Genomic DNA, 144,179 nt, shown 5'->3' with positions numbered 1-144,179 from the left:
CAGGATGAGACATGACCTGGGTTAGCATATTTCAGAATCCCACAGTTCTTTCTCCAGCACAACGAATGGTAGCAGGGAAAGAGAGAGAGAGATATCTTTTACTGGGGTGGTGATATAAAGAATGTAAAAAAGTCCCTAGGATTGTTAGCAGGTATCCACTGAAACAAAACCTTCACTTGTGCTTTGGGAGCTTCACAGAGAAGAAACTAAGCCAACATATTTAGGGTGAAATTTCAAAGTGTTTGACGTTGACTTAGCTGTGCTCTTGTTAAAAACTGCAGTGAAATAAAACTCTGACTGACTGGACATCACTCCCTATAAAGTTGAGGATTTCTGAGAATTGTTTCTTGGGGCTAAAACTTACTGAAGTTAAAAAGTCTAGCTAGTCTACCTAATTTTCTAGGGGATGAGTCTTGAGGAGACCTGTTTGCTTTGTTTTGTTTAGCTTTTCTCTCTGGTGGTTCCATAAGCTGATCATGGCAGAAGAATGAAATAAAATGAAAGAAAAAAGGGATTACATGTCTCAGTGGCAAATAGCGCTGTCAGCAAAGTTGCTAGTTAGTGTAGGAAGCTATTAGTTTGAGATAAGAGGCACTAAAGGCATAAGTTATCTTCCAGAGACCATTACCAGTTTTATGGAAATATGTGTGGTCCTGACTATTTTAGGTTTTGAAATGTTGAGACTTGCCAGAGCAGAATCTTTCTGATACTGATTGGCATGTAGAATCACTTGATAGGAAGTGTGCATCAGCTAAAATGAGGGGAACTTAGGAATCAAAGGAAAGGAAATTACTCCTCATATCCTGTACTTTTTTTGGTGTTCAAAATGAACTGATTAGAAAATAAAGAGAAATATTGTAATATCCCACGTTCATGCTGCATGTATCTCATTCACTACTTCTACAGGATAGAGGAAGAAGTCAGGCTTAGCTCTATGCACTGCCAGCTGCTGAGGCACAGGATCCTTGTGAAGAGCTGAGGGCTGTGTCTTCTGGGTTGCTGCTGTGACTGAAGATGATCAGGATTAAATGCTTCTATTAATGGGAAGAATATGAAAATGATCTGAAAATATTTCACAGTTTAATATTAACATTTAATATCCAGCCTTTGGCCAGTGTAGAGTACTCATGGTAAGATATTTTGTTATACATTAGCAGGCATAGTTCAGACAAACAAACATTAATATATTGAGCAACTTCAGGAGCTGGACTGTGTAAGGGATATAAGTCTAAAGGTCAGCTTTATGAACTTCAAAATCAAGCAAAATTTTTAAAATAGATGTCTCAATAATTTTACCAGTGATTCTATATATTCTGTCCGAACAGCAAGGCTGCTATTTTGGCACATTAGCACTGTTAAGTGACCTCCTGCTGGGTTTTGGGTCTGCACAACACCAGCTTTTCAATATATCTGGCTTCCTTCCTAACACTGACTCAGTATACTTTCCAAAGGAGAAAGCACACTTCCTAACAGCTAGAAGCTATCTAAAAGGTGTTATGTCTTAGCATTTTTCTTTTTTTCCATATTTTTTTCCATTTTTCTTTTTCTCTTGTTCTTCTGCTGGTGTTAGAATGCACAGACTCCCAAGACAATTCCCGCTGGCTACAGTTCATTTACAGCTGATTTTAGAAATAACAAGAGAAAAAACACTTTGAGTCAGAGTGTCTGCTACCTACCTGTCTGAAAGAAGGAAGTGCATAAATCCAGATATTAAAACAAATAGAGGATGAACCAGCTGTTTTATGGAAACTCTAGAACCTTAAAACCTTTGTTTGTTCTGTATTTTACTTGATGATCTGAACCTGTTCTCACTTTCCTAGCAAACAGCTGCAAAGATAAATGCAAACAGACAGAAGGGAACAGCAAAGAGGATTTATGAAATGCTTGCTATTATAAAGGAGCGTGAAGAGTTTAGACAGAGAAAATCCTTCCCTTTGCCTTCTCTATTTAAAATTAATTGGTGCAGATACCGTACTATGTAACTAATGGCTTACCCATTGCTAACTACAGGGTATTTTGCAAGAGTTACAAAGTTGGTTAGGTTGCTTGTTTTATTTTCCTGCAATAACTCATGGGGCATCTGCATCTTGTATTGTGTTTGATTTCCATGAGAGACCAATGGCAGTGGAAGAACAGAAAAGTATGACTTGATAAACCTGGAAAGAGCCTTTTTCTGTAGTTCCTCCTCAGAGAACATGTGGTCTTTGTAGCACTTGGAATTCTGCCTGATTAGAAGAAAAAGCCAAATAATTTGACACAACAAAGCAGCACAGAACTTCAGCTTGCTAGCAGTGCTAGTAGCTTGCCTGTCTTTCCAGAATGTGACAAGTGCCTGGGGAAAGGCAAACAGCTCATACTGTGAGAGAGGAGGAAGGAGTAGTAAGTGCTGTTGATTTCAGAGGTGGGAAAAAAAAAAAAAGCACCTTTGTGTGGCAAATGAAAATAGAAATGCAAATCAGCTCCAAATACTTAACATATCTGATAAACAATTGTATAAAAATAGAAAGTGGAGATGGTAAAGACCTTCAGATATTGTGTATTCATATCACTGTCACCGTAGCCTTATTTAGCTGGGGAGTGTGCCTGTGTACACCACTGGACATGAGCAAGTATTCTCACTGGTCGCTTAGACCTTTCTGTGGCACGTACAGCCATCAGTTCCCAAACATCCAATTTGGAGTCACAGTAATGATTAAAATTATATCATGGGAATTGAAATTACATGTGCAGGATGAAGTACTGCTCTGTATCGCCTGGAGCATAAGAAAAAAGGTATAATGGAGAATTAAGGTGCTGGGAGGAAGAAGATAGTCTAAACATTTTGCACTGTTCAGTGGCATCAGTCTGCACAGATCATCTGTTTGAGCTGATCATGCCTGATCTACTTAATGGTTTTCTGAAAGCTATGTTTCAGCTATTCCTCAGTATAGAAAAACATCTTACAGTCACCTCCACAGATACCTACTCCAGAGAAGGTTATATAATGTGACTTATACAGAAGCATGACAGAAGCAAAGAATACTGAATCCACTGGGCCTGAGGCAGATCACACCCCCCCAACACCTTTTAAACAATTTTTTAAAGACCCTTTAAGAAGGGATGCACTGCTCCACTGTGAAGGATCCCTATTCCATTGTCTGTCAGTCCATAGGTCAATTGTTTGCATTTTGACCTGTTTTTCGTTTGTTTGTTTGTTTGTTTTCTATTGTGGTGTTATTCTGTAACAAATATAGATTTCTGAAAATACAGGCACTTTCTTTTATGCATTATGTCAATGTTCCTTCTAGTACTGGTATCACTTCAGAATACTCGGTAGAACCAGAAGTAATCATTTGTAGTGAGACTTGAATTTTCTTTTCTAGGTGAGGGGTTTCCAAGTGTTATAATTTCTGCTTAACCTGTTGTGCAAACAGACATCATAACAACACACCCATACCTCTCCAACCAAGATCTATCTAACAGAAAAAAATTCTAAAGAGAAATCTTAAACTTTAGCAGGACGTCAGATCCTTTTAGACATTTTTAGTTTGCAAGGATATGTTACTTTGTTCACAGAGTTCTCCATCCTTCTTAAAGTCCAGTTGTTCAACATTACCTGATGACAATGAGTTCCCCAGGTGTGTTGCAGCTGTAAAACAAAAATTAATTATTAATATTTCAGACAAGCCTTTTAATCCATTATAATTAGGTAAAATAGAGTGGTTTCTCTTGTGAAAATATAATACAAACTTTCCTTAACTCAGTAGGGTATCTATGGGATTATTCCGCATGTGGGAAAAATACCTACTAAATGCTAAACCTACTGTTTTGGTTTTTTTTTCCCTTTAATAAAGTGTCTTTCCTAACTCTTTATACCTTTTAGGGCTTATTCATTTCATCAATCAGCAAATCAGGCAATGGCATTAAACATTAAGACATATAGATAGAAATAGATGATTGTTTTTCTTTCAAACAGTAGCATTCTAGTACAGTGCCTTGGCTACTTGGCTCCACTTGACTGTTGCTGACTTTAGAGATGAAGTAGATAGTTACACTGCTCTTTCTCAGTCAGTTTCCTAATTTGTTCCCCTAGCCAACCCGAACTAGGTGTTCAAGGCTGTCTTCAAGGAATTACACTATGCTGTATCGAGTGGCTGCTTAATGTTTGCTAAAGCTCTCAGTACCTCACCTCTTAGTTTACACAGTGGAGCTACCATGTTTCTGCAGCAATGGCAGCTCCCTGGATCTGAGGGAAAATGAACAAAACAAAATAATGAAGAATTGGTGTTATGGTTTGGTAGTAAACTCAGAGACAATACATCAGTGTTACAGTTTTTCTCTTCAACTTTAAGCCTTGAAATTCTGATGAAAAATGAAAGTCTAATTCCTTCTCTCTGAACACAAGTGCAGTCATCCTGAGGTGCTTCTATCATGCCCAGAAGCTGCTGTGAAATGCCCCATTCCTGCTTATTGCTCCCTCTAGCCTCTTTGTACAAACCTACCGCCTTGAATTCTCTTTTTTTTGTAAGACACTTCATAATGGTGTATTCTGATATCCTCATTTTTTACTGTGTAAAACAATAGCTTTATGAAAATCCTCATTTTCAAGGAATGTGACATAGTTTGAAAGGTTTTATCCTCTCAGAAACTTCAATTTTCCCCTTTTTCTTCTGACAGCCTATTTATCTTACCTTAGCTAAATCATCTCTATAGATAATAATTCATATTCCAGTTGCCAGTTGGGGTTTTTTTTATGTTTCACTAGTGTAGGTGAAAAATAAGTAAATCCATATTCTTCCCAGCTGAAATGATCATTTATTACAGCCTATTGTGTTGTATTTCATTCTCCATATAGTCAAGAATATAAAGCCAGTGCTTTTTCTCCAACATGTTCATATTATTTTTACACAGTGTTTCTTCCCGTATTTTGTCTTTTTTTTTTTTCCCCCTCTTTTCCTCAATTTGACTCCAATATGCTTTGCATATGAACTGCCAGAATTGTAACAAATCTAAAGCTAATAGCCAGCTGCCCAGCTCACTTGGTGCTTTTAATTAAGGTGGTCAAGTCAACTCCAGGATCAATCAGAGGAAAAGTGCTACAGACTTTTTCTGGAAATCTGCATAGCAAAGTAAAGGAGACATATGACAGGTAAATACTTGTTTTGGATGTCTGTGGAGAAAATACATTTCAGATACCTACACTGCATTTGCATACGTCTTAAATTGAAAGGGCAGAAGTCAAGACAAATATCTCATTGCAGAATGAAAATACTAGCTTTTCCTACCAGTCTATTTCTATCAATTTCTTTAGGTTATTGAATGTTAAAATGCACCTTGCAAATGAAATTTACGTACTTTCTCTTTTTTAAAATACTTTAAAAAACCCCACAAAACAAAAACCAGAAAACAAAACAGGTCTCGTATTACCTTCTGACTGTACTCGGTATCTGTTAAGAATCAATTTGTAGATGAAAATCATAGCTTTCCAAAAAATAGCCCTTGAAGTCGAGTTAACTGTGTCCAAGTTGACTAAAGAAGCCTATATATTGTTAGTTAAGTTACTACTATGACCTAAGTGTTTGTCTAATCACAATATTACTTTGGAGATACACACAAAAAAAGTTCACTAAAAACTTGCCATTTTGTAGTGTAGTCAGAGTTGTTTTTTACCATGCCAATCTGTACTCTCCATGGACATGTCTTCAAAGTAGACGGTGGTTTTTCCTGAATTCAGCAACTCTTAACTCCCTCTCATAGCATATTCTTCTCAATTTATTTGTAATGCTTTTGTGAGAGTTATCAAAGATGGGTAAAAAACCCTAGGGCCTGCATTAGTGAAATTTGTCAAAAATGTGGCACTTGATATTGTTTTGTGAATTGTACCATCATAAGAGTGACAATTCAAACATTTACTTAAAATCGCACTTTCAGTTTTGCAAGGTGGAAGCTAGGGATCTGTGAGGCTTCCCGGGCAAACGTACAGTTTCTGCACATTTTATATAAGAGGATGAGCTTAGTTTTTAATAGCACAGTCTGTTACATCTTGGTAATGAATCTCATTAAAAGCCATACTTCAGGAACATACCAAAAATTAAGCTAGATTTCAGGCCGTGTTACGTGTGGTGCAGTTATGTGTGTGCGATTTTGGTGTTAGGCTTTGTTTTGTTTTGTGTGGGGCTGGTTTGTTTTGTTTGGATTTTTTTTTTTTTTTTTTTCCCCTTATGCAGCTAGCTAAAGGATTACAAAGGCTTCTGCAAATGTCAGAAGTTTGTCATATTGTTTAGCACTCTGGAAAGCCTTCACAGCCTCTGTGTTCACATGGTACTTACTTATTATGCAAAATCAGTTAGAAATTTCCTACATGAAGTAGCAGCAGTTCTCCTAGGTAAAAATAAATACATTTATGCCACTTCAGATGTTCATCAAGGTTGCAGGGTTTTTTCATTATTGAGACATTATTTTGCTCCTATTAGTTTTGATAGCAGCTTTTCCACTTGAATTAATATGGCTTGTAAAGTTAAAATCAATTACAGTGGAGTATTCCTTCTGGATATCCTGGAGGAGATAGCCTGTACATGTGCTATGGGTCTCATTTCAAATTTTGAAGACCGTAAGCTGAATTTGAAGCATTGTAGCCATTAAGAATTAACACAAGATATAAAATATTGCTGATTGTGTTTACAAAATGTCAGTCAAGTAGTAGTTGGTGCCTGGAGTTGTGTTAGCACAGTGAACTCGGGGTACAATGAGATATGTTTCATAGATGTTTGTTTTGGAAACCTCGGGAGGAATAGAAAAGCTGCACGACCTTACAGAGACCAGTTTCTTGAACATTAGGATTGTCAGATGTATATACATACATGTCTTTCTATATATGTATATATATATATGTGTGTATTTTTATTTGTAATTTCTGTTTTATTAAAGCTACCTGTACAATCTGCACTGGAAGAAAAAATGATTTTGAATTCTTATGTGTAGCTTTTCTGTAATCATAATGGCACAAATCAAACTAAGTCTTTATGTGCCCAGATGAGCATGGAATCTCTGTTTGTGATGTTCTGTGTGAGGCAGAAGTGGGTACAATTGCAAGAAACATTGGTGTGACCCCAGAAAATTGCTACATGAGGTCTCAGTGTAAGGGGGACTCTGGAGTGGCTGACACAAGTTAGAACAGGGAAAAGAGCATGAGTAATGGATTTTGCGTGTGCAGGAGGATGGGGGGAAACTTTTCCACTGCTGAAACCAGCAATTCAGCTACTCCTGTGGTTAAGCTACAGATTTTTCAGGAATTGCAATATCAGAATTTTGAAAGGTCTTTTTCTTCCCAAAAGTCAGAAAATCTTAAAGCAATTTATTTTCAGAAATACAGTGGAGTTATACTTGTCCTTTCCTTGTGTTCTGCCGCCCCTGCCCCCCCTCCTTGCTTTCAGAGTAAAATTGTGAGATTCTTCAAGTCTCAGAAAATGTAGTATGTATGTTTGTTTTGGTTGGTTGGGGTTTACTTTTCCTTTCTAAAAATTCTTATTATTTTTCATGCTATAGTTTATTAACATATAATTTTAGCTTAATACGGTGTAACTTAATTTGCTTTAAAATGTCATTGATGTTATATGGTTTATAATGCACATTACACAGCATGTTGAAAAGTATTTTATTCAGATGCTGATCAGCTTTTTGAGAGAAAGGGAGAATTAGTGAACCTACAGCTGCAGCAGTTCCCCAGAAGCCAGCACTGATTCTTCTCTTGACACATTTCTTTTGGTAAAGCTAAACATTGTTAGCAGAATGTAATATCCATAAGCACAAAGAAATCTCAAATTGTGATTTTTACCGTCCACTAATATCCTACTATCTTCACTGATGACAGTATAGTGCAATGTGCAGCACAATGTTTTTTAAAAGGTAAACAAAAACCAAAGTATCAAACTGTGCCGGTTTAAGGACATACAAAGACAGCAAAATAAAGGGAAGACATTTTTTCTTATTACTACTCCCTCTTTAAGAAAGGTAGTTGTTTTTCTGGAGTGGAAAAATGTCAGCTTCATCCGGTATTCCCAGAAGCATTGGTCCAGTATATTGCATATTTGGAGAGTCAGTGCAGTTCAGGCACAACAAATTGTAAAGGTTCGTATAAAGCTGTGCAGTCCCAAAAGACCCTCGTTTGGCACTTTTGCCTTGAGAAGTCCATGGAGGCAATAGACTCATAGAAATTTAAGGTGTTTACGAACTGTACGCCAGCTACTACAGTGTCTGCTGAAATGCTGCTTATTCCATTTTGGTAACTTTTCCATACCTAGCTGTGACAGGGCAGTCTGCAGCTGCCATACATCACACCAACAAATGAGGGAGGAAAATGTCTTTCTCTGCATTCTTGTTCTTTGTTTCTCTGTCTTATGCAACATTTTTGCTAAAACATTTTCTTTACCTTCCTCACATAAAATTAAGCCAACACCAAAGCCCAGGCTGCCTTAATGGTTAACTAGACAAGACTACTTGCCTCGAAGCTAGGTGGCTGCTGGGGTAAATGCATACACATGCACACACATATTAATTTGAGAAATTTCAGAAAGAAATTTCTTCACACTGGTCTAGTGCTCAGGATATGACCACTTGAGCTTCCTTTTCATCTTCAAGATGAATATTATACCTGTAGCTTTTGTTTTGTAATAGATGGAGTCATTGCCCACCTAACTATGTAACATGAACTGAAATCTTACCACCCGTAAAAAAAAAAGAATCTTTCTTTTTTTTCCAAAAAATACTGCACGGTTTCCTAGCATTATTTTGCAACACTTACATGGGAGCTGCCTACAACCCAGGTATTCATCTTCTTATAAAATGTGCCTTTTTTTGGATACGCCACAACGAATGCATATGTGATAGCCATAGATCTATAGCTAACACCTTGAATAATGCTAGTGAGGATCTTGCATGATATGTTTTAATAACATCTCAGTATGCATCAGGATATCTATTTTATGTTTTTGGTGAACGTACATGGTGGTTGTAAGTACATGTAGAAGTGGGGGCTGGTGTGTCTTCATTGCCAGTCTTACATATGTTGAAAGATGATGCTAAAGGAGACAGACAGATGTTCTCATCCCACCATCATTCTGCCATGCAGACAAACCTTTTCTCTCTATTTGACTGAATATGATAGAGCAGGTGTTGTGTTTGTTTGTTTTAAAGGTGGAAAAAAAATCCCAGAACGAGAAAAAGGCTTCCAGCTCGATGTTTAGGTTACAGTTCTCTAACAAACGTGTGATTATTTATAACATGTAAAACAGTTTCAGCAGCAGAGAGTGGGAGTTTAAAAAAATAATCAAACAGGCTTATTCCAAAATGGCTCTTGTGGTGGTAGGGTTTATGGGAATTATCAAAGGAAATATGAAATGTAGGTTTGAATTCTGTCAGACAGAAAACAGAGGTGGGAATGAAACCTGCATGTCGCAAATTTGGGTAATTGCAGTGAGTGTCGTACTGTATATTTGTTATAAGATGGTGGTATCACATCATTCTTGGTAAATCTGTCCTTCATAATGATGTGTTATGTAAAAATAGTTGTGTTGGAATTTGTAAATATCACCTCAATGACCATCACAGTCTTTTTTTCCTGCAAATACTGGATTTACTAGGGAATGTACAGGTCTAGTTTCACTATCATATGAGTTTGATTTCCTAGCTACCAACAGTCATTTGAAATGCTTGGTGGATACTAATCCTTTTGCATATACATGCTTGGCTGTATAAATAAATGAATTTCTTACAGGAAACACACCACTTTCAAATATTTATCTGTTGATTACGTCAATCACTTTAAATGTAATTAAAATGCTTTCCATTTGATGGAGACCCACAGAAATGTAAAATCATCTTAATTACTTGTCTTTGAGGTTTTGACAGTAACTTAAAAACTAAGTTTCTTGTTTGTATGAAAGTCATAGTTCTTTCAGCGATACTATAAACTATGGTATAAATTGGCTTTCCACAATGACTTTAGCAGTCATAGCAGAAAATCTAATAGAATTCAAAATCTGATTTTACATAAGGTCTGGTCAGACAGAGTCAGAGAAAATTTGCATAACAAAATCCTACATTAGATGAGGAAGGAGATGATGATGATGATTATTATTATCATTATCTGTGTTTCATCAATCAATGCTCTGTTTTGCTTTCCTCAAACTGTAGTCAGCTTTTTCCCTTTTTAGCAACTTTTATATGTACTTCTACTTTCCTTTTGTGTACGTGCTAAGAATGGATGAGTAAAGGCAAGTTGGCTTTCATCTCCATAATTAACACTTGCATGAAGCATAAAATGTGAAAATTAGAAATGAGGATGCAACTGAGGGGGGAAGCTGAACCTGCCCGATCTTTTCTGGTTTGAAACTGCTTGACAGATCAACCCTTTGAGATTCAAGTTCTATTTAGTAAAATGTCAGTCGGAAGCTTCTGAGTGGGTGGGACGTCGTCACTCAGTCCTCAGGAGACAGCTAATCATATTGTGGCGAGGAGGAAGAGCTGTTTAATTCCTGCAGACTCCAGTTCTCAGAGAGGTTTGTGAATTGCTCTTTGTAAATGTGTTCTGCCAAGGCTGGAGGAAAGCAGAGCATAGTTACATGATCTCAAACAAAAGCCTCCAAACCAACCTCTCCAGCAGCCATTCTCAGGCAGAAGGACCCCAGCATTTACTCCTTGTTTCTACCCCCCAGCTTCTTTTTTAAACCAAGGAAAAGCAACAAAGAGCTGAAAAGAAGCTGGGTAGGGAAAAGTATGTCTTTTGACATAATGAATGTGTTTCAGTGTTTGCCTCTATTTGTTGCCTGGAGCATAGAATAAAACTGTACTGAATATGAAGCGAAAAGAGGGATTGTTTAGAATTGGGTATGTAATAATTATTTGGTAATACTTAGTTTATAAATAGCTTTAAACTGGATAGCAAGGTGAGTGACTGGGACTTGAGTTGTTTGAGGTAACGATGCCTGATATCTACAAAAGTGTTCTTAAATATATATGAAGTTACTAGGTGCAACAAAAGCTTTTAAGTACATTGCCACTGAAACAGAATAGAAGTCATTACTCTGTTTCAGGTTCTAGGTGTCCTGATGTAAACTTGGGAAAGTAAGAAGCAGTTGAACCAACACAGCATTTCCAGTCTCCTAGGCAGAGTAAATTCTCTACATTTCAGCCTGAGACCTGGATGTTGGATGATTTTTGTTGCTCTTGTAAACTGCTGTGGGTGATGCTGGTGGGTTCTTAGGCATCCTGTAGCAAATACCTGCTACAGAAACAAGATGCTGTCTACCTAGTCCAGACTCTGGAGTAGGAACCGATAACCTCCAAATGAAATACTACTAGTAGAGATCTGCCCGTTGTACCACTACCCAGTGGGGCTGTAAAGTCCAATGCAAGGCTTTGATTCATCTCTTTTCATTTGGCATTCATAGCTCAGATACTGTGAAGATATGGAAAGGTAAGTGGCAGCTGTGTGAAGAAGCAAAATCTAACTGGTAAACCTATAGACACTTTCAAGTCTAGACAGATTTGCTGAGATTCAGAATCCTTTCCTCAGGCTCTTCTTCTCTGGTTATGACCTGTTTCAAACTTTCCAACCCTGGCATTGATTTTGACTAAGTTTCTATGTTAAGAACTGGAATATTCTGTGAGAAAGTAAGTCCAGAACTGTAGACGAGAAAGATGAAAATTATTAAGGAAAAAAGTAAGCTCATTTTCTTAAAGGAAACATGAAGGTTATGGAACAGACCCTGAGACTCTCAAAGTAGATAAATAATTTTGGCTTTATCTAAGTCTGCATAAGAGAAATGGTATAGCTTCATTTGTAGAGTCTGTTAGCTAAACCAAATGTCATACTGTGCCACTTCTGGTCCAAAGTTGAGATCTGGTATCCCTGCAAGGCTTTGCTCATGGAAATTTAAACCTACTCTTAGTTAAATTCCTTTGTCTTCTGTTTCTATCCCTACCATATTTGCTTTACGGCTGAGGTCTGGTCAAAGGGGGCTAGAGTTTTACTTGTGATCTCTTGACTATGGTGGATCTGGAGAGTAGTAAATTGAAAATATTGAACTGGCATGCTGTAAATTGATTAGAGATTATCAAAATCAAGCATGCTTATCTTTGTGCTGGCAACACATTAATAAAAATGGTGTGTAGCCACGATCAGTGTAGATTAAAGCAAATTTTTTTTTAATCATCTCTGAGTGTATTACTTTTGTTGTCCATTGTAGATGTGTGAAAGATGGCCAAGGTTAAAATACAGTGGTTTAGAATAATTTGTTAGTAGAAACCCAACAATTATGATAAACTAAAAAATTATTTATTTTCATTGTTTTCTTTAGAAATGTATTTTAGTACCCTTAATTAAGATGTATGTCATAATTTCTAATTGATATGTAAGAAGTAGAATACATTTGTGGGCGCTAAGATAAGGGAACAGATGACAGAAACGTTGTACATGGGTAATAAGTGAATCTGAATCTCCCACACATGTATGAGAACAAAGAAACAAACAATTTAATATCATAAACAAAAGAGTACACTTTAAAGCACAGAATTTTAAACTATTTTTACTCCAATTTAAATTTACTTTTAATATAATTAGCGTCAGCCAGATAGAATTTAATGTTAATGTGTGAGCATGCATAAGTTTATCCAGATACATAAGAATGCATAGATAATATATTTAGTATTTGAACACAATTAGCAGAACAATGCCATCGTGCAAAGAGATGTTCACACTGTATAATTATGACAAACACATACGTTGGGATTACAAAGAATCTTCAATCAAATAACTATGCTGTTCTGCACAGTATATAATTTTAAATAGAAGTGTTGTAGCTGTTGCCAGTCCTACTGTCAAGTTTGTATCTAATCACACTCCTAACAGTACAAAACCTGATTTAATGCTGCTTCTCTGGTCTGAATTTCTGAGAGTCCAGTTTCTAAACCTCAGTGTTTTTGCTGGGTTGTGCAAGACCAGTTCTTTACAAGTGTTAAAACACCAAAAAATTTGAGATTCACCCACCCAGTGGTGTTTCTAAAACCACTTTACCATTATCTACAGTTTATAGTGCCTGCATAAACTTTAAACATGTCTAGTATTGATCGTATCTAGGAGTAAACCAAAAAAGCCTGTGTTAGCAAAAAAAAAAAAAAAAAAGAGGATGACAAGAATTCCTGGGGAATTGTTTTCACTTTAATTATCCTGAAAAAAACAAGGCTTAAGAATTGTGAGTTCAGAGACAGGGACAGAGACTGATCCAGTGGTGAGAGGATTCACCAGGTGCATGAAAGGTCAAGATTCATCTTCAATATTACACTTGCTTATGTGAAAGGGAAGGTTGTCAAGGGTAAGACTCTCCAACAGCTTCATAGCCAACAACAAGACAGTCTGAAATCCAGGATTCTTATCTGCTTTGTTCATAAATCTTGTTCTCCATCGCTTAAATCTTTGAATGATGGACTAGTATGAGATAGATTAGAAGGAATATAGACAGCTACCCATCTGTCTTGAAACTGGTATAAATCAGAGTGAGAGTCAGTGTGTTTGTGTACAAAGTTATGTATATATTCAGATATTTTTTCTTTGAAAATAAACAAAGACAGAAATTTCCAGCCTGCTCTTCCCTAGATTCTCACAAGAACCAGGCCAATGTAACAAGAGTGATGTGTACCATTGAGAATTCTGATTTTTAATTTTTCTTTTAACTTAAAGATGTAGCTAATGCCAGTTAGTGTTTCATATGTTATATAAAACAATCTGTGTTTAGAGGCTGTCAATTCTTTCTTGGCTCATTAAGAATAACATAATAAATATGATTCAATGCTTTTCAATATGTCCTCCAACAGAATTAGGAATGTAAGAACTACTATTTCAGTTTTTTCTAAGACTAAAAGCTAAATACATGTGAAACCAATTGAGAATTAAGAGAAACTTAGAAAAAGCCCAGTGACTTAAAATATTTGTGCACCACAGAGGGAAATGTTCAAACATTTACATATGTTAGTGATTCTTGACAGCTCACCTTTTCAAACCCTGTTTATAAGAGAAAAATATCTTTTGCTTAACCTGTCTAAATACAAAAAGAATGTTTTGATGGGTAGCTTTGAAAAAAGCAGAAAAAGTTGTTCTTCAGTTCTTAGCCTTCCCATAAGATGACAAAACGCATTTTGTAGAGAGCACCAGAAGATTTAAGGAAGAACTGGTGGCTCATCACTATTGTTCAACACAAAGCTGCAAATAAGCCTCCCTCTGAAGAGCAAATGGGCTATTAAATAGGCTTATAGTTCTGTGCTGCCAGATTCATATGACCGAGTTCAGAAAACAAATCCCCTGGGTTTAGATGAAATCCCTAAAGAAGGGCCATGGGGATACCTTCTCTACCATGCTGTCCTGGCTTCACATTACTTTGTGATAACCAGAACCTGAAAACTGCTGAACTGGGGACTAATTTTTAAAACCGGCTTTGCATCCCAAAGTTCATTTAACTGTAATCTGGTGGGATCTGCTATTAGGAATTCAGGTCAGGTTCCAGGACTCTGAGGACAAATAGCAAGTATTCCTCTCCAAAAGCAGAGCTGTGCTTTAATTTTGACAAATATGTACTGAAATGAAGGCAAGATGTATGGGTAAACTGTGCAGCTGGAAATTTCCTTCTGAAAAATAAATGTCTTCAGAAAAATGCAAGAATACAGGAAGTGTAGTTCATCTCAAGAGAGTTGTTCTCTTAGGGAAAACTTTAACCACCTACGATTGGGCTCTTTCTGTTCTCAATGAAGAGAGGCATCTCTGAAAAACTGTAGAATCATAGAATGTCCTGAATTGGAATGGACCCACAAGGATTATCGAGTCCAGCTGCATATGACAACCTCCCAGCTAACACCATGTGTCTGAGGGCATTGTCCAGTCTCTTCTTGAACATTTTCAGACTTGGAGCTGTGACCACCTCCCTGGGGAGCCTGTTCCAGTGCTCCACCACCCTCTGGGTGAAGAACCGTTTTTTTAATATCTGACCTAAACCTCCCCTGGCACACCTTCCTGCCATTCCCTCCAATTCTGTCATTGATCACTAAAGAGCAGAGCTCAGCACCTACCCTTCCTCCTCCCCTTGTGAGGAAGCTGTAGACCGTGATGAGGTCTCCCCTCAGTCTCTTCTTCTCCAAGTGACTTTAGCTGCTCTTCATATGGCTTCCTCTTCAAACCATTCCCCAACTTCATAACCCTCTTCTGGATACTCTCTAGTAGCTTAGTGTCTTTTTTGTCTTGTGGTGCCCAGAACTGCACACAGTCCTCCAGGTGAGGCTGCACCTGTACAGAGCAGAGCAGGACAATCACCTGCTTCTTTTAAGAGAAAATCAATGCTTCTATCTACCTACCCTGAGCAGCATCATACCTTTCCTAAATGTAAGTACAAATTCAGGGTGGCTTCTTTCTAGTTAAGACTGTTCTGAGTTTCTTTATGGAGCTTTAAGTCTTCTGTCAGGTATCAAGGTGCTCTGGGAATACTCCATTCATCAAAGGCCTTCTATTTAGGAAGTTCATTTGAATTTCAATTTTAAATTTTTATTGAAGAAAATGAAAATTTGTTGACTGTAATGACTTTGGTTCATCTCTACTGCCAAATAGAACACCCTAAATTTTTACTTGTTCTCCTGGAAATTTTTTACTTTTTCTTTCCAGTGATAAATTCTATAATTTCATTGATAAATTTCTCCTGGAGTGTTGAGATTGACCTTAGTTGATGTGCTGGTTTGACTGAAAATGGGTTAATTTTCTTTGTGCAGTTATAAACCTTTCTTTTTTGTAGCTAGCATGCTCATTATTTGGACTTAGTTTGAGAAAAGTAGATAACACTCTAACACAGAACTAATGTTTTTAATTGCTCTGGTCTTTGAGCCAAGGACATTCTGATGGCTCTACCCCCAGGTGTGAAGCATGGATGGGGCAGAGTCTGACTGACATCCAGACTGATCAATAAGAGTATTCCATCCCATTGGTATCATGCTCCGTATTTAAGGAGTCAGTCTCTTCAGCTTTTGGTCTCTGGCTTCTTGGGCACTTTCTCTTGCTCGCACAGTTTTTCTTCTCCTTGCTCTTTTTGTCAGAGCCAGGGGAGTCTTTGGTGCAGGACGTTTAGTCTGGCCTTTGTCATTTTGCAGATGTCTCTGAGTCTTTCTGCCTCTTTCCTCTGTTTTCATTGTTGGGGACTAGGTGCTTCTTGCTAGGACTGGCTGCTCTGTTGTGGACAGAGTTTGTGAGGAATTGCATTGAGTATCTTTTACTTTATTTTACGTATATATTTACTAGTAGTGTATTAGTATTTGGTAATTTATTAAACTGTGTTTATCTCAATCCAAGTTTCTCCCTTCCCTTTCAATTCTCTCCCCTGTTGGGGTGGGCGGGGGAGGGAGTGAGCGAGCAGCTATTGTGGTTGTATTGCTAGTTCAGGTTAAACCACAACAGTTGAATAAAAATATTTGTGCTCCATTTTGAAGTTTTACTAATTGACAAGTTAAAAAGGACCTGTCACATGTTTTGTGTAAACACACATACAGGGCCAATATTCTGCATTGCCAACACATCAAAACATAATTTTGATTTGTATGCTGTCCCGATTAATAGATATGATGAACTTCTCTTCCACAAAACCTTTACTAATTGATGAAGACAACAGGAAAACAAATGATTTAAAAATAAAAAAAACAACTAAAAAGTACACTTCAGATTAGAGGTTTCTTATCAGAATTTTCAGAATGGGACTATTTTTTAAATGCCTCTTCTCATTTTTTATGTATCTCTTAGTCATATAAGGTAGAACAACAGCTATTTTTGAAATTCATTTCAATATTATAAAACAAAGTTTTCAAATTACATTTAAATATCATAACACAATTTCACCTGACCCCTACACTGCTAGTGATTGTTTTCTCTTTAGGAGCTAAGACACATATTGATTTCAGAGTATTTAGTTATGGTTTCTTCCTGTTACCTGGAACAGTGGAGGGGTGGAAAGAAAAAGACCAGTGAGGGTTGTTGTCCTTTTTTTTTCTTTCCACTTATATTAATTGCTGAGAGCAGTACTCACTGCCTGTAATAGCTGATACTTCACATGTCAGAAACCTACTGAGTCCCCCAGCCTTCAGCTGAGTGCCCATTCCAGTGCTCACCTGAGCTTGCTGCAGGTGTTTACTCTGCACACATCTATTTAAGCACCAGGGGAAATTGTTTCTGAACTTCAGTGTCTTAGCAGACCTGGTCCAGAAACATGGCATTTCTTTACATTTATTGTGTTTTGGTACCTGCTGTAACTCGACTTGACAGTGTTATCATTTAAAACAGATAATCATGCTGCTCTAAAACTGCACTATGTAGTTGAAAAAATGTGCTTAGTGCACTTCTGTGCTTCCCCACATGTGGGTGTTTGGTATTTTTTCCAGGCAGGGGTGTGTGTGTGCATGCATGCGTGTGTGCAATATATATCTCTATATTTTTATAAGTGTATATCTGTGCACAGATTACAAAAGCTGAGCTCTTTTATTTTACTCTAGCAGCCTTTGCCTCTCTTTTTTTTACTGTTTTTTCTTTCCAGTCAGTATTCTTGATTTGGTGATGTGGTGCTGGATTAGGTTTCTATTAATAATTTAATAAAGCTGAGAAAACAAGCAGATGAAGGATGTAATTCTGAGTAGCACTGACGAACTTCTTTGTAAATTCATATCCTAATTTCTCAGTAGCAGCTCTGTTTTGCTTCAGCAACGTTGAAGTCATCTTTAATGTTCTCTTTTGCCTCATGGTTTAGGTGAGAAAGCTGTAAAGTAATGTTTGTGTCCTCAACTTTTTAATAGTTAAATCACCTAAATGTGTATTTTTTTCAAACTTTTTTTTTTTTTCTTTTCTGAGAGTCTTAACCTCTTGTCTTCAAAATGGTTAAGTATTTCATGAGATGGAATGGTAAAAGTGCACTGACTGTAGTGGGATTCCTGCAAAGATAAATGTGATTTCCTCCTTTACCTCTGTTCTGTATCCTTCAATGTCATTATCCTTTACTGATTAGATTGGTATTCAAAAATTATTAGGTTTGGACTTTGTATTTTCTTGATGAAACAAGTATTGAAAGTTTGTGAGGTTTTTTTTATTCCTGATTTTAGAAAAGTTAAGTATGAAAGTAGCCCAGAAAGGCAGCTGGCCTGAGAGCCTGAAGATGTAAAGAAAAAGTAACTGTTGTCAGACTGAAATATGTAATATCATACTCTATCTCATACAACTTGTGCAGCAAACTTCTCCATGTGCAATACAGAATCGTATCTTCTGTGGAAAGCAGAGGTACCTCATATAAAATTTAGCCTAGAAATCTCTTATGATTGGTAGTTTAGAGCCTTATTCTAATACCAATCATTGTGTCTTTAATATTCTTCAAGCACAACTTACTAGTCTACCCCTTTTTCCTTAGTGGTCTCTGCTTCCTTGTTAAATGATGAAACTAACTTCAACCTAATTGTGTGGAATTTTCTCTTTTCAGAGAATGTCTTCCTCCCTCATTTTCAGAATCATGGTATACTACTACCAGTTCAGCTCTAGCTGTGTCCTCCAGCACTCTCCTGTCAGGAGTTATTGGTTTATATGGAGCCAGTATGTATCCATATTGTTGGAAGTTGAGTATGTTGTAAAAATTATGACTAGCCACATCTTCTTTTCTTTTTTATTGTTATTTGAAAAAGAAACAAAGGGGAGTGGTGTATGATGCAGACTTCCTTTCAGGAAGTTAATAGGACTTCTGTTTTCTGTTATTTTGCTGGCACCTCATGAGGCTCTAAATGTGATATACTGGAGCTGACCTAGAATACAATCTGCTATTGAGTTGTGTGTTTATCCAGTCCAGGTAATTATTTTCTTAAACATTTCTGACACATTATTTCTGAATTCCAAATAAAAGCAAATGACAAACAGATATGTGGAAATCACCTATCATAAAATCCAATCTGTATTCCTAAATCTCATGGGTTTCAACTGTTCAGTCCTAATGTAAGAACACTGAAGTCTATTAGACGTTAGCAGCAAGTAATAGGAGATAGGAAATGAGAAAAATATGTAGAAAAGACTTGTATTGTTCAGGATCAGGGTGCAATTCAGATTGCTTGATCACAGATAACTTATGTATCTATCTACATGGTGTAAGTTATCAAGTGGAGGCAGTAATTTGCTGTTGGGTTTTTTGATAAGAATAGAAGGAAGTTATTCCATGTTGAATATTTGACAACATAATTTCCTTAAGGTTTATGTGCATGTGCATTTTTGGATTAATAACCTGCAGAGGTTCTTGCATACCATAATTCTTAAGAAGTTTGGCAGTTCATAGTTAAGAAAATTACTGGTTTTGATCCTTATTGTATTGTTAAAGCTGATGGCTAAAATTCCTATCACAGAATCAAATGTTCTGGAGTGTATCAGTTGATAAGAGAATTTTAAATAGGGAACATGCAGAGAAAAGTTCTTTTGAGTGATACATTCTTGGAGTAAGAAATAAGATGTTTGAAAAGTAAGCACATACATTTTGAGAAAAGAACAGTTAATGTGCTGAGAAGTTTCGACATTATTTAGTGGGAACTATGGGAAAAAATTCAGAACAGATAATGAAGCATTTCAACTTCCACCAGAATCTGTTAATGTTTTCTCTGGAATTTATTCCAAACAACATAATGACAAGTTATTGTACATTTGAAACTTCCATAATATCCATATACACACAGAGAATACTTTAATTTGGGGTTGTGCTCTCAAGAACTAGAAGAATATGTTTTTTGAAGATATTAATTAAAATGCCTGCTTTCCCCAGGTTTTATATATATGGACATATGGATAAAGCATGAGGAGACTATGGAACTAGACTTATCTATTTTACATGAAGTCAGCTTTAAAAATTTACTTTGTTCAATAGCCACAGATAATGTCACTGTTCCATATTTTGAAAAAATACACAAATGCTCTCTTTTACTTACTCCCAGCATACTCTGGTGTGTGTTAGTTATATGGACCATGATAACTGTCTCCTCTAAAGGTGTTCAAATGATTAATATTAAATTTTAGTACAAGTATTGGAAATCTGGAATTTTAGAAAATGTATGATGAAATGTAGGGCTCTTTTCCCCCCCGAAAGTAATTGTAACAAAACAGAGAATAACCATTGCTTTACACTTGTAATTTGACTGCATGTAGAGGAGCAGCTATATATAACTAAACACTTGTAATAATGAGGAGGAGAGAGTTTAACAAACAGAGCTCTGAACCATCACTGCTGCCTTTAGGTACATGGGGTGTCACCCATGACTTGGCACAGCAATGACTGAGAGTTCTATGACGGCTGCATAACTGTGAATCTGGAATGTTTAGGTACTAAGCGTTCCAAACACCGGAGTCAGAAAGTGTTTAGATTTCTTTAGTATGTGCAAGGATGAACAGAACAGATGTGGATAAAACACAGCATTACATTTGAAGATGTGGTAATTTCAAACATGCTGTGTATGGTGTCTATGTAAATATGCAAATAGAATCTTTCAGAAATAAAAACATTTTGCATATACTTTCATTTAAAACTTGTTTTTATGTCGTGAAATCTATTTATGTCCAAGCCAGTTCGGTAATAATTAGTGTTTTCCTACAGTTTCTAAAGAAAAGTAGTATTTTCCAAGAGGTTTTTAATGCTTATTGAGGCACAATTTTAATAATGTGTAAATAAATAAGAAATGATTGCTTTGTTAACTGCCTGATGCTGTGCGAATAATCTGAAAAGTTGACCAACATCATTTAAGTTGAGGACATGGAAATGTACTTGACTGTATGCTATGTTCTGTAGTATTTTATGGAGGGTGTGTATATAGAGATCTCAATGTTCTACTTAAATATTTTACTTGGTGATTCACAAGTCGTTTTTTTGTTTTTTGATTTTTTTTTTTTTTTTTTTGTGTCTTCTCCCATGCTTTAAGGAGTTATGAAACAGTATTAATTTACTGTAAAATGATATCACAGTTTGGTGTTAATTGGCATCCCCTCTTATTATTTGCTTCTATTCTTGCTAATGAAGTAACCGTGTAAGAACAAGGCCTTACCTGGTAGATCTTTATCTCATCACCCACAGCTGCCTCCTACACAGGTTCCCAAGTTGTTACTAATAATTAAAACAACTAATAAATATTAAAGAAGCAAAACAAAAGCACTACTGGGTGGGATTTTACTACAATATAGGGAATTAGTTGTTCAGACCTCTAGGCAACCAAAATCGTTTAGCTGTCTCAGTGAGAGAGTGAATACATTGTTGTTTCCCAAGATATAAAATCCTGACTGTAATAACAGCCCGTGTAATCCACCAAGGACCTGAATGCCTGTATTTTCCTTTATCAGCAAGGATTGTAAGCCTCTATATTAACTTTTTGTTAAGCTTGCAGTAAAGTCTTTTTACTAGTATTTGTTAATCTAAAGAAATAGTTGTCTGTCATGTTTATATGTTAAGTATGGAGGAAGAAATGTGTTCTTAAACACTGTAGAAATCTCTGTGTTTAGATCTTTCTGGTTTGACTTGCACAAGGAGCTCTGTCTTGCCCACACAATGCAGTCCATGGGTGTCTGTGTGCAAGTGGGACTCTTGGACCACAGCAGCAGCTTGGCAAACACCTTCCATCCTTTCTTCCCTGGCATTTGCGAGGGAGGACAGAGGGGATAAAACAGGTTTTCAGTTCTCCTGGTGTGATCTTCTAAGGGGTCAGTTTCTGCCTTTCTGTAGACAGACCAGCCATCCTCTTACCTGGCCACCCATGCAAACTGGGGATGCTGTTCAGTGGCAGACTGTCCCTGCTTGCTTTGCCCTTTGTTTTTAGTCTTCTTCTGTTTTGTTCTTTTGTGGGGTAGGAGAGCCATGTTTGCTAGATTAGAGGAAGAGGTGTTACTCATCATGAAGAAAATTCCTCCATTTAAAAGAAAAATTCTACATATTTGCAAGATCTTAACATTACTTGGTCTTTCCAGTCTGAGAGCTGTAAGGAGATAGGGTGAACTTCTATTCCATACGTAATCTTTTCTCTCTCTCAATCGACAATGGCAAAATTCTCATTCTTCTGTCAGTCCTTTAAAAAAAGTAAATAAAATCTCAGTAATGTTTTCAAAAATAACAATAACATAACAAATACTAAGTTAAAGGGAAAAATACTAAAAAGGAAAAGAAGAAAAAGTCCCTTTGGAGTGCTAATGTGGTTTGCATTCAAAGAGAGAGTCATTTTGATTAGCAAGGAGGTAATGTTTCCCCACAAGGGTGGGTTGTAGATGATGAATAAATAATGTAATCAAATATTAAATTAACTTTATTTAAAAACCCTATTTGCATGTTACTTTGTGAAAAGCTTATTGATCTATTTTGTTTACTGTTATTGTTCTGAGTCAATTTTGTAATAAATAAAAGGAACAGTAATAGCATTCAGTCTTTCAACACATGCATATGTATTGATTATTTATTTTCTAACAAATTCATGAACTGTTCTGCCTTTCTGCATCAGAATTTTTTCAGAAATAATTTTTCTTACTGTTTCTGAGAGGATGGGGTGGTAGACAATTTTTGTTCTGTTTCTGTAGAGAAATTTTGTCACTTTGTACCACACCAAAGAGAAGCAATATCGTCCAGTTCCTGACACAGTTACATCAGAGAAAGGGTCGTGCCGTGCTGAAGGAGATTGGTGACCAAAGGACACAGACTACACTTCCCTTGTCTAGTACAGTGCTCCTCTGGGATTTTGGTAAACTATAGCAGTCAATCGACAGGGCCAAGGTTGGGTCAAAGGACCAATGAGGTATAAATGGCCCTGCTCTCCTACAGGCAGTATTTAGACTTGAGGCTTTCCATAGACAGAACAGGAATTTAGTGCATTTTAGTAATACAGTGAGTCCCATATTTGCCTAATCTCCTGTGAAATTAGTACATTCTGTAACAGGCTTCTAGTAGAAGAAGGGAAAGAAAGAGGGTGGTTTTATTCTGCCTCTTGGTGTGCAACATGGTAATATCACAGTATTCTTCTGTGATTTAACACTTTTACTATGTGTTAAAATTGCATAACTTCATACAGTATGTCTCTTGAAGACTATATTTTGTGGTCCTATATGATACCAGGAAGGGTTCATTGATAAAATTTGAGAAGATTTAAAATTACGCTTCTCCAAAGGAGTCTATTGCTTACGATTAACATGAATTGTTTTGAGGGAATTGTTTCTTTAGCTCACTGGTGGGTCACTTGTGTAGTAAATTAAAGACTTAGGTTGCAGGCGTAAGAGTAATTGAAATTATTTACTAGCTTGTGTTTCTGTTTATGAAGATGAGAGACGGTTTCCATTACAACCGGTTTGTGTAGCAATATAGCACACCTGCTTTGCAGAAGACAGGATCATAAAGTACTCGCTTGGATTGTCTTGTCTCTCATTGCAGACGTCATTATAACCTATGTTGTATAAATATAAAGAGGCAGAATGTATAATAAATCTGCTTTAAATAAAGCAATTAAAACTGGTAGTCCTGGCAGACATATTCTAAACTGAGATATCACCTGAAATTTTGTGGGAATGTTCAACAATTTTAAATGATTGATAAACCTGAAATTATGGCAGATATTATGTAATGGACACATCTCACTACTTAGAGATATTCAAAGCCCTTTATGCTCACAGAAAGCCAGGTCTGAATTGTATTGCAGAGATCAGTGAAATCTCTATTATACTACACATTGGAAAACTGGAAGAGATAGTATAATGTTTTAAAATGGGAGGGTTATATAACTCATACAAGGATCAAAATGCTAAGCAGTGGAATAAATTTGTGGAATTTAACTTATTTTGTTAATATTTGATGTGATTTATTTGGAATTGTTGCCAAAGTGATGTTGTGTTGTACCTGAAAGATAACAGGACTGACACATTTCTGAAAGTACCTTTAATTCTCTGGTCTCATTAGATTAATCTGTATAAATGGGGAAAATAAGTTTGATTTTGTGTTTGATGGTATTTTTGATGATCTTACTTCAAACATGAGTATTTCCACCTTGCAAATAGGAGCAGTAGACACCCCACCACCACCCTCCCTGGTTTTTATGGCTGAAGTCATAGCCAGCATCACTGTGAGACAAATTGGTGTTTCCTTGTTTTGTGTACTCTTCAGAATGCTGGGTACTGAACCCTTCTTCACCACTGGCTTGGTACTACTGAATAAGCAAGTTGCAGGAGTAAAACAGCTGTAGTAAAAAAGATACCATGCAAGAATGCTGAAAAAGGGATACAAAAGGGATACATCTGAAAGTAAAAGTGCCACGTGTGGGGTTGAGACCATTACTCCATTTGTTGGTGAAACATAGCTAATAATCGAACCTTTTGCATCTGCAAAAAATAGTTGTCATTGTGTATCAAAACCTGTGAACCGACTTAGGGGGGAAGGTAAGGGAAAAACACTCAAAAACCTCATCAAACTGTACGAATGATGTGCTGAGAAGTATAAGTTGGGAACACTCCCAGGACAAGCATTTTTTAGCATGGGAAGCTCTGGGATCTAAACCAGGCTCTACTCTCAAGGAGGTACTTTGCTGTATGTGGCCTGTGTACCCCGCAATGATACCAGCTGCATCTAAGTAATGTCCTCATGACAGGCAAGTCACTATGGAAACGAGAATGGTTACAGACAATTTATAGAAGTAATAGCTTTGATAAAGTATTATTTACTCTTTCATAGAAAGAAAAGTGTTCTATACAGCATGGATGCTATCTCCAGCCATTATCGGAGCTGTATATTAACACAGCTGTTGACTTCTGTCATCTTAAGCTGTCTCTGTTTTGAGTGCTAGGCGATACTGATTTGCCTGCCTGACCTACTGGAGTTGGTACTTTAAAGGCAAACAAAATGTCTTAGTATGGTTTGTGATGATGTAATACAACAATATATGGGCATCCTGTCCAGAAACATGGCCACAATTGTGTTAAAAGGAATCTAGGAAAGAAACTACTTCAGTTTGTGGCTGAAACCATTTTGCACTCCACCGTTGAAATGATTGTGGAGACAAGGTGATTTTTTTAAGCTAACTTACTTTCAAGGAGTTTTGTTGTTATTTTTTTTATGTATTTAAGGCCAGACTGGAAATAGGATGTTGGATCCTGTCTGCTTCTCTGAAGCAATTTCTCAACCCTAATATATATATCTGAAGAGTGTGACCACAACTACTGTTGTACCTTGCCCCTCTTTCTTCCAGGGATACAAAGGACAACAAAATCAGAAATTCTTGCTGCGATAGTATCTGAAATAAATAAATAAATAAAGTCTTGTAGCACAAGTTCTGTCTCATGGTATTAACCTCTGTTGCACTAATTCATAAGCCAAAGTGCCAACAGTTCCCTGTAGAAGTCAAGAGGGGGATGCAAAACCAACAAGTATGATCATACATGCAGAGAGGAATGATACATAAATACATATGAAAATAAACCAAGTTGTAAATGGTGGTAGCTAATTTGAAGATATTTATGTCAATGTGAGATGCATAGCTCAATTTTAGAAATAATTTTAGTAAATTAGATAAATTAGACCAGAGAGTCTGACTTCTCTCTATAATATGTCCCTGCATAGAAGGGTAAATAACATTTTAGAAATTCTCAAGTTTTGCAGCTACTGTCTTCTGAGGTTCACTGTGTTGTGCGTTTCCCTCCTTTCTCCCTCACTCAATATGTTGTGTAAGTTTTAATGCAGAAATAGCTGCTATCGTTTCAGAAAATAAAAATTCCTTCTCAATTGTCATCAGTGAAAAAGTTTAGAATTAATCTAAGATTCAAGCGTTGCAAGTAATGAAAAGAAGAATTTGTGCCATAGGCTTAAGTGTGAGAACATTACAAATAATTATTGATAAAAGCACATTCTTAGTGAGTGTTTACACGCTCTCTGTGGTGATGGGAACAATGCATACAGACGCAGACAGATAGGCACAGGCACAGAGTTCTTGTTAGCAGCGAGAGCAGAGCAGAGCCAGGCTGAGCCAGGTTTTTATTATCAGTTACAGATACGGGCCTGGACCAAGAGTTTAGTCAGGATGTTTCTTCAAAAAATGTGATTCCAAACACACTACACTCACGTTGTGACTGTTTTCAGTCACATTCCCATGCGTATCTTGTGGGCAGTGTTCTGATCCCCTCGTTCACATGCCCAGGCTCTCAACATTCATGCATCATACATACGGGGGCAGTTTTCCAGCCAAATATATCATTCTCACTGACCTGGGCTATTGCTACTTACAGTCATAAAAACCATACTTCTGTATAACCTGTCCAAGACTCTTTGGCTGAAACTGCACATCCTGCCATTCCCACACTCCCTGTCTGAGAGGCTGTGGCCTCCTACAATGAATCATGGTTACCATGAACCGATGACAACTACGTCAGTTATCTTCATTGAAATATACACAGTAGCTATGTTTCTATATGGTTTAGCAACTAGCCTAATAAAGACTATGTATATTCCCATGAGTTATTCATTTCAAGAGCGTCCTAAAGATCTATTATTTTCTCTTGTGCAAACTAGGAAAATGAAAATTATATTGATGATGGGTCAAGAAATATAACTGCATTGTAAAAATTTCTTTACTGGGAGTATACTTGTACTATTTGGAGTGATACTTCTGAAATGTGTACAGCAAACTGAGAATATCTGTACTGCATAAGTGGTCTTTATAGCCCAACTAGAAAGACTATTGAGTTTAGTCACATCCCTTCCCTTTACAATGATGTTAATGGAAAGAGTGACGATGATTGTGGCCAGAATAGACAAGCTCAAGTATGCCTTCTACCCTGGGAACAGTATTGTTGACATTTCTGATAGTCAGAGTAAATGACAGATGGTTATCTGAAAGGTTCTGCATAGGGAAATGCAACTGTTTTGATGTTAACACCACAACTCCAAGGAATGAGGTTTTGCTGGAGTGGGACCACAGGATGGCTGAAGGAATGCTGTAGTGCAACATCCTCTGTTGGGCTGAACCATGTATACACACACACACACACACACACACACTGGCCTGACAAACTCAGGGAGACATTCACGCTTTTAGTAAACTCATGGAGAAATACCAGTTGTCCCTCTTGAACCTCGATAGCTGTTTATCTAAACAAAGGCCACCTTCCAGTCCACTTTGTGTTGAGACTAAGTCAGCTTCCTTTGCAGCAGGGGTGGTCAGTCCCGTTCTGTGTCACTCCCAGAGCTTCAGGGGCTCCTACCATTGCTCATCTCCTCTGAGCCTTCTTTCATTGCAGGGGTTTACTGGTCAGACACAAACGTGCAGGCTGCTTTGTGGAGCACTGGCTGCTTCTTAAGCTGCTTTTCAGAAATGGTGAAGATATAAACCCAGTGTCCAAAAAAAAAAATACTCTCCTCTTAATTTTTGAGCATATAATCTTTATTCGTTCTTATTATTAGTTTTGTAATTTTTACTAAGGTATATGTAACCAGTTGATACCTCAGTTTACATACATTTAAAGATAATGTATATTACGGCATTGTTTGAGACACTTCTGAATTTGTTCATTAATAAGTGTGACAAGTGTGCAACCTGGGCTGAAAGAATGCATCCTAAATGAATGCCATTATGCTCACTTGACTTGTAAGTAGGAAAGATGTTTTGTAAAGTTTCCAACCCATATTTCTTTCAAGAAAAGTCTTGTGCTTTCAGTTCTCAGTATGCCTTATTTTAGTCACTATAGTCTTGAATTTGCCAAAGGAAGCGTTAGAAGACAAAGCAGTTGTCTTTATTCCCTGGGACACATGACCTTGAATCTCCTGCTAAGACTTCCTATAGAAAAGGAAATCTGCCTTCAGAAGCCTTGTAGTAGTCACATCTCATTCCTTTGTACTTGGGGGGGAGGTGAATGGATTCTCCCTCTTTTTCTCTGTCAGGTAGAATGAAAGTCATGCTTATATTTCTAGTGTGCTTCATTCTAGGTAGCAAATTTGCACATTATTAAAAGCAGGTAAACATTTCACAATTACCCTGTATTGTTTTATTTACAGAGTAAACTTCTGGGCTAACATAAATACACTTCTAGTTAACCTTTCCCTTCTGCAATGCATTATAGGAGGCTTTGTTCATGACAGGATGAAAGATCATCAGCCCACCTAATAACAATTCTAGCACATACATTCTGTGTCTACCGGAGAGCACTTGGAATGATCTCATGGAGCCTGTAAGAAAGAATGTTTGGGGAAGTTACCTACCAAATGTAGGCATAGGTATCCCTACCTGAACACAAGGATGTGTTCAAGCATCGCTACATTTGTTCTATCCTAAACTGGAACAAAAGATTCCTATCTGAGAAAAGAGTCCCAGTTCAACAATGTAAAATTTTAATCAAAGCAAAAACCACGCAGTTCAATCGAACAGACCCGAAAACCAGAAAGATTTGTTTCAGTTTTTGAAGAATTTTTGGAATAGTTTTATTCCCTGAAATTGGAAGATTTCTATTCCTATGATGAAAGTTTTGGTTTTCTTGAATGAAGATTTTCTTTTAAGCCCTCATTTCCAGTATAGAACTTTATTATGGCTTTTTAATATACCTTTAAGCAGTGACTAAATTGCAAATGCACTACTCTGTTTCAGAAGTCTCATCTCAAATATCAGTGGCAGCACAAATATCTGGCTAAGAGGGAACAACTCTACCTTGATAAAGGACTTTCCTAAGTAATTAAAGCAGAGAAAAAAAAATGCTGGATACTTGTTATACATTCCTCAGAAATAACTATCTAACCCCTTTGAAAAATAAAACTACTTAGCAGTTCTTCCACAACTCATACAATGTTATCTCAGATGTTTTTCAGTTGGTATTATGATGTCTCATATTAATGAGATTAAAATGCTTAGACAGATGAAAATTGCATCTTTTGCTTAATTTATCTGATAATAGTTCAATACCACACTAAGTGACTTAAAGCCTGTTTAGGACATCTCTCAGAGTACTAACTGATGTACAGCCGTTAATGATGAGCAATGCAGCCCAGAGGGTTTAGGACTCAAACAGAAAGTTAACTATTTCATATGCAATGCATAGATATGTGTTAATATAACTGGATTAAATTAATCAGATACATGAATGTAAAGGGAAATGTTTTAAAAGGGAAATATATTAAGAAAGTACTGAAAATTACTATTTGTGACACTGAAGAAGGAAAATAAGAAGACAAAATATGGAACAAACCAGTATTTGTAGGGAAATTAGCAAGGTATGTAAACAAAGTCTTCACATTTCCAAATTCAGAGGTGATGAGATTTTTAGAAGAATATAGGTAAGATATGATCCATACATTGATCCACTATATTCCACAGAAACCGGATGTCATCTGGACCACACAATGTAGGGATCAAGATCTTTGAGCTCAGGATTCTTACATAAACAGCACAATGCATGACTTTGTTATGATCACATTTCATTAAATTTTAACATAACATTTAAAACTGGCAACATGTCACCAATACGTAATTTTTGTATTTATATTTCTATGAATAGATCAAATAGTAGGAAGAAACCTCATGGTCAGTGAATCTTATATGGTAGACTAGATGAAAGATGGTAACAATAAGGCCAATGAATATTAAATGAAGCAAATTATAGGAAAGGAATAATGAAATTAGGAAAAGACTGAGTTGCATTAGGATGTAAGCAAGCTGAAAAGCCTATAATATCCTTTGACTGATATTCAGATATTGTAGCCATCATGATAAGGTTAACATAAACGTAAATAGTATTTAAATTCAAAACGACTTGGAGGATTTTGTTAATGATGAATATAATAATCTGAATATTTCTTGCATCAGTGGTTTAGGAAATGAATACTCTCAGTTCCTCTTGTAATAAAAATCTCTTCACCCTGTGTTTGGACAGAGGATCCTAAGCTTGGTACACCTGGATGCTACAGTGTGTTTATCCTGAAGTTTACATAGGGCAGATGAGGTATGATTCAGCTTGTAAATGACAACATGAGTTTATAAATTAAGAAAAATAAAGTCAGTGCAGCATTGTAACTGAGCCTGAAAAATGCTCTAAATTATCCTGGCATACTTTCAATAAGCTGTATCTACTACGTCTGAGCTGTAATTGGCACTTAAGAAACATTCACAATGTGCTATCTCTTCTTGTATTAGGAAAGACCAAAGAGATACTGGATCATTATGTAAAAATTGGTAATTAAGAGCAAGCAATTTTCCAGTTAATTTACATGTTCATTATATATTGAATATTATTTAGTTTTCTGTGTCCTTTTTGTGTCTCATAAACTTGACCCAAGGGATCCTACACTGTTAAAGACATATAAATTATAAAATAAGACATATATTTAACTGACTCATTGAACTTTTGTTATGACTAATGATTCTTCCAGCAATCATTGCATGAGGGAAAACATTTCTTTTTAAGTAAATAATGTTCACTACCTTTTAAAGCTGCTGTCACTGAAGAAAAATATTAACGTACTGAAATCTCTGCATTCTTTGATGAGCTCTCTGAGGGCATCTTGTAGCTTTAAATTAAACTGATCAAATAGAAAGTGATATACCCTTCAAAATACTTTAACTGATTTGACTACAAAGAAAAAGACATTATATGCAGTTATGAGAAACTGATGTCAGGCTAAATTTCTGCATGAGAAGGATTGATTATATTATCAAGATTGAAGTGAAGTTTTCCTTATCTAGTTTACCAGTATATAGGACTATTAATGAAACACCCAACTTTGTAAAAAAGAAGGAACTGTGTCACCTTTACTCACTTAGATGTAGCATAAATCAAGGTTGAAAACTGTATGCAGTCAAAGATGAGGTATGGTTTCTCTGATAATCTGAGTTTCCCAGGGGATTGATGACGTTCTGGTTGAAGCTGATGGGAGACTTACCATTGATCTATATGACAGACGCTGTATATTTTGGAAATCAATTTCTATATGGAGTTTGCTGCTGATTGGATTTTGGTTTGATTTTTGAGGGATCTTCTTTACCTTTCTTAATATCTTCAAAGGTTTATTCTATTTACTCTACTGTGCATCCTTGTATGAATCATTTCTACCTGCTTCTTTTAATTAATGTGCTGATAAAGTTTTAATATTTTTCGTGTACTGATTGCTTAATTTACTAGCACAATTCAGTCATTTCCAGACCTGACATTTTGCACAGCCTTGGATTTAATGCTGATGAAAGCTGTGAATAAGGAATGATTTAGTAAACATTGTATATAAATAACATTTTATCTTTCCATGTCCCCTAAATTCTTGCAGAGGTGATTTTCAAGCAGACTTGCAAAGAGAGACCTTGTTAAAAAGATGCTACAGAAAATTTTCACCTTTACATTTTCACTCCACACATTTTTTTCCATAAGCAAAGGAAAAAGAGAAAAGTTACTAATTCTCAGTCAACTAAGTAATATGGAAATGATATACCAAATTACAGAAACATTATTTCTTATTGACATGGACTTTTTCTTTCAGTCATATATCAGCACTGTACTAGGTAGTCTGCAAGATACAGTGGTACACGAGTTTGAGGATAAAAACTGGTTTCTTTCTTGAACTGCATAAGCAAAGGATTTGCCATAGCTTGGCCTAGTTTGCTGTCAATAAGGTTGATCTCCTTTTCTCCCATGTAAAAATAAGGATTTTTGTTATACAGAACTTTACAGGGTCCGTGCAGACAGGTTCATTTTGCCTCAGTGTCATGGTTTAAGTGCAGCTGGCAACTAAGCACCACGCAGCTGCTTGTTCCTTCACGAACCCCAGTGGGATTGAGGGAGACAAATCAGAAGAGTAAAAGTGACTAAACTCATGGATTGAAGTAAAAGACATTTTAATAAGTAAAGCAAAAACCGTTCATGTAAGCAAAGCAAACTAAGGGATTCATTTACTACTTCCCGTCAGCAGGCAGGTGTTCAGCCATCCCCAGGCCAGCAGGGCTGTATCATATGTAACAGTTACTTAGGAAGATAAACACTGTCACTTCAGACGTCCCCTCTTCCTTTTTCTTTTTAGACTGAGCATGATATCATATGGTACAGAATATTCTTTAGGCCAGTTCAGCTGTCCTGGCTGTCCCCCCTTCCCAGCTTCTTTGTGCACCTGGCAGAGAGTGAGAAGCTGAAAAGTCCTGGACTTAGTAGGAGTGTTGCTTTACAATGACCAAAACATCAGTCTATTATCAACATTATTCTCATGCTAAATGCAGAACAAAACACTGTACCAGCTACTAGGAAATAAATTGATGCTGTCCCAGCTGAAACTCGGACACTCAGTCTTACGGAAGAAGGCATAAAGCATTCTAATTCCCATGTCTCTCTTTAAATATACCTAGTTCATTTTTTCTTCTTTTATTTGGGTACCTAGTGCATACAATGGATAAAAGCACTATCAGCTTAGTAATCAAATAGACTTTTCATTGCTAAGGTAATTGCTTCTTGAATGATGATCACAGACCTTCTGACTAGCCCTGTATCCCTCCGTCCACACTACATTTGATTTCTTAGGAAGAATTACATGGTCTGGAGTGTTCTCAGAAGGCCAGCAAATCTAGGCTGAGTGAAATCAAGAAAAAGGTGTGGTTTAGATCTTCAGGGTGAAATCCAGACTTCATTTGAAGTCAATGATAACTTTTCAGTTGAAGACAGTATTAAAAGAAAGAAAAAAAAAGCCTTTTGAGAAAAAAATTATCCTACTGATACTTCCCTCTCAGGTAAATTAGCAGAGTTTCACCTCTTAGATCTCTTCTGAATTCTGCGCAAGAAAATATGAAGTTTGTCAGGCAAACAGATAATCAAAATTTATAGGATACTTTAAAAATTACAACCAATGCCCCACATTCCATTTCAACATATACAGCATTTACAAAGCAAGCCAGAGTTTGGGTTAAAATTATTGAGGAGTGAATACAGGTTTGGTAAGCAGGGAGCTGGTGCCTGGCCTAGGTTAAGCCTCCAGTGATCTCAGGAAGGAGCTCTTCATCCAACACTTTGCATTAATTTAGCTTCCATATAGGCAAAAGTAGCGTATTACCTGAATCAGAAAGAATTAGTAGTTCTCATATTCTTAAATGCAGGTGGAAAAGTGAAATATTTCTCAAGAGACTTGCTTTTAATAGTGCAATCTCAGAGTAGATATAAAAATACCCTAGACCCTTCACATGAAGATATTGCAGTAACCAACAAGAAATCAAAGCAGGTTTGCTGCTTGTATTTAGCTCATTTAGTGTATGGATAATGAATGTATCAGACAAAATCTATCCAAAACAATAGCTCCTATAAAGTATAAATTTTACTCACTGTAATTGACAGGTGAGAGCTAAACAGCTTAAAAATTAAACTTCTCTCATTTAAATTCAATATGAGAGTTGATCAAAGAAAAAAAAAGTCTTGTCACTTCTTCATGTCCTTTTTTTGCTATCTGTAAATCAATTACTTGAAGTATTCAAAGTTCCAGAGTTCAAAGATCAGTCTAGTGACACAAAGAAACACATTATCAGTGCCTTCAGTCTGAACCAAGGTGGATGGGTATAGGGTAATGAGAAAGGTGCTGCCTGATAAGTTCAGCAAAACCCATGTCTATATTCAGATAATTGATGTTTCCAGTGAATGTGGGAGAAGCTAAAACCCAGTAAAGATTCAATGCTATGTCTTAGTAGTACATAATTTTCTAATTCTCAGAGCACTTGTGATTTTATCTAGTCTTCATGTCATGTGGAGGTAGACAGCTTTGTTAAGAAGGTAATAAATAGACACCCAGTTAGCCATGTTGCTGAGTACCTTGTATGATTTCCTTATGTAGGAACGCACAAGATTTCCTAGGTATGTAGTTTTCCAAGGCATAATGTTCAAAAATCTATATTATGATTTTTTCTTTATATTCAAACTGCTTGTAAATTATTTAGAAATAGTTCCTCTTGACTCTTAATATCTGTTGTAAAGACGTTTAAAAGTTGAATAAATTTTGAGAGTTCCAGAGGTTACAAGGCTATGCCCCTTTCCTGAAAGATTTAGGATTTTATGAAGTATGGAGGAAGTTGCTTATGTGGAGGTTTTAAAGAGTCAGTCCTCTGTGTGACCAAGTATGGAAAAGCTTCAACCCTTAGAGTGTTTTTATAGTAACGATGTTTCACTTTATGTAAGAGACAGAGTGTAAATCACTAGGGTGTTAACATTGCATAGTAATTTATGTATTTGTAAATGATTTGCAAAGTAAATGCAAAATTCTGTAGCAAACTTCCGAATCTCCTTAGACTAATAGTAGTACTTTATTCTCTGTTTGTTTTTTGATATTAGATAGTGAAAAGGAGAGAGCCATAAGAGTCTTTTATGTCATTTATTCTTCAGAATGACAGCAAGAAAATGAGAGTCTTGAGATGGTCATGTGACATAGCATAGCATAGCACAAGCCTAACTCCCAGCAGTCGGAAGATATAATAGACTTAAAACCTTGAAAAAAGACAAAGAATAATATAGCCACCTTACCAATCAAAAAGTTAAAATCACCCAGGAAGCTTTGGAAACTTTGGAAATATAGAGGCTTGAGGTAGCAGAGGTACTGGTAGGAGTAGTTACATTTATACAGTCCTAAAATTACATTCGGCCCTTTGAAGGCAACCACAAGGCTGATGCGGCCCCAGTGAAAATGAGTTTGACAACCCTGAGGTAGAGGGTTTGGAGATGCACTTGTAAATACTGGAATGTTGTCATAAGGTCCTTGGCATGAGTGCACTGAAATGTAAGCAGGTAATTTCTGAACAAGTTAAACAATAACAATGCAAAACCTGCAGCTGCACTGTCTTTGGCTGAGGTATCTGAGCTTCCTTCATATGAGCGTGTTACTTTGATCAGAAAAGATTGATTCCTTGGTTTGTTTATTTGCTAGTTTTCCAATCATTACTGTTAAAAACAGTTCCTTCTTCTTTAAGGAGAAAGGGCTGGCAGCGTGTCAAAATCTCAGTATATTGTTATGCAGCTGGCATATGTACTAGGAAAAAAAAATAAATCAAATCTGTGATGCGCTACTGCATGTCAGATATGCTTTTCAGAGATAAGAGAATCCAATTACAAATGCTGATTTTTCAAAATTATTAGAAATCATGACCAATATTCACTGAATACTAAAAATTCAATAACAGTGTACACCGTTTCAATGACACTGCCTAGAATTGATGTGATGCTGAGTTACTGCCTGGCAGCCCTTCAGAATAAGGATATTTTTAATATCTCAGGTCATGTAAAACTAAACAGGTTAACCTGAAACTGTGTGCACCATCATTTGTACAAACTGCCAATAACCATCACAAGGTAAGCACTTTTCTCCTGTGCTAAGGAATGCCACTAACAGGATCATTTTTCTTCTCTTCTTGGATGAATCCAATTGTTTCACTCAATGGGGCTTCAATGCAGCTAACAGCATTCTGTGCACTCAAAGATAAGGCAGGACCAGCAGCAGCATGCAACATGCAACACAGATCTAATAAGATATTATTTAAAGTCATGGTTCTTTTTGTATACTGCACCTAATAAATAATCAAATTCACATGCATACATACACAAAAATCACTGCCATCAAGAAACAAAAACACTTCACAAGACTCAAGAGCATTTTAATGCTCCTCTGTAATCTGAGAATCTTCCTATCAGATTGTGAATGTAAGAGACCAGGATTTGCCAAAAAATTTATGTTGCATTATTCCTGCAAAGTGAATGAAAAGCTTTAGGCCTTTTAAGGTACTCAAACAATATCTACTCAGAGGGAGTGAGGGAGAGATAGACCCTTAACCAAATATGGGGCATGTCTCTGTGTTTCAGGTATTAACCTATATATTCTATGTTTTAATAATGCACACCTTTCAAAAGATATGTATTCAAATAAGGAACTCTGTGTAGATATGCATTAGAAAATTGTCTGAATTAAACTCCCTAAGATATTTTTAACTTGTAGAAATATGCATTTTTTTAGGTCCTCAGACTACCAAATTATGTACTTTTATCCTTCATTTATTAGCAGTGTGTGCACACAGCTTTGGAGGAAGAGATTCTTTTCAGAGTTACACACTTTAGACATTTTCTTATTGGTAGGGCAGGCTTACTTTTGTTCTGTTCACAATTTTCAAATTAAAGTGTTTGGAGAGTGAGGAAGTTGAGAGTGATGGGCTGTGCATGGCAACTGGGTTAGAACTAGGAGCTTGTGCATCATGCCCGAGATTATTCCTACCAACCACCTGTCTCCATTTGCTAGTCATGGTGATCCATTTTGATAAGAAATACAAAGGCTTATGGGAAAGGCTTTGGGAAATACTAGAAAAACAGATGGAGTAAATTCTCAGTCGTTCAAGCTGTGAATTAATCAAGCCAGGGAGGCAGAAACAGCTCAGGACCCTTAAATTCACTAAAATTATTACTGACGAGTATGTGTACACCATATTGTTTTCACCAATAAGATAGCTGCTTTCAGATAGTGCCTGTAGGAGGCCTAATTAAGTGCAGCCCAATGTTATGTCAGCCTATGTATCCAGGTCTGGTACAGATCATGTCACATCTAATCTAATCTCTTGCCTAAACAAGCATGAACAGGCAGTGTTTCAGGAGCCTGAGTCTATAATGGCTGGAGATGAGTCAGGCCTAGTGTGCCATGTTAGAGATGAGACAATCCTTACAGAGAGCCACCTGGAGAAGTGTCCTGTACATGCTTCAAATCATGGGGCTCTGAACAAGCTAACTGTCCCTGGCCCGAAATGATTTTATGAATCTGGGCTGCATTTCCTTGGAGCTTCTAAGCCTCATTAGGGCACAGTTTACTGGGAACCAGTTGCAAGAGCTCCTTGTCTCCAGAGCAGCTGGATCTGACAAATTGACTCAGCACTCCGGGCAGTAAGTCTGGCTGAACCCAAGCTCATTCTGGAAATATTGGAGTTTTTGTCATGTGCTCCCCAATGTGGTATCATTCAGGGTTTTCATTTTCTATTCCCTCATTGCCCTATGCAATTACATACTGCCTAATGCCTGTTATTTTTTGCATTTAAAATAGCACAAGTTTGATTCCTTGGAAGGATTTTTCACAGATAAATACCTGTTCTCATTTATTTCTAATGCACAGTTTTAAACTTATGAATCCCTCATTTAGCAATTGCACCTCTAGTATGAAATTTCACCATGGGTGCTGCAGGGAAAAAGTCATTAAGGATCTTAACCAAGTTCTCTTGATGCCTTTTATTTTTTTTTTTTTTACTAGAGTTGTATAAGACCTTTGTTTATCAAAATTAGAATGAAAGAGAAGATTATAAACTGCCTATTTGTATAATGAGCTTGTAATTATGTTAGCATTCAATTTTACAGCCAAATTAGAGGCTGAATTTCCTTTATTCAGACTGAACTTCACTTATACTTTCTCAGCATCAATAATGAAAAAATTAAACTCCTTAGATGTAATGTATTCCTGTACTTGTTTGTCACCTTAGTTGTTGGTTTTCTGACAATTCTCACACAAAATCCTTGCTTTACTGGTCGTTCTGAAATGTTTATGAAAGAAAATAACCCTGAAGATTCAGCTGAGGGTTCCTCTTGAACAAATGATTTTCCAGGTGATATAATCCAACACAGCCCTTTTCTTTCCTTCTTTATAACTTCATGTTAAGTGAGACTAACCATCGTGCTACTTACCATTTAGCAGAAGCAGATGTCAGGAACATAAGTGAAAACTGATACTCTCTTGAGATCTTGGACTGGGGACTTGGACTTCAGTAAAATTCTCAATCAATTGCAAAATTTTAAATCAATTATAAGAGGAATATAGCAAAAAGCCATTTCTGTCCTGACTGCACTTCCATATACTGAGTGTAATCTAGTGTATGTTTATTGTTTCCTCAAAAGGAAAGGGATTTTTTGAGCTTGGTATTTTAGAAAATCTGAGGAGTGGGTCTCAGTTCTGAATTTATCTGTGGAAATATTGTAGCCTATCGAAATACAAATACTTTCAGGAGTTGAAGTTTGACAACTAAGAATGTGAGGTTGCAGTATTTGTATTACTTCATTTTTATTGTCCTTTTTTTCTAAAATTCCAAACCAAAGGTATACCTAATGAGGTTAATCTTTAATCACACAGCAGCTTCCACAGAAAACTTTAGAACTGGCAGACCCCATGCTGCTTCACATGAGCCAAATTTACTGGCATGAGAGGTTTTTTTTAGGGATAGAGTAAATTCTCTCTCTTTTTCCCCTTCTGAAAGAGAGACTAGCAATGCAGGGGAAGATGGAGAGCTGACAAGAGCTTATTAGCTCAATTAGCATCCCCCTGATTACCTGTAAGAGGCATAGCTGTTGATGAATATTCTGAATATTAAGTATTTGACTTCCTGTTTGCCTTTAAATTTTGACACAGTGTAGACATACGGAAGTGAAAACAAGTAGGATCTGATGTCAAGTTTTAATAATTCCGATGTTTTTCTCATGCCAAATGTCATCATTATTTCCCTAACAACTTCCCCACATCCACCTTTGAAGGACGTACAATTCCCTCCTACAACTTACTACCACCATTGGGGTGCAGATCTGTCTCTGAAAAAGTGACCTAACTTTGCAAGATCTTGTCTGTAGTCAGAAAGTGAAGCTGGTTTTGTGACCTGTCATTATGTCCTTTTCTTCTCAGCTTTCAGTTTTTCTTTTCTCTGCCACCTCTCCTTGCTCTGCATCTGCCTTTAAAAGTGCTCAGACAATTTGTTTGTAAATACACCAAGTCACGATAGCAGTAATTTAAGTAACATGCTCTCTTGCAGCATGAGGCCCTGAACCCATTCTCTCTTCAGAGTATTTGGTAACATAAAAGGAGCTCGATTCTGATCTGCTTTATTTTAGATGTCTAGTATTTTATGAGTGAGTTGGGCAGAATTCCAGTAAAAAATAGACTTCTCTTATAAAATTCTATTGTAAAATCAACTTGAAGTTTTATGAATAACTTTGCTTTGGCTGTTACTCTAGGTTTTTCTAATAAACCTTATGGGAATGTTATGAAGAATTTACTAGAAACTGGTAACTTTATGCTTTTTAAAATAGTCACAGGGTGCAATATATAAATACTCAAAATTCTAGAAAATTATTACTTTTAAACATGCTATAGAATCAGTATAGATGCATATGAAATTCCTGGGTTTTGATTCTTTCTAGGGTTCATGTCTATTATAATTGGTAACAAGAATTTCCATCATGGATCATTTTCTCACAGTTCGGGATGTAGTCTCAATTGACTTGACACAGAGAAGTAAAAATGAGAAAGCTTATTTAATTCACTTCAGTTTGAGCTATCAGAAACTTTTCTCTACCAATGATTCAGGTTACTTTAGAATATCTGGGAACTTTCTTCTTCTATTTAATCTCCTTTCTCCCTCTGTTTTACTCTATTTTCTAATACATCCATTTACTCCATATAGTGACTGGTTCTCACATGTCACTTGGATATTGAATTGTGTTCAGATGGGTCCTGTCAAGGTTTGATTGCAGGGTGACAATAAACCATGGCAGATGGATTGCTAAACCCCTCTTGCCCCCCTTTTAGCCCCTCCCACTATTTTTTTGGCATGCTGGAAATATTTCAAGAACATTCTTGCTTCTGCAACTCCTGGCCTTTGAGGAGCAGCTTGCTCAGAAAGGAGACTCAAACTCTTTTGAGACTTAATGAAGACTGATTATAAATAAAAAACACTTATACAGACCAGCTACTAACTTTTGATATATTTTTTATGCTCATCATAGTAGAGCTGTTTGTATTGTTTTCAGTTCCATGGCATGTGCAAAAGAGGGGTTTTTTTCATATATAATTTGTTTCCTTCTTGCTTGTGTTTTAAGGAATTGTGGAAGTGGACATGTAGATTTCATTTCTGACAAGAAATCTGATATGTAACCTTGCATAAAATGAGGAAGTTGTGGGGTTTTTTTGCTATTTGCCTGCAGATGTCATTGAACCATTGGTATGTCATTGATGAAAAAGAGACCTTAAGGAAAAGCATTGCTCCCTTTGCTCTTCTTGTAACCTGGTTTATCCACTCCATTGAAGAACAACAAATTAAAAAAGAGGAGAAAATCTCAATAGTTCTCAATAGCTGTGCCTGTTCTAGTTTTATTTACCATCTAACCTTTCTTTTTCTTTCTTTCCATAATGGATTTTAGAGGAAGTGTCTAGGCAATTCCCAAGCATGAAGTTGATGAAAATAAGAGCCTTTCTTCTAAGCACTAGTACAACAATTTCAAAAGACAGTGTCAGACAAAGCAGAGCAATTTTCAAGGTATGCTAGATAACTGCAGGAATATATGTTAGTCAGCGCTAGTTTATTCTTGGAAGAATTCCTGTTGTTCACATCACTAAGCTTGTGGACCAGAGTTGTAAGAACTGATTTTGAAGAAAAAACTAAACCCATTTTGTTCATCATGAACTTTTGATTTTGCCTTGCTTTTCTCCATTCTTCCTCACTTCCCACCTCATTAGCTTCCTTCCACCTGTTCCAGACCAGTCTTCTGGAAAAGCTGCCTCTGAGTGAAGTAGTGACCTAGTGCATCAGCTTCCACAGACCTACATTTCCATAAAGGTGAAACTGGTTCTGAGAGATATCAGTTCCCAAATGGATTACATCACTCTCATCAACAGCATCAGCCACATTCTGTATTCTTTGCATGAATTCAAGGAAGATTTTGGTATGCAGACATGGAACCCTTAATAGAACAGTTTTGTCGTTGTCACATGGAAGAATGATATGCTGTTTTAGAATAGGGTGGAGAGGAAGAGAAGAAAAATCTTTGCAATTAATTCATAAGCTCTTTTGAGGATCACCTGGCAATGGTTTAGAAGTCGTTTACAATGTAGGAAACTAGATAACTGATCTTTTTTCTGATGTGGTCATATAATGTGGTCCTGTAAAATAGCTCTCCTTCATTCCTAAAGAGGTTGTTTCAGAACATTTGCATTTATTATACTGATTAAATAAATAGATAGTTGCCAAATATATCTGTGTAATAGTTGCATAAAGAATGGCTGCCACTCTGTAATTCTCATATAATGCAAAGTGCGTATTTGGTCTTTGGAACAGGGAGAGATAGACTGCAGGAAAAAAGCTTCTAATAAGTGGAAAAGAATGTACCATAACACAGGCAGGTTTCTGCCCCTCTATTAATGCTTTCCAAAGATGAGATTTTCCAAGCCTTCCATGCCCATTATTGCTTCAATCTTATAACATGAAGGGCTCAATAAAAATTTACTAAAATCCTCCTTTTTGAATATTACAAGATGCCATAATAACTATGGAGAGAGATTTCAAATTGTCATGTAAATTTCACCGGCATTAGCTTTCAAAGTTTATTATTGCTTTATAATATTCATTGCTCTTAAGCTTCTTATTTATGGAGGCAGTGTATGTATTTGGAATAACTGTGGTAAATGGAGAGATTAAGGTAATATTTCTTCTACAAAATCTCTTTATTTGGGAGTGCGTAAAAAGCTAGTGTTTGCAATTTATGTTGTTATTTATTTACTTGTGTATGTATGTGTGTATTTTCAGCTAGTACAACTGGTTACAAGGCAGAATTGTTACATTTGTCCCAGACCATCAGGAATCCTTGCAAATTAATCCTAAAAATCACATATAAAATCCTAGCAAGGCCCATGTACATACCACAAGAAAACAGAATGTCACTGAGAGCTGTAAATATATCCCACATCCTCCCTTGCAACTTCATAACAGAATGAACACATTTTGAAGTCAAGAAACATGTTACACACTGTCTTGAAAGTATGATATTTGCTATTTTATTGAGTACATTTCCATAATGCTAGTAGATAATGTCAGTTCTAGATTGAATTGTGAGACATATTTTAAAGTTCAACTTGCAATACTTGTGCCATGTTGCTCGTACAAAACTTCTGTTCTTGCTCACAGTTATGAATGATTCTTACTTAGTTGTATTTCATGTTTATTTATTTCTGTGATTTGCATATGAGGTTATATCTATATTTCCTCTTGACCAGTACAGTCTGTGCACTCTAGGAAGTGCAATGAAATCTATCAGTCATGTCAGAATGGGATACAGAGGAGACAGACATGGAATTATTTTAATTATTTTTTAACCATGCAAATACATGTTCTGTAAATATGATTTTTAATGAAGTTCTCTATAATTTTAAGGAAATTTTACAAACATTACATAGCAATATTTTAATTAGAAATACATTTTAATACTTAGCCTTCTGTAACTTACAACTGTTCTCTGTTAGCTTTTTGATTTCTTTAAGGATAAGATATTTACAGTGTATGTATTTTTAAAAAGTATAGTCAGTATGATGCAGGAGAGCATGAATTTTAGTCCAGAGGGCAAGTACAATTATACCTGCTTTCCCATTAGTCAAGTATACATATATTTATATATGGATGTGTGTGTGTGCATGTGTGCTTGTGTGTATAGCTGTGACAGAATGAAAGCAGAGCAATGAAAGAAAGCAAAACTCAGAAGGGAATGTAGACTACGTGTTTCTCTTATTTAATTGGTCATCAGAGATACTTTGTGATCTTGAGTAGTAATATTCAAGTTCACTAAGCATGTTTGCCAGATTCTGGAGGAAAGACAGGTATCCCATACATTCTTTCTGAAATGGTATAAAATTGTTCAAATGTCCGTCAGAAAAACTGCTGTCATGAGCCTGTAGACAAGCACAGGATTAAGTCATCCTTTTAAGTATAGTGTCTGATATTGGGAAATCCTGGACCTGGAAGAGACAAAGCCCAAGTAAAGATTTCACACATTGTCTTGCAGTGCTTCATTGCGAATCTTTCCAAGATTGTCCTGGAGAGACTCCCATTCTACTTTTCTAATTCTTTTTCCTCACATCGTCTGCCTCTGCCTCTCTCTTTTTCCTTTTCTTCATTCCTTCTACTCCTCTTTTCTTCTTGCCTTCTTCCCTCCTTCCTTATTTTCCTTTCTTTCCTTTCTTTCCTTTCTCCCTCTCTCCTTGGGAAAATATCAAACATCATCAGGGATGTTTTCCTTTCAATGTGCAATCTTCTAAAAGCACACAGGATTCTGTCAGCTCTGTGCTTGAAAGTATTACTGCTTTGCAACGTATTGTGTCCTGACATTAAAACTTTTTTTTTTTTTTTAATCCTCAGCCTGCAAAAGATTCTGTGATACTATCTTTTGAGTAATGCATCAGAAGGATGCTCTGATGTGCTATTCAAACATGAGTTCATTCTAAGTCAGAGGCACTAGTGCTCAGGTAATAGATATTTTTTGTATGGGACAAATGCTGTGACAATGGTTGTGTAGATAAAAATGTTTATACTAGCTGACCAAGAAAGACAGGAATTCTCTTATTTAATAACTATGATAAAAAAAATCATAAACACCATAAAACATGCAGTGTGGTAAGGAAATTAAATAGAAAATGAATGAGATAAAAATAATGTATTTGCTTGTCAGTTCATATTCACTTTAATTTTTATCACTGACCTCTCTATAAAGCAAGATTTTTGTTGTTCGGAGTCCCTGAAGAGATATGTTCTACTCTTTCAAATAAGAACAGAAGCAGTGAGGCAAACATGAATGCAACCACTACAAATGTAGTGTCAGCCAGTTGGGCCAACCATGGAAAGACGTTTTGCCTTGATCTGCAGCATGAGAATACCAAGCAGCTGCGAGGTGTGATAGGCTCTGAGTATCCCAAGTATGCAATACTAATCATATATTTTGCACTCTTTAAAAAAGCTGGGGTTGTCATTAATCAAGCTTCAGAAAGCCTGTCACAGTCACCCCCAAAAGCAGAATGAATTCTGTGAACTGGATATTAAAACCCCCTATGAAATAAGCTATTATCTTAATGCAGCTCATTATGCAAGTTTGTCTGTTTGACCTAGTTCATTTCCTGTGTAATTTTAAAAATGAAAAGGAGTTGAATGATTCTTCCTCAGAAACCAAGAAAAAGGAAAATAATACAAAAAGTCAAGATAATCTGTATTCTGTGGTTACTTTTAAACTTAATTATATGTTCTTTTTTTTTTTTTTTGAAAAACTATTGGAATAGTTATATATATATATACATATATTATGCAAACATTTTACTGAATTTCCCAGATTTGCAGCTATTTCAAAGTCTCAAAAATAGGCAATTCATCAAAAAAAATCCAATAAATAATTCAAGGACTCACAGAACTTTTACATTCATGACAAATATTTTGACCAGCTGTGTTTAGAATCTTTGGACATCATTAGAAATTTGGAAGCAACACAGCCTTGGAGGAGTAGTGTCTGCAGGTCAGTTACAAACTGATTTTTTTCCAGCTTTTATTTATTTTCATTTTTATTTTTTTTAAAGATCCATTCTGGAAGCATTTGCAACTTCTTACATAGTCATAGAACAAGGAGTTGCAGTTCCAAGAAAAATTAAAGAAAACCAGAGAAAATGCTAGAAACATCAGTTTGACGTTATGTTGTCTAATTTTTCCTTCTTAGTGATCATTTCACACAGTAGTTGTGAAAAGGCCGCCTCAGCTTTGATGCTAAGTTGAAACTGTTGTTTCACAAAATCAGGAGAAAGGCCACAGCTGTGAGCTTTTCTCATTCTTGGTTAGTAGAACCTGACTGGAAGTCTTCCAGAAAATTAATAAAACTATGTTCCTTTTGATCAAGAAGCAAATATTGTACATGCTTCCAATATTACTGCAAAATGCGGTAATACAGGAAATCAGAGGAACTCTAAAATCCAATGAACATTGGTTAAAACAATTGCATATCTTCCTAGATTTCTGTTCCTTTTAAGTCAGTAGTTGTATTAATTCATACTTTGTCCAGGTGCTAATTCACCACACACACTTCCTGAGCACCTGCTCTCAGGAGAGGCTGATAGCACAGGCTGTTACATTGACCCAGTACATGCAGTGGTTGTGTGAGGTCCCATGTGGAATACTATGGCTCCTGGGTTATTTCCAGAACCAGGAGGGATCCACTTGGATATCCCCTGTTTTTAATACTTGTTCACAAGTTAGGTAGCCTAAATGAAGGGTTCCATTTTGCTTAACCACAAGAAATAAAGAACCTGATTTAGGACAAACATTTTGAAGGTGGCCATCTACATTCGGTTTCTATTAATATATTTATATTTACTAATTCTGTACTTTTGCTGAAATTTTTTAGCATAAACATATATTGCATTAGTTCCGTTTTGGCTTAACATATGCCATTACATTTTAGTTAGCTGTAGTTTGGGTTTTTGCTGTAGAACTCCCTTATGATAATATGTCTCTGTGTGTATGTGTGTGCTTTATTGTTGTTTTCTTTCCTCATCAGTGTAACATAGTTTCATGCATTGTATCAGCTTCAGTACCCACAGTCTCTTTATGCTACAGATCAAAAAGGATGAGAAAATAATGGAAAATTCATTTTCCAAAGTGTTAGTAAAAGGCTTATTTCCCCAGAATAATGGAGTCCAGGTAGCTGCGAGGCAGGCTTTCGAAACAGCAGATCTCCCAAGCTGGTGCACAGTTTCAATTCAATAATTCTTCTCATTCTCACTATGCAGCTACTCAGCAGTAAGTGGCTCATCCAAACTGCACACTGTGATTAGAATGGCATTAAAAAAGGTGAGAGAACTCTTCACCTACACGCCAGTTTTCTTCCTTCCAAGTTTGTGGTGCTGAAAATAAACAATTAGGAAATGAAATTGAAGACTTGTGTGACCCTGTGATTCAATACCACTCTGAAATAAAAATTATAATGATACAATATAATAATCTGCCTGATTCAATGAATGCAGCACTCCAATAAAATTAAAAACCAATGTAAGGTTCCTTTGGGCATGCTCCACTGTATTGGTATGCAGTGACATGTACTGTCAGGGCATCTGTAGCACGTGATATTGGTTTCATTTACAGACCTGCCAATAGCAGCCAGCAATTGCCTATGAAAAGCCATTATACACTGGCCTATAAAGCCACGCAAAATTTTCATTATGTTTCACTTAAAAAGTGCTTGTTTTGCAAGATAGAGGTCATGTCAATAAAATGGATTGGATGTCACTTAAACCAAGTGACATGCTAATCTCCTGGAGGCCTTGTGTCCTTAATCTCTTCAGGACACAAGTCAGTTTAGAAGCATGAGCTGTTCTCACAGGTAGCAACTATTGAGCTCTTTAATGTAAATTCAGAGGCAAAGCTTATCAGTGTGTTTCAGAAATTGCTTCAGTGTGGTTGCTGTCTATGGGAAGAAAATTCCCACACTTCCTCCAAAATCCCTGGGCAACTTCCAAGCTTTCACTGTGCCCGCGAGCACCTTTTAATTATAAAGAAATTGGTTTTGGTGATATGTGCCCTGTGACCAATTGGATTAGAGGCATTTCTTCTGGCTATTATTAAGCTAACTCGACTATTGCCCTTGTGTAGCTAAGCATGATCAAAATATAAAGTATGGGAGAGGATCTCAATTATGAACCATAGTACAGTGCTCCTGCAGACTAAATTCTTCAGTTCATTAAAAAAAAGCTTCAGTGACTAGTAATACTATAATGAAAGGGCAGAATAATAGGCACAGGATCAAGGGTACTGTGGCTCATCAGGATGAGTTACAAAGGCTATTGAGAGATTCAGACTGGGGTCTTTAACATTGCAGTGGGTTGGCCATTATTACACAATAGGTAGGGCCATTGGAAACCTGTGACTCTTTAGAATGATCTTAAGAAGAAGAACGAAGGTGTCATTGGAACAACTTTAATAATCTGTTGAACATTATACGACACTAAAATAAATTTTCTGATGTGTATTCCTTCCCTATTTGAATGTATCCCTTCCCTCTGTTAGCTAATAATTAATAACACATTTCATAAGTGCTGTAAATTGAAGCCAGTTCCTTTTTGCTTGAGCCATAGTGAGTTTTTCACTAGAGAGCCGATATGTGAATCAAAACCAGTTCTTCAGAGCTTGTAAGTTAACATAAAAACCATGGAGCAGAATGCTCATCAGTATTTCTGACATTCTGATCTATCTTACTCTGAAATCAGTAAGTGAAACCAGTGTAAACGGATGAGCTCTGTTTATACTTCCTATATTGTTTACTGAGTGTGGTGCAAAATGCAGTCTTCCTGGATGTGTGTGACTAAATTTGGTGTGAATTAAGTGATAACAGAGAGCCAAATCTTCAGAGTGTTTTTACTGCTCATGAGGAAGGATGAAATGGGAGTAAGAAAAGAACTTCTAGGAGATGTGAAACTTGTTCATCACAAAAGGAGTTTGGTTGGTTGGTTGGTTTTATAGAAGCAGGAGGTAGTCACAAACAGCAATATCTGAACATGCTCCAGCTAAAATAGTTTATTACTAAAATAAAGTTTTTGAGGAATTAGAAGAAAGTAGCAGAGTTGTTCTTCTGCATCCTTCTGCATGACTGGTCACCACCACATGCTGATTGAGAAGATTTACTGACATTTCAACTGGACAGGATCACTGCTAGTATTACCTTATTACAGCATTTACACCACTATGTACAGATTTGATCAATTTCTTTGTGGCACTGCTGTGTTTAAGACTTCTATTATTGTCTTCGTGTTAAAAAAAAAAAATTGAAAAAAATTTAAAAAAATCTATGCCTGTAATATGTAATTTCATCTCATACCTGTGCCCCATCATCAATGCCATATGTTTTTTCCTCCATGACATATACATGTGCCTCACTCTTTTTCAGTTCAACATTCCATGATGAAGAAATGTAATTAGCATTCAACATTTTTATGTGCCAATGGCAGTTGTAAAATTATTAAATAGGACTGATCCTGAAAGAAAATTTGGAGAACTCAGCTGTTGAACTCATTCCAGTACAGCTGTTTATTCATGATGAACTGACACAATTTATCCTCTGGTGAGGTTCTTTGGCATTTGAAGTTTCCTGTACTAATCCTCACATTTTCTGGTTTATAGAACATGGTTTTGTTATACTAAACATTTTACTGAAATTAAATAGTTCACCTCACAACGGTCTATTTGTTTTAAAAAAGTTACTCATTTCTTATACTGGACAGTGCATTACAAGCCATTCCAGAGTGATTCCGTATAGACTTATGTTGAGGTTCTCCTTTGTCTCATTTTTTGTTCATTTCCATGTCTTTAGTTACTCTTGCCTTCAAAGCAGCAATCCAGCTTTTTCAACACTTTAAACAAAGGAGAAAAGAAATCTGACTTTGTCATAAACCCTCACTGAGAGATTTGTTGTTGTTTTGGTTTGGTTTGGTTTGGTTTGGTTTTTTTTGTTTTGTTTTTTTCCCATGTAATTTTTATGTTAAATGGGTGAAATTCCACTCTTTTTCCTTTCAGTATTTTTCCTTTCAGTGTTCAGAGGGAACAGAATTGTGTAGGACATGGGAGTGTGTGGGATCCCCTTTTCCTCTTGAGTGGTTCAGTTCTCACAAAGGCTTTATCATTGGTGGGAGAAGGTCTCATAGTTGAAAATCCCATGCCTTGCTCACAAGACTATCACTGACAGAGGACTGGCTGTATTTTTTGCAACAAGCATTTGCTACAAGTTCATCCACCTAATCTAGCACCACGTATTACAGTAATTGTACCATTAGTAACATCCTTATACTTAAAATGTGTATTCTTTATCTTGCGGATTGTACAGAAAGTGAATAATCCTTGCAGGAGATACAAGTCACAGAGTTTCTTCTCGAATTCAACTAAGCAGGACTTAGTAAAAGTGTTCACTTTGATGAGAACAAATAGAACCCTGCATTTTTTTTTAGCTGTGTCTCCTTTCTGAGGCTGGTTGATCCTTATCGCTTCAGGGTATATGACAAAGACAGCTAGGAGTTAATGCCTCTGTAACAAGGTGCAGTGTGCCAGAACTGTGCAGCTGTAATGAATTGGCTTAAACATTAGCAGAATAAAGTAATTTAAGATTAAATTTTACAGCTCATATTTTTACAGTGAGCATTACCCGCTATTAGAAGATATCTCCATCTCATATTCCACACCATCTAGGACGAACTCTCGTTTTCACTGAAATCCTGTCTTCTTGGCCCAAAGAGATGTCATATGTGGGAAGCTAAAAGCAAGGATAAATACATTTAGAAACTTGAACTAGAACTGTCTTCAGCTGAATATATTTTAATCATCTTATTTGGCAACTGTTAAATTATCCAAATCCTACCCTGTTTCTAACATTCTGTTATTGCAACATGAAACAGTTCTTTCACATACATCTCAATGTTTCTTCATTCATTCGGGATATCAGCAAAAATGTGCATCTTAAAAATGTATCTTAATATCACAATTTTATAATCCTAGACTTCTACTTTCTTTTGAGGTAGTACGGTAGCATGTAGCAAACAATAAAGTTGATCAGTGTGAAATCAACAAAAAAAGTATATGTTGACCATAAATCAACTTGCGTTGAGATTATGTTTCTCCTTTTCTGATTTGTATTCTCCGAAGCACCCAAGCCAAAATGTCATGTCAACCAAAGACAGAATTTTATATAAGTTTTTTATATATTATTTGAAAAAAATGCAGAATCTTATGTTTTAATTAACATTTATTTTGGTGGGAAGACGGGCATAGGAAAGAGTCTGTCTTCACGAGCCATATTTTTTGACTCTCACATTTTCTTTTCAATTCTATAATTTCTGTTTATGGATCTAACTAAAAAAAAAAAAAAAGTGAAGAACTGATCCAGGTTAAATTGTACTCAAAAAAGGGCTCTTTTCATGGACCTTCATGTGTTTGCTAGAACCTACAGATGGTTAGATGGTTGTGTTAGTGTGGGAGTCAGAGCGGCCAGTAAAGAGATGAGTCGATAAGGGGTGTTTAAGCCAGAACTGCTGATTTCTTCTTTTTTTTTTCACTGCACCCTAAAATAAATCCAAGATGTTGCCAGAACAATAACAAAATAATGCATTTAATTCTGAAGGATATTTTTCCTGGAGAGGAAAAACAGTGTGAGGAAATAAGGAAAAGTAAGAAGTCAAAACTTCTGAGAAGATTTTAAAAGTGCAGGTTTATTTTTGCTTAGGAGAGAAGTTCTGGCACTGACATTGGTCTCCAGAGTGTTCAGATTTTAACATTACTCTGCAGCCTTCAAACTGATGTTCAACAATTGGAAAATACATTCTGCTTTGAATGAAAATTGGTCATGAATGTTGCTGTTGGGTTGGATTTACTATCCTTCTACACCTGTTTTTCAGGCAGTAAAAACAAAAGTCAGACTGACAGGCCCTTAGTGTATTTGAACAGAGGGATGCATAGAGAGAAATACCTTGAGGAGCAAATATTGAAAAACAAAAGCCTGCTTGGAAGAGAAAAATCTAGCAGAAAACCAGTTAACAAAATGGTAACATAATCTGTTAATAGCTGTGCAAAGTTTAAAGCGATACAAGGTCAATACGCTATGAAGGTAAATTAGTACTAGGTACACAAAGCAATTATACAAATAATCATGCTATGGAAATTGCCAGTATTTCAAACAATGAGAAGAAAGCATTTACACTCTGAAACTTTTCAGTGTCACCTTTGTGAGAATGACTCTGAAACCTTTCTTCTAAATAACCACTTTCAATTGTCTTTTGGCACGTTTTTATTTTACATTTTTGCTCCCATTGGAATGGTATCCCTGAGCGTTCAAATTGTCACTCATCAGGAGGACTTTCCTACTCTTACCACTTGTTCGTGTAAAATCTCACTGTCATTTTAGTGGTTTTATGGCCTCTCAGAAACTATCCTTTTTCTTTGATACTAGACAACAGTATTGCCTAACCGTATGCTTCTAAAACTCTGCTTTCAGTCCCCCCCCTCTTTTCCTTATCAAATACCTAAAGGAAATGGGCTCTTACAGGCTTCACTGTAAATAGCGGTCTAAAAATGCTCTAGAAGCAGTAAAAAAAGGCAATGGTATTTTTTGTGGGTTGAGACTAGGCTGAGTAAACTGTTCTTTCAAGTACTACCAATTTATTTATTTATTTATTTTAAATACACTGCTGCAGGCTTTATTTTTTATATGCTTTTACTAGGTCATGAAGCCTAAGTTGTTTCCAAGAATAAATGGAAAAAATATCTGCCATTTATTGATTTTGATGTATTATTTACAATTATATTTGCAAATCATTTTATATCACAAATTTTTATTTTCTTCTGAAGGAAGTGAAAGACAAAATTGAGCAGGTTTTTGAGACACAGGCTTTTTCTCTGGAGAAATTGAGAATATTTTCCAGATTAGTCAGAGGGCAGCTATGACAGAGAATATCAGCACTTAGTTTTGCTGAATCTTTGTGGGACATGGAGCAATGTGGGGACAAAAGAAGCTTAGGGTTCTTTTACAACAGTGATTTCAGAGGGGGAATTTGCAGCCGTACAGACTGTGTGCCACCTGAGAGAACAGTGCATCTTCTGCGCTTACTGTAGATAAGAAGATGGCTATAAGGTTTTTAAATTAACCGTCAAGTTAATGTTAATGATTTCTTGTTGTGGTTTTTAGAGGGTATTGAAACTGTGCAAAGTCATACCTTTAAGAACCTCTGGCCTGAGCCAGTTGAACCTACTGTGGCCTGCAAAGCTTGTGACTTGAGATAATGAGGCAAATTCCTGTTGGGCATTTTTGCTCTGGAAGGTCCCTAAACAACGCACATACAGAGCAACACCGTCAAGCTAAACAAATTTCCTTTGAGGAAACATGAGTGTTTAATTCAAACATCAGTGAATTCATTTGAAACTGAGTAGTGAATTGGTTTGAGGGTGAATTTAGCTGCTGTTCTTCATCCATCATGTTTATGGTAGGTGAGCAGTCTCCCTTAAGAAGCAAGGAATTTTAAATAATACAGTATGAAAACCAGGCTCAAGCCTTCTTCTAAGACTTATGTATGTTATCAAGTTTTGCTTTATGATTGCTGTATGCTCATGTGCATAGAAATAGTCTGGAGAAAGACTTCATGTGGATTTTTCAGAACAACCACAAGATATTCTGCCCTCTGCATGTATCAAAAGGAAACCGACCTCTCCCAGTTTACTGTGGTTGTTCTGGGGATTGCATCAGTTCCATCCTGTGATAATGGAGAATCTGCATTTCCACAAATCTTAGGATGGGTGATGATTTCTCACAAAATTCTCAGCGGGGGGAAAACCACTGACAAATAGTAACTTTGAACTCATACACACACACCTCCCACACACCAAAGCACCTAACTGGTAGAAGAGCTTTTAGCAAGGACACCATGCAAGTGGAAGGAGGGTTTGAGGAATACGTTCTCTCTTAACTTGGAATAGGTAGCAGGTTGATCATTGTCTGTGTTTATCTGGAGGGGATGTGCAGTCAATAGGTGTGTCAGTAAACTAAACTCAGGGCTTCAAGGATGGATATGGGCATACTGACTCTCAAAACTACTCTTGAGAAGGAAGATCACTGGATCACCTATACAGCAAGCATACTTATGACTTCAAATCTTCATCACGATTTTGTCTTCAGCTGATATTACAGACACATTGCCTTCCTAGCTTGCTTTAGGTAATCATATGTTACAGCTGCTTTATGTTACACTGTTTTCAATGAGTGAAACATTGGCAATGCTGCTTATCCTAATTTCTTCTGTAACTCGCTTCTTACGCTGGAATTGCCTCATTCATCTAGTAATCAAACAAAATATACATGTATAAATCTGTATTTATATCAATCACATCACTATAGATACATAACAGTGGATATATTCACTGTGTGAAGAGTTCCATTCTACATGACAAAACCAGAGGGTGTGAACGAAATACAGTACAGTCCAAAGTAGAAAGATTTACATGTATCTTAACATTTTAAATACAGTATTCAAATGAAGTTATTTCTCCTAAAAGGTGTTTTACTGTTGCTAACTCTAACAGCAGCTCATTCCCTTCATATCCACTCCACAGTCCGTGAAATCATAACGTGGTAAAAAATTCTGTTACTGAGTGCTTTTTTAAAACACAGTCTTAATACCCATAAAAGGCTGTCCAGAGAACTGAAAATCGTGTTTGGATTTAAACATGGCAGCTCCCAGTATCTGAGTACTGATTAAGGTCTTTGGAATCTCCATGATCAAAACATCTGGAGTGAACTTTGAAATACAGCGGCCAATAGAGCCGTGGCTGTAGACCACTAAGCATAGAAAAATGAAACTATAAACAGAGCCATTACTAATTTTTACAGTTTTCCTAATATGGATAATTTCACAGAGTTTTACTTCAGCTGCCAAGATGATGCAACCACACAGATCTGTAATTTCAAATAATACATTTTGAGGGCTAAGTATGGTGCACATTCCTTCCTACCTTGTAGCTGTTCTCGTTTTCACTAAGTAAATAGCTTCTAATGGCTCTTCTTTCCTCTGCCCTTCAAATGGTGGCCTTTGTAATGCGAAAAATAGTACTAAGTGGTAGCCTTGTTTAAGTAAACCACCTCAAATGATAAAGTCTGCAGACCTCACCCTGTGATTGAAATTCATTTCAGATATTCTATGAATTTGGATTCTTCACATTCTCCAAGAGCTTTTGTTTTGTTTTGATTTATTACTGATACTCGAGCTTGTATATGCAAGTGGCAGCTGAGAAGGGAGGAGAAGCCTCATTCTTCTTGCCTTCCTGTGCTTGGGAAGAAGAAATGCAGAACAACACAAGCACTTTTCCACTAATCAGCCTCCCAGCACATTGGTTACAAGGTCTGTGGCCTGCAATTTTCTGGTTCTACACCTGTAAACTGCTGCTGCCCTTGGCCAAGGCAGTTTTAATTTACACAATCTGTAGTCACAGTGCATTTAACCTGGTTTATTTATTTTTGGTAGCTTGTGTATAAGTGACTATGCAAATTAAAAGAGACTTCTTCAAGTCTACTACTTTTTTATTTAGTTGCATTCTGCTTTGTTCTGCATCTTTTCCTCCCTTCCTCAAGGATCTGCACTGCATTCAGTATGTAGTTCACTGTGCTGTACCTCTTCTATACCTCCTGATTGCCTCTCACCTGCATTCCAGAGATCTGCATCTACTACATCTCTCAAGGAGCCCTATCAGGCTCCTCATGAAAACATTTGAACTTTAGTTTTATCATTTCAGAGAGGTTATTCCAATGGTTCTATCAAATATAATCTTGGATAAAATCAACATAGCTACTATCAGAAAAACTCTTAAAGGTGAAACCATACATTTAAAAGGTCCTGTGCTGTGTATATGTCCATGTGATAGTTTAGGCAGGCCTAGAGAAAACAGGATTTTTGGAAGTCAGATTGATTGAAAGTAGCATCATTACAGGCAGAACATCCTCTCTCATACCTAAGGACAACAGAAGATTTGTGCGTGTTTATGGCATCAGATGGATAGTGCATCATATTAACACAAGCCAGTAAATCATGTTTGTCTCTAGACACATTTCTGTGCGTCAGCAACTGAACAGAATCTCCATAGAAGCTTTAACCCCTCCTCACATATCCTGCATTAGCTAATGCCCAACTGTGGCAATTTTAACTGAAACAGGCAACCACAACCTGGTGGGGAGACCCTTGTCATCGCTGGTTTGCTATGGAATTACTACTGGGAGCAGGAAGGGACTAGCTGCCACTCTCCAGCCCCTCTCTGGAACCTTGTCTATTTTCAGGAGCTGCAGATGTGGGCATCCCGACAGGAAGGTGTTGAGGGAGGGCGTAGGGGGGGGTGCGGGGGGGGGGCACCAAATGCTGCTGCCAACATGACTAATCACTCCCTTCTAGCAGGGAGGGACAGATCAGCACGGGCAGGGTTTTGTCTGGGCATGGCTCCAGCGTCTGCAATCATGCACTTAGGCAAAGGTCTTTTGCTGGAGATCTTTACTTGGGTTTATTATTTCTGCTGAATTGCAGCCAGAGAGTAGAAATACCCACTAGGAGGTAGGAGGAAAATAAATGGATAGACATAGAAAACAGAAAGGATAAAGGACAGAATAAATTGAACGACAACCAGCATATTTAGAACCAAAAATGAGAAAGTAGTTATCCACTCCTGGAACTTAAACAGGATTTATTTTAAACTTCAACTGCCTGTGCAAAGAAGGCAGGCAGAAAACACAATGACATTCTTTTAAGTACCAATTAGTGAGCATTGGAAAGTGCAGGCCCAGTGAGGTGAAAAATTATACACAATTTTTAGGTGTGTGACACAGGGGTTTCTCTTTTGGAAACAAATCCATTCTACAGAGAACAAGGAAAAATTTTCAGGGTTTAACTGATAGCTGGAGGTCCATGATAATGCCAGCAGCCTTTTTGCATTGAGACTGTTCTTCAGTAATGTATTATTTTAAATTTTCTGGCAGGAGGACAAACACAATATTAATTAGCAGATTTCAAGATCTCATACTTTTTTCTGAAACATCTCCCTCATTGAATGAAAATACCCCAACATTTAGAAAGACAGCTCCCCAAATCCTAGAATATCATTCCTGTTGATCATTTATCAGGAAGATAACATGCTGTGAGATAGAAAGCCGTAGTCTGCTTTTCCCCATTTACTCTCTCAAGTAGAGGCTAGCTGTATTTTTATCTTGCTCATAAAAATGCAAAAGGGTACTTTCACTCAAAAGCATACTGTCATGTATCAGGGGTCTTTATTGTTTTGTGTTTGTGTGGGGTTTTCTTTGTTTGTTTGTTTTCCATTTAGCTAAGAACCACTGCAGAGTCACAAAGCCTGCCTGTATGAAATAAATGGATAAACATCCTGTCACACACTATACTTAAGAAATGGAGGTTGCATGGCAGAGATTAAAAATGTAAGGAAGAAAAAGCTGCCGGTTTATCAGTTGAACTCTTTTTCTCCCTGGGTATCTAATCGATTGTGTGGAAGCTGCCCATAGGCAGCTCTGTGCTCTGCTGGAAGCTGCTCTTCTTCCCTCCAAACCGGCTCAGCTTGGCAGGTGCTCACACATCCGTACAGTGTCCTGACAACTGGCCTAACCCTTATGGGATGAACTGTCTTTCCTATACACTTCCTCAATTCAAATAATAACGTATGGTAAATTAGGTGTCAACATGTTTGTCAGGACATTCTTAAAGAGGGTGAAATGATGATTAGACCAGCCAAGGAGTAGCACAGAACTCTGTAGCTTAATTCCACAGCAAAGAGCAGAAGGAACTGCATCACTGACCGCAGCGTCTGCCCAGGATCATAAACAGAAGATTAAATAATCATAGGTACAAAACAACGTGCTTTAAAATGTACTCCTTTACATGGATATAACAGTGTTTCATCATATAGGTATAAAGTATTATTTTCCTTTTAAGCCTTTTTAAAGGCAGCAAGAATTATTACAGAGCATAAATGAAATACACGCTCACATCTGAGTATCTTAAAATACACATTGGTATGATTCTTATCTAGAATTGCCAGGGAACATTGAGCAAGGGTATACCGGTGAAGACAAAGCTCTAGCCTAAACCCCTGTTTGTTGATTGACTAGTAAAAGAAATTCACAGAAATGTTATGGATAAATAGCGTGCTATATTTAAGTAATTTAAAATGGTGCTCCAAGACAAAAACAATGATCAGACAATAAATGGTTTACAGAAAGGAAAATAGATTTAAAGTGAGAAAAAAGATGAAAATTAGGAGATTACTATTAGCGTTGCTAGGATGACTACATTCAGTTCTCTTTCTAATATTTGTCATCTGGTGGAAACATCCTTTTTAATAAAATGAATAATATTTTGAAGGAACTCCAAGTGAGTGCCTTTGATTCTTCAGCGTTAAAACGGATAAGAGAAGGCTATCTGCAATTTAGTATTTCTGTCATAGTAGAGGTAGAGGGCCAAGTTTCTAGAGTATTATTTTTTTCAAGACTAGATATATTTAAATATAAGAAAAACTTCACAATTCTTGTTATGGAAATGAAAAATCAAAGTGAAATCACATTCCTCTTTTGAGAGAATAAGTTAGAAAAGCAAAAATTACAATTAATGTTTGCCCTCCTTTTAGGCTTGAAGCAGACTGTGATAGAAACTACATCATGAAATAAATTATTCCTTTTTAATTACTTGCTGTAGAAGTTATACCTTTATCTATAAAATCAAAGTAACTAGTAGATAAGAGGACTGTTGACTTATTTAATGGCTAAACTGACTTACAGCTTCAATTCATGAAACATGGAAGAGGATTTGATCATGTGTTGCTACAGTGTAGGAGTCTGAGAAGCCTCAACATGCTGACAGATTGCATTCAGCAACATGCTGCTTCTCCAGAGAAAACACTGGTTTTTATTTTGAAAGATTCAGACACTGCTCAGATATGAGTATCTTTAAAATACTCATTAGGGACAATAAAAATCATTCTCAGTGTCTGCAGTGTTATTAGGTGCTATCAGAACTTTGATTAATTTTCATTCTTGTTTAGGAATTTGCCTCTCTTTAGGAAAAGATTCTGTAGTCCGGGCTTGTTTTTCTTTTAGGTTTGTGCTCTCATTTTGAACAAAAGAGAGGATTTTTGCAGAAGGCTAGCTGTCACTTGCCTTTGTCCAAGCTCCTATTCTGGACCAAAGCACGAAGACCATGAAAAGAAACATGCTATCCTGGGCAGGCCCAGGGAGCCATCTCACCCTATACCTGGACTCTCGGAGCATCCAGGAGCTGCATTTCAGAAGGGGTGAAAACAGGATGAAATGCAAAGGGATAATTCTTTGGTACAGTTTTCAGCCCCCAACAAACTCTTTTATAATACTGCCAAACATTTCTGGAGATACCATTATTTGATACTGATATGTGAATAGCTAGAAAGAGGCCAGAAAGAGATGGCATCTGTCAGGGTATGATTTTTTCCCATCAGATGAGGGTTTCTCATTAGTGAGATGTATTATTGTGAAAAAGGATATAATGATCTGCAGAAAATGGGAGAGGAAGGATCCATAAAAGTGTTGATATATGGGGAACCTGTTAGCTTTTTGGATGATCACCTAAAATAAAAGGGAATAAGAAGAAATACTGTCTTAATTCTTAATTATACACTGCCTTACAGGACAATTTTCTGCAGAATCACTGTAGCCCTTATTTCATTCATCTCTACTCACAGTCACATTCATTGGTAAATAATTTAAGACCATGTTATACGGCTTTTGTGTCAAGTGTTCAACCTATACTTCCATTGAATGAAGTAAGAACACTTCAGATTTTCAATGTGACACTAAAAAAAGAAAAAAAGCTTAAAGGTTTTTTTTTTGTTTGATTGTTTTTGTGATTTTGTTTGTTTGTGGGTTGTTTTTCTTTGGAAGGGAGGGGAAAGGGAGTGATGGATGTAATACTTGAGGAAAAAGAGTATGTGGAAAATTTTAAGAAAACAGATATTAATTTGCCTGCTCCCTCTCACTCCTTTTTCCCCAGTCCCTATCCTACTGGATTTATTTAGACCTACCATTAATAAATAAATGCAGACATATAGAAATAATAATATGGAAACGAATTTAATTATCATCTCTTCAAAGAGTAGTTAAATAAGGCAATGCTAGTCAAACTTAGTAGCAACTAATAAAGCATGAACAGTGCTTATTTAATTAGATTAAAAGATCAGTTAAAATCTTTATGAATTATTTAATGTATTGATTTATCTATAAGTAAAGATGAATATTTATGTCTTGGCAGAATGTATATTTAATTTCAAACTCTTTGGCACATAACACAGTTATGATATCCAGAGAAAAGACAATATGTTCTGAAATTGGTAAGGATTAAGGACCAGAGTTAATAAAGGCTTTGGCTACTTAAATAAATTTTGATGGGTTTTAAGCATGTGCATCCAAAATTATGAGGTAAGAGAGGGAAAAGGGGTGTCCTCCATCAGAAGGGAAGACTTGTTGAGAATATAGCCAGAGAACTACTGTATGTGATATACATCTCATCTAAACCTAGTGACACTGGTCTTGTAAGTGTATGAAGGTTTCTTATTAAGCAAATGAACAAGTTAATAGCAGTCAGACTTGCAAGTTGACCTGTATCTTTAGGCTATTTTTTCTGAAAGGTTAAAATAATGTTTTAACAGCCATTTATAGACTCATAGAAATCTCTTCTGGAAAATTTTCACCACTGAGAATCTGCACATACATATAATTACTTATTAAGTACTCAGTATTTTCTTTACTTGCTTGTCCTACTTAAAAAGCAGAATCTGGTAATACTATGATACTTTGATTACAGGAAATCAAGAGTGGCTAGAGTGGAACAAGCTGGCCATAGTCTTCATATCAGAATTATCATATCTATTTTGCTTCATATATCTATATATGCAAATATATATGCAGGTATAAAATGCATAACATATATTAGTTTTGTATATCTAAAAAATTGTGATCTAAATCTTGAAAGCTGTTTTTCCAGTAGGCTTCGATTTAAAATTTGACAGTGTGTCCAAGGACATGAGGTTGGGAAGACAAATGCTGTAAAGATTCTTCCGAGGATTCATATCTAGTATGACTTATAGGGTGAGAGACTTTAAGCTGTTTCATTTCCTTTCCTAAGGTTAAAAGTGACATTGTTAGATTTAGCTTGTCTCAGAGGTGAACAAAATATATAATAAGATCTCTTGCCATTACTAATGACTGGTGGTTGAAAGAGCAAGACCAGTTCAGTCAAGCCCTTCATGAAGTTATGACAGGGGGTTATAGACATTTGAAATTTCTTCACTAAAAGACCAATAAATAAACCTGCCTGTTTCAGATGATCCACCTTTGAGGCTATGGTTAGTTTCTCATATTTAAAGCCTGTTATTCTGAAAGACCACGTTTGGCAAGCTCTTGGATACTTTTTTCAGATTCAAATTAGTGAGTGCAAATGATTGTTGGAGTTCTCTATCAGTTCCTGCTGTCTGTGGTATAATGACCTTTCTGATACCAGGGAACCAGTGAGTGGCAAATGTCTACTTTTTTTTATTTTTTTAAGAAAAAAAAAATCCAAATATTGGTTTCAGAGATCTTATTCAGACAAATTAATTGTTTCTAAATTTCCCAAAAGTTACAATCATAGGAATGATTAGTTCTCATAAGCCATCCTTCTGTAAGGCTCAGTCAAGATTTTTCTTGGGCTTTAATAAGGATTCTATATCCTAAAGATCACAACAGAAAAACTGTTGGCTAAGAATTTCATACACTAGTGTTGTTGCTAAACATGACATCAGGTGTTTATACCTCTGTTGGTAATTATATCAGATGATCCTTTTAATCTATTCTATGAATTTCCAGTTAAATTCTTGATTATTATTAATTACATATGGGACTAACCTTTTTTTGTAAACACTAAATTAAATGCCTTGGAAAAAATTCCAGCATACTGTACCAGTTTACTACTCAGATCCATAATTCCATCAAAGAGGAAAGAATGACACTACCTATTAATCCCTTCTTTGAACCCAAGTTGATGGGCAGTGCTTACACTCGTAATCTCTAATCTCTAATGATTTTTACCTGTGAACAAAGATCAGCTTGACCATTCCATCATTCCTAGTTATTCTTTTAAAATATTCAAAGGTTGGTTAATTCTATACCTCTGGAATAGAGAACTTTTGCCATTTTCTTCATGATATTTGTCTGTTCCTTTCTCTGGTGCTGTTGGTTGAAAAATATTTGCTTCTTTATGATAGTGACTCATATCTACTCTCATAGTGGTGGGCAACATTTGTATTCCTCTGAATACATGCTATTCATGCAAAGTCATTCACTTACCATGTCTGTGGATCCAGATTTTTCAACCTTGGAGTATTAGACGTAGTTTTGGCTTCCTACTCACATAACAGATTATATTTGTGCATGAAGGATTTTTTTCTTAAAACAATCTTTGCTGAATGCCTTATTAATCTTTTTCTCCAAAGTCCCCAAAATGTTCTTTCTGCATTAGTCCAGGAATACTGAAAAATAGCAATGTAGTTAAAGTACTTCACAGAATAAGAAGTGTTCTACCAAATGTCACATGCACTTCTTAACCTATCAATAAAAAATTTCATACTTTCCTAACTAGTTACAGCCTTCCTCCTGATTACTGACACTTGTTATGGTCATTCAATGGCAAATAGTTCAAAATACAATGTTCTGGTGTTCCACCAGTTACAGGGAGACAGGTATTAGGCTTGTTTTATTTAAATGGTTGCAACAGTACAAAAATCTAAACCCATTTCACCCTGAACATCTAAGGACCGTTGGCAATAAGCCAAGGAAGAAACTACAGAGGAGAACCGTTATCTGAAAGTAATGGCAATTCACGTTCCTTTTCTCCTCTGCACCTCAGGATAATGCACTAGGTCTCATAGGACAGGTTTTTAGAAGAGGTTCTTATGAAATCTGCCTGTGATTTTGGTGCTTGGACAGAAGATGAATTTTTATCAATTTATCATTTTGATAATCTAGTTCACAGTCTTTACAAAGGTTGATCCCTGTTTCCAATTTAGGTTTAAATATGAAACATTACTCAAAGGCATCCCAGCTGCTCGTTGAGTGCAAAATGACTGGAAAGGGCGATAAACCATGCTTTCTGCTGAGTTTTGAACAGCCATGGTCAAGAGCGCTTAGCAGGTAGCTTGTCTTCAAAGAAAAAGCACCAGGTTTTATCTCTAGCGTAGCTGTTGTCTTCACAAAGTAGCTGGGCTGCCTTCAAGGTTTGCTCTCACCTAACAGGCTAAATTGGATGTTTTAAAGTTAAACAAAAGCCTTCCCTGTACTTGACTTTTTTTGGAAGGCTGCTGGACAAGATGGTAGAGTGAAAAAGCTGCTAGAGGACAGCGAGGAAAATACTGTAGAGTGTTTAGGGCTGGTTTTGATAAATATAGATATACAGTCATAAAAAATGACAGCATCAAACCACTGACAACAGTCATTAACATGCTCATTTAAGTCTTACTGTAACTTATTTAGGGAACCAGAGTAGTAGGAGCCACAGTATAATGTATCGCTTTGCGATAATGAACTACTTCGGGATTGTTTTATGCTCTTGTAAATGTCTATAAATGGCAATCTAGGGTGACAGACAGAAGAAGTGAGCATTAGCATGATAACTCACACCTTGTTGCTTATAAATTGGTGGTGTTATATTAATCTGTCAATAATGGCAGACAAGAACATAATCAGGCATAATAAAATTCCTAAATGTAAAAATCAGAGGTGATGATACCCTAATGAATATGAAGCCACATATCTGTTTGGTGTGAGTCTGCACATTTCTGGTCATTCACATGTAGCAAAGATGAAGGTTCAGTTTTTGCCAAACACATTCTAAACTTCATTAAAACTACTCTGAAGAAATTTACTCTGTATGAGTGCTAATATTTCATGTTTTCTGAAGGCCCAAAGACACATATACCAAGAGCCCAACAGTATTTTATATTATTTTCATCCAAACTGAAAACTGTGGCAGTTACATCACAGTCACATACAGACATCCACACCCACTTACACATACGTAAGTAAAGCCACTTCAGTTTTTCATACAGTCATGTCAGATGTAGTTTGGCATTTAGTGAAATAACAGGTCAGTGTCATTTTTAGTGATGTAATATTGCTTCGCCTGGTTTGTTTACAGACATTCATTTTAATTTGTCTATCTGAGTTATGCCAATCTTTTTCACCATCTGTATATAGTCTCTTATACATAGTCATGATAGTATTTCTATTACCATAATTAGTAGTTGTGATCATACTTAATAACTCAAAGTATAGTTGGCTATGACTATGACTGTTTTTATAATTACTCTCTATGTTTATGTTACAAGTATTATGTCGATTTAAAATTTATCATATGCATTTGGTCGCTAAAGCAATTGACTTTTTTGTGGGTACATAGTTTTACTACATCTCTAATGGTGCTTATATAGTGAGCCTCAAAATAACTACTGTATCAGGAAAACCAGATTTGTCCTTAGATGTACAGTGGATGGGTTCACCATAAGCCTGTCTCACCCTCTTTCTATTTCATTCTCAACAACAAGGGAAAAAAAAATCAATAGCACCCTACAGGTTTTGCACACTTGAAGAAATACAGCAGCAAATAGGAGGCAGAAAAGAGAGAACTCCACTGTGTATCAAAATTTAAGGATCAAATGCATTCTAAATAACGTTCATTACTAGTTACCCAGAAACTTTCCAAAGAATTATTAGGAGCTTCTCTGTATTTTTTTTTTCTGTGAGGATTTATTAAAGGAGCAATCCTAGTGCTGTGTGAATGCCACGAAGATACAGCTGCCTCTGCTTTTCCTCTCCTGCCCCTAAAGCTGGAAGATTTAGGGAAATCTCCCAGAGTAACTGCAGCTCTTTTCAATTCTTTATTTAAGGTGTTGCATTATTCAGAGAAAGAGTCTGGATTTTCCACAGGAGTGGAGATCCAATAAGCATTTTTTTACTTTTTAAGATGTCTTTACAGTCAGAACCACTTGCTCTTCTGTCTGCGTAACTGTTCCTCTTTGCAGTCATTCTGGTGAGTTTTAGAGGATTCAGTAGGATTAAAAAAATATTCCTTTTATTTGTTTCTGGCCTCGAGCACTCTTCTTGCCTTCTGTTCAGAGCCGTGTTTCAAATTTGAGGATTTCAGCAGAACAGAATGAAAGAACAGGGAGGTCTGAAACATGAGGAGACGTCGTCAGAGAGGAAAATAGCTCTGAAGTCATGCAAGTACTGCCAAAATTAACATACTGTGCTCTATTCTTCAGGTACATGGTTGAATCAGTAAATAACATGCTTATTCTTGTTATTTTGCTTGTGAAAAGGTGACTGGATACATAAAATAACCACACCTGGCAAATTAATTATTGATTACAGTGTAGTCTTCAACTAAATGCAAAATTAAACATTTATTCTGGTCAATAAATGATGTGACAGTTGTGGTTATTGCCTGCGTCAAGTTGATTTCCATATATCTGTAAAAAGGGCAAGAAGAAGGACCCGGGTAACTATAGACAGGTCAGCCTCACCTCCATCCATGGAAAGGAGATGAAACAACTTATTCTTGGTGCCATCTCAAGGCATATCAAGGATAAGAGAGTCATTAGGGGCAGTCAGCATGGCTTCACCAAGGGGAAGTCATGCTCAGCCAAACTCATAGGCTTTTATGAGGACATAAGCAGGTGGATAGATGATGGCAAAGCACTGGATGTGGTCTGTCTTGATTTCAGTAAAGCACTTGACACAGTCTTCCACAGCATCCTCACTGCTAAGCTGAGGAAGTGTGGTCTGGATGATTGGGTAGTGAGGTGGACTGTGAGCTGGCTGAAGGAAGGAAGCCAGAGAATTGTGGTCAATGGGGCAGAGTCTAGTTGGAGGCCTGTATCTAGTGGAGTCCTTCAAGGGTCAGTACGGGGACCAGTACTATTCAATATATTCATCAGTTACTTGGATGAGGGAATAGAGTGAACTGTCAGCAAGTTTGCTGATGACACCAAGCTGGGAGGAATGGCTGACATGCCAGAAGGCTGTGCTGCCATCCAGCGAGGTCTGGACCAGCTGGAGAGTTGGGAGGGGAAAAATGTAATGAAATATAACAAGGGAAAATATAGAGTATTACATCTGGGCAGGAACAACCCCAGGTTCCAATATAAGTTGGGGAACAACCAGTTGGAGAGCAGTGTAGGGGAAAGGGACCTGGAGGTCCTGGTGGACAACAGGATGACCATGAGCCAGCACTGTGCCCTTGTGGCCAAGAAGGCCAATGGCATCCTTGGGTGTATTAGAAGGGCTGTGGTTAGTAGGTTGAGAGAGGTTCTCCTTCCCCTCTACTCTGCCTTGGTGAGACTGCATCTGGAATACTCTGTCCAGTTCTGGGTTGCTCAGTTCAAGAAGGACAGGGAACTGCTGGAGAGAGGCCAGCACAGGGCAACAAAGATGATTAAGGGAGTGGAGCACCTCTCTTATGAGGAAAGGCTGAGGGAGCTGGGTCTCTTTAGCTTGGAGGAGACTGAGGGGTGACCTTGTTAACGTTTATAAATATGTAAAGGGTGAGTGTCATGAGGATGGAGGCAGGCTCTTCTCAGTGACAACCAATGGCAGGACAAGGGCCAATGGGTACAAACTGGAACACAGGAGGTTCCACTTAAATGTGAGAAAAAAACTTCTTCACAGTGAGGGTGACAGAACACTGGAACACGCTGCCCAGTAGGGTTGTGGAGTCTCCTTCTCTGGAGACATTCAAAACCCAGCTGGATACATTCCTGTGTAATCTCATCTAGCTGTTCCTTTTCCAGTAGGGGGATTAGATTAGATGATCTTTTGAGATCCCTTCCAATCCCTAACATTCTGTGATTAGGTTGCCTGATTGCAGAGCTGTGGAGAAACACAGTGGTGCCTTTGACAGGAGAACAATTTGCCTGACTTGCTGCCCCTCCTTGCCTTCACCAGTGTATCACCCTGAGCCCCTGCGAGGGGGAGAGCTGGTCTCCCCCTGGCCCCTGCATTGCCCCCGGGGCAGCTTCCTGCTGCTGGGCTTCCCCTGGGCCTGGGAGGAGCACAGGACGGGGGCAGTCAGGGCTGGACACCCAGAGTTACCACTCTGTAAGAGGAGAAAGAACATCCTTTCAACAGCATGGACATGGCTTTTGGAGGTGTCTCCTCATTGCCATCTCCTGTCTGCAGGGAAGCTGACTGTCTTTAGAAAGCATATGTGGTGTGCAGGAGAAAGAGCTGGTTTTGAGTTGTTATTGCTGCTCTCAGCTTCCCCATTTAGTTCCCTCCCTCAGAAGAAAAGTTATCATTTTTGTCTCATGTTTCTTACGGCTCTCTTCAAGTGTTTCACTCATTGTGCCTTTCCATTTCATCAAGGCAGTGTTAAGAGGCATTACTCTTACCTGGAGATAATCGAAGGAGAGGAGAGATGAGGAAATTACACTTGTTTTCCTCAAGAAACCAAATAAAATTAGGGAACTTTCTTTTCTTGCTCAGTTCCGCAGTCAAGCACACAGCCTGTGCATTTGCAGTTGAAAATTGTGTTCGCACTGTCTACTTGAGGTATGAAGTCCAAAAGAAGAAAGCTTTGCAAAAATGGCTTTGGCTCAGGCCTAAGTTGCAAAGCAAAAGCTGGCTTGAAAAGCGTATCTTTTGTACAGTGTGTGGCATACCTGCATTGCTTCAATGGGAAAAAATAAACTTTTCTGATGAATAGTCAACTGGTTAGAATTCTATTATGAAGATAATGTATAAAGTTGTAAGTGTTTTGCATCTGCCTTCAGGGATGAAATATGTCTGATTTATGTGTCTGGAGGGGGATGGGGGAAGGGGGAGGAGAAAGGAAAGAGAAGGCAGCTGTCTGATCCTTCTCTACCATGACAGCATATCATTCTGAGAAGAGAAGTAACTGTATGAGGTTAATTTAGATCACATCAATCTGTATTACTTGACCTTTTCAAAATAAATGGAACCAAAAAGTGACTACACAAAAAAGTCAATCTTAAAGCCAATTACACTAATAGCATCTGATGTGTAAATGGGTGTTTATTATTAAAAAAAAAAAAAAAAAAGAAAAAAGAAATCACTGCAATAAAGCTGAGGGGCATTTAAAGACAGGAGATGTCTAATTGTGGCATATCCAGTAATGAAATCCCAGTCAGCTTAGTAGCTGATTAAGGTTAATTTGAATCACATCAATGCGGATTAACTTGGCCTTTGCAGAATGAACAACACCTTTGTGCCAACATGATCAATTAGTCCCCTTAACTTCATACGTCTGCTTGGAAAGGTTAGATTTATTAGTTATCAGGATAACCACTTGGAGATTAAAATCTCAGGTTTCTGTGCTTTTTTTTTCAGCTTGCCCTAAGGAAGAAAAAAATAGAAGAAAATATGAAACTTTTTGTATCTCAGTGCAGTTTGGTATTTTATCTAATAAGCTTGAAAAGCCATGTTTATCCTGACATCAGATAAAAGGCTGGAGCCTGCACATGTAGTAAAATTGCATTAACTATGTCTAGAAAGAACTGTTCATGCTTACACTTTGTACCACTGCTGCAGTCATCTGATCCCAAAGGCATTGCTGCTACAAATTCTTTCTTACAAAGAGAAAGGGCATGAGAAACAGGCATACCAGGTCAAATCTGTGCTTCACCTTTACCCTTCTCTCTTTCCCACCATCCAATATATGGGTGTGTTAAAATTAGTGTGTGCTCTGTTCACAAATGAATGGTGGTAAAGACCCCAGAATGGCCCCAGTGACAACCCTGACGGCTGTCCGTCATCAGTCGCAACCATCACTGTCCTGATGTGTCCTACAAGAAGTTAGAAGGCCAAATTGTTTCAGATCTCTCTCTGTTGATTTGCTATCTGCGGAACAGACTGTTGCCTCTTATTACATTTTACAAAATTCTCCAGGAAAGGACACCAAATATTGTATGGGTGACTTTTACAGCTCAGAGTGTGGGACAAGGTGTTATTTTCTCCACCTTCTGTATATGTAGAGATGTATACCCCTTTTTGACCTGCTAATGATAAATATTCAAAGGATCCTGAGATCACAGTTATATAAGCTCACTGACACTCTTATACCCTGTATAGTAATTAAAGACTATATACATTCAACTGACTCCAAGAAGGGTCAGTAGTCACAGTGCTGATTTTGATAAATACACTTGAGAACTGACAGCATACAGTGGATTGAAGTTCCTGCAAGAGTACTGTGTCTCATGTTTGTAAAAGACACAGAAACTGTCACAGTCTACTCATGCAGGCCAGTAGTCTTTATAAAGTGTCCAACTTATTTTTAAATAGAAAAAACAAGCTTACTAAGACAAAAGGAACAGAGAAAGTAAACATTTTGTGGATCCTTTAAAACCATATATTTTGGAAAACTTGTCTTTTTAGATGTTGATGAGTAAACCTGCTGATTGGAAGTAGTTGGGGGCTGAGGGTTGAGATACAAACATGAAAAAATCACACACTCCAGCTTAAAGCTCAGAAAAATAGGATATGAAGGAGAAAGTGATACTGTAAGCTACCTGATGTAGCTGGGGGTCAGCTTGCAAAGGGGAAGGTGCCTTTGAAAGGAGGACTTGTATACTCTGGTCATCTATTGTGTATTCCTTGCACAGTGGAATGCATGGGATGGTTAACTCAACAGGAGGTGGCATTTCTCTTCCTATTTATAATCATGTGAACCATTGTCTCTTCCATTCTCCCATCAATTTTCAATCACAGAGTAATACTCTTGTGATTAAAACCATTGTTTACTTGGAAATAGAAAGGTAATGGTTGGTATTATTTTTTTCTGATTTGTTGTGAACGTCATTTCTTCTATTTCAAAATTATGCTTATTATTGCAGTTGTATCTAGAAGACCAGTATGAAATTGGAATCCTGATCTGCTGGATAGATGGGCACATTTAGTCCAAGGAGATTGTTCATTGGTCTGTGGATGTTTGCTCTTCACCCTCTCCCCCTTCCCAGCCATCTGTTCTGCTTCTCTCAGCTGGAAGTCAGGCAAAGAGCGGGTGCTGCCTGTGCCACCAGCTCTCCTTCTACCAGCTGCAAGTGCTTTGCTGATTACCAGTTGCTCATGGAATAGAGTGCTGGGACTGCCAGCAGCGAAGCATCAGTGGTGGCAGCATTCCCCATGCCTGGATGGTCACTGTGGTCTTTGCAGACTACTCTGTAATGCTCTTATCTGGCCAGAGCTGTCAGTCCACGCTGTATCTGGAGCAACTCAAACTGGAGAGGTGACTCATTAACTTAGGGGCACTTCTAGAAAAGAATGTACACTGATCTGCATCCAAGAGTGGTATATTCCTTGAAAATAGATATAATGGAAGTTAAGAAAATACACAGAGCTGCCTTAAAATATGCATTATCAGTGACTTCACACAAACTCTGCACACAAAGGCTGGTATATTATTCACTCATACTTGACACTATTTGAAAGAGCCACACTAAGCAAATGGCTCTTTTCAAGTCCACCAAAACGAGGAAGTGAAAGAACAAAAGCCAGACAATGAGAAGAAAGTAAAAGTTGCTCAGGACTGAACTCACATAAACAAAGGCAAAACCCCCTGCATTTCAAGGAAGTTAGTTGCCAACTGATTTCAAACAGGTAATCAAAACATTTTGTCTTTTAAATAGCTTACTATTGCTTACTATTTTTACAGATTTATTTGTATGTAATACGTGTCATACATAGTCTGACGTGGTTACATAAAGTCATTCATGTTTCAAGGATGTATTCCTTATGTCAATGTTATGATATTATAAAAAAAATTTGCATATTTTGTGATGGTTTTTACAATGGGCTTTGACCCGTTTTCCTCTCTTTTATCATTTTTTCTCTGTGAGCAATCTAAGCTGGCTTTCAACAGGGACCTCTTATGACCTAAAGCTGATCCTGAAACATTAACAAAAGAGAGATTAGTGTGGAACAACTGTGAGACCTCTGATTCTTTCTTTCTGTGCTACCCTGCTTAGGCTGTATTATCAAATGAAGCAGGCAGTGGCTGATAAATAAAATACCCTGAAGTCTTTTTAACGCTCTTGCATATCAGCTTACCATTGAGCAAAAAAAAAAAAAAACACCAAAAAACAAAAACAAACAAACAAAAAAACCAAAACCAACCAACCAAACAAAAAAAACAACAAAACAACAAACCCAAACCAACAAAAGAAAATCCTACAATTTGTTTTCATGACAGGCTCAGGTCTTACAAAGTTTTATATTTAAAACTGGATTTTTTAATGTTACTTTGTTTCATGAGTGAAAGTTTTCAGAATTTCTAGAATACTAAAGGAAATATACAAAATGGTAGAGTAAAAATACCGTGGTTGAACACGTATAGTCATTGTGAGTTGATAAAAGTTAGACCAGGCTGCTTCAATCTGGTACCAAAGCTTAGGCAGAGAATAGCAGCACAGTGATGGGTTCCCATGGCAACCCCCATCCTGCCCCATTCCACATGTGCTCTGCTCTGCTTAGCTCTGTCTGACCACAGGGACGGATGATCAGCTCCTTCGTTCAGATGGGTGTGTACAAAATAACAGGATTTGTCACAAAGATGAGGAGAACTTACGAGAGGGATAAAATGACAAGAATAAAAACTGGAGCAGCCTGATAAAGTTGCATGGGTGCCCTTGCACCCAACATCCCTCTTGAATATCGTCCTGGGACCCATGCACCCTCCAGCTGCTGCTACTCTCCTGCCCCTGCTCCCCTACATTGTCTCCAAAGCAGCTTTTGGGCATTTTGGGCCGTATGTCATCCATTGTTTCCGTGGGCTTTTGCCATGTCATTCCAGTGTGGTCGAGTTGTCTTTGACTTGTATCTAGTGGATAAATGTGTTGGATCAGCAAGAAGATTTTTGTTCAGAAATTTGCACAGTGCGTAACACAACGTGGCCTTAACCTGCAATCAGGGTTGAAGGACTCCAGTGTTGCAACGTGGCAAAGTCAGGCTCCTCCTCTTCTCTAAAGCAAAACCTTCTTTGGGAACTTTGAGTCACAGCCTTCCTCCTCTGCCATTCTTGCTTATTAAAATAAGGTATTTCCAACACTGTTGTCGTCGTGGTTGAAGCGGTGAATATACGTATCATATTTCATATGTCTGTATGTTTATATATTGCTGAGGTGGTGTAAGAAGCAGATATTTTATTAGTGATATGAAATATTGCCTCAGGGCAATAGATTTTTCACTTTTTACTTTAACAAAGTAAATAGCACAGGCTGCTGCCTCTCACCAAATCTTTCTCCATATGAATTTATAATCTTCCGTTAACATTTTCCTTTAGATTTTTCTCCACAACCAGTGGAGAAAAACCTAACAGCCACCACTATCACACAATTTGGGCAACATTACTTATGACAGTTCGCGGTAGTGTCTTTCAGTCATTCTGAACTCCCCACGACCCACATATATCTCCTTTCCCTTCATTGGTTGAATCAAGAATTATATTATGTGGATGAACTCTGGGAAAAGTGAAACACATATCTGCATTTGCTTTTAAGTCTCAGAGTTGTCCGAATACAGAAGCAGCCCGTGGCAATTTATACCCTGCTGAAATACAGTTATCTTAACTGATATATGGGGATTACCATAATATTTCCTATTAAGTTTATGTGATTTTCCTCCTATTTCCATAGATTAAAAATAGTAATACATTATCATCAGTGACATTGCAGGCACTGACTTTAGCTATAAAAATCTGGCTGTATACATAAATAATATAAAGATTGTTGCTGATACATGATGTTGATCAACAAATTCAGTCTTAGTGGTCCAAGGATATGCTGAACATACTGAACTTTTCAGAAATTTATTTAATGATGCTTCCAGTTGAAAATACCCCAGCTAGCTCTTCCAAATTCAGAAGTTCACCAGACATTACCATTAATAGTTCTAAGACAGCAAACAACACCATGAATCAAAACACAGACAGCAAATATTATACAGTGTCCCTCTAGCTTTTTAATTCATGCAGAGTGACAAATACACTGCATTAGGCTGGTACTCAATCACTGTTCATTTTCCACTATTCCTCACCACACAGCAAAATTCATTATGTGATAAATTTGTTACCACTCTTCTGGGCTGGTAGCTGGATACTTCTTTCTACAGTACAAAAACAGCATCAGAGACATAATTTAACTTAATTACAGTGTTTTCCTACATACAAAGCTGTGATTCTTTTTTTTGCCAGTTGTCAGCTCCTAATTGTTTGTTCCTGGAGCTACACTGCATTTTCACTTCTGCTCTCTTCTTGCATTCCCTTTACTTGTGCTAGTAAAACCATCTCATCCCAACTCTTCAGCTGAACTAGAGTTTGCAACTTGTTTCATAGAAGGATGAATATTATTGGCAACTTATATAATGTCTGAATTTTTGTTAAATTATATAAATCCTTCCATGCGTAAACCTGTTCTGTTACCCCACCCTCAGACTACAAAACTGTCAAATTCAGAAAAAAATCGAAAAAAAAAAAGTGTGTTTTTTTTTTTTTCTGCCTGAAGTGGTGCTTCTTTTTTATATACTTCTGCAGTCATACATTGACCCTATTTCACTAAGTGAATGAACGTTAGCACAAGGAAGGAGTTTTGCATGTTATCACAATGGTTTTCTAAAATATTTTTTTTGTAGTATGGTGACTCTTAACTTCTAATTCTTCTATAAATGAATTATACAAAGGGACAGAGCTGTCAATATGGAGGTGACATGATAAATTATGTCTGCTCAGATATTTAACAAAAAAGATCAAACAAAAACTCTCCAAAAAAGAAAATGGAACTGAACATCACCCACTCATTGTAGTCCAAATTAAAAATAAAAAATAAAAAAGAAAGCTCAAAAACTCCTACAGGCTCTGATGGATTGAAGCATAGGAAAGTACCCTATGCTTTTCTATTTTCCTTGGAGATTACATAGCTTTTTTTAAATAACAAGCTGTTCCTTCAAAGAATGTTTCTTGGATCCCCTGTGTATACTTTCAAAATGATCTCCCCATGTCACAAGACCTGCCACGCTATGCTGGGATATACTGTCCGTGCAAGCCTTTCCAGTTTATTACTTTGAAACAGAGATTCTTACTGGTAAAATAGAAACCTTCCTCTTCAGCCAAACCAGTAGATTTTATGCTAAAATGCCACTTGAACATGGTAAGTGAGAATATTCACAGAATCACAGAATGTTAGGGATTGGAAGGGACCTCAAAAGATCATCTAGTTGCTCAGAAGTAAACAGCCACCTCTGGAGCTGAGATCTGGGAGGGATTGCTGAAGTTTGGTGAATAGTTTAAACTGAAACCACTGAAAATTGAACAGTATTTTTGTATTGATAGACTTCACCATCATATATGTATGTTGGGTAGCTTTTATTTCATTAGCTGTTACAGTATTATCTACTACATTGTGTTACATGTTGAATGTAGTGAGTGCCAAGTACTAAAATAAAGAAAATCCTGTTTTCTAAATGCAATTTCTGCTTCTTTAGAGCAAATTTGAGCATGAGGACTCAATCTGATGAAACAACATATTTAAAGTATAGAACTGGACATTAAGTAACTAGAGAATCTTATGACCCCAGTTTAGTGTCAGAACAGAAGAACAATAGATGGAATTCAGAATTCCTCAGACAGACAGACATTTATTCTGCACTTATTTGCCAAAATGCTATGAATTTATCATTGTCCTACTGCATATCACTGGGTCTGCTTATGGAAAATGTTTAAAGGTGGCAGTGAAAAGGAGCCTCATATTTGAAAAAGGTACAGTCCAATAGTACCTGAGGGATACTTCAGTGGTTGCTGAAGTTTAAACACTTCTGTCCAAATTAGTGAATAAAAAAAAAAAATACAATGAAAGGATGTGTTTTGTAATGAAATAGACTACTTGTGTCTTGTGGTATAACCTATGTAATTGCTTTCTTTTATCTAAAAAATTATACTTATTTTATCAACAGCTTAGCTACCTTGAAATTTCTAATGCTGTTGAAGGTCCCTTCCAAACAAGAGCAAGAAGTAAGAATTCAGATTAAACTACATGAAATGAGACTATTTTACTCCGGATTTTCTTTTCTGATACCCACTTGCTTGCTTGTTCAATTGCCCGTTGTGTTTATTTCTAAAAAAATAGTGATGCAATCATGTACTGTTTAACAGGCCCATCATACAGCTCTGTGACCCCGTTTTAAAAAGGTAGCTTCAAATTATTTGAATTTCATTATTGTTTTCTTTCTTTCTGGAATAGAGCTGAGCAAAGGGTGATGGTGCCACCCCAGTTACAGAGAGACCTTTAAACTTGCATAGAAAGAAACTAGAGTCAAAGTGAAAATAAAAGAGCCACTGAAGAGAAATTGAGGTGTGATTTGATAATGGTTTGATACTATTTACTTTGCTGCCTGTTACCAGTTTCTAGTTTGTTGTTGTTTGAGGTGTGGGGGGGTTTTTTGTATCCCCTGAAAGTGTATTTACTTCAGGTGTGGTTTTTGTTTGTTTTGTTTTGTTTTAATTTCTTAAAACATTTATATTATGAGTATATGTATACTCTCTTAATGTATGCAAGTACTATCTGATGTAAGTCTACCCCTACAGTATATCTGACTAAAACTTGGAGGTATTTAGTTACGGAGTAGTACTAAATAGAACAGCAGATAATATGGAATCTCGTGCAGTGTCTATCAACTTTTTCTTATTAATTTCATATTGAATAAGTAGCCTCCAACTCAGTTTAGCCAGCTTAATATACAGAACTCTAAATTCCAGATTCTAGCCAGCTTACCGTGGACACATAGGAGGGATGTAGTCTGGAAATAGGTTTTAACACAGTTTGGAAAATACTACTTCAAAATCCTGAGGAGTACTGCTATTTATCTGAAAACATGCAACGTAGATTCAGTGAGTGCTTTCTAATGTAGTCTTGCCAAGTATATATAATCTTCTCTTCTCAAAATTCACAGATTCAACAGTACTGTTGCAGAAATGAAATAATAGTTTGAGTTAAGAGAAAAAAAGCTGACTCAAGGTATATTTTCTTTGCCTGTAGAAAGAACCAAATTACTATAAATTCAATACAAATTGGATCTCTATTGGGCATCCTAGCACACATGTTCTCCATGTTTTAGCCCAAAAGTTTTGCAATGTATCTGTACTGATGGAGAATAACCATCACAGTTTGGAAGAGTATAAGTGGGCGCTTCATTTTTGTCTTATGTTCAGTAATGCACAGCAGAATTTCTAGATGCCATCATTTATCCTGAAAAATCACTCTTATTCTTCCTCGTTCACCTTTTTAGAAGTGGGATAAGTGTTGAAAGAGTAGAACACTCTACTCAGAAATCTCAGAAGTCAGCTCAACATATTTGAATAACTTTATCCGTTTAAATCTACTCCTTACACATAGGGGTTTTTTTTGGGGGGGTGGGGGTTTTGTTTGTTTTTTGTGCATGCAAAACCCAAACAGTATGTGACACTCTTGAGGGAGGTATTTTGGTGTCAACAGAACTGTTTGGGTGTGTTGGGTATCTGCCTGAGAGCAGGTAAAATGCAGATGTGTGTGTCTAATGCTCCATTTTACTTTTACTCAGCCTCCCTTTGTGTAAGATAATTGTGTATTGTCAGTCTTGCAACTTCTGCTCCTGTTGACAAGGATAATCATGAAGGTGTGGATGTAATTGTGTGTTTCCCCTTGAAAGCTACGAGAAATAGCTAGCTATGCTGGAGCCTAAGAGAAATAGCTAGCTATGCTGGAGCCTAAGCTAAAGTCTGGCTGAGAGTGATCTGGGTTCAAGACAGAGGGTGTTTGCTGGGCAACTTGTCTGAACTGTGTCCTTACCCCATTACAGAAGGGATGAGAACACTGGGATGCTTTGCAGCAAAAAGAAAAGTCCAGACAATTCCTGTTATGCATTCTCTTAGCTGCTTAACTGATTACTTTCATGGTTCAAAATCTATTTTTTTTGAATGTAAACCAGTTTTGTCAGGTCCACAACCAAAAGTATGTTACATGCATTTGTACTTCTTTGCATTGCATTTGTGTCTTAAACTTGAGGGGGCCTCCAACATTCACATCAAAGCTTCATCCGTGTTTGCAGAAAAACTTTGTCAGAAATATATTTATGAAAGATCTCTTTGAAGCTTTAAGGCTGCCTTTTTGGGTTTGGCTGGAATTAGAGAGAAAAAAAAATAGCAGGTACACAGTGCAAATAAATATAGGAGTGCAGAGCTCACCATTTTGTATTTATGTATTGCTACAGGAAGCTCATAAGAGTGCATCACAACTAAACAAAATTTAGAATTACTGTTTAAAGAAAAATACAATATCTTCCTCTACAGTGTGGCTACAATGGTCGGAGTGAAAGCCGGGATGAAATGTGCATCAAGTTAATGATATTTTTTTACTATCTGTTAAAAACAGGAATCAGTTCATCAGCAGTATCTAGCTTGTGCTAGGGATATTTTTCTGTGTGTCCTTGGATTAAAAGAAGGGAACACTATAGCTGAAATCTTTTAATACAAGTTTTTACAATAATGGTGTTAATAATGACTTCACCTCGGACTACTTCTGTAAGGTTTCTGGTCACAAGGATGTTTTAATTGCAGTGTAACTAGTTTGCTATAAAAGTAGAAGCACATCTATTTCTCAAAGCAATTGGAAGATATGATTTCAAAGTGTCTCAGTAGTACTCTATAAGTATATAGTAAGTAATTTTGGTGTGCTTTGGAAATCAGGACCTTAAAATGTATGGCTTATACTACTTTAGTTTAATGGGCTGTCAACTGTCCAGGCAGATCCAACACAGAGTCAGACATGTCTTTAATCTTCAAAGAACGTAATGAAAAAAGTGAATATATTTAGTTATTAGCTAGGAGGCACAAAACAACTGAAGAAAGAAACAGTAGTTTTTTCTGTCTTAAATTAAATAACTGAAATTTTAGCTGTCCATGTGTCTGAAACATCTGCATAGTTATTGAGGAATTTGCTGGAGTAAATGCTTATTTGTCTTTAATAAACAGTAATATAAATTCATCACTTGCTTAGTTTAAATTCCCTAAATTTTAAAAATGTATTGGTATTACTCTTTGATGGTTTGTAGCATATGAATAAGTCAAGTTTGAATTGAATAACAGTTTGAGTATCTGAGAGCAGAATGATTTGGTTTTCTTTTTTTTCCACAGAGGAACCTGTCCATAGGAGTTCCATATGTACAGATCTCTTACATTTAATTATTGTCAGTTATTTTAAACAAATAGATGTCATGCTTGAACTAAGAAATTTCTGACCTTATCTTTCCTGTAAATTCATAAGCTGCATAGTGTCTTAGAGCCCGGATCTCTGAAGTTATTAAAAGTTATTACATTCATAGGTGATAATGATAGCTTTTAATACATAGATATTTTCTGCCACTTGTATGTGAACATTGATAGAATACCAGTGATATAGGAAATGGAGCAATCTTTACTCTTTGGTTTTCAGAAGGGAATATGGCTGTATATCACCAGTGTCACTCCGCAAGATGAGTGTCTTATTAAGTGAATTATCAAGTACACTGCCAATTTTTCTCCTCCAGCGCTAAAATCAGTAATAGTGGTAAGGAAAAAAAAAAAAAAACAAAACCACAACAAAAAACCAAAAACCCACACACAACCAAAAACCAAAAAACTGTAGCAGTGGTGAGGAAAAATCAGTTTACTACAATCCTGACATCATCTAGAAACAAAGTACCTGTTAACATCGAAATTATTTGGGTTACTTCTTGACCCAAACTGTCTCTTTTTTTTAAAGATTCTCAAATGATTGACCTGAAGAACAGCTGCCCTGAGCAAGAGTGGTGTTGGTAATATGGATGATGGATGACTTCAGTTTTGTGGCCAAATTTCTTATTCAGACATGAAGAAAATAAAACACTTGTTTCATCTCTTCCTCCCTCCCCTATCTAGCCTATTTCTGCTATTCAAACTTTAATTTACCCTTAGCTTTAAATTATTCACTTGGAGCCAGTTTGTATGTGGTGTTATTTTTAAGATCTTAAAGTTTCATTTTTGCAAAGTTTTAGAGGAGGAGAAATGTCACAGTGTTCTATTTTAGCTGGAATTCTGTATGTTGTTTGTATAGCAAAAATATATAGATCACTGCATTGAAAGTATTTTTAAACAATTAATCAAGTTTGAGTAAACTCAGATTAGACACTTGGGGGAAAGGGAGGAACTGATACATTGTGTCACAACCATCAGTTTTCATACTAAAAGCTGACATTTAGCATCCAGTGCATTGTACCTTAGAAAATATCATAATGCTAGGATATTTTTTTTTTTTTGCCTAACCCTCTTTAGACTAAGGAAGTAGCTATGCTTTTTATCTTGGGGGAGGAAGTAATGATTTTGTTGGACAGTACAAGATAATATTTGCGCGCTATTATAGTCTTATCTTGATAAACAATGTGATCTGGTTCTGTGGTGGTCCTGTGGGGTCATGAGTTGGTCCACTTTTAGCATCTCTAAAGAGTCATTGGAAGAACGGATCAACAGTTCTGAAATAGTAATGCTGGGTATATGTATCTCTGTGTGGTGTTAGTCTAAGTTTTTACAACAAGGATATTTCTGTGGTGGTGATATAACCATACCATGGTTAGTGAACAAAAATATTTTAGCAAGTGGAACAGAGGGAAAGAAGTGAAACTGAAGATCTTTTCATGCTTGTGTGGTTTCCATTATTTTTTTTTTTAATGAGTACTGTGTGTGAGTAGCAGTCTTGGAGTTGCAGCGGAGTTATATTCAGTTTCTGGAGAAATATTAGAAAAAATTAAGCACTAAGAAGGTAATGTGGATCTGCTGAGATTAAACTATGCCAAGTCAATCCTATTTTCTTCTCTGCTTGGCTAATGGGTGTGCAGACCAAAGAGAAGTTGTGAAGTTTAGAGTACTTGTATGATACACTCCTAAGCAAATTGGGGCAACTACATCTAGGAGAGTTCAAAGCTACTTAAGAAAACCACACTTTGAGAGTATCTGTGAAATTGAAAGATACAAAGAACGTGATTTTTATTGGTCTTTCCTAAATTTAGTTCTGTTTGATATTTTTTGTAAATGACTTGTAGAACAGAGAAATCACTAGGCTTATTGCATTACTAAATACTTCTATTGTAGGAGGAATGGCAGGTGCAGGCAGGAATAGTTTAAGTGCAGAAGTGCCCTAAAAGGAACAGTATGTGATTGACAACAAGTTTAAGGTTGTTCCAGCTGAGTTTCTGCTGCATAAATGCAAGTAGGTATAACTAGCGAGGTAAAAGATCTGCAGGAAAGAACAGTGGGCCACAGGCTGAACATGAGAGTCATTTTGATAAATGTCTTTGTAAAATGTAAAGCTCCAATTGGAAGCAGTGAGCAGGATGTCATCCATCTCTCAAGTAAACCTTCTTGTCTGTTCAGTGCTGGCAAGCCCTTTTACAGAACAGGACATTCACTTTTGGGCAGCACACTTTAGCTCATTTCTGTCTATTTAAACCACTTACACTTTATCCTACTTTCTCCTCTTCCTTTCTTTCCTTATACCTACTAGTATGCAAAATCTAAGGGTTGTCTGAATCTAGAAAAAGTGAGCCTCAGATGACACAAAGTCATTGAAACACTCTCTTCCTCTTTTAAAGAACTTTGTCCTTTGTACAAGCAGTAGGGATAGTGTATGTAAGTTAGGACTCAGGAAGATTTTTTTAAAAATTAAATATATAGCAAAGCACTGCTTTAAAAGATTATTGAATGCAATTGTTTCAAATTTTTTATAAGAAAACACAGGCAATGGCTTAGAGATTTATTGTGGGTATTTCTCCATTTTGAGCTTCTATTATTTTGGCTCTTTTTTCTATAATTTCATGACATGGAGTTTTGAGGTTTAATTTAGCTAATGTCTCTGGAGACAGTCAAAACCTGCCTGGATGTATTCCTGTGCAATCTGCTCTAGGTGAACCTGCAGGTGGGATGGACTAGGTGGTCTCTAGATGTCCCTTCCAACCCCAACCATTCTGTGGTTGGAAGTCTCTGAGACAACACCACTGGAATTTGGCTACTGTTGAGATGCTTGCGCACTTTATACAGTCATTAAAACATGGAAGCTTGTTAAAGTGTGCTAGGCCAAACTGTCTTCCTATGTATAGCTTCTGGATATGAAGCTTTTCAGCAAGTCTTTGCACAACTTTATCCACCAATTAACAGGGCAGATAGATATCAAAGAAATCATAACTCACCTACAACCTTCATTCGGTAGCTCTCTTGATCATAGAAATTCTTTCAAAGCAAGTGGTCTGTATGTCTGTGGCCCTTCATGTCTATTGAAGTTTCTAATGTCTATATCCTATCTCATGTCAAGTTTCCAGACAGCTTTAACATGAATTGCAGTGTGACTGGACTTAAGGTGTAAATGTCTTAACAAATAAATACCAATACTATAAATTGTGATGAAGAATTAATGTAGACAGTTGAGTCTTGCATTCATGTTTAGAGAATATATAGAGAAGTAGGATTGCTAGAAATAGTGAAAATGAAGAAAACAAATGTGAGATGATGGAGACAGAGACCTAAAACAGTAATTTGACACACTTCTGCTTTCTTTGCTCTTGTTCTGGTATCTCTGGTTTCCCCACTAGATAAATGTGACATATCTGGATTAGGGCAAGGCAGATTTTACGAGAAAGTGTTTTTAAATGTGAAGTTCAGGGCATAACAGACCAAATTCTCACTTGAAACTAGTACAACTCCATTAACATCAAAGAGACAACACTGATTTACATAAGCTATGCATCTGACCTTTTGTTCTTGTGAAACTTTAGAATTATTTACAATTTAATATCATACATAGTTTTCTTTCAAACCAATTTCATTTTAAATGTTTCTGTGATAAAGCTAACTTTGCTTTCAACTGTCATGAAAGTCCAAACTAAAGCAAAGGATAACATAATCAAAATACATCAAAAATGCAGCTCGTTTATTAGGTAAATTCTGACTTATCAAGTGTCCTTGAGTTTCTGAATTGCCTCTGATCTTGCATCAAAAATTCTCCTTGTGCCTTCTCCAACACTCATTATCACTCATTAAGGGTTGAGGTTTAGAAATTGGAAGTAAACGTCAGATTTTTGAAAAGCAGTTGAATTTTCCTCTTAGAAATCATTTTCAGGCATCAGATTTGACTCAAGCTTTGAAAGAGGGCAGCTATGAATGGACGTCATTGATACAGACAAGAGAGTTTCAATTACAAATACACACAAACCCAAAATCTGCTTGTGTTTTTAAACTCTGTTTTCTATGGGATCCTCTCATCCCTGGGGAAAGCAGTAGATGTGTTGTTTTGAGCACTGTCACTTAGACTAAATCCTGTAAGCCTAAAAAAAGAGGACAGTTGGGCATTTCTAGTATAATGTATTTCACTGAAAGTAAAAATGTCTCTGAGTTGATATTATCTCCACTGTGTAAAATCTCAGGTCAGAAATAAAAAAAATCAGCCTGGTATTGTTTTCCTTACAAGGAGACTGGGTAGTTTATTTCTTGCCTTGAGTACCTGTCACAAGTATTCAACAAAGTTTATTTATATAGGGCCCTCTGAAAGAAATGGGATTTCCTAGGCATGTGTCCATACAACTATGTATTGTAACAGCCCATGATTTCTACAAGGCTTTTTGTTGATTGGATTTTTCCAAGATGTGTTTCTGTTTGCAGTTCATGCCACTGTAGTATTGTTGAACACTAATACTGCTTGAGTAAGGAACAGGAAGGGGGGTTATACTGCTGATGAAAACTGTGCTACATAGGTAACATTTCCGGAGCCTAAAGGGTGCACTTCTTTTAAATTGAAGACATCAACATGGAATTATATCCTGTAACACATAAGTGATGTGAAAATAAAGTGATTTAGGAGGAATCAAATCTAAACGGATACCTGTTTACATGGAGAATGGAAAGAAAAGGTCAGAAATGTGAAGTGCTGCCTGGAGCACCTGAAGACCAAAATCCTCTTCAAAGAAGGTCTGTAAGATGTCATCACTTTCTCAAGTGTCTCAGAGTAAATAAGTCTCCTAGTGGAAAAACTAATAAAAATTATGACTGAGATCTGTTGTGACATACTCAGGTTTAAATCAGATCTTGCTCTTACATGAAGGTGACTTGTGCCCCACCTTGCCCCCCACCTCCCATAATTAAAACAGTGCAAGTTGCAGAGAATTGTTCTGTCCCTATCTGTCTTCTGCTCCCACAAAGACAAATCACAGGACTTCATTGTAACATATACTGCTAATCTGCAGTCTGAACTGTTACGGTCCAGCTCACAGCCAAGCGTGCTTGGAGCAAGGAACCGTTTTTTTGGGGAAGCTGCTGGTTTAAAATGTTAACTGTACTTCTCTCAGATGAAAAGTTCCCAACGCAGCCCATCCTGTTTAAACGGCAGCTCCTCCATTGATGCTTAGGTATTGTTAAGCTAAGCAAGGAAATACTCTCTAAATAGAGAGCTCTTTGTTGTCACTTTCTGTAAGCAGAGATCAAATTATGGATGAGCATTTGCATAACTGTGCTTCATTGCCTCACCTGGGCTGCCACTCCATGGTGCTGACTCCACGGTTTGTGCTCTCTGCTGGTTAGCTGGACTGATGTAGAATAGCTTTACTTCTATTACCATCTATCAGTGTTTTATACGCTTGTGCCAAATAGTTTATCTTGCCTCTAATCCCTACGCTACCTTCTTCTATTGGAAACCTGGATCAAATTTTTTTATACCTGCTCCCCCTTTTTTTCCTCTGGCTGCAGCCTACCATTGAATTACAAAGTACCTAATTTTAATAATAACTTTTAAGAAAGCACAGAAAAAGGCAACTACCCCTCCCCCCCAACTCTGCAACTTCTCCACAAAATAAGATATCTTTGTCTCTTACCTACATCTCTTTGCACTTCTCCTAAAAAGCATTTATATCAATAATATGGAATTGGGAAATTATTATTTCCAAGGCACACTGTAACTGATCCCACTAATAAGTATTGTGATGTAAAAACAAACAAAACAACAAAAGACTAAACTTCTGGTAACATGTTAAGCATTGCAATACACTGTGTTCCAGATGATGGTGATCTCGTTAATACTCTGATTCTGGTGAAAAGAGGTGTATGGGGATATAGCGGAAGATTTGGCGAGGAGGTTAGTTAAATGTAAATATGCTCAAGTGACTTGCACCTGTCTGTAGAAAAAGCACACACATCACACTAATTGTCTTACTGACCTTGTGTGCTTGATGAGTAGAAGCTCTGTGTTAGATAACACAGGCCTGGGAGAAACTCTGGGCACCTTATCACTGTGTCTGAGATTCCTGCTTTGTTGTGAGAAAGAGCGGGAGGCTGTGCCTGCCTGAAGCCTTGAAATACAGGTGAGCTCAGCAGGCCCAGTGATCTTCCAGCAGGGCTGAACTGACCAGCGCCTGCGTCCCCGTTTGTGTCACCTCTGCCTGGGAGCTTAGGTGTGGCTTCGGAGATCCCCCAGTAGAGAGGTAACTAAAATAAAACTTGCTCTTTGCAAATGCATCTGTGGCCTCTGGCTCTTCTTGCGATGTGCCTGCGTATGTGCACACAAGAGGGAAATGTGCTCTAGTAGTTTTGTGGGTCCTGCTGAAGTCTTAAATCATTATAATAATGAACAGTCGTTCCTAATAGTACATATGGATAAGACAAGTTCTTTGATGGTTTTAGTCACTAATAGAGTTGGCTCAGTAATTTCATTGCTAGGTTCTGATTTAATATGTCCCACAGGAATTTATCCTTCTTATTTCTCCTTTGGATAGCTAGTTGCAAGTATCGACCTGCAGCAGATACTGTGAGACCTTTGGGAGCAATGTCCCATTTTTTTCCTATTGTAGGTTCTATCTTCTGTTATAGGCATGAACATTCCTCAAACTGAACATATTTCACCTTTTCTTATTGAGAGTTAACAGTCCCTTAATGGCCTCATGCTCAACTGAGAATTAATGCAATACCCAGTAACAAGCAACCAGCTTCCTCCAAAGTGAGTGTCCCTTCTAATTGCATGAGATACAAATGAGTAACAACTCTGAGGTGTCTGCGGCAGAGGAGTGAGAGTGTTTATCTGTGTCTGCTTTTGGTCCATTAATTTCAAAACCAAATTCAGTCTTAGGCAAATAGAAAAATAAAATTAAAGATTAAAAAAGTTTAGTTAGTCAACTTTTATGGCACAAACACTCTCAATTTTTAGCCTTTACTTTAAAGCTTTTGGATGCTGTGGAAAGATCGGGTTTTCACTTTTCCCAAGCATCATGTGCTCCTCTTTGCACTAGTGGGCTGTTTTTAGCAAGATAATGCTTGTAATGAAGAGTGTCTTTAAACTGGTGAGGAGTTAGAAAGCAAGAAATGTCACCCTGAAATGATGAAAAAACTCATTTATAATATATAAATATATATATGCTTAAAGTTAAAGAAGCTTTTTGCTTCACTGATAAAAACATCTCAATTGTGAAAAGCAACATCTGCAATTTCATCTTGATCTATGATTTTAAGTGAGTGAGAAAAGTTTTGCATTTTGCTTGAGGGGGGGAAGAAAAAGAGGTCATTTTACAGGAAGTTCCAAGCTACTCCCAAGGGCTGTATCTTGAATATAAATGGACATAACATTCATTTTCATTTTTTCCTATTCTTCGTTGATAGCTATCTCCTTCATGTTTTACATGTTAGACTTGTCTCAAATGTCATTCAAGATATTTTTCTCATTTATAACTGTTTTCTGCAGCTCCTTCAGTAATTCCAGTCTATTGCCTTTTAGCACTTCTTGCCTAGTGGCACATGCAACATATTCAGGTCATATGAGTTTATTTGGTACAGAGATGATTTTTGAGTGAGAAAGCTCAAGCGAGTAGCTTAATTTTAACTTGAACTGCTAGCAACAGTAGAAAATAAGCTTTTCAGTGAACTATGTTTTATTTTTTTCTACTAAAATCTTAAATTCTAATTTAAAATGAACTCTTTGAATGGAATAATTCATCACTGTTACATGGCTAAACTTGGAAAATGTGTTTTTTACTTTTTAGCTTTCAAGTCACATAATCTTTCTTATGTAATTAATGCAGCCAACAGAAAGCATGGTAACATTTTGCATGTAAGCTTCTTAATTAATTTACAGTGGTTAGAAACAGTGAGTTTCCATTTTTTTTATTTCCTTCAGGGCATGGACTCGTGGACCAAAATGGCTAAATGTATCTAATTTATGGAAGCAATCCTATGGATGACATATGTGGGCTCCAGAAAAGATATAGTCTTTTGGTATGGTTGTTTGGTTTTTTGTTTGTTTGTTTTACTTTTCTCATCTGAGAAAGTCTCTCAGTGAATAGTTGATAATGTAGCTGCAGAGATATGGTGCCGCTTGGTTTTCCCTTTTAGAGGTGTTCAGAGAGATATGAATCTTGTTTGCTGTAAGAGGGTGGGGGTGAACTCTCAAATCCCACAAAGCTACTGCTATGGCAAAATCCACCTTCCTTCAGTGAAATCTCCATCAAGAGATCTATAAAATAGGGTAACATGAGCTTAAAGTATTCTGTCACCAACTACAGGGTTAATTTCTTTACTCTTGCTCTCTCCTAATTATTATTATTTTTTTTTCTAAGTGGAGCTCCTCAATCAGTGTACTTAAGGACTCCTTTGTAACATTGCTTTTAGTTCAGTCATCTCCTCATTAAATGGCAACTATTGCTGTCAGTCCTTGAAATAACAAACAGAGATATAAATGGAAGTGTTAGCATTCAGTGTTAAAATTGCCTAATGCTGTTCAGCACAAGGGTGTTTCAGTTACTATTTTGCAACCAAGCAGCAACTGTTTCATTTCCAGCTGCTATGCCAGATAGGATTTCCCCTACCCTTCTTAGCCCTTCTTGTGAAATAACAGGCAGAACATCTTTCTAAAAACAAAGCTGGAATAAGTAAGCTTTCATCTGGCTGAAAACTCTGCAGGGCTCCAGCATTATTCTGGGAGCTGTGTTTTCTTGGGAGACTCGCTGCTGGGAGTCTGTGAGGCATCAGCTCAGGGGCTCTGCTGTTTTGTGAGCTTCTATTCCAACTGTTGTTGTTTTTTTCTTTTCTTTTTTTAAATTGGGGAATTCAAGTATGCTCAGGTGCATTAGAGATGCAGTTGCTGAAACTGTGGTGAAGCACACAGCCCTGAAATGGAGGTTTTGTGTTTGGTGTTTTTTAGGGTTGATTTGTTTGCTTTTTTTTGGGGGGGTGGTTGTGTTTGTTTTCAGGGTTTTTCTTGTTCTAGGGATATGTTTTCTTGGGATGTGTGGGGTGGGGTTTTTTTTATGTTGTTTTGGGGCTCCTCTTCCCCACTCTCAGTTGCAGTTTTGGGCAGCTTCTAGGAGTTTTTGACTAGATATCAGGAGTGAAAGTCAATTCAAGCGAGTTTTGGAAGTAGAGAGTTGCATAACAGGATAGCGATAGGCCAGGACTGAAGTGAGAGGACTGGTAAGGAAGACTGAGCAACAGAAAGCGGGGGAAAAGGAGGAGGAGGGTACCAGAATGAGGAGCTGGAAAAATTACAACTTAGGACTCAATTAAGATCACGGAGACTACAAGATCTAAGCAAAACTCTTTCTTATGCCACATAGCATAAGCTTAGTGTTGCTAATGTTAGTAGTCTTCCACTAAAATGTTTCTGCTGCCATGCCACCCACTACATCTTTTTGCAAGGCTGGTGAAAAGGGTTTTTAGCTGCTTTTAGAAAAAAACAGGATTATTCTTTAATAAATGGAAGGAGTCCTACTATGTCTAGGTGTTTTGAATTTATGTATGTAAATATCAAGTACCATGGTAATGGATGTAATAAAAATAAAATTCAGAGTAGTTTATCTTATTCTGAACTCCAGACTAGGTTCACCAGCTGATTTGCTTCAGATTTGGTCCCTGGAATTGCCTCTTCTCCCTGATGCACGGATTATCACGTATTCATCTGCATAACTTGAGATGCCTAGTGAAATGTAAATGCTACCACAATAACAGTCTCTGTGTAATGCTATGTTGTACCAGATGAACTGCCTGCTGAGCCTGGGGCAGCTCCAGAGGTCTGTCAAACAGCTTTCTCTGGCCAATGAATAAAACAGTTCTTTAAAGACAAAGTAAAATGGCACCTGTAGCTTTGGCCCCCAAAAGCATGAAGCAGAGTTAATCCACTGATAATCCTCATAATATCTGCAATGGCATGTGTAAATAACACTTGTGTATTTCTTTTCAAAGAAAATCTGTAGAAAGTGATAATCTTGGCTGCTGTGTTTGACTGTGGCTCCAGAGCCTGGGTGCTGCTCTCGGCTGGGTCCCGGAGATGTGGCACAGCCTTGAAGATGACTCTGAGATGCTCCAGAGATGCCTGCGTTAGAGGCACAGCCAATCTCATTGCTGTCTCCTGGAACTGAAATGTCAGCTTATGGAGGTCACTGTCAGAGTTTTAAAACATCTATGAAAAATAAAGTAATTGTGCAATGGAAATGGAGTACTTCAAAAGATACAGAATGTATACCACTGCTGCACTGTAAAAAATGCTATGTACTGTCTTAAATTTCCCAGAAAGGGGGTTTCATTTCTGTCTTTTGCAGCTGTCAGCAGCCACTGGAGTTACACAGGTATAACAGTGCAGAGTCAAAACAAAATAGCAAAGGGAGCATATTATTACATAATAAATATACAAATAATGTGTTTCCATGAATTCTGTGCTTTCTCAAGGTCAGCATGACTTTGAGCAAAAGTGAAACCAGATTATGTTGCAGAAAGCCTCTAACACTTAAGCAAAACTCTTTCTCTTCTTGGGCAAACAGTGCTGATGCTAAAACAGTGTTTAAAAGTCAGGTGTTAGTTTTTGCCCCAGCTCAGCTGCTAGCAATTGCTATAAATTAAATTTGGGTAACAAATGCCTGCCCTGATTCATCAGGCAGGTCTTGTGAACTTGATAGTCAGCTTTTATTATTTCTAGTATTTAAAACGATTACTGTAATAAAGGCAAATTTTACCTCCCTCAATAAATCAAAGCTGAAGGAGTGTGAAAATTTTGAATACCTCTGCAGAAATAATCTCTTCAAGAGAATCTAGAGTTTCTCCTTTCTTGCAATTCTTCCTTCTACAGCGTAGTGCCTATTTTGGTCTTTCAGGAGACTCAATGAATTTCAGATCTTACAATATAAGGAGTAACAAAATTATGAGAAGTCTGCCTCTTTCTTCACCTCTCCAAAAATAAGACAACTTTAACTGCTGCTAAGATAGAGTTACAGAGGCACTTCAACCGTGAAAAGTAAATAAGTTGGTTTTATCACTTTTAAAATTGCAGAATTTAGGGTTTTTATTATTATTATTATTATTATTATTATTATTATTATTATTATTACTATTTGTGTTTTTGTTTTTCCCCCAGCATCCCATCTCCTTTATTTTAAAGTCCTTTTTAAATAGAAACCCTGAAGAACTGCCAAATTGACTTCAGTTGTGAGTGATGACTACAGATAACTGGGTGATGATCTTGACTGAGAGAAACTGGAAACAGTAGTCACATCTTACGACTACCTACTGTTAGTGGCTTTTGTGATGCTTAAGCAAAAAACACAGCTATTTATTTTGAATGCAAGCAACAAATAAGAAGGAAATGTGACATAATCAAACACTTACTACAAGCCATTCTTAAGCAAGAAACTTAAAGCCATCAATGCAAAAATAGAGCTCCCTCTTTTAATTCTATTAATTGATAACTCAGGAATTAGTATATAATAATTGTTTATTTTTTATAATCACCACATAGTTAAAATAAAAGGAATGAATGAATTCTTAGCAAATAAGTCTTCATATAAGTCTAAATGTGTTGCATTTCTTCTTACACTATTGACAATGTACTACTCAACTTACTAACCTTACATTAATGATGAATTTTCAAACCCTTCTTATGTAGTATTGGATGTGCCTGAAAGGTCATAGAATCACTGGACAGCCAAAGGTCTGCAAGGGAGAGCACAGAAGCAGCTCTCTCTCTGCCCTCAGCCATCCCAGATGGATTTGGCAAGAGGAGGTGAGGTGGTTACTAAGCGAGTGTAAAACTATGCAGTACACTGTAACATTGCTACTGGTTTGAGTCATGTGTAATGTTCCTGTTGTAGGTCTTTAATAAAGACACTAATGAATACATGATCTCTGTATATTTCTACAATGAGATCTGACTAACAGTGGCTATACTTTTCTTCAAGAGAATTCCCTTTAAGGTAAACCTGCAGTTTCAGGAAAAAGACAGAGGATGTTGTGCTACAGAGAGGTTTTGGATTCTAGGAAATCTTAAAAAAGCTCATAGCTTCTCAGGACAATACAGACCCATCCATCCCATTGTGAGGTGCTTCCAGTCAGTGTGTGTGATCCCTCTCTCTACTTTTGTCTTGGTTAACTCCACCACTCAAAATGTTGTATGCTCTTTTATTTAGGCTTTCTGAGGATTTCTCCTGAGCAGTGTGACTAAGCCCTGCTTGCTCAGTCTGCCCACCGTCTGCCAAAATACCACCTGTTTGCACTTCCTACCATCTAGTGAGTTGCAACATCTTTCCCTTGATCCTCACCCTCAGTTTGAAGCAGTGCACACACACACAAGGATCTGTGAGCTGGAGAAAGCACATGCACGGTGGTTTTTTTGAATCAAGAAAATATCTATGGTAAGTGGATAGCTAAGCAATCAAGTCCACTTCTGACTCCAAGCAGCTATTATGACTAACAATTTCGAACATATCCTGGAGCCTGTATCTCAGAAGATGGGTGCCTATAAACAAAGTAGTACTGCCTGTTCTTTCCTTCTTCCCCAACACCAATGTGCTTTGGGATGAGCCTTGTTATCTGTCCCTGTGTAGTAGATCATATCTACTTACATAGCACACTTAATGGCATCTTTCACAGAGTAGTTGAGGTTGGAAGGCAACTCCGGAGGTTACTTGGTCCAATGCCCTGCTCAGATAAGGGTCAGCTAAAGCAGCTTGTTCAGAGCCATTTCCAGCTGCATTTTTGGATCTCTCTACAGATGGAGACTCTGCAACTTCCTGGGCAACCTGTTTCAGCATTTGACCAACACCACAGTCACAAAAAAGCAAAGAAACCCAAACACTTTAAAAATTATTTTAGTTATTATGTTTAAGTGGGACTTCTTAAAATTCAGGTTTTGCCTCCTGCCCTGTTACTGGTCCCTGAGAAGAGTCTGTCATCTTTGCTTGTCGCCATTAAGTGTTCATGCACTGTGAAAAGATCTCCCCAAAGCCTGCTCTTCTCCAGGCCAAACAGTCCCATCACTCTCGGTCTCTTCTCACGTGTGAGGTGCTCCAAGCCTTTAATTGTCTTAGTGGCCAGTCTCATTGGTTCCTCTCCAGTATGTTCATGTCTCTTGTACTGGGATGTTCAGCACTGGTGCCAGCACTCCAGATGTGCCTCCATAGTGCTGAGTACAGGGCAGTTTGGACAACTTTTAATTCTCTCACTGTCCATTTATCTAGTCGATATTTTATCAGTTTGTCTCTGAGGATGTTTTGGAGACATTTGAGCGAACTGACATGGATTAGGGCACCTGTCTGTGAATCTGGGTGGCCAAGGTATGGAAAAACATACAGTCCTGCTGCAGATTTGGTTGGAAGGTAGGGTGTGCAGTGAGGGTGTGGATGCTCTGTTTTGGTTATGGTAGTTGGACCTTAGGGAGAAATAAATCTGTGCATTTGATCTATGAAAGACAGTAATACCACTGAGTATTTTTCCCTGATGTTATGTAGGAAACCAATAAAAATGGAAAACACAAAATTTTGTTTAAACCCTTTTAATAATCTAGAAAGTATAAATTGAATATCCTGTGGTTTATGACCACATTAAATACCATTATATAGCATTACTTGCAACATAAAATGCAACCATAAAATGCACTTTAAGTATCTCAAAAACAATAAAGGTATATGATGTGTAAGAAGGTGAATACTAATCAGCACATTACCTAAGGACCTTTTATTTGGAATATGTAGAAATATTGAACTTTGTTAGTTTCTAGTCTTTTCATAAAACTCCATAATCTATGCTTAATTCCCACAGCTAGCTGTGACCTCCAGAGTGTAACTAAATTACTTTGTACTTAACTGAGCTAAATGACATATTCATTTAGGTGCCCAGTTTTCTCTCCTCACCTTCCCCTCTTTCTGTCCTCTTCTATTTCAAAAACAAATGCTTCTGTCTTGTCATTGTATAGAAAGATAAACAAAACTGTATGCAACCATTCAGACCACAATTATGTTGAACTTGGGTTCTATTACTAGATACATAACTTATTTAAATAAGACTTCTTATACACTTAGATTACAAGTTCCATAGACCATCTATTTAGAACTGTCCTTAAATGTTGTTTATGTATTCTTCACTTCTGTAATTGAGATAGCAAGTAAACTTGCTTGCTGGTGGTACAGGTTGCTAAATTACTCATTTGTTGGACTATACTAAGAAACCTATAAATGTAATTAATTTTATATCACCACTGGATATCAAATTTAGAATTTCAAGCAGATTAAGGGTTTCTGTGGTGTACAACTCAAAAATTGTTTCACCTTTTGTATGTGTGTGAAGCAGGTGGAAGGCAAATTCTGTTTTGTTTATTAAAGAATAGGCTAAAACTACCTTTGCGAGTAATTTTGTATTCAGCAAATATGCTATTAATAGGTGGGATGCAACCCAATTTAGCTATGAGAACTGAATGGCAGTTATTGGTTACTGAGGTATCTGTGTTTTTGCTAGTGTTCTGAAGCATTTCAATGTTTGCCACTCTTTATGGACTTAACAATTGTCTTTTGCTGGGAATCTAATGTATGTGCAGTGTTTTCACTTAGCCTTACTAAGATAAAACTGTTAACGTTTGTTACACTTCCCAATTTCTTTATTTCAATTTGATTACATGCTTTTTTTGTATACATTCCGTATTCAGTATTTTCACATACATGGAAGTGCTATGTTGCATAGATCAGAAAACCATGTATTTCGTTTACTTGCAGTTTGTGGTTACATTTTATACATTCAAAATTCAGTCCTTCCATAAAATGAAAAATTTCCCAAGAAACAAATTCTGCTTGGTTTCCTAGATTTGTGGATAAACCAAACTGTATGTGACCTAAACTTTTGCATCAACAGGTCTCTGTGTGTCATGTTTCGTAGCATTCCAGGTCAAGTTTAGGGAGGAGAGCTTGAACTGAACACTCTGCACATGGTGTCCTCTGCCCCCCACCTCTGATAGCACCTGCGCAGCCTCCCCCTGTGGCAAGCATGGCTGAGTGGGACAAGCTTCTGCTGCAAGGGTTTGCTCCCACGTGTCCCTGTGAAAATGTAAGATGAAGGTTCCTTTTAGCCATTGTTTGTGGAAATGTAGTGTAAAAACACCACTGTTGCTCTGAAGGAACTGCCCAGTACCAGAAAGCAATACTCAGTTCATTTTATACTGTTGTCTTTCTTTGCTCGTAGGCTAGCAATACTGAATGTTTTACTCTTTATCCTTAAAATATATTTCCCTGACTAGGTTTCCAACATGTTTTTTCCCTTAAGCATTGAGTAAAGCTTCTGATTATTTAGGTAAGCTTTTGCTTTTTCTTGATATTGTTTTCTTGCTGAAGAATTTTATCGTGAAATTTGTTGAAGGAAGAAAGCTATTATATTCATTGTCTTCTGTACTTATGCCTTCTTGCATCCTATTGTGTGCTGCATGGCATTATCATAATGCACCCTGAACATCACTTTCCTCTTACATATAGAAGTCTTACTTCAGCCAGATGGATTCATCATTGATACAGAAAGGTCAGACAATTGCAGCAGACAATACATTATTTTTTTTCAAGAGTATGCATTGAGGAAGTATTTACAGGTATACTGTAATTTGTTTCATTATTGGAGGCTTTAAAAGAAAAACAAAGTGTAACCTACTTTCTGTGGAAAGGCTGAAACAATTTTTATGTGAAATACTTGTAAATTGTTTCTGTCTTTCTCAATATATTTACTCTGTAACCTGGTGGTGGTGGTGGTTAAATATCAAGATGTTATCTTAGCATTTGTTTTAGAGAATTCTTTCAGTTATAGATATGGTCAAATACAAGTCATGGGTTAACTGACTAGTGTAAAAAAAACATACTGGAGAAAATGAACTCAGTGGTTGGATTTGGGCTTTTAGCTACATGCCATGGTTATTTTTGGCATGCATGGAGAAAGTCTGCGAGTCTTAAGAAACCATGGAAACAACTTTTATGTTAACACCAGAATCACTTCAATCTGCATTTCTTTTCCTTGAAAATATGTTATGGTCAAAAAAGACAAGTTTACTTGTACAAACAGTGAGGTATGATTTGTGAAGCGTCCGTTTTCATTACAGAACCAGGATGAATCTTCTGAATTTCCTAATATAAAAACAAAACAAAACAAAACAAAACAAACTAAAAAGTTAAAACTAAATAATGAAGATGTTGATATGGCTTGAATCTAATGTAAACCCAGGCTTCAGCATTTTTTATTCTATTTATGACACCATCACATGTGGCTGGTAGAATGGACAATAAATGTACTCCCTTAAGGAAGATAAAAACACAAGTTGTGCAGAAAATCAGGTGAAATTCTTCTTTCCTTGTGCAATCTGCCTCCTACCAGGAGATTGGTGACTCTCCACATGGTTCCCTCTCTGCTCTAACAATCTCACTGGTTGGAGAAGATGACCCAAATGTGTTTGGGGAATTTCCAACACCATAATCCCCTCTGACTTGTTTCATAGGCTGAGCAAACTCAAAATGGTTTTGAAATTGATGTAATGAGAGGGTTTTATTGCTTGACTGCTTTTTGAGTACTTCTTGAAATTAACTTAATATTGAGCAACTGCATTGTTTAATTCTTGTATTGTTCTTACTCCTCTGTGTCTCTGGGATCACTGCAACTTCTCAGTGAAACTGAGTGATTAGATTGATTGTATCCATGATGGTAGTTTCCAAAAATACTTTCTTCCTGATTGATTGTTTTAATTGTAAGTGATTAGAGTTAGGATGTCCATTTAACACGTGAAAAGACAGTTTATAGCTCAATCACTTTCTAAACCACATCTTAATTAGGAAGTGACTATTTCTGTCGGCAGTTTTGTTTTTAATTAAAAGCGACCTCCTGTGTTTGTATTTTTTGTAAGTGTTATGAATTCTGGTATGCAAGGCATAGTAAAGCAAAATGGAAAGAAATACAATTTATATGTTAGGTACTTTTTCTACCAAATTTGGATTCACAGTACTAATGTGGAATAATACAAGAAGATAAAGGAAGGGTGGGTTTTGGTGTGTGTGGGTTTTCCTCTTTTTTTTTTTTTTTCTTTCTTTGTTTTGTGGTTTGTATGTTTGTTTTAAACCTGCAAGAGTATGATCTTGCTCCTCATTCTTACCCAATTTTATACTTCAAGTAATAGAGAAAATTTTCTATAAGCATACTTAGTTAACGGCAATTTATGTGATGATAAACACTTGCACCTGAAAGTAGTTATGTTCAGGTTAAAAGGAAGGTGTTTAACAGGCTGTAGAAGAAATGCAGTGCAGGAACTTATCTTTGGAGAAGTGGTGGTGATGAGGAGTGGAAATCTGGGTTCTGTTCCAGTGCCCTCCTCCTTCTGTCTCTATACCCACTGGCAAATTGCATGTGAGTAGCTGAGCCTGTTAGAAGTGCTCCATCCTTTTTAAGGTTGATGAGGGGAGGAAGGTAAAAGGGAAGTTATGCTGGAAACGACTGTAGCAGAAAAGGGTACCTGAACTGGCCCTAAGGGTGAGTTTGTGATAGTGGGAATTGCTGCTGGAAGTGTAATTTGGCTATTTTTACAAGAAGAAAGTAATTATTTATGGTCAAATTCAGGCTATAAAATAATAGCCACAGAGACTTAGTTATACTAGTTCATGTTGTTAAATTTTAGATGGAATAGGTCAGCTGATTGGTCAGCTGATCGGAGCCAGCTCAGCGAGAACCAGAGCCGGCGAGGTTCAGCCGACCACGAGGTTCAGCCGAGATTGGGAAGCTCAGAGGGAAACGTACAGGGACAGCGTGATTCCTGGCGTGTCCCGATTCCTGAAGCCCCGGCAGCCATTGCGAGAGAGTGGCTGACGTGGCGGGGGGGGGGGGGGGGGGGCGTTCCCACGGTGACAGCGACCACACCGCCTCCCCTTGCCTTGAAAAATCCTTTGGGAGGGCAGCGAAGTCGCTGCCCACCAGGTGCAAAGAGGAGCAACAAGCCTTGTTAGTCCCTCTAACTTATTGCCAGCGTCCCCGACTGCTGATGACCGTGGTCGCCTCCAGAAGGAGAGCTTGTCTCAAAAAGACTGTGGCAACGCAGACTGAGGTTCTGTCCCGAACGGTGGCTGTTCAGGTCTCCGGCTGCAGGGAGTGCCACAGCCTGCTGCTGCTGGGGGAGGGAGGCCAGCACTCCACCTGTGTGAGGTGTGAGCAGGTGCAAGATCTGCTTGACATGGTTGTGAAACTTAAGGAATAGGTTGAAACGCTGAGGTCCATCAGGGAGTGCAAAAGGGAGATCGACTGGTGGAGTAACACCCTGACATGCCAGTCAGAAAGGCCCCAGGGAGGTACCCCCCAAAAGGAGATGGACCTCCTGCCCTCTCGGACAGAGGCAGAAGTCCTGAGACAGCCCCACCCTTGTCGCTGTCGGGCAGAGGTAGAGGACCTAAAAGAAGACGAGGGTTGGAAACGTATTCCAGTTTGGCATCACAGGCAGCCTCCCTCCCTGCCTGCGTTGCCTCCCCAGGTGCCCTTCTGTAATAGGTTTGAGGCCCTGGATCTTGAAGAAGAGGTAGGTGAGGAGGTGGTGCCAAACCTGCCTACAAGATCACATAGGAAGAGGCAGTTGACTTCACAACTTAAGACTGCCTCTGATAAGAACGAAAGAAGGGTGATTGTAATAGGAAATTCCCTTCTGAAAGGAACAGAGGGCCCAATATGCAGGGTTGGCCCTCATCTTAGAGAAGTTTGTAGTCTACCTGGAGCCCAGATCAAGGATATCGCTAGAGAGCTCCCCAAACTGATGCACCCGACAGACTACTACCCACTGCTGGTCTTCTAGGCAGATGGGGAGGAAGCTGCTTCCTGTAGTCTGAGGGGAATGAAGAACGATTTCAAGGTCTTGGAAAGGATGGTGAAAGACTCAGGGGCTCAAGTGATCTTCTCTTCGCTCCTTTCATCTTCAAGTGACGATGTGGGATGGAATGGGAAAATTCAGTCTCTAAATGGTTGGCTCCAAGACTGGTGCTACTGGCAGGGCTTTTGATTTTTTGATAATGGCTGGTTTTATAAGACTCCAGTCCAGACAGTGTTATGCGTGAAAGGTTTATCTCGCAGGGGCAAAGGATGCTGGAGCAGGAATTAGCTGGGCTCATTTGGAGAGCTTTAAACTAGACTTGAAGTGGGATGGGGTGGTAGCTGGGCTTGTCCCACTGGGGCAGCATTCTAAAACTGATAAGGACCGGGTGGCCTCCTGTGCCCCTAGGGAGAAATTGGTGTGCTCTGCTCACTCCCTGAAATGCCTGTACACCAATGCGCGCAGCATGGGGAATAAGCAGGAGGAGTTAGAATCCTATGTTCGGTCGGGAGATTATGGTCTGGTGGCAATTACAGAAACGTGGTGGGACAGTTCACATGACTGGAATGTGGCCATGGATGGCTACACCCTTTTCAGGAGAGACAGGCCAGCCAGGCGTGGTGGTGGAGTTTCTCTCTATGTGAGAGAGCAGCTACAATGTACTAAATTCTGCCCAGGAGCGGATGAGGAGCGAGTTTAGAGTGTATGGGTCAGGATCAAGGGGCAGGCTGGCAGGACTGATACTGTTGTAGGTGTCTATTATAGACCACCAGATCAGGCTGAGGAAGTTGATGAGGCCTTCTACGGGCAGCTGAGAGTGGCCTCACAGCCACAGGCCCTGGTTGTTGTGGGTGATTTTAACTTCCCTGATGTTTGCTGGAAGGACCATTCAGCCAGCCAGCCCCAGTCCAGGAGGTTCCTCCAGTGCATTGATGATAACTTCCTCATGCAGATGATGGAGGAGCCAACTAGGAGAGGAGTGCTGCTGGATCTCATCCTCACTAACAAGGTGTGTCTGGTCAAAGCGGTAAAGGTTGAGAGCTGCCTGGGTTGCAGTGACCATGAGATGGTGGAGTTCAGCATCTTGTGTGGCAGGAACAGAACAGCAAGTAGAATTGCAACCCTGGACTTTAGCAGGGCTAACTTTTGCCTTTTCAAGCAATTGCTAGGGGAAATCCCATGGGCAAGACTGCTTGAAGGAAAAGGGGCCCAAGATAGCTGGATTGCATTCAGAGATTGTTTCTTCCACTCTCAGGATCAGAGCATCCACATGTGTAGGAAGTCAAGAAAGGGAACTAGGAGGCCTACGTGGTTGAATAGGAATCTGTTGGGTATGCTCAAGCAGAAGAGGAGAGTTTACAGGTCATGGAAGCAGGGGCTGGCCACTTGGGAGGAATATAAGGCTGCTGTTAGAGGATGTAGTAAGGCAGCTAGGATAGCCAAAGCCTCCCTAGAATTACAGCTGGCGAGAGGGGTCAAGGACAGCAAGAAGAACTTTTTCAAATACATAGCAGATAAAACTAATACCAGAGGCAATGTAGGCCCACTGATGAATGGGGTGGGTGCCCTGGTGGCAGAAGATATAGAGAAGATAGAATTACTGAATGCCTTCTTTGTCTCTGTCTACTCTGCTGGAGGCTGTCCTGGGGAGTCCTGTACCCCTGAGACCCCGGATGAAACCAAGTCAGTGGAAGAGTTTGCTTTAGTCGATGAGGACTGGGTTAGGGAGCAATTAAATAGTCTGGACATCCATAAATCCATGGGTCCAGATGGGATGCATCCACAGGTGCTGAGGGAGCTGGCTGAAGTCATTGCTAGACCGCTCTCCATTGTCTTTGCCAAGTCTTGGGAAATGAGAGAGGTGCCCGAGGACTGGAGGAAAGCAAATGTCACTCCGGTCTTCAAAAAGGGCAAGAAGGAGGACCCAGATATTTATAGACCGGTCAGCCTCAACTCTGTCCCTGGGAAAGTAATGGAACAGCTTGTCCGTGGTGCCATCTCAAGGCATATCAAGGATAAGAGGGTTATTAGGGGCAGTCAGCATGGTTTTATCAAGGGTAAGTCATGCTTGACCAACCTCATAACCTTTTATGAGAATGTAACAAGGTGGATGGATGATGGCAGAGCGGTGGATGTGGTCTACCTTGACTTCAGTAAAGCCTTTGACACAGTCTCTCACAGCATCCTCACAGCTAAGTTGAGGAGGTGTGGTCTAGACAAAGTGTAGTGAGGTGGGTTGCAAACTGGCTGAAGGAGAGAAGCCAGACAGTGGTAGTCAATGGTGCGGAGTCTGGTTGGAGGCCTTTATCTAGTGGAGTGCCTCAGGGGTCAGTACTGGGGCCAATATTATTCAATATATTCATTAACGATTTGGACGAGGGAATTGAATGTACTATCAGCAAGTTTGCTGATGACACTAAGCTGGAAGGAGTGGCTGACACGCCAGAAGGCTGTGCTGCCATCCAGCGGGACCTGGACAGGCTGGAGAGTTGGGCGGGGAATAACCTGATGAAATTTAACAAGTGAAAGTGTAGAGTCCTGCATCTGGGCAGGAACAACCCCAGGTTCGAGTATAGGTTGGGAAATTACATATTAGAGAGCAGTGTAGGGGAAAGGGACCTGGGGGTCCTGGTGGACAACAGCATGGCCATGAGCCAGCACTGTGCTCTTGTGGCCAGGAAGGCCAATGGCATCCTCGGGTGTATTACAAGGGGAGTGATTAGTAGATCAAGAGAGGTCCTCCTTCCCCTCTACTCCACCCTGGTGAGACCCCCATCTGGAATATTGTGTCCAGTTCTGGGCTGCTCAGTTCAAGAAGGACAGGGAACTGCTGGAGAGAGTCCAGCACAGGGCAACAAAGATGATTAAGGGAGTGGAGCATCCCCCTTATGAGGAAAGGCTGAGGGAGCTGGGTCTCTTTGGTTTGGAGAAGAGGAGATCGAGGGGTGACCTTATTAATGTTTATTAAATATATAAAGGGTGAATGCCATGAGGATGGAGCCAGGCTCTTCTCGGTAAACAATGATAGGACAAGGAGTAGTGGGATCAAGCTGGAACACAAGAAGTTCCACTTAAATTTGAGAAGAAACTTCTTCTCAGTGAGGGTGACAGAGCACTGGAACAGGCTGCCCAGGGAAGTTGTGGAGTCTCCTACTCTGGAGACATTCAGAACCCACTTGGACATGTTCCTGTGCGACCTCACCTAGGCGTTCCTGCTCCTGTTCCAACAGGGGGATTGGACTAGATGATCTTTTGAGGTCCCTTCCAATCCCAAACATACTGTGATACTGTGATAATTATAGTTGATCCTACCAATTTTTAATCCTATCAAGTTTTTGGGAGGGGAATCCATTATGTTTTGAATTATGATAGTCAATATTTGGGAGAATTGCTGTGGTATCATCTTGTCAAGATTTAGGGTTTTCTTATTCAGTGGATGTTTTCAACATCCTAATAGTCTCTGTATTTCAATAAGGTGTTGCTTCACTATTAGCTTACAGTTCTTACTCCTTTAAAAAAAGAAGAGTAAGAGAAAAAATCTGCCCCATAACTTTTTCCTTAATTTTAAGATGACTAGCATATGTTATCTTTCCTAAGGCAAAGTAAGTGTACAAAGAAGATAAAAGCCTTCAGTTTTACATCTAGAAAAATCAGGAAACAGAAATCCTTCCCAGTGGGGGAGCAAGGTATAAAGCTGACCTCATCTAATTTACCTTAAGGTAAAATTGAAGGCTTTTTTTGTGAGGTGGCTATCTTTCCTTCACAATATGCTCTTTGTACCTTTCCTTGATTTATCTTGCATCTTCGTTATCCCGAGGTAAAAATGGCAAATTTATCTTCTACTGAAGACAACTCTTTAAGAGTCTGAATCACTAAGGCCAAGCCCAGAAGCAACTGGAGGCAATTAGGAACACTTTCTTTAAAACTTGCACCCAACCTACACATGCTTAACTTGGGAGATCAGAGAGAAATATAGCTAGAGGACAGTGGTACTAATAGCTAGCAGATCTAACAAACCAAAAAGGTGTGCACCAGAGAACTGTGGCAATATTGACTCTGTGTTCATTAAGGATGTGAGTGCCAGATGATGAAAGTGCTGCTCTGCTGGGAGACATGTTACTACTTAAAGTGACAGATAAAGTTACTCTGCTTTCTTCCATAGGTGTTTTTTTTTTTTTTTTTTTTTTTGGTTTTTTTTTTGTTTTTTTGTTTTTTTTTTTAGGAAAAAAAAAAGTGCAGAATTAGTTGGCCTGAAGTTATTCCTGGGATGAAGTTTTCACTGGTCTTCTACCATCCCTTGTGAAGAAGTTTAATGACCACTTGCAGAACTTGAAACACATCAAGAACATGAAGATTAATAAGTAGTAATGTCAGTTCTTTCACTCTTGATCTCTTGACAAATATACAAGGCTGTCAGTATCAGTCAGTGCATCTGAAACAGAATTTGGTATCATTACAGCAATGAGAAGTAAATCACCTCTTTGTGAGACTAATTTTTTGAGTTTTGCTCTTTCTTTTATTATGTTCTGCTTGTTTCTATTTCAGTGGGATTCTCTTTACAAAAGAGAAATCGTGTTTCTTTACCCTTTAATCTTGTAACACTATTTATTTTTTTTTTTTTTACTTAAGTCTAGTAATTGCAGTTTAATGTCTGTGTTCTTCCATTCTGGCACACCGTACAACAAAGTGCATCAAATCGATCATTGACCAAATAATTTACCAGCAAATCAGGTGGCTTTGAAGTTTGAGTTAATTGATTTTAATGTTTTCAGTACTCTTTGTCTTTGATCTAAGTTGATATAGAGTATGGAAGCAAAAGGGAGGGGACTTGGTATCAGCATTTACATACAAAGGTACCATGGAAAGTGAACGGTATTAGTGCTATCTGGAGATCTCTTCTGCTTTATTTGTAACATTTTTATACCTGTCAAGTTAGGTGTGTAACAACCCCTGAGGAAAAAACCTTCTCCCTGTTAGCCACCTCTCATTCTCTTTGGCTTCTTATAAAAGCAGAGAGTGCAATTATGTAGTTACATATATATTTTTTTGCCTTGAATGCTGCATCTTAATGTTCTAAGCATCAATATTGTCATCCACATCGTTGTTAAGCAACACTGGAAATCTATCTACTGGCTAAGTGAATTTGTTAGTTCCCCAGCTATTTAGACAGAAGCTTTGTCTGAGCAGAAGACTCTGGGCTCAGCAAAATCACTACCCTTTTGCTTCCCTTCCACCAATGATGAGAGGTGGAGCCTGCTGGAAGCTCCGGAAGGAAAGTTAGAAAGCACGAGGTCATCTGCATCTGTTTGACCCTGCTGTGAATTAGGACTTCACAGCTGTGCCTAGTCCTTGAAACATAATTCCTTCAGTTTAATGAAGTGAATCGAAAATTTCAGTCGAAGGTTAATGCCAACATTACTCATTCACACACAGCAACCGTAACTATACCAATATTCATGTTTATGTGAAATCACTTAAGGTAATTCATAATGGCATATGAAAAAATACTCAATGATATGTCCACTATACATGAGCAAGCTGCTTAATATTGCATTCAGAAGGTGTTGTGTATTTTTAAAATGGCTGTTGGTAGGTTAAAATGTAGTTTAAATGCAGAAATATCATCCTTTCTGCTACTGCAGTATTGAGAATTTTATTATTTTCAAAAAGCAACTTTTTTAAAGCATCAGTAGCAATAAAGGAACCTTCCAGTGATAGGTATGTGTATTAAAATAAATCACAGATATTAAAATAAAAGAACCAATGGAGGAAATAATTTCACTATAACTAAATGCTGCAATCTGAATGTGCTGCCAGGTGTTATGCTGAAGACCAGTTTACTGGACTAAAGTTGTGGACTCACACTTGGCTGAGAATTTGGAAATTGTCTGCATATTAGGCAGAGTAGCATCTCTGGTTTCTTGAGATTACAAGGGAGAATTTCTGGTTCATAGGTAAAGGTTTGACCTGTCTGTGAATGAGTGAGAGATAAACAGAAAGCCCAATGACTGAAGATATTAGATAGCAAAATGGATTTTTTTTCTACAGGAACTGTTCTATTTTGTTTAAAAAATCTGTTACTGTTTAACCCCTCTTTCCTGAAAAGAAATGGAAAAAGCAATCAGTTGTATTTGTAATGTAGCTAGACAGCCAGTTTAGGAATACCAAAGTAATGAAAAGGCATGTGTTAAAGCACCACAACTCTGGACCAGGAGGAAATATAATACCCTAGCTTAAGTCAAAGGTAACATGCAACTGCTTTTCTTGAGCAGCAGGGCATATGAACAGCCTGGAAAAGGAGCTGAATTATCTTAAAGAGGGTCATGCAGAAGTTATAAGACTTGAAGATCAAAAGAATCCTAGGTCTTTTCACATCAGTAGCTGTTTCTCTTTATGCTAATGATTTTTTTTTCCTGCCCCTGTTTTTCATCTTGCCTATCTACTTCTCCTGTATGTAGAACTATGCCTTCTATGAATGTTCAAAGAAGGGAGAAGCGAAGGCATAGAAGAATAAGAGCCACCACTAATAGTTGCTGTACATACTGTATGCTTGAGGGATCCTTGGAGATTGGTAAAAAGCAGAATTAAGATGAGGAAATCCCAACTTGCATGCCAATGGCGTAATTAAGTGCTATTTATCCTTTCTTACAATATTTACATTGGCAGTGTTTCATTAGGGATTTCTGGCCATCTGTCTTACAGATTCATTGTATATGTTGTGGATTTTGCAGTATAAAACTGCTTTGGAAGTAGAACAAATCCCTCTGCTGTGTATATCCCAACACATGACTTTCCTGAGGATAAGCAAAGTTTCATGAATCTGCTTACAGCACTTCACAAAATACCACCTGTGCTGATGTCACGTCAGTGTACAGTAAACGGAGCCAGTAACATGATGACACTCAAAATGTCATTCTGGTGTGTCTATTTTAGCGCTATGGACATGGCAGACAGTCTTCAGCTCTTATGCACTCTGGCATTTTTAATGCTTATTTTTCTCTTTGTTTAGCTTTAAAACATTTTTCTTACTGACCTTCTTTCAACTTAGTTCTCATTTTGAAACTTTTTTTTTTTTTTTTGCAAATATGTATCTTTCTTATGTATCTTTCTTAAATCACATTAGAAGTACTTGACCTCTTTTGTAACATTTTATCTCAAGTGCAAGGAAAGATACAGCAAACGGATACTTTTCTGCTGCATTACCTACCGCTCGGTTTTGTCTGCGGGATGACAGATGCAGAATGCCAGGAAAGAAGTGAAATTCTGCTCTGACTGCAAGTAACTTTCCTGAAAGTGTAGCCCGGGCAAAGAGGGGGCATCCTGCCCAGTGAGGGTAAAGCAACATTTGTGGTTCAAGTGGGAGTTTGCTGGTTTGCTACTTGAGCTTGTTGTGGAAAGGCACTGAATATGTCTCATATGACAGGAACTATGCTTACACTAAACAGTTTTAATATCTATCTACAAACTGTAGGTTTGTTGCTGTTTGCCTGGGGCTAAATCCCCCAAAAGAAGAAAATAACAGTAGCAATTAAAGCAACATGAAAACTTTATCATAAAATGTGAAGTCCAGCTAAAAATTTTCTCTTGCGTCCCTGAAACAAGGAGAAAACCCCTTTGTTGTAGACATGTCAGCAAAAATAAGAGCTAGCCAGGACTTGTGGCCTCTTGCTGGCTGCCTGCAGCTGCCTGCTCCCCCAGGATTAGGCAGAGGACACTAGTTTGAAGGGACAGCCTTTCCCCACCCCTCCATACCTTAAAGTGTTTAGCTATTCCTTTGCAAGTAATTTCAGCATTTAGATACTTTTCTGTTCCTGTGGTTTTTTTTGTGAGTGCTTAACAGGAGATGAAAATTCTGGTGTGTTTTAGTGTGGGGGTTTTTTTTGTGGTGTTTTTTTTTTTTTTTTTTTTTTTCTGACTGCTTGTAATAATAACACACATTTATCCAAGGTGACACTTGAAAAACAAAACAGATCAACAGTGTGGATTAACAGAAGCTAAGCATGATAGGAATAACTCTTGTATCAAAGATCCGCATTGTGAGACCAAAAACCCATGCAAACTGAGAAAAGCTGTAAATTGGACTCATTTGTGTTGTGAAGTCCTGAATCATGCTGTCTTTGATGTACTAAAGTGATCCTATTGTGAGAATATTGTCTGTGCTTATTCTAAAACTTAATTACAGTGTTAATTTACATCCACGTAAATTAATTTCTAACACTATCCCTAGTTCTACCTGGACTACTGTTTATTCAAAAGCCATGTGAGAGTTGAGTTTTAGCCTCTTTCCCCAGTACTTTGAAGTGCTGGGTCATTTCAGCTGAAGTGTCTTTTTCTTCACTTAAATGACCAACTTTTTTTTTTTTTTTTTTTTTAATTTGTTCTTAGGAAAGAATAAGAAAAGACTACTCTGTAAATGTCTTGTACCTAAAACTTTGCCTCCCCACAGCCCATGGCCCGCATGTCCTCATACATCTGAGGCCTGGAGGTGCTGAGCTGCTGTGCTGCTTCTGCAATGTTTTGCAGTGGTGGGATAGGCAGGAGTGTGATGGGGGAGGCTGGTGGGGTGGGGGCAAAGGCAGAAGATCCTTCTCATGCCACCACCTTGGCGTGCCCCATGCTCTTGCTGCTTGCTTGGACAGCTGAAGGGGCGCTTGCTGCTTGTGGTGATGTGGCCAAGACTGAATCAAAGCAGAACTGCTGCTTGGAAAAAATGTCCTCATTCACAAAATGAGATCTGCTAGGTGAAAATCTTTTTTTTCCTCCTTTTTTTCTTCTTCTTACTCTTTGAAAAATCCACAGCCAAGGACAAATGTCAAGGTATTCAGTTGTTATTACCCTGAATAAAATCTTTTCCTTCCATACCTTAGCTCTGTGCTCAGCCTCTGCCTCCTGTAAGGAAACTTGTTGCTGTTCCTCTGCATCAGGGTGATTGTCAGTCTAATACTCAGGTTGCTTTTACCTTGTTTGGGCTAACACATTAACCAGCTGGGTTGTGCTGGTGTGGTCTGCATGGGCAGTGTAGAACCTGTGCTCCACAACGCTGATTTTTCAGGCTTTGTATTTTCCTTTCAGCTTGTACCAAGCATATGTTGTTCCTCTGTACACAGGCTTCTCAAAGAATTTCTCAACTGCCTTTCTATCATCCCCGAGTCCAAATTACAACTGTCAATTATACATGAAAGGTAGGTGAGATCAAAGTCTTCCCTTAGTCCTGCTACTTGTGCATCTCCTTTACCAGTAGAACTACAAAACCAAACTTCTCTTTCAAAATACTCTTCTTCAGCTAAATCTGGTACATTTTATCAAAATTATCATCTAAGTAGCTTCATACTGTAGTACAGTGGATAATGAAGAACATTTATATGCTTGTAAATGCCAGAAGAATTTGAAGCGTTTGAAAAAGGACATTTTTACAAGGGTAATTTCATGATTCCCTTCAATGTTTGACAAGGATTTTACCCAGAGTTGGAAATATTAATGAATCAGACCATTTCAGAGTAAGATAGTAAAGAGGGGGGAAAGATTTTTTGTGCGTGTGTTTTTTTGTTTTGTTTTGTTTTCAAAGAAAGAGTTATAATTGGGGGGAAAAAAAAAAAAAAAGAGTGAAGATTAAAAGTGAAATGTTACCCCCGTTTATATCAGTGGGAATATTACTGCATCCTCCCTTATATTATCAATATATGTTGTTGAATGTATTGTTACACATCCTCTCCTGAGGAAAATGAAAGAAAAAGTTTGAAATGGAAGACATCTAAATGTTTTTTCACACCCCAAAATTTCAAGAATTTTAAAATATTCTTGTTAAAATACGGTAAATTAAATTAAATACACTCGTCATGTGCATTTCAACTCCAACTTTGTTCTGATGAAATATAAACATCTACTTAAAGACTCTAGGTGTTGAAATGCTCAGTGCTCTGCTTTATTCATATATCCTTTGTTTAAAAAGGTGGTAAACAGTACAAATGTATCCTCTGGTTACCTTGTCTTTCCAGTGTTGGAGAAACTCAGTTTGATTAAGTTCTTGCTGGGAAACATGTCTAACATACCACTGTGCTGACACATTTTTAAGGACTTTAACATTAGTAGTTTAATAAGTAATATGAGCTTCTTTGGTCTTCCTGCTTAAAGCTTCTTTGTACAAGGATTTCTCCCGTGTAGTGATTTTTGGTTCCCTATGGATTTTTGTCATTAAGCATGGCAATTCATGTCAGTGAGCACTCTAGTAACGGGAACTTCTGGTGCTTTAGTCTTCTAGGTGGTTAAGCTGCTGGAGGTAGTCTCAAAAGAGAAGAAAGTTTATACAAAATACTTTGCCTTCTAAATTAAAAACTCCTCAGTTGGATGTTTGTTCTGAAGATTTTGGAAAGTACACAAACAAGAGTAATTCTCATTTATGGGGTACAACAAGGAAAAGGATCCACTTCGCTCACATCTGTAGTAGTGCTGTACTGAGGTCAGGTTGTGTGTATCTGTGTTAGTTCTGAACTCAGGGCATGTTGTGTGTCTGTCATCAAGTTGCAATTAATTCTGAATCATCATCATCAGTTGTTTTGTCTTTTCACAGACATCGAAATCTCTCAACAATTACAAGATATTTGAGGCCTAGCTCTTTTTATTCAGTATAATTTGAAGAGGCTAGCCTAATATCAACATCTTATGTCATCTTTCAAATAAGCTGATTGATGTCAAAGTGCCTGAAAAAAACAAAGGCAACACCGACCAATGCCACCCGTATACACACAGACACGCACAGACACACACGCAAAACCCAGGCTAATTATTTCACTGGGTGAGGTTTAACATGGTATTGGCTATAGAAATGACAACTTTGTATGTATCCTGGTTCATTTCAGAAATGCTTTTAATCCTGTTGTTTGTGCTAATCTAGAGAATAAAGAAGTTTTATGCAACATCATTTCAAAGGCAAGGCATATCTGTTCTTGTTTCACAGATCTGTAAAGTGTAATTGTATATCTGAGACATTTTCAAGAAGGATGTAATGTGTCTCAGCATATGTTTATTAAAAATGTACTTTCCAACTTGAATTCTATACTAGTTAGACTAGTTAAGGAAATAGGACTATATTCTGATGTTGGCTGAGTCTGTTTCAATTCAGAGCATCTCTGCTTGCTATCCTGATGTTACTCTCTGTTTAAACCAATGTAGAGGTGGTCACAGCTTGTTTCTCAGTATTTTGGCCCAATAGGAGTGAGAAGAGTGAAATTGTGGTTCCAATGTTTTATAGTGTCTCCATGTGTTGGTCCTCTGGCCTTCGTGAGAGAAAAGCAAACAAGCACCTGGAAGCAATGAAATAATTTTTTTTTTTTTTTTTTTTTCCTAACATGGACCTTGGATTCAGCAGGGGGAACTGGTAGGATGCTCCGAGTAGCAGATACGCGTGGCTGCTTACCTTGGCACTGAAGTCCCTTGCTTTCCGCCTTCTCACAAAGTGAAAAGACAGCCACAGTAGTTTTGCCTTACACAAAATCAACCTTGAAATCTGTAGTCACATCGCCAGTCTGACATGGATTGTAAATACGTTCTGCGGGGATGGTGCCGTCACTAGTATGATTGTTCTCTTGCAGGGTACTCATATTGGGGACTGTGGAAAAGTGGATCTCTAGGTGCTCCTGGCTGCTGATACTTTTTAGGACTAAGTTTGAGATTTCCTTATGGCATACTAATAACATCTGGGTGAAAAGCAAGAGATCAGTTCTTATTTGTATCAGGCCAGCTGTTACCCAAGCTTGGAGGGTACATATTTGAACTTTAAAGGGTTGGCTTGAACATGATTTAGGTGGGCTGTAGACTTCATTTTTTGCATCTAAGGTGAGCACAATGATCATCAGGTGGTTGGTTTTCTTAGATAGCTCTTACTTTTTCATCTGGTCTTTGTTTTAATTCTTTCTTCACCAAAATAAACCATATCAGGCTTACTTTGCAGCTCAGTCGTTAGAACAGATTCTGGGATGAAGTTGAGTGAAGTGTTCTGTGTTCCAGTTAAGTGTGCTAATTTTTACAGATTTTACTTATTTGGAGGTAAGACAAAATGGACATTTTCTCCCTCTTTCCCTGTTTGAACCAGAAATGTTCTTCTCATCTAAACTGGTTCATATATTCCTTCAGGCAATCCAATTTTTATGGGAAAAAAACTTTCATCAGAAAAATCCCTGACTTGCTGTGCTCCCTGTAGATCCATATCTACTGGATTTTAGTTTCTTTGCCTTTGACACATTGGCACTAAAAAGACTCTAATAAGAAGCAGAAGTGAGCCCCTCATTAATCTTTCTCTACTACTCTCTGATTTGTAAACGAGCAAAGTTTGGTTATATACTTACATGTGGTAACTGATCAAAATACTATGGTTTTTCGTGGTTCCAGCTGTGAATCTCTTCCTGCTGATTATTAAAAGATTATTGAAGTTAATGTTAACTATTACTCAGTTGTGAAACTCTAAATCTTTCTCCTCTGAGTCAATCACTAGATTTTTTTTTTTTTTTCGGGCAGCCTTTCTGTTTTGACACTTAGCGGGAAAACATAATAGTAATGTTCAGTATTTTTATATTCCAATATTTTCATGTTCCAATATGGCTAGGATAAACACTTAAAACAGACAAACCAACCACAAACAATCCTGTAAATTCTAGGAAACCTAATTGCAGAATGACTCATCGTTTACTTGACAGGTTTTAGTGTAAATGACTTCTTAGACTTAATTCCCTTTAAAAAAAAAAAAATTTAGTACCATCTAAGGAATTTAATTATACTGTTGCTGTTGTGATTTCTTTTCATTTTTTTAAAGAATGGTAAATTCTGAAAAGCAAAACCCACTAATTTTAGGGCTGTATAAATGTGGGGCTAGCCCTAAAATTACATTGGGCCCTTTGAAGGCAACTGTGAGGCTGGTGTGGCCCCGAGTGAAAATGAGTTTGATGCCCTTGCACTAGAGGATTTGTTTTGTGCATGTGAGTGGGGAAAGGAGGAAGGGGAAGGCTGGTAGACCATTAATGAATCCCTTACTGACAGACCAGTGTTTAAGTATAATAACCACTATGAAAACTTAAAGCTGTTGTAGGTGGCTTCCACTTATCCCAGTCCCCTGGGCAGTCTTATGGTGGGTGACCATATGTTTTGGAGGGGCTGGTTTATTAATATTTCACTGTTTATATTTTCTGTAATGCAGGTTCTATGAGCTGCAGTTCATCAGTTTTCATGGAGGCTTCTATAGTCTACAGCAGGTTTTGGAATAAACCGTGTTAGTGCTGATTGGTAACTGCTATAGTACTAGTCTAATGATGAAAGGCTGCAGTTTTTCTTGAACTGAGTGGAAAATTATTGAATTGCAAATTGTAAAGCAAAATTTTTTTATTGTTGTATTCAGCATTTCTCACCTGGTACTACTTCTCTGCACATGATGGCAAACTAATCTTAAATTCAAGATCATATAAGTCCTCCTTGGTTTTCAGGTCACAGTAACAAAATAACTGCGAAAGTCTGGATTTCCATGCATTTGTAAAGAAACAACACTTTCTGAGTAATGAAAATCTTGAGTCTCACAGATAAACTGCAAATAGTTGGAAGTGTGTGCGCAGGGTGGGAATTCTTTCAGGGTGACATTAACAACACGGGCACAAACAGCAGCACATTTTAAATTAACTTATTTTTATTTTTTCCCCATGATTACAATGCATGCAAAATGCTGATATGGTTCAGAGAGCTGCTCATACAGTGCAGTGGAAGTCGGTTTAGCTTAGGTTTGTCCCAGCATTCAGGATGGAGGGGATGAGTCAGTTTTAACCTCTGCTTCCACAACTCTGGATTGAAGATAAAAAGGCATGGTTTAAATTAGAGTTACAGAGTGAGAGCAACCTCCCACTGGTGTGTGGAGAACAGGGTCTGACTCTTATCCGCTTCTGTGCCTTTCAGACTTGTGTGTCTGCTCCCACTGTGCTACCTTATTATCATATTGTTTGATTTGGGTGGGAGGAGATGAGGCGACACCAGTCCTGCCTCATCTGGGGTGCTGGCTACAGCAGGTAGTTAAGGCTGATGCTAAAAACTGCTACTTGCCTGAGTGCTGGGACAACTGGGAGTCTGTGTAACTAAGTGAACCATATTGATTAACGCCCACCGTTCTGCACATACAAGGCAATAAGATCTGGGAACATTAAGACAGAAAAACCTCCAAAAGCCAAGGCTTATAAATTTAGAAACAAGGGAAGTCATTTAAGCATGTGTTTTAATAATAAATTGTGTTTGAAATGGTGTGCTGTGCAAATGAGAAACTTAACCAGGACATAAGCAAGACTGACTTTTTCTGTTGTAAGATTTACACTCTTTTAAAATGAAAAGTTTGAAATAGATTGTAGGGAAAGAAAAGAAATTTAAACATTGATAAAATAGTGTAAAACAACACTTACAGAAATGTCTGTGTGCGGGGGAGGGGGGGAGTAATCTGCTCTAAAACATCATTACTACATCTAGCTGGATATTCCTTCTTTCTTTCTTTCCACTTTTGATATCTTATTTGTGGTAACTGATTTAGTGATAGAGTAGGAAATTTACCAATACCATATAAAAGGAATAAATGAGTCTCTACCTGTTCTTTTTCATTACTTTCCAAAAAAGCTCTTTCTAACTCCTATATAAGTTGTGCCAATTTTTAGTAATAGTATTTCTGTTGCCTCAAAATCTACAGTATTTCATCCCACACTCCTCCTACTCAGAGTCCTTCTAGCACCTGACTGATACAAGTGTGAACAAAACTTTACCATTCTCCCCTCTCATGCTATCTGTCTCTATGGACCTGATGGTCTTTTTGTTGCTTTCTCTCCAAAAAACACTACCATTGGCATATTACTCAACCCTCCACTCCAACCAGATCAGTGATTTTTTTTTTTCTCTCCTGTCCTTTGGTCTACTGGTAGAGTAGTCCGGAGAAATGTCAAGATGCATACAACTGCCTGATGTTGCCTCTATCCATTAAAAACTTCTACCCATGTGCTTATTGATTCTGTCATACTTCCTTTGCATGTTGCTTATGCTACTTCTGGCATCAACCTTCCAAATCTTTGCATGCCCAGCAGATAGTTTTCCCAGATTTAATGAGATGAGACAAGCGTACTAGTGTACAAAATACTGCTCAGGACAGATTCACAGCAAAACTGTTCCCATATATGTATGTGTAGTTGACCATCAAACACCAATGAAACGTGCTAACAGGCACACAAACTGCTCCAGGAATTCATTTATCCTCTTTCATTATCACGTTACCATTTAACTGGCTTTCTAAACTGTTCTCTTGGCTTGAAATGTGATCTGCACAAAATCTGAAAGGCTTAAAAGAATTGCAGAGAATGTAGAACAACAGCTAAACTAGTCTTATTTACCTCAGACATAAAACATAAATCCATGCCAGCTGGTTAAGGATGCACTCAGGAGGTGAATGGTACCCAGAATACAGTTTCCTAATATTATTTTATTTTTAGTCACAGAAGAGACAAAGGAAATACCTGAAAATCTTACATTTCAGATACTATTCCAACTCTTTTCATATTTGATATATTTCAAAATGACGAAATTGCATCAGAACCCACCAAAATATCCTTTAGAATATTTTTGGCTTTCTTAAGGAAAATTCTTTGCCAACAACAGAAAAAAATAGTCTATATTAATAATGGTTTAGAGAGAATGTGATACTGTTTTAGCAGAGTTTCCCATGGTCTCCTCCTAGAGAAACTGGTGCACTATAATCCAGGCAAGTGATCTGTGAAGGTGGATGGGGAACTGGCTGACAAACCACACCCAGATCTGGTGGTAAATGGCTGTCAAGGTTTAAGGCAAGGTGGCAATAAACCATTGGCAGAGGTTCCCTGTTAGCCCCTCACCTCCCACCACCCCTTTCCTCTAGTTTGGAAAGAGGATAAGAAAGGAGGAAGGAAGATAGTCTTAGAGTTCAAGTTGGAAGGTTTTAAAGGCTTTTACTAATGCTACTAATAAATAGAGAATATATATACAAAATATACAAAACCAATCTTGAATGCTCAATGTGGAGTTGGCATCACTCCAGCAACAGCGGAGCTGGCGTGGCTCCAGCAGGTGCAGCTCAGGCCCCCAAAAGTCATGGGTGGGACTTCATAGCAAACTGGAAACTAGTTGCAGAGACTACAGGACCTGAGGCCTGTAGATCTTAGGCAGACAGACAGAGTCCTCTCTAGATGCCAGCCATGGTCAAAAAAAACTTGACCCTCGTGATCACCCTCTTATATAGGGGCAGATGATTAGGGGATGGAATACCTAATTGGTCGATTCAAGTCACCTGTTTCACCCATTCCTCCTCAAACATGCCCCTCTCACAACAGAACGTGGGAAAACTTATCAGTCTTTCTTGGCTACCCTAGTAATAAATGTAAACACGAGCTTCTTCAGCATTCCATTGGTCGTCTTATCAGCACTGAGTACAGCACCTGAGGAAAAATATGTAGACAAAAAACTCAGAATAGTACAGCCACCTAGAAGAACTTAGCTGAAAGAAAAATCACTAAAAGAGAACTGGTGTTGGTTTTAACAAAACCAGGACAATGGTTCCGTTTCAAACTGGCAACAGGTCACAAGTAGAGTCCCCCAGGGATTGATTCTGTTTAATATCTTCATAAGTGATCTGGATGATGAGATCAAGTGTATCTTGATGAAGTTTGCAGATACCATAAAACTTAATGGGGAAGTGGGTGCTTCCAAAGGGAGAACGACCCTGTAGGATGACCTGGATAGGCTGGAAGAGTGGGCTGACAAGAACCTTGTGGAATTCAGCAAGGACAGGTGTAAGGTCTTGCACCTGGAAAAACATAATCCAGGAGTGCAGCACGGGTTGGGATGCATCTGGCTGGGGAACAGCTCTGTGGAAAGGGACCAGGGGGTCCTGGTGGACACCAAGCTCAATACAAGGGACCAGTGTGCTGCTGTGGCAAAGAAAGCCAAGGGGATGATGGGCTGCATTGGTAAGGGCATAACCAGCAGAGACATTATCCCACTCTATTCAGTGCTTGTCAGGCTACATGTGAAATTCTGCATTGAGTTTTGGTCCCTGCTGCACAAAAAAGATGTGCACAGGCTGGAGAGGGTCCAGAGAAGGGTCCAAAGATGATCACAGGACTGGGAAGCTATCCTATGAGGAAAGGCTGAGAGAACTGAATTTGTTCAACCTTGGGAAAAAGAAGGCTTAAGGGAGATCTTGTCACCGTGGCTCAGTATTTAAAGGGTGGCTACAAAGAAGATGGAGACTCCCTTTTGACAAGGAGTCACATGGAGAAAATGAGGGGTATTGGCTACAAGTTACTCCTGGGGAGATTCCAGTTAGACACAAGAGAGAAATTTTTCACAATGAGAACAATCAGCCATTGGAATAATGTCCCCAGGGATGTAGTAGATTTCCCAACATCAGACACTATGCCATCTTTTCTAGATTGTGCTTTTGTCAAAAAAGATTGGACCAGATGATCCTTGAGGTTGCTTCCAACCTGGTATTCTATGATTCTATAAATGGTCTTTCACAGTAGTTTAGGCTAGATAATCAGTCAATTATAATCAGTGACACTGCGTGGATTTGTACTAAATGCAAACTCTTTGAAGGAAAGGGGCTGAAGTGTGTATGTGGGCCAACCTGATGCCTAGCAGTGTGTCATCTCACTTGATCACACCTTGTTCAGGGAACTGGCTGCTGTCACCTGGGACCTTTTGTTCCCTGGAAGCAGCTTGATGATGTTGTCAAATCAGTGCACCTAACAAGAAGAAATCCTCCCAGAGCATTTTACCTTTCAATGTTGCCTGCAATTATTTCAAATTGGATCTTCGCTGCAATTAAACAGACAGCTTCCATTAATTACACGGTAAGTTGTTTGCCCCTTGGGTTAGGGACAGTTGGCACTGCGTAATCAGAAAGAATAGGGCAAGTTAAATATCAAATGTGGGCTGAGACGATCTGCTCTTCAAAATGTGTCTCTTTGAACATCCATTTCCTCTTCCTGTGATCCCCTCTTGGTTCCCCACTGCTGGGTGGTTTTGGGTAGTAGGTGATAGCCAGTAGTAGTGGGTAGCCACTAAAATGACTTGCAAATAAATTAAACGGACCTGAGTTGATAGAGTGGCTGTTCATGAAATGATATAAAACCAATATTCTGTGACCAAAAACTAAACTGGCAACTACCAAAGTAATTTACAACTACATATAGCTGAATATGTGTGCAGACACAGACACACACAACCCTGTACATATGTATTGGCAGAAGTCAAGGTTTGTTTATAAAGAATTACCATTTATTGGCTAAAATATTTAATAAGCATTCTGTTGCCAAGTTAAAAAAACCCCAAACTTGGCAAATCCACTACTACTGATGTGAAATCTTTCTTTTCCGTTCTACTTCTACATACATTTTCTGTTATGAGCTATAAGGTCCTTCTTTGACCATTTTTATGGCATTGGGTTAGTTTTTATTCACTTTTTATTCACATTTAAGTTAGTGCCTGTGTATAAAGGAATTAAAGAGGACTAATAATGACATTATTTGTGTCTCATCACAATTACAGCTAAGTAATGTGCATAAAATTCAATCAATTACACAGGCTTTGGTGGGGGTTTTTGTGGTTTGGTTTTGTTTGTTTTTTCAGTAATGTATCAGTGATATAGAACCTCCAAACTCAAATGTCATCTTGATTTAGTCCAAAAAGTTCATTGTATGTTTCATAAGGTTCCATCAGCGTCTTTTGCTTTTTGTTTTTCAATACATATTCTTAAAGAATCTTCTCCCATGAGAAAAAACTGTTGACATTTCTTAAACAGTTGCAGACTTTCCAAAACTGTTTCTTGATACTGTCAGGATAATCAGAATTGTATATATTATATATACCTTTCAAAGAGCTCTGTAACTTGAGCACAGTGACAAAGCTGTGTGATGCTTGGAGCGGGGAGGGAGATTTATGGGGTAGCAGACATTGCACGGTATTTAAATTTCCTTAGTTATATATTCAGTGATTGCAAGCATATGGCACATGCTACAATATTTTATTAACTCTCCAGAAACAAGACAATGTGGTGGTGGTGTGGTTTTGTTTTTTTTTTTTTTTTCTTTTTTGTTTTTCATGGATCATAGTAGAAGAGGCTATAATAAGATCCATGTACCAGGAACTGAAATTATTGAAGTGAATTATTTTCTGAAATGAACATTTACCAAGAAACCCATCTGAAGCATCCTTCACACTTGTATTGATATTGGTGCTTCCTTCTTTTTTATTCAGAAAGGACTGATATACTGCTGAATTTAGTACTTCTTACTTGTCTTCTGAGTAAAGCAATGATGAATTGATACCATTCCTAACAAAACAGAAAAATACGGAGTTCCTTAGTACTAGAACAGATGATAAAAATCACTTCAGCAACATTATTTTTACCAGTTGCTTCCAAAACAGTGTTAGTAAATTAGGTCATGCAGGCTTTACTGCATCATGGAAAATATCTGGGAACTAAACATAAATACGTCTTAAGATGCATTGGAGACAAACCACGTTCTTCTAGCAACAGCCACACATTAGCTCTGTACAGAACAGAACAGTAAAGGATTGTGAATCTTAGAAAATTGAGGGACTGCAAAGCAGTAGAGAGTTAGAGAAAAATACAAATCTCAATCATTCAACAAAAAACCAACCAACCAAACATAAAAACACCCCTCAAGGAATTTATAGGTACAGCTTTTTAGGAAGATATCACAAGCACAATGTTATGAAATAAAGCTTTCCAGTTAAGTGATGAAAGTTTGCAGAGATAAACTATCCTTGGCAGAAAAGAAGACTAAAAACACAGTAAGAAAAATAAGACAGTGTCTGCAATTTTTGATCAGGAACAACTTACTCGGGAAGCTCATGGAGCCCCTTAACTGGAGAGCTGCAAGATCATTTGAATATGTTTACAGGCAACACTAAATGAATATTTAAATAAACTACACTGCCTCTGTCTTTCAAACCTACATTTCAATAATGTTATGGAAAAGTTGCCTAGAAATTTGAACACAGATCTCTTTGCATAATTGTAGAACAGATGAGCTAGCCACAGTCTTAATAAATCTTAGTTAATAGTTCAGTAAAAGGCACTAATTTTGAATTAAGTGATTTAGAAAACAAAGGAGCTTCCTTCCCAAAATTCATGCCTGTCTCTTTAAAAGTTGATTTTTGCCTAAGCTGACTGTCCTCACCAACTTCCACTGGACAACAGTGTCCACTGAAAAGTGATCCTCTGGGCTGGCCCACTACCCTACTTTTAATCTCATGGTTTTAGCTAAGACAGAAAGAAAAAGCAGCCTCCAAACAAAGCCAGTCTTATAACTCTTAAGAAACTTTGGCTGTGGAATTTGTCTACAAGTGGGGGAAAATAATGCCCTCAGGTACTTGACTGTGGAATGCTTACTTACTCTCCTGGAAGATATTATTCTTCTGATCCTTTTGTAAATATAAATGGTTAGACCTAAATAAAGCTGTCAACATCTGAGAATAGACAGAACAACAGCAAATTTACATAGCTGAAACATGCTCCATATATCAGCGTACACATTCATTTTGTAAAGATGCAGATGCTACTGGTCTTTCTAGTCTCTTATTGATGTTGTAAATATATAATGAGAAGCAGAAGGTGGGTGATACAATTATTTACTATCAGTGCTACAATAGTGAGCAGATAAAAATAAAAAGCATTTAAAGATATATATTCTTGTTCAAGGGAGGTAAAATCTGAGAACTCTGGCAATGAAAGTTCGTTAGAAGGCAAACAGAGGAAACAACTTATTTTCCACTATATTGTTCTGACAGATAGGCATAACATAGTTGAACACTTATATAAATACAAATGTCTTGAATCCTGCCTTTTCCTATGACATAGCCTTTAAGATCGTGATCTTGGATGTTTTGTGATAGGCACAGAGCAAATAGCGTAGTATTAACAGACAGCATAAACCATTTTAAAAGACACAACCTTTACTTTTAAGAACACGTAATTCCTGTGACTGTTGAGTTTTCTTTAGCATAGCTGAATGTTACAGATGCCAATAAGATTATAACATGAATTTTTTTTTTCCTAAAGATTACAGTTTGCTTTTGTGATAGTACACAAACAAACAAAAATAATGAAACGGTCACCTAGGTAGTGGCTTAACTGAATTGAACTGTGCATCTTCTGTTTGTCATATTTTGCTGGATCACTTGTGTGCTCAGTGCAGCTGTTGTACAGCAGTACAACATGATGGATGTTGTCTTGGAGAGTCCAAGGCACCAAGACTTCAGGGTAGATGCACACCACAGAGCAGTCTGTGTCATCATACATTGATCATTTTGAGCAAGGACCTTACTTATGCATTTTGTGGTTCCTTTCCATCATTCACGTATGGTTGCTCTTCTAGTAAAGGAGAGCTGCTGCATGTTCAGGATGTGTTCTGACAAGGAGCTGAGCAATGGCCAGTACACATGCTGGGGCTTGGGAGTGCTCTGCAGCATAGATATCTATCCCTACGGGCTAGACCACATGTTTTGAAGTCAATGAGATAACGTATTTAGATTTTATGAAATGATATTGCTCTTTTACCTATTGTAAGCTACGTGTGGAAGGAAACGCCTATCAGTACATATTCTAAACGTAAAGGTGGATCACAACACTATTAAACAAAAGACATTGGTAGTCCTTTAGGTGTGTGTGCATGTAAAAGTTTGCAGGAAAAAAAAAAGCAGCAATAGTTGAAACTGCATACACAAACAAAAGGGCTAATGGGGGATTTGTGTGCTTCCGGATGGAAAAGAAGAGCTAGAGTGTGATATTTAAATACACTTTTTAAAGTGCACATTTGAGCTTGCAAGTAGAATGGGAACAGATGTACCAATTAGATCAAGGCTACTTATCTATAAACTTAACTGTTTCCAGATGATGGCAAGCATTAGTTGGATTACAGCGATGGGTAAAATGGGTGTCAATGTCTACCTTTTATTTTATACTAGATTATTTCAAGAGCATCTCTTGCACGGATGCTAATATGAATGCTAGGACGGGGATGATGGGGGTGGCTGAGTGTGGAAGTTGCAGCAGGAGCAGACCCTTGTGAAGGTCTGTCAGAGTAGCAGGAGCTCCCAGCACCTGTGTTAGCTGGTCAGTAAGTCCTGAGCATCACACACACCTCATGTCCTGCTTCTCCAGATACCCGGGATGGAGCCAGCTAGGAAATCCCGAGAAATTTCAGGGAGGAGAGTCAAGCTAGTGGCCTCCAACAGGGGGGACACAGAGTGTCCCAGACCTGCAGGTATTGGCATTGAGCAGGACTTGGCTCTGGTACCCTTATGCTCCCTGTCTTCTGAGGGATGGAGCTGAGTGGGCTGCTTTGGCATGAGCAACTGGGCACCTGGCTTCCAGCCAGGGTGTGTGGGGACATGCCTCCTAGTGTCCTGGGTACATGGCTGAGGATCAATGAGTGATATCAGTTTTATTTTAGAAAGAAATTCCCATCCCCTCCTAGAAAACCTTTCACTGAGAGTGAATGTTGTAACATTAAGTGAACTGTTTATTTTTCTTTTCTTTTTCTGCGTGATATTTTAAAACTACATCCAGTGAGGAAAACCAAAATATTTAACAGCTAAGAGTGTGTTGACTTTCATCAATGAGATATCAAAATGAGTTAGGAAAACTAATTACTTGATTTTTACATTTGGAATAGCTATGTGATATTTGCAAATATTACTGTCTCTGCATTTCAGAAAAAAAAATCAGCATGCATTTTATTCTAAGAAGGAAAGCACCTCTCTGTGCTTAACTTCCTTATTTTTTTTTTTTTTATTCACTGTTTGAAATTCTGTCAAATTCTGGCACCAACAGAATCAATTAAAAATCACTGTTGGCTTCAGGAACTTGCCTGAGATGTTTTTCTTTGTTTGTTGGCCAGTCACAGATATGTTCATAATTATCCAAGTAGGTATAAGAAAAATCCCTGCCCAATTGAACTTAATGATGGATTTCCTCCCCCCCATCCCAGCCTCTCTTCTCTAAAGTTTTATTTTGACACATGGTATTACTTTCTGTATTGGCACTCATGCTCCTTACGCAAATGGAAATAAAGGCCAAAGCAGTGACCAGTATTTTTAGAAATTAGTGAAGAGTGAAGAGATTTTCAGCTCTTTAGGTACCCAGCATATGCTACAGCTTATTTATAAAGTGTTTGAAAAAGAAAGCAAAAGCTTCAGTTTGTTTGTTTGTTTGTTTGTTTCTCTCATATATCCTAGTGAAACTTTTCAGAAAGTTTTTTGTTTTATTTTAGTTTTTCTTTGTTGTTGTTGTTGTTGTTGTTGTTTGTTTGATTGTTTGTTTTGTTTCTTTTAAGTCTTAAACAACTTTTTGTTCCTGTCTCTTCTGGACTTCATTACTCTGCATGGGATTGAATAAATAAAGAAAAATACCCCAGATGTCAAGAAATGAGTGTTTTACACACCAACACATTTACAAATAGCTCTGCTTTCTTGTGGGCTCTTGCAAACCTAGATAACTGAACAAATTCAGGCATGGTTTACTTAAACATTTGGAGTTTGAGTTATTTGGGATGTTCATTGCATGACGAAGTTTTTGGCCTTATTAACTGTTTACAATGCATTGAAGGTAGCAGGAAATGTACTTGGTGCTGGACACAGTCTTTGGTTTGCAGTACTAAGCATTCCCAGAAAAAAAGAAAAAAATCACTATCTAATAAACCTACTCTTATTTACTCATTTAGCTAAGCGGGAGTTTGTGATGAAACATTCAGTGTAGTTGCAAAATAGTAGTATTTTTTACCTGAACCCTTAAATCTTTTAATGTTGGCTAATCACTGGTTCAAAGAGGGTGAGGAAGTGTTTTTGCATCCATTCCCCATGGCAACCCATCTAACTAAACAGGAAGGTGATTAAAAGAGCTCTTCTCCGAAGACTCTGCTGCTAGAATCTGCCTAAAGACTTTTTAGTATTGTAATGTGATTAAAAGTACCTAGAATGACTTCCTCCTGTTTACTTTTTAATCAGTTACCTAAATGTGATCTCATTAAAACCGCATAAACTATACAAAAATGTCATAGATGAGTTCTAGACACAGATTATAAACTCAGATATAGATTTTGTTAAGACTCCAAGAGTTCTCAGGTAAAGAAAAAGATGTCTTATAGACAAAATATAGACTTATGATCTTTCTTCTTTGTCTTTTGATTGACTCAAAGTTATTGTTACTTTATCTTTCAGGTTAAGAGATTGCATATTAAACTTGCTGATAACTGGCTACTATGCTTACAAACATGCAAAACTTATTTGTTATTCTCTGAGTGCAATATGATGAGATATTTGCAGGTTGCCATTTTGAAGAATGTGCTCTAATCTAGAGTATAAAAAGGTAATCCAACATTTCTTGAGAATTTTCAGTTTCTTCAGGTTTTAAATGCTATTAATTTGATCATTTAGCTCTCACGATTTCAAATATTTGTTGAAGGAGTTCATCTTTGGGCATTACTGCTGTTTTCTTTTGGGGTTTTTTGTGGTTTTTTTTTGTGGTGGTGGTGTTTGGTGTGTTTTTTTTTTGTTTGTTTGGTTTGGTTTGGTTTTTTTTCCTGTTATTTAATGTATAGTAGCATACAATATCTCCTACAAATTTCACTGTGAATAAGTTCAGTTTACATTTCTTTTGCTTCTTTTGGGTCACTGAAAATTTATCAAATTAATATTTCAGTAAGTGGATGTTTTCATCAAAGGTCTGCAGTCTTGCTGAAATGGTATTTAGGTATAGATCTTTCCTAATGTTCTAGTAAAGACTATCTGCCTAACAGTGATGTTGTGTAGTTAGAAGAAAAGTTGACAGCAAAGTTTATATTGAAAAGGCTGTCCAGAGAAACACTAAACTCTGATTATTTCTGGTAATTATCCCTGCTAAGAAAACAATTACGTGATTTCTGGTGTGTTTTTCTTGGCCTTCAAGTCCTCCTGATTTGAGCGTAACTTGAAAGCAGTTGGCACACGAGCTGTTTTGGAAGTCTTCCACCAAGCTGTCTGAACACCTTCATTAAATGTTCACAAAGCTGAGTCCTCTTCATCATTCATTTGAAATATGCCATGTTAAATGTAGGTTTGACTTTCACCAGGTTTTTCTAAAGTTCTGTGAATCTAATTAATAGACACGTTTTACAATATACAACTTTACAGTATACAAAACCTAGTAAATTTAAGGGAGACCAGTATGTATGACATGGGATTATGGAAAGAAAATCTCCCTCTCCCAAGCACCATGGACATGTCTGAGAGTAGAGGGACAGTTTTTCTTCTCTGTTATCAAGATATATGAATCTGTGAGATGGATTAAAACTCTGAGGTTTTAATCAAGGGCCATAGTTCAAGCTTTGACTTCAGACTGTGGTGTGTGTGTTTTAGTCACAGGAAAAGTAATTGCAGAGAGGGAATACGTCCAGTCTGACTTCTGCATTGAAGTAGTTGTGTATCCTGTGCTGTTAGGCTTGGAACTGGGGGGGGGATTGTTTCATGGATCTTTTTTTCCTAAATTATTGCTTTGTTACTTTCCAAACCTTTTACTAAAAAGACCAACTTAAATATTTCTTTATTAATTCTTTTTGAGAGGTGCTGCTGGTTTGTGTCAATGTGGTGCAGGGAGGACCTCAGTCTGGCCTGGTGTTGTGCCTCCCAACCCAATGTGGTTTTTGTCTGAGAAACAGGGATGAAGATGGGTAGGTTGTGTTTGCCTCTGGGTCTGTACTGCTGGGTATTCCTGTAGTGTACCAACACAGACAAAGTCCTGAAAACAATTGAGACTTCAGCTTCAGCAAGTGCTCCCAAGTGTGCTGGAATAGTCTGAGAAACCAAACAAATGTAAGTAGATTTGAAGATGAGAAAAGAATGAGGGGAGTGATGAGAAAGTAAAATTCAAAAAAGAAACTCAGGTGTCGGGGGTTAAGATTGCGGGGTGACAATCAAACCCTGGCAGATGTATTGTTAACCTCCTCTCCCCCCCACTTCCCCCTTTTGCCCCTCCCTCTCCCCCCTTCCCACTCAGGACAGGCGATCGGGAGGGAAAGAAGGACAGAGAGAAAAGAGTTGGAAAAGTTAAAGATGTTTTACTAATGCTACTAATAAGAATAGAGAAAATAATACAAAATATACAAAACCAATCTTGTAAGTCTCAGCAACTGCAGAGCCAGCACCCAAAGTCCTGGATTAGACTCTATAGCCAACCGGAGCTGGATTCAGTCTCTCACTAGGCCTCAGTTCGCAGGGACGACCAGCAAGGTCCTCTCCTAATGTCAGTCATGAGGAAAAAAGAGTGTGAGATCCTCGTGATCTCCCACTTTTATATGAAGTATTCATGTGAATGGAATGTTATACACCATTGGTCAGTCTCTCGGTCATCAGTTTCTCGTTACCCCTCTCGCGAGATGTCCATCTGTGCTTATCAATAAGTTTGCATTCCATTGCTAGGTTTAATCAAAATGTGTTGGGTTCTCCAACAAAATGCAGCTAACATGAAGGCTTTAGCTGACAGGCAAATTCACTAAAAGAGAAACTTGTTTTTAACAAAACCAGGACACTCAAGAGAACCTCAAAAACAACTTGAAGCCACCCTTCGCAAAACATTCCCCAAAACCTGCCTTCAAAAAAAAAAAAAAAAACAAGGTAACTCTATAAGCCTAATTTCATATTTGCAAGAGTTTTCTACAGTTTTGCCTATGGATTTAGGTACTTCCAGGTGGGCTTTAGAAATGAGCAGAAAAACACCTAGATCACCCTCAGGGATCCAAGCTGATGATCATGTTCAAAGTGTGGTCATCACAGAATGATAGCCCAATTTCTTTCAAAATTGTGTTCTGGAGTAATGGTAGCAACCTAACCCGCTTAGAACTGCAGAGTTAAAGGCCGTTGATCGGAAGGGGAGACCTGGCTTCAAACCGAGCGAGTATAAATGTGCATCTCCCAAGGGAGTACCAATAGCCATCAGTCCATAGGATAAAGAAGTGTTTTTTCCTCTCTTCCTCTACTATTGAGCAGAAGAGAATGAAAGATTAATGTGGCCAGACGGAAAGAATTGGAAGAGTAAATATGATCATGGCTTCATAGCAGGACTGCTTATAAGACAAAGTCAGTAGCTCTGGTCCCTCTTTTGTGAATTTATTGTGCATTTTAGCACTAAGCAACCATTGAATCAGTGGAATAGAAGACTTTGTTACTAAAAAAAAAATGTACTTGCCTCTGGTTAATCTCCAAGGGAAGATTTTTTGGTTTTGTCTGTATTTCATTCTGGTGAGATGTCAGTCATGTTTTTCCTGTTGCATCCAGGAGACTTGATTTTGCATATGGCTTACATATTCTCAGAGAGAACAATTTTTTGTTTTGCTTCAGGGTGTTTTCAAATAGAATCTCTTGTTCTAAGTTGTAAAAGTATATAGTGTATATATAATAGATACAGTATTTACCACGGAAATCAAGCAAAGATGTGGAGGTTTTTTCTTTGTTTGCTTTGTGTTTCAGAGACCCATATGTGTTGGCCCTGAGATTATTCTTATCTTCTACCTTACTATTTTTTCTTTTTTTATTTACTGTTTTTGAAATTAAATATTTAGTTACAAAAGATAGTTACAAAGGTACAAAAATAATTTTTCACTTGATCATGATAAATGATTAACAGATACTAAATATATTAAATACAAAGGGAGAGGCAAAAAAAAAAACCAACCAAACATGAGAATTGGAGAGAGGAGATGATTTCATTTAAGCTTTTGGAATCTCAACTGTTTGTTGTTTTGTTTGGTTTTGGTTTTTCTGTTTTGTTTTTTTTTCTACCCAGTTTTTCTCAGTTCCACAGGAGCATCCTTTTTGAAGATTGTGGTCTATTTTTACTACCTGTCATAGGTCCCAGTTTTTAACTTTTGAAATGTGATAGGCTTTGAAATTTTCGATAGCTGAATTAGTAAACTGAAAATATCAATTTAAGGAAAATAGATTGGAATGATTGCCTTCATCAATACAATTTCTCTGGCTGCTGCAAGATTGTATATTATACAATTTGCTAGCAAAAAGAGGAAGTTAAGAGAGGCTGTCAACACAAATGGAGAGGACTTCCCCCTCCCACCCCGACTTGTCAGACTTTTATAGAGTTCTCCCACACTTACAACCTAATACCAAAAAGAGGTTGTGTAATATGCAGAGTGACAAATGATTGTGGATTGTCTGCTGTTGCTGTTGCATTTCTAAGCCAAACGCAGCACAATCATGCCATTTAGTACCTGAGAGTGTGCGAACAGCTAAGGACTTGGTCCACAAACATAGCTTTCTGCTCAGTAGGATAGGAAAGGAAACAGTTCCACAGGAATCATAGTCATCAAGTTGAACAACTTTTTAAAGTGTCGCATTCAGTATGATCCAGTACTAATGGAGCTCCCACATTGCTAAGAAGGTAGTGTTATAAAATGATGAATCATTTCCTACTGAGGAGGGGGAGAAGCTTGCGTTTTGAAAAAAGAAGTTCTGAAGAATGTAAGATTGGATTGGTTAAAGTAAACCAACAAAGAAACAAATCTCTTAAATTACAAATAGTACTTTTCTCAGCACTCCTGGGTGTGCATGTGCAATCTGCTCCTGCTGCACCTGCTGCAGTGTTTTCCCGGTTATTACTGTTCATGGGAATAGAGGTGTCATCTTTGTTCTAGTGAGAACATCCCGTGTTACCTGCAGGTGACTTTGGAGTAGCATACTACAAGATTAGTATTTACTCAGGAATTGCACTTACAATGTATGGTGCAGGCTGGGGAAAGAGCTGATGGTATTTACTTGTTTTCTTTCGTATTTTCATGTCACAGAGTAGAAACACTTTTATGTCAACCTCTTCTTTCAAAATCACTTTTAACCAGGCCAGGTTTAAACCCACGTAAATCTATTAGTTTAGAGGAAGTATTTCCAAATAGTCATGAAGTACTTGTATGCAGAGGGGGTGACTGATCTGAATCCAACACGAGTCTTGAATTTTCTTATCACCCCCTCTACTCAGATGATTTGCTGTGGTCATTTTTCCTCATTACCTTTTAGAAGATATACTTTCAAGCATTTCTTCAGAGAGAGCCTTATTCTTAGTGAAACATGAAACTTTTTCTATCAAATCTTGTTCTTTAAATCTTCCTGAAAGTTTTCACTCCATCTTCTTTTTGTTTTCCCCTAATTTGGATTTCCGTTGATAAAGCTCAGGAACTACTTTTGCTTGAACGTAGAATCATAGAGTCATTTTGGTTGGAAGAAACCCTCAAGATCATCGGGTCCAACCATAGCCTAACTCAAGCACTAAACCATGTCCCTAAGAACTGCATCTACACATCTTCTAAACCCCTTCAGGGATGGTGACTCCACCACTTCCCTGGGCAGTCTGTTCCAATGCCTGACAATCCTTGCCACGAAGAAATTTTTCCTAATATCCAATCGAAACCTCCCCTGGTGCAACTTGAGGCTGTTTCCTCTTGTCCTATCGCTTGCTACCTGTGAAAAGAGACTGACACCCTCCATGTTACAACCTCCTTTCAGGTAGTTGTAGAGAGCAATAAGGTCTCCTCTCAGCCTCCTTTTCCAGGTTAAACAGCCCCAGTTCCCTCAGCTGCTCCTCCTCAGACTTGTGCTCCAGACTCCTCACCAGCCTTGTTGGTCTTCTCTGGACTCTCTCTAGCACCTCAATGTCTTTCTTGTAGTGAAGGGCCCAAAAGTGAACACCTTATAATGCCCAGGCTGTCAGTTCTAAAGTAGCTGCAGTTCTCAGAACTGCAGTATCTAGGGATTAAATATGCTGCTGCTAATGGAAGTTCCTAAAGAGCTGGTCAGACTCTCCTTACAGTCTTGATAAGGATGGATCTACACAAGTCAGCTGAGCTGGAGGATGCTAGTGATTAGATTATTGAAGCCCTCTAGGAAAATCCCTCTAGCATAGAGTGTTTTTTTTCTTTTCTGGCTAAAGCAGTTGTATGTGTTTGCCATACTAAGGTGCAACCTTGAACTTAGTTTAAAACATCTGAGGACTACTAGAATACAATTTTGTATAATGCCAATTATTTTTGTGTGCTGTGAATAGTTATAGTTCCTGAACTCAATACATCTATGAAAAGAGCATATATCTTTGTGCAATAGGAGGCTGGTGATTATTGATTAAGAAAAAGACCCAAGTACAAATGTCATGTTTGGAATGTAGGTTTATTAATTATTTTAATAAGTATACTAACTGTAATAAAAATAAAAACTCTTTGCTATGGTAAGAATTTTGTGGGGAAAAGTATAAGCTTTCTTTTTTCTTGTCTGCTGATGAAAACAAGTCTTTGTTGTTGATGTTGTGTTAGAAGTACATGTTCGATTCAAATATGTAAGTAGTCAGAATAAGCTTGTAAAAATGACTATGAAAGAACAAAAAGAAAGGAGTTTGACAAAAAGCAGCTAACTCATGACAGCGTAATCCTGAAACCTATTGCTCATCTGCTGCCTGAGTTTGGAGGTTCCTAAACTCCTGAGGCAGTCCTCTTCCTTTTAAATTCTCTCTGGGTGTCATGTCTGCTCAAGTTGTAATCCCCCCCAGAAGATGCATTTCCTTTTTAAGCCTCTTAAGGATTGCTGGGTCTGGAAGAGGCTCTCAGAGCCCACCCATTGCATACTGGGGAGATCAAACCCAATTCCAGTGTGCAGTGGCAGCTTTTGCTTTCTGCTAAAAAGGAGTTGTCTTGAGTAGTGGTTTTACCTTTTGTATAATACTTGAGTGGCAAGAGCGCTCATCCAGGCACTGGAGTGGGTACGTAACACTTTGCTCTGCCTGGAGGGTCTAACCACTGGCTTAGAAGCTTTTCTGGGGATTTCCTTTTGCGCTTGCAATTGAAGCTGTGCTTAACTCAACCCTTCCACTAGACAGAGCTCAGAGGTGCTTATTCAGAACTTGGAATTACTTTCCTAGGAGCCTGTGTCAGATATTGAGATGCTCTAAGAGCTGGATTGTGGGAGATCAAACCAAATTGCTCTGTAGTAATTGAATGATAAGATGTATTCAAATAGGCTGCCAGTGGAACATTTGGTAGGACTGTTTGTTTCTCGTAGCATGCTTGATATGCTCATTAAAAATAAGAGATCCTTCTGGACAGATCAGTTCTGTACTCTGATTGGCTCCAATTCTTTACACAAGTTATAAATAGAAGTCAAATATTTTGTAGCAGAATATGTTCATTTTGCTGCTAGCTGTAGTAGAGGAAGGTTGTTTTTCTGTTTTCAGGAATTTATCTCATTCAAAAATAAAGCTGCTGGTAATGTGACTATAATTTGATTTTGGAGTAATAGGTTCTTAACATATTACTTAAGTGATGAACATATACCCATTTCAAGATTTTGATAGATTATACTCAAGCAAGCCTGGCATGAATACAAAAGGACTGAGAGATCTGAATTAGTAAACCCCTCCACCTGAACCCTCTAAAAGAACCCAAAGAAACTGGGAGAGACAGTTTTATAGCATCGCTGGCACTAGAACCTCACAAATAGAAACTGATGTGACACCAACTGCCAACTATATATAAAATATGCAAGGTGTTGTTACAGAACTAAGACTATTTTTTGTACATGTGCAAGTACCTAATTAATGAAAACCACTAATATTGCACTAGGAGAAGACAGACAAACCAACCTAACTAACTAACTGAATCCAAACAATGCTGAACTACATCACTAAAAGCCATTATTTAACAACTTCTTTTCCTTACCCTCTCTCTATTAAATGTATATCGTAAACTAGCTAGTAGCAGCAATTCTGTATGCAAAGTTGTATTTTTGTAGAAATACTTTCTGTGGATACTTGTTTATATGTTTGTAAAATGCTGCAAAGAATGCAATCAAAATGCTAATACAGTTCCTATCTAGTGCTAGAATAAATGTCTTTGAAAACAAAACCAGAAAGGTTAGAGATGTGAAATGTGTGTATTCCTCCTTGCTAGTTGGGATGTTTTAGCAGAAATGTGGGCAGGAAGATAGGAAATATTATTAGACTTATGGCAGGTAGAAGAAATTAGGGGAAGGAGAGACACTTCCCTCCTGCCATGCCTCCCTCCCCCCGCAACAAACAAACAAACAAACCAATGACTATGTCAGTGGCTATATAATAGTAAAAGAGAGGGTGTTTTGCAAGTAATCTTCCGTGCATTTTGAAAATGAGTGAACTGCTGTTATTGTAGAAATCAAACAGAATGCTGAAATAGGTGGGAGCTGTAGACCTGGCTGAGGCTTCTTTGGCACAGAAACAGAAAATCTGGCTTGTTAAAGTACTTAGCTTGTTCTACTGGGTTTTACAGCCACACTGCTATAATGTAAGTTGTGCTGGGGGACCAGAAATATGCCTGCAGAGGCAGAAGATAATATAATAGCTGCTTCTTCCCCCTGTCCCTGCACACACACACATACACATACGTGTGTGGATAGACAAATAGATGCACACTTCACAGATACAGCACTTGCGATCCATGTTTAACATGTATGTGATATTTTTGTTTGTTTGTTTGTTTGTAGGGTTTTGGGATTTTGTTGTTTGGTTGGTTGGTTTGTTTGTTTTTGGTTTTTTGGGGTTTTGTTTGTTTGTTTGTGGGTTTTTTGTTTGTGTGTTTTTTGTTTTTTGTATTTTGTTTTTTTTTCCTGAATCAACTAGATTTGAAAATGTCCATTGCTAGTGTCATTGTCCCCAGTGTGAAAGGTAGGGACTGGAAGCACATCTGTTTGCTTGCTCTCTTCTTTCTACCTCAGTTTTGGTGCTACCAGAGTTTTACATAGGTCCTGGCATCCATGAGTGATGACAATCACACCTGCTTTCTCTGAAATCTTTCTGATTCTGATACATTATGCCTCTATATAAACACTCATGCACATACGTGTATCTATACATACAACCAGTTACTTTTGTACTGAATACCTGCAGAGTCAGTGTGGGACTTGAGACTATCAGTTGGTTTTAATCCCAAGGCCCATGACCTCCAGTCCAAAGTCTGTCTTACTGGATAAGATGAAGAGCACATAGGTTTAGAACAGCCTATGACCAGTCACACTATCTAAAGGTTAACGTGATCCTTGGTGTGGTTCTCGCCGATGCCAGTTTCTGCTCTCCCAAATAACACCTAGGCACATTTGATGGGTGTTATGGCTCACGTGCTCTTCCCAATGAGTAAAGTGTAGAGGGCATCTCTCCCAAGGGAAGGGGGGATTAGAAGTCTTCAGGCTTCTGGGTGTGAGTCATGTTGAGACAGTGGGACTCAGGGTAAAGGAGAAGCTTTGTTGTGTTTACTGGTGTAGATGTAATGGGAGTGATGGGAAGAGCCAAAGGGGAGAAAAATAGAAAGATCCAGAGAGAGATTTGGCAGGTTGAGATATGGAATATAAAAGAATGAATCCTAAAAAGTAGCAGGACTAGAAACCCGAATTGATATTTCCAGTAAGATGTTTTAAGAAGCCTAGACAACCGCTTTTAGAATAATAACCTGCCTTAACACATGGCTATGCAGATGGCTTGGCTTTACTTCTGAAAAAGGCAAATGTTTTACCTCTGCCATGAACCTCTGTATCTGCAAGAAAAAAGCAAAACGACAAACACGTATGTATATGTAATGTAGAACACAAATAAGTGACTGTCGTAAATGAAGACCTTGAAGATTCATAATTCCTTGTCTCTAACAAGGTTTTTGGGTCCATGTTTCGTAAGTCTAGTTTAATATGAAGTAGCATTAAGTAACATTACAAAACAAATCCTGCTATCCTGGTGGGTTTTTTGTTTGTTGGCTTGGTTTGTGTGTGGTTTTTGTTTGTTGGGTTTTTTTTTGTTTGTTTTGTGGTTTTTTTTGTTGTTGTTGTTGTTGATGTTGTTGGTTTGGTTTGGTTGGGTGTTTTTTTTTTTGTGTGTGCGTGTGTGTGTGTTTTTTTTTGTTTACTTTAGTTTAGTTTTGTTTTGTTTTCCTCCAGTAATAACTCCAGAAAAATGGGAGACAATATTAAGAATAGATGTATGAATGCTTCTGAGTGTCCTAGTTACAATATACACACGTATGTATATTCTATATTTTCATGGAAGAACAATTTTCATTGGAGGCAGAACATCATAAAATCTGAACTGTTTTTCCACTCCATTTTGTATTCCCTGCTGTTTGGCACCCACTCATATGTTAGCTTGCCAAAAAAGTAGCTTGACAATTAGGTATGTTAGCACAATTATCCATTTTATAAACTATGCAAAATAAAACCCTCAGTGGTGTGATGAATAATCTTTTCTCTCAAAGCTTTTTTAAATTTATTTTTAAACAATATCGCTATTGTAACTTCATCAGTATGATACTGCAGTGCATAAGCATTATCAAAGGAAATGATATCTCATGCTTCAGACAATAAACTGTCCATTCTGTCCTAAAGAGGTTGCTATAGTCATTCATCACCACAGTATCTGAGGACTTTCCAAGTGTGTCTAACATCTGTTGCTGTTTGCTGTCTTATTGTTTTCCCAGAGAGAAAGTACGTGCACCCGAAGTATCTCATTTCAGATTTTGGAATTGTTCTGTGCCTCCTTGCTTATATTCTCTAACAAATATAAGAAAGTGAGGTTTATATTTTTTTTATTTCCTGAATAGGTGTGTTTTAATATTTGGTACCTGTTAGGATCTAACTGGTGCGCACTTCAGTTTGTCACCTTGATTCTGTACAGGCGTGTGCTGTTGTTGCTGAGTGACTGCAGCCTGAACTACGACACAAAGTACTTTCTCCACTTCCTCTTCAGTTTTGCTTCATTCCCACTTCTGACTCTTTTTCTCATCTTTATTTTCATAGTTATAGTCACTTGCATTGTCATAGCCTTCAAATCCTCAACCTTTTTGTAGTTCTCACCTTGTCTTTACAATATCTTCCTGATTTCACATAAAGAAGAGATCAGTAAGGCGTTATGGTGCAAAGTTTCTCCTGGGCCCACTTCATTGCTAGAGAACCTACTTTTGTGGTTTTGGGCTCGGGGAGATGCTTTCCTCCAGACCTGCTGCTTTCATGAGTTAAGAGCTCCCTGAATGGTTCATGAACCATGGTGAAGGATCACCCTATCAGCCTTAGCACAAAGTGCTGAGCAGTTTAAGGCTATTCTTGTGTCTTGATTTCAAAAATCACCAAGGAAACAAAGTGCCATGTTGTGTGTCAGCCACAAAACTGTAACAGAAGTAGGTTAGGGTAAACGTAAAATATTGCAAGCTTTATAGAAAAGGCTGTATGGAAGCAATCAAAACTGTGTACATCAATGTGCATAGAGGTGGTTCCTCCTTTCTCAGAGGTGAAACCTGAGCTAACAGAAATCACCACACTGCAAATGCATAAAACAATCCCTTCCTTAGCCTTTAGAAATTATTTGGACTCTGTTTCATTTTCTTTTCCTTTCTCTCCTCTTCTCAATTTTCCCCTGCACACAGGCTGCCCAGCAAAACTGCAGGCTCTCCATCCTTGGAGGCCTCCAAGACCAAGATGTGACTGGGCATGGCCCTGAACAACCTTCTCTATCCAGGCCTGACTTGAGCAGGTGCTTGGGCAAACCACACCAGGGCTCTATCTCAGACTGAACAATACTGTGGTTTCATGTACCTGGCTACTATGTGAGATAAGATGCAGTTGTAAAGCCATCAGTTCAGAGCCGTAATGGGCTGGACTTCCCCTCTCTTTGAGGGCCACCATTGTATCATACACCTCTTCATTCCCAACCTTGTTGTTAATGATGATTTTTATAAAAGAAGTATCATTCTGAAAGGAGAGATTTTTTTTTTAGCTGTTTTATTCATTGTTATTATTTTATATTTCATATATTAATGGAATGAGTAATACGTAGCAATTGAGGATATTATATTTTATTTACTACATCAGATTTATCTGTAATGTATTTTGCACAGCTATTTACCATATTTTGGTACTTTAGCTTTCATTTTTATTCTGAATTCTAATAAGGAGCAAAGTTAAAGTCAAGAGACCTGGAATTGCATGGGTGGAATCTTTGCTCTTGTTTAGCATGTCTTTACACACAGTCTAGTTTGGACTGCCACACTGCCTTACATTTTGCACGCTTGTTAATAAATAATTCAATGGTCTTTTACTTATCCATTTTTGCTCAAAAACATACCTTGCACAACTAACTCAAAGAAACAATAATATTCTAATGGAAATGAAGTTGAATGGTTTTGGACTTAAACTCCTTGTCTTGAAGTAGACAGGTGAAATAATTTCTAGATTATGTTAATGAATGTAAGTAAAGGAAAGATAACATGACTCTGAAATATAAGTTTATATACTTCATTGATTTCATGTGTCTGAATAAACAACTAGGTGTTTCCCCTGCTTCCTGTAAACATGATTCTGACTGAGACACTGACCATTACCAGCTGCAGCTAGGAAAGTCTGCAGATACATCTTCTGTGCTGTGGCCCTGCACAAAATAGCGCATTGGAAACTTAATCTAAAAATTGCTTCCTCCGTTTCCCTCCTCCTCTGTGAAACAGATCTCAGGACTTCAAACCTGCTGCTGAGACATTGCTGCCTTTGCTGCCTCTCTGGTTTCTCTGCGGTATCTTTTTATGTGCAACACTTGTAAATAGGTTTCCAATGTGTTTAATGCGCTTTGCTTTTACTACTGTGAAGTTTTCCAGATGTTGCTGTGCTTGGTAACATGGTTATTTCTGGGATGACCCCTGCTGAGTGTTATTGGCTGCTAGGCTGACTTTGTTTCACCTCTCTTACCCCTTTGTCCTTCTTAGTCCCATCATCACTGAAATAATGAAGGGTATTTGAAATACTACAACCACTTTTCTGAAAATTGGATTTGATTGAATTTTTAAAAATTATTTTATGATTGAAAAGCTTCACCAGACACAGTGGTCTCAAAGGTAACAAGTAGTCTTGCATACAAGTGAAATAAACACAGCACATAATGTGTCCCTTTAAAACTGTGTGATGCTTGAAAAAAATACACATAATAATGACAGAGAGGTGAAATGTTTCAGAACAAAACCTCAATGATGATTTACTCAAATGCAACAGCAGCTGGCTGAAAGTGTATTTATTTCCAGTGTTTGGGAATCCTTGCCTCTTCTTTTCCTGATTATTCATCCCCACAGTAGCTATTTCAGTTAGATCAGAGAGCTGTGCATTTTCTGCCTTTGTTATTGGCAGCAAATTGCAATGTTTTGAGTGGAAGTAACACTGGGAAAGAGCAGTGAGTTTGACAGGGTATAGAGGCAATAAATAATAATGTAAGTCATATGGTATTTTCTCAAACCAATAATAATGGTATCTGAAACTTCAGAAACTTTCTTCAGTTATCTTACTTCACTTTTCTAAGATAGATTAAGAGGAAAAATCACTAAATTTGCAGGACCACCTTTTTAAATTAGCACTAAGGTGTTGTGAAAGCTTTTATTGTTGCAGTTAAGTGGCATCTTATCAATTGACAAGTACATCTCCAGATCGCGGCCTTTGACCTATGACAGTATTGATCATCCCACATTACATTCCCACTCTAAGTGCTGTCTTGAGAAACTGTTATAAGCAATTTGCATTATAGGCAGACATCCGCTCTCAGATTAAATCATTCTGTAGCCTTTTTATTCATTTGGACTCTTCGGTGCTACTAGACACTCAAACAACCTTGACAACAACAAAAAAATACGCTTTTCCATCTGCAGCTGGAGATGGTTGCACACTATCCAATTGTATTACAGTGACAAGACTGGACCACAGTGAAGCACAGTTTTATGATCTTATGTTCAATTATTAAAGTGTATAATACTGAGGGGGGAAAAAGAGAAATATCTGAAAGAGTGCCATCTGGTACAAAGCATGTTAGCACATAGCTCATAAAAATACTAGAAATACAGATCTGTTTTCGAATTCCTTTCACACAATTGTCTGAGTTGCAAGCAGAGAATATACTGGCTAAAAACCAGCAAAATGGGAGCCAGAAAATGCAGATGAAAAAAGTCCACATATTATATTCCTAAACAGAATGGAGCTGTCTAGTAGTGTTGTGGTTATTATTTTGTTTTGTTTTATTTTATTTTATTTTATTTTATTTATTTTATTTTATTTATTTTATTTTACTGTCCAAGAATCATTTCTACAGCATGCTGTGTTGCAAAGGGAAACCCACCAGTAACGTGGATTATGTGAGGTAGGGGAGTGATATTGGATGTACTCAGGAGCAGCATGTCAATAGTTAGTTTCTCTTATGGTTTCCTTGTGTGAGAGTTGGGTTTAGTCTGAATTATAGTGGTGCCCAGAGCAACTGTCCCAAGAAGGTTTCTTTGCCTGGGGTTTAGCAACTCAGACAAGAACACATTTTGGTTAGGGGTAATGAAAAGAAACCTCACCCTGCCAGCTCATCACAATCCCTCAGAATGAACAGACACACTCACTGTTGTGGGGGTGCAATGTGGAGAAAACTGCTATAAAGACAGGGATAAAAACTGAAAGATATAAACAAAATGCCTTCAGGTCATCTTGTGTGATTTTTTTTTTTAATTATTCTTTTTTAAATGTTAAATTAAAAGCAACAACTCTTCTTATTCTTCCTGTCTCTGTTTCTAGTCTGTCACATTGCCAGGAATTGTTAATGCAAGCAGACACTGTGTTGCATTGCTGTAGGTGAAAGTGACATCTGTAATTTGACATGTATGGGGTTTTTTTTTTAATTAATTCTGTAGTTACAAAACAAACCAAAAACCATCCTCTATTTTCCTTGCAATTTCTTCTTCTAATTTCATGTACACTCTCAGAATTAGCATGTGTGCCTGTAAAGGATTGATGCAGAACTTTGCAGGATCTCATCTGGTGATAACTGGTTTTGTCTGTAATTCATAGAGCAGCTTGATAGGCCAGAGCGTGGGTCACGGATCTATCTGTAGGTATTGCCAACTGCTTTCATTTGCCCAAGTCATAGTTTAATGGCCTCATAAAACATGCCCAGGAGTGTCTTTGGAGCATTAATTCGCTCTTCCACTTGAGAATTTAATCTTTAGAATATAAAGTCTCTCAATACAGTTTTTATAGTGGAAGAACAAGGCTAATTGGTTTAATAGATGGCAAAATGAATTGAAAGGATTTGTTGTGCTTTCTTATATTGAAGCTATTTCTGATGCATATATGTTTAAACATAATTCACTCTAGTCAATGTCAATATCAACTAATGTTCCAACCCGATGCCTTTACCTGAATTGCTTCATCTCTTAAAACACACTCAGAACCTGCTACCTTGTTTCATCTGCTTTTTCTTACCCTTTCAGCTTAGCAGCTGAATGCAACACTTTTTTCACCAGTGTGGATGGTTCTTTTAAGTTTTATTTTGGACTACCAAAATCATAACCCCCAAAATGCAGTGAAGGGTGGAACACAGATTTGTCTGTATTTATTGTAAATCTCTCTATAGAAAACAAAATATAAAGGTGGCTCAGGTACCCAAAAGACTCTGTTAAAATCACTTGCAGCAATGTGATAATTTATAAAATTTTCCTTTTCAGACACCATAGCAGTCACCATAAGTGAGTTTATCTACTTAGTAATTTTTCTTTTGAGTTGAAAGTAGACAAAATTGGGAGCATTTAAACAATATTTTTCTTTGTTTCATAGAGGCCATACTTTTACAAAAAGAATTAACTTGAAATGCTCTTTGCTTAATCGAGGCAGCTTAATTTGTTCTCGTTTCACTATTCAGACTTCAGGAAGGTAGGGAAAGAAAGGGAGGATACATTAAAGAGAAAGGGAAAGGTTCCTTACAACTTAGTTTCTAGTCCCTAGCACTCTCCGAACTTGTTTGTTATAAATGCCTTTATAAACATGAATGACAGGTTTCTAAGGCTGTTCTTTCTCCCCCTCCTTTACACTGCTCTCAGCTATCCTGAATCCTTGGGTGGGAGATACATATAATATAAAACTACATTATGCATGTAATAAGAACACTTCTTGGATCCAGTTGGAGATTAATGATCCAGCACAAGGGTTAAAAAGTCTGTTAAGTGCAAGTGATTCTGTATTATGAGGAGTTGTAAAGGAGAATTTACATTTCTTATTTAAAAAAGTGAAAAAATAACTTTAAAAATATGGACTTAACTTGAAGTGCAACAAGGTAGATAGGTCAGGACACTTAGCACTTTGGACAACTGCGGGCTGGGTGTAGTTTCATCCTGTCACTACATCATGGATTAGAGGAACAAATCTCTTTTTCAGCATGTGACTTCTGTGGTGGTCATAAATAGATGATGCAGATTGGGACAGGTATTCCACTGATACAAAACTCTGCTGAAATCAATAGAGTTCTGGCAATCTCTACCAAGTAAAGGTCTTGTACAGCATCTCCAGAAAGATGGGAGCGCTGCTGTGCAGAGAAGCAAAACCCACTGAAGTTCTGGAAGGGGGAAAATTTTGACAACTTGCTTCAATTGATCTAAGTAATAAAACGAGATTTAAAAGGGTACCTTAAATAGCAAATAAAACCTTTCCAGGATGAGACATGTTAGACTATGGAAAAGCGTCACAATGGCTTGCAACTCATGATGATCACTGACTTGAATGGGTTGAGAGCAGTGAATCACAGGAGAGATCATGAATTAGAAAGCTCTTATGTACCCTCAATTGCTATAAACTAGTGCTTGATTTCACGCTTTGTGCTCTTAGGTAAAATAACTCAAAATACTGCTCTAAAAGCCTTGAAGATCTCTCAAAACACAGGGACTTTAAGAGCTACGCTCACACTTTTTCTGGGGAGAAAGGGGGGTGGGAGTGGAGGTGGGAATTACGTATTCAAAATCTGCTTTTACATAGGTGTTGCATTTGAAAAAATGATAAATATTTATAGTTTTGCTTCGAATACCTACACAAGCAAGTTAACAATTTCTGGATATGTAGTATGTGTAAATGAACACTGCTTAAGTCAATAATAAAATTATCACTGGTTTGGATTATGTCACTGAATGTATGCATTTTAGGGTTTTATCATAATCAACAGAATAGTTTTAGTTAATAGAGGACCCAAATTAAATGTATTTAGTGCCATGTTTAATACATTTGTTGATTTTGCATGTGAGATTGTATAAGTAAGCATACACACAAAAGAATTTATTACTCTTTTTAGTGCAATCTTGCCATCTTAAAAAAAAAAGAAGTCAGGGTAGTATGATCTTACTGATCCAAGGTACCGTCCTATTATAATTAAGCCTTCACTGAATCAAATTAAATATCTTTGTCAAATAAGGTCAGACTTCCATGTATCAGTGTCAAACTTACTAAAGATAGTTTGCTTCCCAGACAGGAGTGGGTTGGAAAACCTCTTCTTTGCTGTGTGGTAGAGCTGCTTGTGTGAAAAGCTCTTGAACAGGAAGGGTGTTTGTAATCGGCAAAGAAATATTTTCCTATACAAATCCAGATACTATTTTAAAGAGGAAAGCTCTCCTGAAGGGACAAAGTCTCTGGTAGATTTGCAGCTGAACATAGTAGTGCACATAAAGTCAAACCAAAGGCCCACTACATTGCATCTAACAGATACTAGTAAGGAAGACTTAGGGGAAAAAGTATTTGAACAATAAGCACAGAGGAATATTCTCCCATGCAACAGGGACACCTTCATGTTTGAAAAAAGTCATCATGGCAGTATTCTATAACTTCTGTAACTCTTGTAAGCTATTTTAGCTTGTTTTATTATCATGCCTAACTATTGTTAACCTGGTTTGTGGCTTTACTGATCTGCTTTCTGCATGATCTCTGAATGTGGTGAAGAGCACAGGACTAGCTTGGGATCCTGCTGGACTCCACTGATATGCCTATAAACTGCAGAAACCCACTCCGTGGTCTTTATCATTTAATTGGACCCACAAAATGACCTCTCCTTGATAAAAGTATCAGCTTAATGCCCAGTGAAAACTGAAAAGAGTGGTCTTTTTCCTCAAACGGGAATATCCACAGATAGTCTGATCATATTAAGGTCACAGACCTCTATCCAGAAGCCCTCATCTCCAAGCTTTCTCCTCTCAGGAAGGCTTGAAGTGCAAAAGCCTCCTGGCTCTGCAGAGGTTGTCTGGCATCAGAGGGCAGAAATGGAGGAAAGTGCACTCGCGTTTTCCATTGCTTCTCTGAACATCTTCACTCGGTTCTTTTTGCTGCGATCCAAGTCACTATATTGAAGTAAATTCTCTCCTCTTTGCCAGCATTTCTCCCCCTGTCCTGAGCAATGATTCTGGGCATGCTGTAAGAAATGCTGTGTCAGAGCTTTGATTTCTTCTTTCTTTTTGATATTATATTTGAAGTGTTTCACTCTCAGCCATCTGAGCAGATTATTTTTGGATCTTAGACATCAAAGCAGTTCTTTTTATCCAGATCCCACTCCCTCCAGTAGTTACAACTACTCTTACATTTAGACAGTCCTAAAATTACATTTAGCTCTTTGAAGGCAACTGCGAGGCTGATGTGACCGCTGCTGAAAATGAGTTTGATACCTCAGATCTATAATGTCTGTCAGATAAATATTTGATGGTGGATAATTAGTTGGCACTTGAGTTCAGTGAGAACTTAATAGTGTGTGTCAAATAACTCTGCAGCTCTGTTTATCTGTGTGATATTTTGTTTTATTTTAGGTATAGGTACAATTAGGGAAAGATTTCTGAGGGGAAACTATTTAGCTTGTGCGATGCATGTGCCAAGCTGGCAGGCCCTTGCTGATGGCACTCCTGAATCTGAAAGCAACTCTAACTTGCGTTTTTCCTGTCTTGGAGTAATTGAAAACAGTGAAGATTAGTTCATATGTTAGATGTAGTTTGTCAGCTCTAGCAGCCTTTTGGTAGTCTTTCACTCATGCTACATTAACAATACCCTCTGGCTGATTTGGGAATGTGCATGGGTGCACATGTATCTGCTACTTTATATAGAGAGTAAAAATGACATCTCAGAGAGAAATGGAGTGGAAATCTGTTAACTAGTGTCACTTTGAAATCAACTATGATTTGCTGATGTGCAGCAGCAAACTTTCTTACCAGTATTCCCGAAAGCTCAGTCGCAATGGAGAACAGGAGATAAGAGTCACCAGCTGGTGTGACATTGATAGTAGGTGGGTTTTTGCACTGGCCTCACTGCTATTTTCAAAACATTCAGCTTGTTACCTTAATTGCTCGTTTTCCACTTTTAAAAACAAACAAACACCCCCCACACACACACAAAAGCCCCCACAAAACAACAACAAAACACAAAGACAAAAAACCAACCCTTTGTCAACAGTGTTTTTCCTCTTACTGTAGATATCTGCTATACAGACTTGTTCCAAAAGTGCAAAATGATATGAACACATTCATATCAACCACACTCACTCCTACCACTCGTTATGGAAGAGTGTGGAACACAGCCACACAGCACTTTATTGCAACTTTTTCTTCAGGGATGAAGTATAGAGCTGGTTTACATGATTGTCAGCATATGCAGAAGGCAAGTTACTTTTCAAGCTACCTTTATTCATATTTTATTTTTTTGCTCAAAGTTTAAAAAAGTAGAAAGAGAAAAATCCGATCTCATCTGGATGAAATAATGAAATTAATTTAACAATACCAAATTCCCTTTCTTTTAAAACTCTGTTAAGTTTTATTCTTTTATTTAGGTAGGCTTTCTGATTATTTCTGCTGTGAATATCCTTTTTTCTACAGAAACTCATCTTAAGACATTAATCTCATATTGCAAACAGAAGAAAAAAGAATGAGACACATAAGGGGAAATGCATGTTCCAGATGATGAAGAATAATACCCAGTTTTGCTGTCACGGAAGCTTTCTGGATCATTTCCTTTACTAGTGTTCCCTCATCTAAAAAAAATTTTCTCCAACACAAGAAGTTAACTGTGGAGTTCCTTGAGCACCCTTCAGTGCCACAATATTAGGAGAAAGAGTTAATTCTATAGTAAACTTGTTTTTTCCTTAGTTGTTTGTTTGTTTGTTTGTTTGCTGAGTAGTAATAAATGGGGTAGGGTAAAACTTTTTTTTTTTTTTTTTTAATATGATGTAGTAATGCTTCTTGCAGAAAGGTCTGGTGGAAGTACTAAAAGATGTCTACATTCTATCAGAACTGCATTTTTTGCTGCTTGCTTTAATGTCAGTGTTTATTTGCCCCCTTGCTAAAGTTAGGAGACTTCGTGACAGGAACAAAGGTTTCCTTATTTAATCTCTATTTACTCAGCTCTCCATGACTCGGATCAGTGTCAGAAATAGACATGTTTTCCCTGCCATTCCCAAAAACCCAGCTTCTCTGAGGTAAACAACCAGACATTCTGCTCTTGTAAGTACAGCACATGGTGCCCTTCTATGTCTTCCACATGTACAATGAGGAACTCCTCTTCACGAAGGAAATGGTATGTAAAGATTCAGACTATATAGTCCATGAGGCTTGGATCCTCAGTTGACACATATTGTATAATTGCCGAAAGACCCAATTTAGTTCAATACGTCCTTATGAAAAATGAACGGCATCAGTCTTTGCACTGAAGCGTTCCATAAACGAAAAGGAAGAACTTGATATCAACCCATATTTATTTATCCAAATTTCAAATAAATTAAAACATCATACTGTATTCAGCTTTCTGGTGTCAGATCTAATTACAGAGTTACTTTCTTCACATCACAATAAAAATGATAATTGCTTCAATCTGAGGATTTAGGATACTTAAAAAACAATTTTCTTAATAGTATTACACATTTAAATAAATCAAAACTGTTGATTTCATTCAGGCAGTGACAATATTAAAAAGTTATCCTTGTGGCAGTCTTCCAGAAAAAAAATTTGCAATCAGATATGCAACTTATCTTTTTGTATCTGCTTTCATTATCTCTTCTTAACACATATGTCTCCTGCTATAAATTTACTAATCAAGCATATGCAAGATGTCTAGATATTAAGATTATTTTATAAGAATCAATAGAGATAATAAAGGTAAATGATAGGCTAGAATGCAGTTTTTGTCCTAGCAGATAATTACGTTTTGTTAGTCCATCTATGCTATTTCTTTATACATTGATTATAGTCAGAACGATCACCATTGAAACTCTCGTCTTTTCTAAATAAGTACTTTTCAATTTACATGTGTGTTTTTTTTCATCTTGTAGCTCTTTTTTATTAGGAAGAATTAGGAAGCACTGCAAAATTAAACTGTGTCTATCTAAACTGTAACCATAAATCATTATCTGAAATAATGACTATAATTTTAAGGTCAAAAGCTGTATACTTGCTATAATATATCATGTCAATGATTATAGATTACAAATTAATGGACAAATTGAAGAAGAAACAGGGAGAATAGGAGGAAGTGTTAAAAATATCTCAGTAAGTGATACTCTGTATCAGTGAAATGGAACAAAACCTGATTTAAAGACTATTATTTACATCAATACAGCACTAGAAATCTGTCGTACAGTCTATAAATAGGGGTATTATGGTAAAACAAACACTTGGAATATATCTGTGTTACAGAAATTGTGGGGTTTGGTTTGTTTTGGTTTTGGTAAATCGAGAGTTTTGGTTCTTACCTTTGGTTTTGCTTTTTTTCGTTGGTTGTTTGGGTTTTTTTGGTCACAATTTCGTTTCCCATCCCCACCTTTGTTCTTTCCAAGTGCCATGACACGCTGGAAGAAATGCAGACACTGGACTCTGGGGAAGTTCTCTTTTCATTACACAGTCCTGGTGGTGCTAAACAAGTGAAGTTTAAGTTTGTTTAGTACTTCTAATTGGCAATACTTAAGAAAGCTATTTATCACTATTTCAGTAACACTTTTACCTGAAACTTTTTAAAAATGTAAAATGTAACTATAATTTGCATTTTGCATAAATGCCGTGAAGCATGTATATGTATCATACACAGAACTAGAATATCCAGTATATCAATTTATAGGTGAAGATAAAAATGCAAGTAGATAAATATTCACAATATGTATGTGGTAGCCCAAGCAAAATTTCTACCATCAATTCATTGAAATTATTTTCCAGCAAGCAACAAGTCTTGTTTTGACATCAAGATATATTTTTAATGTAAGGCAAAACTGTAGGGCCTATCATAACCAGCTTGAAATAATTTCATTTTTAGGGAGAAATATATTCAACAGCTCAGGTGTCCTACAGCTGTTCACTGGGGTATGCAGGCCAACAATGATAAAAAATATTTTCTTGATATCAATAAATGTTTTTACAACTGAATTGAACAGGATTGAAAAAAACCTAGTGTCCCTTGCTGACTAGGGGCCAGCAGGAAACACTAGTAAGGGAACCTTCAAAACTGGTGGCTTAGAGACTTGAAAGAAGTAGTGCTGTCCCTCAATAAGTTTATCTTCCATGCATTGTTTCACCAAATCTTTCATTTCTTGTAAATGTACAGTATATTTAAGGCTATGAATCCACAGCTTTATAGAAAGTAATTCCATATTGCAACTGTTTGTGCAAAAAAAAAAAAATCTGCTTTTGTTTCTCTTACTTCCATGACCTACTACATTTGTGTGATGCACTCTAACACCTGCTACTTTCATTTTTCTCCCTGGGAGATTGTGATGCAAGAAGAAAACATCTTTCCCAGTCTTGCCTATTGGGAGGTTGGTAGACTGAAATTTAGAAACAACATGCATTTCTGCCCCTGGCTTGCAATATATGGAAATACTAGTGAAAAGCCTACCCAGCTGTACAGCTTGACAGTGTTTGCTGCTTCATACTGCAGGCCTCTCTTTGATACATTGGGCACAGAGAAGCTGCTGTGACAATTTTCAACAGTAGCTAACCTGTGGACTTAAGTGTCTATGATATAGTCAGTAGTCAAGGGTAGATATTTTAAAAAGACTGTGGTTTGGCTATTTTGTAGTTCTTACAGCATTTGTTTTTCATTATTTCAACTGATGGATGAGTGTTGTGGTATTGTAGAAAGCAGGGCAACAAATGCTGAATGTTAAAAGAGATGTTTTGCATAATGGAGATTGGCACCAGAAGGAAGCCTGCTGAAACAGATTCAGTGGCAGTGGTTCCAAGCTTAATGATGTCTTATGTGATGGTACGGGTTCAATCTCTTTAGCCAGTATGGCTCAAATGAATACTGATATGAAAGATTAAAAAATATTAGAGGAGGGAAAAGTTTGTTTCATGTAACATTAGTAATTTTAAAAATACCTATTCTAGCATTACAAATTTAATATGGCTTTCTAGGGCAGCAGAGTCAGAGAACACTAAACCAAGGGCCATGACTTTTGTACATTCAAAAGCAGAGGTCTAGAAACAGCAGTTCTGCAAGAGATTTTGTATGAGTTTGGGTTAAACACTTTCTTGAAAGGTTGAAATAGGCTAGAACCTAGTAATAGTTTATGTCTTTCAAAGTATTGAAAATACATGCATTTTTTTAAGCTTATAAAAATTAACTTAAACCTGGAAATCTGGTTACTAGTGCCTATCGTGTGAAAGATTTCCTCATGAGTTGATTTTGATCTTCCATTTATTTTTGCGTTAGTTCAGAATGACTAATTTGGTTTTAACTAAAACTTGATTCAGAGGAAAGGCACTCATGCAGTGGTGGAAAATAAAGAACTTTCAAATAATGTATGATAGGACTGTTTTACAACTAGGTACTTCCCAGGAAGTACACAAGTAGGAGCTCAGTACACTTGTGTCTGGCTGACTCTAGTGCCTGGTGCCTGAGTTGAAAGGACATGACAGGAGTTGGCCTCGTTGTTGAAACCCTCCATTTGAAGAGTACACTGTGTATAATTCTTGGAAGGATTTTTGAGTTGTACTGTTCTACTGAAGGCAGTACACATGCACATGTTGGCTCAGGCTGTACAAAAATGCGAGAGTACACAATTTAAAAGACTAACTTAAAGCCTGTCAGTAAAAAGACAAGGTTTTTAGATAATGAGGGACAAAGAAGATGTATTTCTGTATAAAATGTCTTCAGTATATGTGAGACTACAGTAGGAGAAACAAGACTGTAATAATGTATATGTCTATGCCCAGTGCTTGAGCAAACTTGGAACATGTTCTGCATGAGGGGGAAAATAGTAATTGAAAGCTAAATGCAGAAGTGTTTGAAGGAAGAGAAGACTGTGGAAGAATTTTACCTGTTTATTTCAGTTAAAATCAGTAATTTGGGAAGCTTATTATGGTTCATAACAGTTCAGTTCATTATAGTACTTTTCCAGTTCATTCCTACATTAAATTGTTCTTTTGTTTACAGAGGAACATGAGTTTTTTCTTCCTCTTTTATGTTCTTCTGATTTGAAATTCCATTGAAACTGTATTTTCTTTGCCTCTCATTTTTTTTTCTGATGTTAACCACTTTGTTCAACTATCAATTTAATTAATGTATTTCCTAATTAGTGGTGACAGAACCTTAAATAAAAAATATTTATAAAGTATTTAGAATCTTTCAGCATAATCCCAAGTCTTACTGTAGTGTAGTAAACTTGAAACATCTTTTAGTTATTTAAATATTGTTTGAAATGCAAGCAGACTGCCTTCTGCATATCTTATATGAGAAAA

This window comes from Patagioenas fasciata, chromosome 4, assembly GCF_037038585.1.
Source record: "Patagioenas fasciata isolate bPatFas1 chromosome 4, bPatFas1.hap1, whole genome shotgun sequence".
Taxonomy (NCBI): domain Eukaryota; kingdom Metazoa; phylum Chordata; class Aves; order Columbiformes; family Columbidae; genus Patagioenas; species Patagioenas fasciata.
This window is presented reverse-complemented; position numbering follows the sequence as displayed.